The sequence below is a fragment of the Eurosta solidaginis genome, chromosome 1, assembly GCF_040869045.1.
Source record: "Eurosta solidaginis isolate ZX-2024a chromosome 1, ASM4086904v1, whole genome shotgun sequence".
NCBI lineage: Eukaryota > Metazoa > Arthropoda > Insecta > Diptera > Tephritidae > Eurosta > Eurosta solidaginis.
In genome coordinates, this window is record NC_090319.1 from 27,927,938 (window position 1) to 28,072,116 (window position 144,179).

A 144,179-nucleotide genomic window follows, 5' to 3' on the forward strand; every position below is an offset into this window, starting at 1 on the left:
TAAAATTTTGTGTTCATTTATTTCACAATATATTTCATTATTTTCCGTTGTTTTACATGCTGTGTCATTATATGATGATGGGACGCCAGTCGGCAAACGAAAACAAAATGCCAACATGTTAGCAAATGAAATTTTAATGGTAAATGGGCAATTGTCGTTTTCATTTATTGTTAAACTTAGTCGTCACTTTGTAGTCAAAATCGACGGCACACCATTTGACGTTGTATAAAAAACAGTTTTTTTATAGGAGTTAATCGGGGATTGCCCGTATTGCTTTAAATGTATGAACATTTATTTCAAGCAACTTTTAATTTTATAATTTATTTAATAATTTGGGAAAAATTTAAACAACGTGACATCAGGACGGACAAGGCGACAGCTGTTTCGATTATACTTTGTAAATCTCTTCAAAGCCTTTTCTCCCGGGAGTGGGAGTCGAACCCGCACTCCTACGATAGTTGAAATGGTTAGAAACGCATTCAGCTACGTCATGCCTTAGTTGTTGTAAAGTTTTTCCCAATTGCCTATTTTTCGCATATATTATCATCCACACATTCCATACGTCGTATGTAGTTATGTGTTGAAGTTATGCATGTTGGTAAGGCGGTTTCATAGAAACATGGTTTTATTGCTGTTTTTGTTCTGTTTATAGAACTACAACGAACTAACAAATGTTGTCTCTTTTATATGAATTAATCGGGGATTGCCCGTATTGCTTTAAATGTATGAACATTTATTTCAAGCAATTTTTAATTTTATAATTTCTAACCATTTCAACTATCGTAGGAGTGCGGATTCGACTCCCCCTCCCGGGAGAAAAGGCTTTGAAGAGATTTACAAGGTATAATCGAAACAACTGTCGCCTTGTCCGTCCTGATGTCACGTTGTTTAAATTTTTCCCAAATTATTAAATAAATTATAAAACTAAAATTTGCTTGAAATAAATGTTCATATATTTAAAGCAATACGGACAATCCCCGATTAATTCATATAAAAGAGACAACATTTGGTTAGTTCGTTGTAGTTCTATAAACAGAACAAAAACAGCAATAAAACAAAGTTTCTATGAAACCGCCTTACAAACATGCCTAACTTAAACACATAACTTCATACGACGTATGGAATGTGTGGAAGATAATATATGCGAAAAAAAGGCAATTGGGAAAAACTTTACAACAACTAAGGCATGACGTAGCTGAATGCGTTTCTAACCATTTCAACTATCGTAGGAGTGCGGGTTCGACTCCCACTCCCGGGAGAAAAGGCTTTGAAGAGATTTACAAGGTATAATCGAAACAGCTGTCGCCTTGTCCGTCCTGATGTCACGTTGTTTAAATTTTTCCCAAATTATTAAATAAATTATAAAATTAAAAATTGCTTGAAATAAATGTTCATACATTTAAAGCAATACGGGCAATCCCCGATTAATTCATATAAAAGAGGCAACATTTGGTTAGTTCGTTGTAGTTCTATAAACAGAACAAAAACAGCAATAAAACCAAGTTTCTATGAAACCGCCTTACAAACATGCATAACTTAAACACATAACTTCATACGACGTATGGAATGTGTGGAAGATAATATATGCGAAAAAAAGGCAATTGGGAAAAACTTTACAACTAAGGCATGACGTAGCTGAATGCGTTTCTAATCATTTCAACTATCGTAGGAGTGCGGGTTCGACTCCCACTCTCGGGAGAAAAGGCTTTGAAGAGATTTACAAGGTATAATCGAAACAGCTGTCGCGTTGATGTCACGTTGTTTAAATTTTTCCCAAATTATTAAATAAATTATAAAATTAAAAATTGCTTGAAATAAATGTTCATACATTTAAAGCAATACGGGCAATCCCCGAGTAATTCATATAAAAGAGACAACATTTGGTTAGTTCGTTGTAGTTCTATAAACAGAACAAAAACAGCAATAAAACTAAGTTTCTATGAAACCGCCTTACAAACAAGCATAACTTCAACACATAACTACATACGACGTATGGAAACAGCTGTCGCGTTGATGTCACGTTGTTTAAATTTTTCCCAAATTATTAAATAAATTATAAAATTAAAAATTGCTTGAAATAAATGTTCATACATTTAAAGCAATACGGGCAATCCCCGAGTAATTCATATAAAAGAGACAACATTTGGTTAGTTCGTTGTAGTTCTATAAACAGAACAAAAACAGCAATAAAACTAAGTTTCTATGAAACCGCCTTACAAACAAGCATAACTTCAACACATAACTACATACGACGTATGGAATGTGTGGAAGATAATATATGCGAAAAAAAGGCAATTGGGAAAAACTTTGCAACAACTAAGGCATGACGTAGCTGAATGCGTTTCTAACCATTTCATCTATCGCAGGAGTGCGGGTTCGACTCCCACTCCCGGGAGAAAAGGCTTTGAAGAGATTTACAAGGTATAATCGAAACAGCTGTCGCCTTATCCGTCCTGATGTCACGTTGTTTAAATTTTTCCCAAATTATTAAATAAATTATAAAATGAAGAATTGCTTGAAATAAATGTTCATATATTTAAAGCAATACGGGCAATCCCCGATTAATTCATATAAAAGAGACAACATTTGGTTAGTTCGTTGTAGTTCTATAAACAGAACAAAAACAGCAATAAAACCAAGTTTCTATGAAACCACCTTACAAACATGCATAACTTCAACACATAACTACATACGACGTATGGAATGTGTGGAAGATAATATATGCGAAAAAAGGCAATTGGGAAAAACTTTACAACAACTAAAGGCTCCATTACTGATACTTAGCACAGACTTGACTTGGCTTGCGAACTGTCACATACAGTTCTGTTAAATGAACATTGCATGTTACTGATTACTCAAAACTTAACTTGACTTAGAAGTCTGTTGAATTTTGATTTTCTATGTAAGTTCTAAGTGACGTTTACATTTTGAGATGCCATTTGTTTGTTTCCATTTCATTTTGACATTTTGTCGTACAAATTGACATTTATTTAAAAATAAATTTCAACGCTGATTATGATGCCAGATTTTATGCGCCAAGTGGAGTATAATCGTGGCTAAGTTGCCAAGTTTACGCCAAGTCAAGTCAAGTCTATGCTAAGTATCAGTAATGGGGGCTTAAGGCATGACGTAGCTAAATGCGTTTCTAACCATTTCAACTATCGTAGGAGTGCGGGTTCGACTCCCACTCCCGGGAGAAAAGGCTTTGAAGAGATTTATAAGGTATAATCGAAACAGCTGTCGCCTTGTCCGTCCTGATGTCACGTTGTTTAAATTTTTCCCAAATTATTAAATAAATTATAAAATTAAAAATTGCTTGAAATAAATGTTCATACATTTAAAGCAATACTGGCAATCCCCAATTAATTCATATAAAAGAGACAACATTTGGTTAGTTCGTTGTAGTTCTATAAACAGAACAAAAACAGCAATAAAACCAAGTTTCTATGAAACCGCCTTACAAACATGCATAACTTCAACACATAACTACATACGACGTATGGAATGTGTGGAAGATAATATATGCGAAAAAAAGGCAATTGGGAAAAATTTTACAACAACTAAGGCATGACGTAGCTGAATGCGTTTCTAACCATTTCAACTATCATAGGAGTGCGGGTTCGACTCCCACTCTCGGGAGAAAAGGCTTTGAAGAGATTTACAAGGTATAATCGAAACAGCTGTCGCCTTGTCCGTACTGATGTCACGTTGTTTAAATTTTTCCCAAATTATTAAATAAAAACAGTTTTTGCTTGACATTACAGTATTTGCCAAATTCAGTTGCATGTGGGAAAAGCGAACTCACTTAAACTTGTCACTGCATTCACTTCATTGATTTCATCATGGCTTGCCTTTTAAAAAATCACTTTACATATGGGATATCCCAAATCCGTATTTTCTTTTTCATTTTATTAGTTAGCGTGCACTTACTTTAGCAGAACATAGGGTTGTTGATTTACGAATCATACAATCATACTTCTTGTTACTACAGCACTTATTTAGCGTCGCTATCAAATCGCTTCTAGAAAGGGGACCCGGGAAAGATTTATTCGAACAAATTCTAGTCACGGTTTGATTTGCCTGAAATTGGGTATTTAGGTATCTCTTACCCTAGATTACTATTTACAAGAATATTTTCCGGAAAACGGACGAGGGACTGACTGAGAGTAGAAGAAGCACTCCGACTGGGACTTGGGCTTTGACTGGGGCTGGGACTTTTGGGCTGGGACTGTAACTGGAACTAGGACTAGGAATAAGGGATGGAGAAAGAAAGGGACTAGATAGAGAAAAGAGTGACGAAGAAAGACACTGAGAAAGAGATGAAGCTGGACGCAGATAGAGCAAAAAGGACGGAGAAGAAACAGAAGGGCAGAGGGAGGAGTCAATAAAAGGTTACGAAAAAGGAGGAGGGAGAGTTAGAGATAAAAACTTCTTAAAACTTGAGTAGATAGATCAAAGTTAGGGCAGAACAAGGTCTGCCGGGTCTGCTTATATTTATAGATAAAAGAGATAAAAATTAATTTTTTCACTTTTTGGAACTTTTTATATTCTGCTTACTGGGCTCATTTTCAATATATGCAAAAAAGATTAAGAATGTGATAAATTAAACAACACATGTCTCTTAAAGGTAAATAATTTATTTTTGAAGCTTATAATTGCCTTTTCATAGCACTTTAAGAAAACCAAACTAAAAATTGTGTGCTATTGAATCATAAAAATCATAAGTTTTAGAACAAAAATGAATACCTAGCAGAAAATGAAGAGCGGGACATTTAGTATTCACACGTGTACCAATAGCGCTTAGGTCCGAGCTAGGTATATATATTTAAATAAACTAATCAAAGCCTGAGACTATTTCAAAACCACCTGCCACTGAATCAGTTAAAGACGCGTTTTTAAAGCGTTCCTAATTGGTGTCTTAGGTGGTTCTGAAATACTCGTAAACTTTTATTAATTAATTTAAATCCGTATTGGTCAGACTTCAGCATTGTTGATACAAGTGTGGCTACCTACTCTCCTGATATGCATCCGATTAGCACCAGTTTGAAGGTAGTCATTAAGGGCCGTTTTAGCATCTCCAGCTAAGGTGGATCTTATCTGGAGGATACCTACCTACCAGATAGATTAATTTGACACTTATGTTTTCACGTACACAGGGTGACCAACCAAGGGTTGAATCTATGATTGGGAAATTTTTTATTTATGGTAAAACTATTAAGGCGGATGATAAACAGTCCATTTCTGCTTGGCGAGGTGATGTTTAATGTCCCTATTAGGTCCTCTCGGTATTTCCAACCGCTATATTTAAATACATGTAGATCGAATTTTCAAATGCATGAACCTCTTCGTTGTCTGTGTCAAGATTTCAATAATCACTGCAATAAAATTGATACTTGCGACACACTTTACAGTATAAAAAAATATATACTCACTGCCTTGAACTCACATGTTTCAAAATCACATGTTAAACTAAATCTTCTCCAGTTACTTTGGGCGGGTGGCTTGGAATCACGTCTGGTCTTTCTTCGCTGCACTTAACACTTCCAATTAAAAAGGTTTATAGTTTTTCTTTAAAAACGTTATAAATTCACTTTTATTTATAATTTAATAATTAAGCAATTAACGCGTTAACAACTTCAGCTTCTGATTTAAATATTCAAAAATTCAAAGTATTAGAAAAAATTTATATAAAGGGAGCGCGTCCGCGATTGCCGAGTAATAATTCTTGACTGGTTCGTTGCAATTATTGTGGATGACGATTGTAGTGAATGCGTGTTGGCGCCTTTCCACTTGCCGCGCACGGCTGCGCATAGGATTTTCGCCGCCGTCTGAATATTGTTGGAGGCGGCTTAAACAACGCCCTTTCCAACCTCCCACACATCGCAGCCCTACTCATTGTGTGTTAAATATACATCAGCTGCTCGAAATCACGTCCATTCCGACATCACTAATAATCAATAGTTAGTTTGGGCGGGTGGCTTGGAATCTCGTCCTTTCCAACCTCCCACATATCGCAGCCCTACTATTGTGTGTTAAATATACATCAGCTGCTCGAAATCACGTCCATTCCGACAGCACTGATAATCAATTCCGTTACTCGGCATCACAGTCCATCCCGACAACTGATTCAATAATATATATATATATATATATATACATATTTTATAATATAATTTTGCTCATTATGTATGCTTGTTAATTTCACACTGTAATTCGTATTTATATTCATTCATTCATTCATATTTAGTCTGATTATTTGTAAAATTTGTAGACTAACAAATAAATAAATAAATAAATAAATAAAAACATCTTTTGTGAATACACTAAAATTGGCCAATCCAGTATGCTCTTTCGTAGATGTGCCATGCATCCACTTCTAGCATTAATAAAGGAATGCGTTTTTCGCATTATGTACAAGGTTTCAAATCTATGGCCATTTGGGGTGGTCATAAGTTCAATTGACCTTATGTCCGTTAACCTTATGTGACCCCACCATCACATTATTGCATTGTCATCGAGCCTTGATACGTGTGCAAAGTTTCAATCAAACTTATGGCCATTCAAAGTGGTAATAAGGCCAATTGACCTTCTGGCCGTTGACCTTATGTCACCACACCATCACATTAATGCATTGTCATCGGTCCTTGTTACGTACGCAAAGTTTCAAATTAATCAGACTTCTATAAACCGGTGAAAATTAAGCTCAAAGATTCCGTTACATAGATACAGGCCAAGCTAATAAAAGCGTGTTAAAAACGCAAATTTTGCGACTCGAAAATTATTTGTTTGCATATATGTAATACTCCTATATTGCTACAAAAGGCTAGGTACATTCCCAAACATCAGAGTGCCGATATAATATTATGTATTGCTTTTTAAAGGTTTTTGTTTTTATATTGAATAATCGAATGTACCTAAATTAAAATTTTTTCTTGTCACACTTATGCTGCTAAAACACAAAAATTTTATAGGCTGTCTTGTTTTGATTTCGAATTCAAAACACATTGTGAGCATTTTCTATTAGCAACATAGGAGTATTACATATATGTTTTTTTGGGTATGCGTAGTAGAACTTTTTTTCCTGAGCTCAAAACCTATCGAAAAATCGATGGCGCGATATAGGTTAACAAATCGACCCAGCTTACTATATAACATTTCGGAAAACACAAAAACCTGATTATTTAGTAAATAATACACTTAAGCCCCCATTACTGATACTTAGTATAGACTTGACTTGACTTGGCGTAAACTTGGCAACTTAGCCAAGATTATTCTCCACTTGGCGCATAAAATCTGGCATCATAATCAGCGCTGAAATTTATTTTTAAATAAATGTCAATTTGTATGACAAAATGTCAAAATGAAATGGAATCAAACAAATGGCATCTCAAAATGTAAACGTCACTTAGAACTTACATAGAAAATCAAAATTCAACAGACTTCTAAGTCAAGTTAAGTTTTGAGTAATCAGTAACATGCAATGTTCATTTAACAGAACTGTAAGTGACAGTTCGCAAGCCAAGTCAAGTCTATGCTAAGTATCAGTAATGGAGCCTTAAGAATGTTGAAATTTGACGTGTGGACTGATATTGAGACTCTTGATAAAAATTTGAAAAATTTTTTTAAAATATGATAGAATCAATTTTACAAATATTATTAATCATAAATCAAAAATCGTTAAACCTATCGTAACAAAATTCGGCAAAGAGGCTGGCGTTACTATAAGGAATGCTTTAAAGAAAAATTTACGAAATCGTTTAAGGACCACGCCCACTTTTATGTAAGAGATCGTGGACGAATAATATAAGCTATATCTTTGTAGAAAAGAGCTTTATATCAATGGTATTTCATTTCCGAAGAGGTTTTATAACAATAAATAGGAAAAACTTCAAATTTAAAGAATGGGCGTGGCACCGCGCCTTTTATGACTAAGCAATTTGCTATGTTTCGGGAGCCATAACTCGAAGAAAAATTAGTTTAGAATAGAACTATAGTATATGTATTATTTTGCAGCCTTGTAACACTATTAAGCACACAAAACAAACAACAACAGCATTTCAAGTGTACAGCTGGGTATGTAAAGTTCGGTTTCACCCGAACTTAGACTTTCTTACTTGTTTAAACTGATTTTATTGAAGAATTTTATTTTGATTTGAAACACAAATTTTTAAAGTTTTAATCAAGGCGATTCCATAAAAGGTGATGGCAAAGCGAATTCAAACAATCAGAACGTCAAAACAAAATTTTCATTGATTTCGATTAACTAACATATTGTTGCATGGCAAATAATCATGAAGAAGCAACCAGCTGTTGAGATAACAACATCTGGTACTGAACTCGCCTTGGTTTTAATTGATAGGTATTTCCAATGATTCACAACAATTTTTCAAATTTTAAATAAATAAAACAACTTTTTAGAATGAGATGAAATGAAATGTCAGACTGTTGCTTAAAAAGAGTCGCCGTGCGTAAATATGATAAGCATCTCTAAAAGAGAATTTGCCGATAATCAGCAAGCTATGTAATTATCGCTTTTGACGTTGTATGACAAGTCGTTTTTATTGATTTGACCAAAATTGTCCAAGCGAAAACCAAGCTATAGATTGTTATAACGTGGATTTAGTCATTTGCAAAGGATTTGATGTTGGGAGTAGATGAGAATTTCTGCAGGTTAAATGCCGCTTTATTTATTTTTCAAGAAATACTTCTTTGTTTACTTTTGAACAGGTGAAAAATATCTTAAAAACAATTTTTTTTTTTGTTCAAATAAATAGGTGATTGATTGTCAAACATCATAATTGAAACCTTAATTAATGTGCTTTGTTTGCTTTGTATAAACAAATGGCAAAAACTAGAAAAATAATAATAATTGTTTCCCAATGAACCCATAGCAAACAAGTAAGGAAGGCTAAGTTCGGGTGTAACCGAACATTACATACTCAGTTGAGAGCTATGGAGACAAAATAAGGAAAATCATCATGTAGGAAAATGAACCTAGGGTAACCCTGGAATGTGGTTGTATGACATGTGTATCAAATGGAAGGTATTAAAGAGTATTTTAAGAGAGAGTAGGCCATAGTTCTATGGATGGACGCCATTTAGGGATATCGCCATAAAGGTGGACCAGGGCTGACTCTAGAATGTGTTACGATATGGGTATCAAATGAAAGGTGATAATGATTATTTTAAAAGGGAATGGGCTTTAGTTCTATAGGTGCACGCCTTTTCGAGAAATCGCCATAAAGGTGGACCAGGGGTGACTCTAGAATATGTTTGTACGATATGGGTATCAAATGAAAGCTGTTAATGAGTATTTTGAAAAGCAGTGATCCTTAGTTCCATAGGCGGACGCCGTTTCGAGATATCGCCATAAAGGTGGACCAGGGGTGTCTATAGTTGTACGATAAGGGAATCAAATGAAAGGTGTTACTGAGCATTTTAAGAGGGAGTGGGCATTAGGTCTATAGGTGGACGCCTTTTCGAAATGTCGCCATTAGGGTGGGCCAGGGGTGACTCTAGAATGTGTTTGTATGATATGGGTATCAAATGAAAGATGGTAATGAGTATTTTAAAAGGGAGTAATCCTTAGTTCTATAGGTGGACGCCTTTTCGAGATATCGCCATAAAGGTGGACCAAGGGTGACTCTAGAATATTTGTACGATATGGGTATCAAACGAAAGGTGTTACTGAGCATTTTAAGAGGGAGTGGGCATGAGGTCTATAGGTGGACGCCTTTTCGAGATATCGTCATTAGGGTGGGCCAGGGGTGACTCTAGAATGTGTTTGTACGATATGGGTATCAAACGAAAGGTGTTACTGAGCATTTTAAGAGGGAGTGGGCATTAGGTCTATAGGTGGACGCCTTTTCGAGATAACGCCATTAGGGTGGGCCAGGGGTGACTCTAGAATGTTTTTGTACGATGTGGGTATCAAATGAAAGGTGGTAATGAGTATTTTAAAAGGGAGTAATCCTTAGTTCTATAGGTGGACGCCTTTTCGAGATATCGCCATAAAGGTGGACCAAGGGTGACTCTAGAATGTTTGTACGATATGGGTATCAAACGAAAGGTGTTACTGAGCATTTTAAGAGGGAGTGGGCATTAGGTCTATAGGTGGACGCCTTTTCGAGATATCGCTATTAGGGTGGGCCAGGGGTGACTCTAGAATGTTTGTACGATATGGGTATCAAACGAAAGGTGTTACTGAGCATTTTAAGAGGGAGTGGGCATTAGGTCTATAGGTGGACGCCTTTTCGAGATATCGCCTTTAGGGTGGGCCAGGGGTGACTCTAGAATGATTGTACGATATGGGTATCAAACGAAAGGTGTTACTGAGCATTTTAAGAGGGAGTGGGCATTAGGTCTATAGGTGGACGCCTTTTCGAGATATCGCCATTAGGGTGGGCCAGGGGTGACTCTAGAATGTTTGTACGATATGGGTATCAAACGAAAGGTGTTACTGAGCATTTTAAGAGGGAGTGGACATTAGGTCTATAGGTGGACGCCTTTTCGAGATATCGCCATTAGGGTGGGCCAGGGGTGACTCTAGAATGTTTGTACGATATGGGTATCAAACGAAAGGTGTTACTGAGCATTTTAAGAGGGAGTGGGCATTAGGTCTATAGGTGGACGCCTTTTCGAGATATCGCCATTAGGGTGGGCCAAGGTGACTCTAGAATGTGTTTGTACGATATGGGTATCAAATGAAAGGTGGTCATGAGTATTTTAAAAGGGAGTAATCCTTAGTTCTATAGGTGGACGAATTTTCGAGATATCGCCATAAAGGTGGACCAAGGGTGACTCTAGAATGTTTGTACGATATGGGTATCAAACGAAAGGTGTTACTGAGCATTTTAAGAGGGAGTGGGCATTAGGTCTATAGGTGGACGCCTTTTCGAGATATCGCCATTATGGTGGGCCAGGGGTGACTCTAGAATGTTTGTACGATATGGGTATCAAACGAAAGGTGTTACTGAGCATTTTAAGAGGGAGTGGGCATTAGGTCTATAGGTGGACGCCTTTTCGAGATATCGCCATTAGGGTGGGCCAGGGGTGACTCTAGAATGTTTGTACGATATGGGTATCAAACGAAAGGTGTTACTGAGCATTTTAAGAGGGAGTGGACATTAGGTCTATAGGTGGACACCTTTTCGAGATATCGCCATTAGGATGGGCCAGGGGTGACTCTAGAATGTTTGTACGATATGGGTATCAAACGAAAGATGTTACTGAGCATTTTAAGAGGGAGTGGGCATTAGGTCTATAGGTGGACGCCTTTTCGAGATATCGCCATTAGGGTGGGCCAGGGTGACTCTAGAATGTATTTGTACGATATGGATATCAAACTAAAAGTATTAGTGAGGGTTTTAAAAGCGACTGGCCCTTAGATGTATATGTGAAGGCGTTCTCGCGATATCGACCAAAATGTGGACCTGGTGATCCAGAAAATCATCTGTCGGGTACTGCTAATTTATTTATATATGCAATACCACTAACAGTATTCCTGCCAAGATTCCAAGGGCTGTTGATTTCGCCTTGTAGAACTTTTTCATTTTCTTCTACTTAATATGGTAGGTGTCACACCCATTTTACAAAGTTTTTTCCAAAGTTATATTTTGCGTCAATAAACCAATCCAGTTACCATGTTTCATCCCTTTTTTCGTAGTTGGTATAGAATTATGGCATTTTCTTCATTTTTCGTAATTTTCGATATCGATAAAGTGGGCGTGGTTATGGTCGGATTTCGGCCATTTTTTATACCAAGATAAAGTGAGTTCCGATAAGTGTGTGGGCTAAGTTTAGTAAAGATATATCAGTTTTTGCTCAAGTTATTGTGTTAACGGCCGAGCGGAAGGACAGACGGTGGACTGTGTATAAAAACTGGGCGTGGCTTCCACCGATTTCGCCCATTTTCACAGAGAACAGTTACCGTCACAGAATCTATGCTTCTACCAAATTTGAGAAGGATTGGTAAATTTGTGTTCGACTTATGGCATTAAAAGTATTCTAGACAAACTAAATGAAAATGGGCGGAGCCACGCCCATTTTGAAAATTTCTTTTATTTTTGTATTTTGTTGCATCATATCATTACTGGAGTTGAACTTTGACTTAATTTACTTATATACAGTAAAGATATTAAATTTTTTGTTAAAATTTGAATTAAAAAAAATTTTTTTTAAAAAGTGGGCGTGTTCTTCATCCAATTTTACTAATTTTTATTTAGCACATATATAGTAATAGTAGTAACGTTCCTGCCAAATTTCATCATGATATCTTCAACGACTGCCAAATTACAGCTTGCAAAACTTTTAAATTACCTTCTTGTAAAAGTGGGCGGTGCCACGCCCATTGTCCAAAATCTTACTAATTTTCTATTCTGCGCCATAACGTCAACCCATCTACCAAGTTTCATCGCTTTAACCACCTTTGGCAATGAATTATCGCATTTTTTCGGTTTTTCGAAATTTTCGATATCGAAAAAGTGGGCGTGGTTATAGTCCGATATCGTTCATTTTAAATAGCGATCTGAGATGAGTGCTCTGGAACCTACATACCAAATTTCATCAAGATACCTCAAAATTTACTCAAGTTATCGTGTTAACGGACGGACGGACGGACGGACATGGCTCAATCAAATTTTTTTTCGATCCTGATTATTTTGATATATGGAAGTCTATATCTATCTCGATTCCTTTATATATGTACAACCAACCGTTATCCAATCAAACTTAATATACTCTGTGAGCTCTGCTCAACTGAGTATAAAAATCGTTCTGCGGTCAGTGACTAAAGTTGAAAGGGTTTTGGAACATTCTTTAATTTGTTTGTATCCTTGCACTGATCCCTTTCATGTTTAAATGTAAGCCCTAGATACTAAGACATTGAGAGCCGGGAATTCCCATCCCTTCACAGTCTTCTTTAGATGTTACACAACTCAATGATAGATACCCAAATAGATCTTTAAACTTCACTTCACTCATAAGGAACTGCATTATATTTTTTTTATTGCACCTTCGCTGACAACGCACATTCGTATGTGTAACCCGCAAACTTTCATTATTTCGTCGCTGATCCACAAATGGGATTTGCGTCTTGTCATTGCAATAGTGCCTATGCATTAGACTGGGTCGATTTATTAACCGATATCGCGCCATCGATTTTTCGATAGGACTTGGGCTAAGGAAAAAAAGTTCCACCACGCCTGCGAAATTACATTTTTGGTTCGTAAAGGTTATACATATGAAATTTTTTTTAGTAGGTCATGAAAAAAACCTTAAAAATCAAAGTCGAAAAAAGTCAAAAAATGAAATTTCGCAGGGTATGTGTAGTGGAACTTTTTTTCCTGAACACAAATCCTATCGAAAGATCGATGGCGCGATATCGGTTAACTTTCGTCCATACAAATCGACCCAACCTAATTAAATAAAATAAGAAAAGTATTATTTTTTATCAAATAAAAATGTTTTCCGTGTTAAATTCGCTGAAAATTTCCTGAAAATTGAAATGAAAACAAAACAAAAACAATAAAAAGCATTGAAAAACAAATCAAAACAAACATATCTAATGCTTGTTTTTATTAGGTCAAAATGACTGACATCAAAACTGCAGCTTGACTGACCCTGACTGACCCTGTGGTCAGTTGGGGTCAAAGCCGTTTAATTCTGAACATTACTAACTCAAAGTCGATAAAGAACTTCATGGTCAAAATCCATGCTAAAATTTTGTGTTCATTTATTTCACAATCTATTTCGTTATTTTCCGTTGTTTTACACGCTGTGTCATTATATGATGATGGGACACCAGTCGGCAAACGAAAATAAAATGCCAACATGTTAGCAAATGAAATTTTAATGGCAAATGGGCAATTGTTGTTTTCATTTATTGGTCAACTTAGTTGTCACTTTGTAGTCAAAATCGACGGCACACCATTTGACATTGTATATAAACCGTTTTTGTTGACTTGGTCAAGCATTACAGTATTTGCCAAATTCAGTTGCATAGTGGAAAAGCGAACTGACTTAAACTTGACACTGCCTTCACTTCATTGATTTCGTCATGGCTTGACTTTCAGAAAATTCACTTTACATATGGGATAGCCCAAATACGTAGTTTCTTTTTCATTTTATTAGTTAGCGTGCACTTACTTTAACAGAACGTAGGGTTGTTGATTTACGAATCACACAATCATACTTCTAGTCACTAAGTGCTGTAGTGCGTTCGTTTGCAGCAATGTTGTACGTAGGGTAAAAAATTGTAAGGCTCATTTTTCTTTTATGTAGCTATTTCATAGAGCTACATTTAAGATTTTTTTAAAGCAAGTTACAATCCAATACGTTTAGTATTGTATCAGATTACATCTCTCCGACTTTAATTTATGATATATCTATATCCATATATAAATCTTTTAAAATAAAGTCGCTAATGTCATTGTAGGCCCATCACTTCACACAGAGTGCTCCGATTTTAAAACGGTTTTCTGCATTTCAAAGCTAAGCTACATGAGATTGACATTTTCGATATAATTTGAAGGTATATATTATAGTGGTGGGGAAATTTGCAAAATGTTCGGTTCCCGCAACATAAATGGTTAGAGGTTAAATATACTTATAAAGAAGGATGTATGTTTGCATACAACTTATGTACAACGGTGACGAACTGGACTGTTTTAGGACTTTGATTTCACATCACATTTTGACTTGATGACATTGGGCTGGTAGGTGCGGTATTCTGCCACTTTAGTAGGTCGGGGTGAAACCCTACCAAAATGGCTGGTAGGCTAATGCTGCACCTGCCCACGTCCCGTTAAAACCGTGGCGGGCCTCAAGGTACGTTCCGGCTCCGTCGCCGTTAAGTTGGTGGTGTAGGTGCGGTTGAAGATTTTCCCGCTTCGCGTCCGGTCTGGCTCTGAACGCATTACTCATAAGGTAATGCGTCAACCCTCGCGTGGCCTCCCTGCGTAGCATAGATAACCACGAGATCGTTAAAGGGCGACTACACAATCGGCTCCGGATAGCGGCCTTGAGGGGGGACTTTTTTAGAATGGACAATACTAATACGAATCCGCCAAGGATGGGGTGCGGAAGAAGAGCGCTTTTGATGGAAATCCGTCAAATCAATCTTCAGCACTCTAAGGCGGCTTCCGCAAATTTGTTGCTCTGCCTTGAAAAAGGCGGAGTGGATATAGTCCTTGTCCAGGAGCCGTGGCTGAGTAGTAACGGCAGTAAGATTTCTGGATTAAGGACTGGAAAATTCAACACCTTGGTGCATGGGGAGGCAAGTAGGCCTAGATCCTGTGTGCTTGTTAAAAAAGAGATTAAAGCTTTTATTCTCTCTAATTTCAGCAATGCTGACGTAACCATGGTCTGCCTCGAGCGAGGAAGTAATGAAATGTGGGTGGTCTCAGCGCACATGCCCCACGGGGACGTAGTGGGACCACCACCTGCGATACTGGGTGAAATCACCGCTGAAGCAAGGCGGAGAGGTGTTGGCGTGATCATCGGTGCCGATGCAAATGCCCATCATAGCATTTGGGGAAGCTCGGATACCAACACTAGAGGTGAGTCTTTATTTACTTTTATTGTAGATGAGGGACTTTGTATATGTAATAGGGGGAATGACCCGACTTTTATTACTGCGTTAAGGGAGGAGGTCCTGGACCTCACCCTGGTTAGTAGAGAACTGGAAGGTCGGATATCTGGATGGAGGGTTCTCAACGAGCACTCCTTCTCTGATCACCGATATATTCAGTTCTCAGTGAACGAAGAACGTCCCGGTAAAATATCTTTTAGGAACCCTAAAAGTACTAACTGGGACTTGTATTGTAGGAAGCTGGGAGAGCTACTGCCTGCAGTGCCTATCATTAGTTCGGGCCTGTCCGAATCTGAGATAGACGTTCTGGTGGAAAACTTCGCCTCGGCAAGCAATAGCGCCTTTCAGCTGTCCTGCCCATTGAAAACTTACAGGGGGAAGGGCAAGCCGCCCTGGTGGTCGGATTCTCTTGACGACCTAAGAGCGTCCAGTCGGCGGCTCTTCAACAGAGCCAGGAGGAGTAAATTACCCTCGGACTGGGAGCTCTATAAGGTGAGTCTGGGGATTTATAAATATGAAATAAGGATAGCCAAGCGAGATGCATGGCGAAGCTTCTGCGAAAACGTAGAAGGCTGCAATGAATCCGCGAGATTTAGAAAAATACTCTCTAGGAACCCCGCTCCTCTGGGGTATCTGAGAGATGATGGTGGGGACTGGTCGATGAGTAGCGAGGAGTCCCTAAGGCTTTTACTGGACAATCATTTTCCCGATGTCCCAGTTGCGCAGGGATCTTCGCCTGCATGGTCGGCGGTCGTTGGCCATGCAGAAGTGCCTGCCATTCCAATACGGGAAAGTCAGATAACCTGGGCTATAGGGTCGTTCAAGCCCTATAAGTCTCCGGGCCCGGATGGAATCATTCCTGCGCAGCTTCAAAGGTCTTTGGGGATTTCCTGCCGCTAGTTGGCCATCATATATACTAACTGCCTCAGGCTTAACTATATCCCGAAGTCTTGGCACACGGTTAGAGTTATTTTCATTCCGAAGGCCGGCAGAAGCTCTCATGTATCACCTAAGGATTTCAGGCCAATCAGTCTCTCGTCGTTTCTTCTTAAGACGTTTGAGCGGTTGATTGACCTGTACCTACGGGAAAGGATACCTCGGGGGTTACTGTCGGCTTCACAACATGCGTACTGCAAGGGCAGATCGACGGAAACGGCTCTCCATTCGATTGTAAAGCAAATAGAGGGGTCCCTAGAACACAAAGAGTATGCTCTGGGTGCCTTTCAAGACATCGAGGGAGCTTTTAACAATGTCTTACCGGGGTCAATCGAAAGAGCTCTGGTGGGTTTAGGAGTCGAGGCGGCTCTGGTTGAATTTATTAGCAAACTTCTATGCGGCAGAATTGTCGCAGCGGAGTGGGGAGGGGCCATAATTAAGAGGAAGGTGTGCAGGGGCACGCCACAGGGGGGTGTCCTATCTCCTCTCCTCTGGGTTGTGGTAGTCAACGAGCTTCTTGTGGAGCTGGAAGCCAATGGTTGTCGGATGGTTGCCTATGCAGATGACCTCGCTATCCTAGTCAGAGGCAAATTTCTGGGCGCCCTGCGCGATGTTCTTCAGGGCTACCTGGATACTGTGGCTAGGTGGGCTGAATCATGTGGATTGGCGGTCAACCCGGGAAAAACGGAATTGGTCCTTTTCACAAGAAGATATAAGGTGCCCGATTTCAGAACTCCCTCGATTGGAGGGGTACCGTTGGTACTTTCTGATAGGGTTAAATATTTGGGGATTGTTTTGGACAAGAAACTGTCCTGGAGACCCAATGTGGAAGATCGGGCCAGGAAGGCCGCCATTGCCTTGTACTGCTGCAGAGGAGCTATCGGAAAGAGATGGGGACTCTCGCCAAGAATAGTACACTGGCTTTATGAGATGGTGGTCAAACCGATTCTGCTATATGGGGTGCTGGTCTGGTGGAAAGCACTGGACACGGCGAGCACCTCCAAAATATTAGTGTCAGTGCAACGGACGGCGCTGATCGGTATCAGTGGCGCTCTCAGAACAACGCCTACCTTGGCACTGAACGTCATGCTGAACATATACCCAGTAGATATTGCGGGAAAGGCGGCCGCGGCAAGGTCGTTGGTCAGGCTTCGTGATATGGGATATAGACTTTCTGACCGCGGACACTCTAGCCTTCTTACCAGTTTCGACTTCATCCCGGACAGAACGGACTACTGTATGCCGATAACAGCTCCCTATACAACCTTCACCCCAGTTATTCCAGAGAGAGAGGATTGGGGAAGAGGAATTATCTGTGGCATGGGACCGGTTAACTTGTTCACGGATGGGTCAAAGCTGGATGGAAAGGTTGGTGGGGGGGTCTTTTGTCAAGAGCTAAATTTAAGCCGCAAGTTTAAGTTGGCTGATCACTGCAGTGTATTCCAAGCGGAAATTGCTGCGATTAAGGATGCGGTGGATGGAATGCTATCCAGTGCTACCACGGTTAGGGAATTTAACATCTACTCTGATAGCCAATCGGCTATCAAGGCCTTGAGCTCAACTACAGTGCGATCGAGGGTGGTCTGGGAGTGCCTGACCTCGCTTGCGATTGCATCGAATTATTTTACAATTAAGATTATCTGGGTCCCGGGCCATAGTGATATCCCGGGTAACTGTCAAGCGGATCTCTTAGCCCGCATCGGTACAACTGAACCGGATGAAGATGGCTGTAGGGACTTCGGGATCCCGCTGGCCACCTGTGGATTGCTCCTCCATAGCTGGGCCTCGAATCAGCTCAGCAAACGTTGGGCGGATACCACGTCTTGCAGGGTAGCAAGATCTTTCTGGCCGAAAGTGGATGGCAGGAGGTCTGCTGAAATAATTGGGTTCACTAAGGCTCACCTATCAATGGTCATTGGGGTTTTGACAGGGCACTGTCCCATGGGTATCCATGCGGTACGTCTCAATATACTGGAAACTCCATCCTGCTGCAGCTGTATGGAGGATGATGAGGTGGAATCACCAAATCACTTTATGCTTGATTGTCCAGCTTTTGCCAGAATTAGGCGAAAGTACTTCGGTCGCGACTCACTTGGATCTCCCGAGGATATATCCAAAGTTGAGATCGGTATCATTCGGAGCTTTATCGTTGCTACCCAACGATTCTCTAAGTAGCTGGATCTAGGTCACCGTTATTTTTGGTGTATGTGGTATCACAACGGACCTTCGTGTTGTCCAAGTGAGCTATCCTTATCAGGGCAGCTACCACCTAACCTATCCTATCCTATCCTATGTACTCCGAAATCATTCCCCGATTTTGATCAAATTTGCAGGGTCGCTTCATCGCAAACTCAAGAGGATTCCTATCAAATCCCTTCCTGGAAAGGGGACCCGGGAACGATCCATTCCAACTAATTCTATTCACGGTTCGATTTGCCTGAAATTAGGTATTTAAGCAGCCCTTTGTCTGGATTAGTATTTACGAGACTTTTTCCGGGGAGCGGACCAGGGACTGACTGGGACTAAGACAGGGACTCCGGCGGGGACTTGGGCTTTGACTGGGGCTGGGACTGTAACTGGAACTGGGGCTGGGAATAAGGGATGGTGAAGAATAAGAACTATAGAGAGAAAAGAATGACGGAGAAAGAAACTGAGAAAGATATGGAGTTCGACGAAGATAGAGAAGAAAATACGGAGAAGGAGAAAGGGACGTATAGAAAGAGAAAAACAGAGGGACGAGTGAATAAAAGGACAAGGAAAATGGGGAGGAAGATTTTGAGATAAAAGCTTATGTAGATAGATCAAAGTTAAGACAGAACAACGTATGCCAGGTCTGCTTATATTTATAGATAAATGATATGAAAATTGATTTTTTTTACTTTTTAGAACTTTTTATGTTCTGCTTGCTTGGCTCATTATCAATATATGCAAAAACGTGTACGAATGGGATAAATTAAACAACACGTGTCTCTTAAAGGTAAATAATTTTATTTTGTAGCTTATAATTGCGTTTTCAAAGCACTTTACGGAAACTAAAGTAGTATTGTGTGTTACTGAATTATAAAAATCAATAAGAACAAAAATGAATACCCAGCAGAAAAAACGAACGGTGCTGAACGGGTACAAATCGGATGAAGAGCGTGACATTTAGTACTCACACTTGTACCAGTAGCGCTTAGGGTCGAGCTAGGTTTATATATTTAAATAAATTAATTAAAGGCTGCGACTATTTCAAAACCACCTGCGACTGAGTTAGTTAACGACGCGTTCAAAAGGCAAGTTCAGTGTAGACACTTTTAAAGCATTCATAATTGGTTCAGTCTCCCGATATTCATCCGATTAGCACCAGTTCGGAGGTAGTCATTAAGGGCCTTTTTACCATCTCCAGCTAAGGTAGATCTTATCTGGAGGATAGCTACCTATCAGATAGATTCATTTGACACTTATGTTTTCACCAACACAGGGTGACCTACCAAGGGTTAAATCGATAAGTAGAACAAAACATCTTTTGTGAATACACGAAAATTGGCCAAACAGTTAACTTTTTTTACACTATGTTAGGAAATGCACATAACAGAGACGCGAGTATGTAGAAAATAGAAATTTGTATATGTAAACAAAATAAATGTAAGGCGCGATAACCTCCGAAGAGATCTAAGGCCGAGCTTCTCTTCTAATATGCGTCGTGCTCCTCTTGATTTTCTCTACAAATTGGCCGGACGGGACCTACTTGTTTTATGCCGACTCTGAACGGCATCTGCAGGCAGATGAGTTTTCACTGAGAGCTTTTCATGGCAGAAATATACTCGGAGCGCTTCCCAAACACTGCCGAGGGGCGACCCCGCTTAGAAAAATTGTCTTCTAATTGAAAAACCTTATTTCTAAAATTTTGATGTTGCTTTGCCAGGGATGGGAACCCAGGGCATAAGGTGTGGTAGGCGGAGCACGCTACCATCACGCCACGATGGCCGCCAATTTGTATATGTATCTTAGAAAAAAGGGACGGACCTAAATCTATTGCGAAACTGTCGCTTTGCGTGATTGTCTCTCATTTTTTCTGTAGGGTATATACAATGTTACCCGAACTTAGGCTACTTTCTGTTTTTGTTTTGTTATTTGGAATGGTATAATGTGTTTTGTGTGTGTGTGGAAATTTCGCTGAAAAAATCGGCATAGATTGCAAGTATAAAAGGTGTGAAAAATTTTAATATCACATTGTCAGTTTCAGCGTTGAAGACGTAAGTGATATTTTGTTGTAATTTCTTCAAGTTAATACTTTACAAAATGCTGAAACATCTGATTGCTAAGTAAGTAACTAAATTATATTATCCTTTCAGAAAAAAATAGTATCGTAAATTAAAAGATATTTTAAGAGTCAAATCGATATATGAGTAAAGCACATACTGCTATATGTCCTTTGGTTTAAATTTAGAGAAATATATATGTACATCCTGTTTTTGCATTTTTCCTTTATTTAAATCAGATATAGTACAGTTAGTGGCATAGGTCCTAGAAAGCTTTATCAAAAGGACGAACTTATTTTATAAGATAGGTCCTGCTTTTAAATATTATTTCTCAGTTTGATCGTTAAACAAACACAATGGACGCATATAGTATATTTGGGGTCCTCACAGACCAGCTAGTTAACACAACCAGCTAACATAACTTTATTGAGCGCGCTGAATCTGATTTCTAATAGGCTATTGGCTACATTCAATGCGTTCACACGCAAACTAAATTTCAAAATACCGAGGGGATCGATTCGGCCACGTTATCAAATTGGTGATTTATTTCTGCAGTCGGTTGAAAAACATATCTATGTATGCCTTTGCAAAGTTTTCCTTCCAGATATTTTTCGATAATTTTATCGTCTATCACCAGAAAGTAACTAATTCGATACGTTTTGCAGTTACTACGGCGATATAAACTCATTTCCTAAATAATTTGACAGAATTTTGGCCTCTAAGCAGATATTTAGGCGATCGTTAACTGTAGCGTTTTGAATTTTTCTTTGTTTCGATAATTTATATGGCGAATGGTCCAAACAGAGATTTTTTGCAAATAATTGCAAAACTTAAAATTTTTCTCTAGTCTATGCTTTCGCAGGAACACACTTTTGCACTTTCATTTGTATAAAAAACATAGAAAACATATAGTTTTTCTAATTATTGTGAAAAACTTTTTAAACACAACAGCAAAGTAAGTCGGTAAAACATTTTCTAGGATTTCTGAATTTCTGTACCCAAGTTCTTTATATTTGTGTTCGGGTGCAAGCGAACTCAGATGAGAGCTATGGAGACAAAATAAGGGAAAATCACCATGTAGGAAAATGAACCTAGAGTAACCCTGGAATGTGTTTGTATGAAATGTGTATCAAATGGAAGGTATTAATGAGTATTTTAAAAGGGAGTGGGCCTTAGTTCTCTAGGTGGACGCCTTTTCGAGATATATCCATAAAGGTGGACCAGGCCTGACTCGAGAATTTGTTTGTACGATATGGGTATCAAATGAAATGTGTTAATGTGTATTTTAAAAGGGCGTGGGCCTTAGTTCTATAGGTGGACGCCTTTTCAAGATATCGCCATAAAGGTGGACCTGGGGTGACTCTAGAATTTGTTTGTACGATATGGGTATCAAATGAAATGTGTTAATGTGTATTTTAAAAGGGCGTGGGCCTTAGTTGTATAGGTGGACGCCTTTTCAAAATATCGCCTAACGGTGGATCAGGGGTGACTCTAGAATTTGTTTGTATGATATGGGTAGTAGCAAATGAAAGGTGTTAATGAGTATTTTAAAAAGGAGTGGGCCTTTGTTCTATAGGTGGACGCCTTTTCAAGATATCGCCATAAAGGTGGACCAGGGGTGACTCTAGAATTTGTTTGTACGATATGGGTATCAAATGAAATGTGTTAATGTGTATTTTAAAAGGGCGTGGGCCTTAGTTCTATAGGTGGACGCCTTTTCAAGATATCGCCATAAAGGTGGACCAGGGGTGACTCTAGAATTTGTTTGTACGATATGGGTATCAAATGAAATGTGTTAATGTGTATTTTAAAAGGGCGTGGGCCTTAGTTCTATAGGTGGACGCCTTTTTAAGATATCGCCATAAAGGTGGACCTGGGGTGACTCTAGAATTTGTTTGTACGATATGGGTATCAAATGAAATGTGTTAATGTGTATTTTAAAAGGGCGTGGGCCTTAGTTGTATAGGTGGACGCCTTTTCAAAATATCGCCTAACGGTGGATCAGGGGTGACTCTAGAATTTGTTTGTATGATATGGGTAGTAGCAAATGAAAGGTGTTAATGAGTATTTTAAAAAGGAGTGGGCCTTTGTTCTATAGGTGGACGCCTTTTCAAGATATCGCCATAAAGGTGGACCAGGGGTGACTCTAGAATTTGTTTGTACGATATGGGTATCAAATGAAATGTGTTAATGTGTATTTTAAAAGGGCGTGGGCCTTAGTTCTATAGGTGGACGCCTTTTCAAGATATCGCCATAAAGGTGGACCAGGGCTGACTCTAGAATTTGTTTGTACGATATGGGTATCAAATGAAATGTGTTAATGTGTATTTTAAAAGGGCGTGGGCCTTAGTTCTATAGGTGGACGCCTTTTCAAAATATCGCCATAACGGTGGACCAGGGGTGACTCTAGAATTTGTTTGTATGATATGGGTAGTAGCAAATAAAAGGTGTTAATGAGTATTTTAAAAGGGAGTGGTGGTAGTTGTATATGTGAAGGTGTTTTCGAGATATTGACCAAAATGTGGACCAGGGTGACCCAGAACATTATCTGTCGGGTACCGCTAATTTATTTATATATGTAATACCACGAACATTATTCCTGCCAAGATTCTAAGGGCTTTTGATTTCGTCCTGCAGAACTTTTTCATTTTCTTCTACTTAATATGGTAGGTGTCACACCCATTTTACAAAGCTTTTTTCTAAAGTTATATTTTGCGCCAATAAACCAATCCAATTACCATGTTTTATCCCTTTTTTCGTATTTGGTATAGAATTATGAAATTTTTTCATTTTTCGTAACTTTCGATATCGAAAAAGTGGGCGTGTCATAACCGGATTTCGGCCATATTTTACACCAATACAAAGTGAGTTCAGATAATTTTTTTTAAGTGGGCGTGGCCGTTCTTCGTTCTTCAACGACTGCCAAATTACAGCTTACAAAATATTAAAATTACCTTCTTTTAAAAGTGGGCGGTGCCACGCCTGTTGTCCAAAATTTTACTAATTTTCTAATCTGCGTCATAAGTTCAACTCACCTACCAAGTTTCATCGCTTTATTCGTCTTTGGTAATGAATTATCGCACTTTTTCGGGTTTTCGAAATTTTCGATATCGAAAAAGTGGGCGTGGTTATAGTTCGATATAGTTCATTTTAAATATCGATCTGAGATGAGTGCCCAGGAACCTACATATCAGATGAGATACCTCAAAACGGACAGACGGACGTATGGCTCAATCAAATTTTTTTCGATACTGATGATTTTGATATATGGAAGTCTATATCTATCTCGATTCCTTTATACCTGTAAAACCAACCGTTATCCAATCAAAGTTAATATACTCTGTGAGCTCTGCTCAACTGAGTATAAAAACAACAATGTTACACGTGTGGCACTTTATATTTTGTTAAGTTTCTCTAGACTTTTTTGACTCTAATTTAAATATATTTTTCTTTCCGTATGTTTCCGCATTCTTGGAGGCTGCAAGTCTTCTATTATTTATATTTCCGTAGGAATATATGCAACTGTTTCATCTACTACAAAGTTTTATTTAACTATCAAATGCAACTCAGCTTAAAGTACTCTTACGTACCAAAAACATGCAACTCTAGACCTGAGATTTACGAGCGAGGCTGTTTGAATTTTGACATTTATCCCTTAGTTGACACACTTTGTATTGTACACAATGATTGTGAAAGTACTATATTTTCTCTGTTTTAAATATGAGTCCACACATATCAAAAGTGCCTAACTCCACAAATGGCATTCTTACTAGTGTTTCGTGTATTATACATTAGACGATCAAATCAAAAGTTTTTAATAAAACAAGCAAGGTTAAGACAAAATAAGGGAAAATCAACATTTAGGAAAATGAACCTAGGGTAACCCTGGAATGTGTTTGTATGGCATGGGTATCAAATGAGAGGTGGTAATGATTATTTTAAAAGGGAGAGGGCCTTATTTCGCAATAAGGTGAACCAGGGGTGACTCAAGAATGTGTTTGTACGTTATGGGTATCAAATTAAAGGTATAAATGGGGGTTTTCAAAGGAAGTGGCCTTTAGTTTTATATGTGAAGGCGTTTTCAAGATATCGACCAAAATGTGGACCAGGGAGACCAAGAACATCATTTGTCGGGTACCGCTAATTTATTTATATATGTACGAACAGTATTCTTGCCATGACAACAGAGCACACAGACCTTGCTGCCAACGACCCAAGGCTCGTGGGCTAGAACGACGTCCTCATATGTTGTGCTGTGGCGTAATATTAGCGCAGCCGAAGCTTCCTTAGAGTGGTGCAGGTTTATGTGCAGTACCTGCGCGCTCGTTAACGGTCGGTTTCAGCATCGACGTCCATCCTCCGCTGATCCGCATCGTCGTATCCTCCTCCACGATAGTATCGTCGAATTCAGCATCCGACGGATCTAATTTCAACAGAAGTTGCTCGTCCATGCTAGTAAAGAACTGGCCCGCAATCTCAGATACCGAGAATGTATCGCTCTCGCTGAGTGCTAGTTTTATATCGGCCCCATGCCCACTCAAAGTGTTGCAGGGGTCCTCGCGATTTGTTGTGGCGGTTGCGGGTTCGCTCGAGGCGGTGCCCCCAATCACCAGATTTTCAGTCGGCTAAGAAGTTCTTAAAAAACAATAAAAAACTATTAGTCCTGAACGCTGACAATGGCAACGTAACAGTTCTGATGGAAAAATCTGATTACGATAAAAAATTACAGGAAATGGTAAACGATATTTCCTCATATGGGGGTTTGAAACGCGCCCCACAAACAAGTTACAGGACAAGAATAATGAAATTGTAGAAAAACTTTTTAAAAAAATGTGATAAATATAAAAGAAAAATATAGTCTCCTTAGTACACTGCCAATACGCCTAGGTTGTATGGTTTGACGAAAATCCATAAAGAGGGAGTTCCACTTAGACCCATATGCTCGTCCGTTAATTCTCCGTCGTATAATTTATGTAAATATTGTAACGAATTTAGTGAAACTCCGTTTGTTTTACACCTTCTGCTAAAGTTCGAACTGCTAAATTGTCGAAAAAATAACTCCAATATTTGGTAATGCAAAATGGTCTTTATTAGATTACTTTGGGAGTAGTACAATTATACTTCACAATTATACTTCACTTCGCAACTGATAGCGTGTTTAAATCAAACTGCTTACTGACTAATCAGCTTTCGCTGCTTTTATACTCTCTGTTGCTCGTTCACCCATTTCTACTGAGGCCTAGTAACTTCGAGAACTTCACGCCTGGTTATCAAACATATATGTAAATGTATATTTGTAGTTTATAGTCTCTCGCATAGCCACATGCATGTGTATATGTGAGTACTACTTCAGCTGATGGTGAGTATCCCTCTGCTGCCTTTTGTGTCCATGATGATTGATTTGTTTACGTACATACTGCTTATTATCGGCTTAGTGATGGTAGTATCGCTTACGAATACTAATATTCGTCACACTGCCCTCCACCTAAGTCTAATCGTCCCGATCAGATAAATCTCTCGATCTAACCGCTGCTAGCCTCTCCAAGTGAATCACCATTCTATTTCGTGGTTTCCCAATTGTTTGTATGCGGTAGACGACATCACTGATCCTCTTCACAACTCTGTACGGGCCTCCTAAATTGCACCTAAATTTGGACGGAACACCTTTCCGCCGGTGAGGGTTGTATAGCAGTACCAAATCTCCCTCCAGGAAACCTTCCGGATTATTGTTCTTGTCGTACCTGTGTTTCATCCTACTACTCATTATCCTGAACCGTTCCGTCACACTGTGTTGTTTGGCGAATGAACTACTTCGCAGAGCTTTATCTTGACGAAATGACTTTGCATCCTCAGTATAGTCTTGACAGTTCACAACAGTAGTGCGTCCTGGCTTGAAATTACCCTTGTATTCTTTCTGGGAAATTCTTTCCTTCGTTTTAGTGCGTCCATTTGGTTTTGTCAATGCCAGTGTTTCTCTCGCAGATACCTTTGATTTTGCTTTATTTGGCCCATTCGTTCCACCAACCTTTACCTTTGACTTTCGTGGTCTTTGTCGAGTCTCCTCCACCAGCACTCGCTTACTGCTGCACCCTTTCTCCAAACTGAAGTTAAGTGGCACATCCTGGTTCGCATAGCGCATAATCCTTCTCTGCATATCGATCCTGATGTCATGGTCAACTAAGAAGTCCACTTCCACTCCTACTGAAACACGTATTTTCCTTATAGCAGAAAATATTCCTAGTAAAAAATGGACGGGATTGGTTAAATACCACGGCAAATTAGATATAAAACAAGTTTAAAAGGGTCGTAGATTAGAATAATAAGCTATAACTTAGCAAAAAATAGTTTGGAATCAATGATATTTTACTTATCAAGTTTTATTGTAAGAGGAAATGGGGAGCCATTTTTTTTTTAAACGGGCGGTGACACGTGTTATGTAGAAAAGTAATTTATCTGAAATGAAATATACAATTAAAGTTCACCCTGAGTATATAATGTTCGGTTACACCCGAACTTACACACCTTTACTTGTTATATTTTATATTTACCTTAAGAATTGCTTAGATATGTACATCTGTTCACTATATATTTCTTATCTTATAAAGCCAATTATTTGGAGATTACGAATGGGATAAGATTACTGTTCAACCCCATTCATGAAAGGTATGAAGTCTTCGGCACAGCCGAAGACAGTCCCGTACTTACTTGTTTTTTTGCGATTTTGCGAAGTGGAATTCCGGTTACAGTTAAGATAATTATTGTGCTTTTGTAGGGTCCTCTCCTTCATTGCCAGGAAGGAGGCGTATCAGTTCGACGAGGGCTCTCGTCACTTGGCCTCGAGCGGTCATGATTGCGACCACTTGAATTCGGTCGTAGGAGCCAAGGTGGACTTTGGCCATCCTGCCCAGTCTCCATTCATTCGGGGGGAGGTTGTCTTCCTTTATGCTCATCAAATCCCCGATTTTCATATTTGTTTTTGGGTGCCTCCATTTGTTAAGCTTTTGGAGTTCGATTAGGTTGATGACCGATGGTGGGTTTTCGCTGGCATCGGGTTGGGGAGGAGCAAGTAGTGCCTTTCAATTAGGAAATGACAGGCGTTAGTGGTTCCATATCGACTTTATAATTTGAGGATGGGGTTAAGGGTCGAAAATTGAGACAATACTTCATTCTGCGCAATAACGTGGCAAATTCCTCGAATGTTTATTTAGAGTTTTGAGATATTTTCGTGAAATGTGTTGTGAAACTTTTGATTCCTCCTTCCCACAACCCCCCCCCCTCCCCCCCATGTGAGCAGCCTCAGCATGGATAAAAAGCCACGCTATTTCTTGGGTGGGAGTAAAGAGCTAGGATCTTGAGGCGGGCATCGGTTAATTTAAGGCAAATTCTGCTCTAAGCACCCGAGCTGCCCCGACGAAGTTAGTTCCGTTCCACATGGATGGCCTTCGTAGAGAAGCAGATCCAACCAAATACGGTCTCTTGAGCGATGAGAGTCCCTAGATTATCTTTTTTGATACCCCCTAACATGATTTGGACGTAAATGTCACCGTCTAAAATAAGGTCGACTGATTCGTTAATAAAGAACCGTTTGTCCGCTAATATGATATTAGGGAAAGCTTGTAATGCGGCTGGATTTGCCTGACAGGTTTGGAGGTTTCACTTTCGCGGATACCTGATTAGTGATACCAGTGACAGCCTAGTAGGCGGCAAGTTGATACGGCCTTTGAGCCTTTCTGTAATAAAGGTGCATTCGGGCCCAGAATCATTTAAGGCGCGCGCCGAAAAATTTGTATTATTGTAAAATACGTTGACGTGTGCTGTACCTAGTAAGGCTTCCGTATTTTATATTGGAAGCTGAGAAACATGATGTGACATTATTGACATTGTTGTTGTGCTTATTTGCCGCATCACGCCTCTGCATTGCTTCGGCCGAAGTGCTTGGGATGTTGTCATTGGGGTATGATCCTTTTGGCCTACCCGCAGGTGTAGATGCAATTGCCTGAATATGTAGGAGCGTGTGATGTCGTAGGTGGCAAGTGCTGTAGTTATATTAGCTAGTACACTTAGACACAGTATGTCCCGACGAGAGGCACTTGATACAACTGTTGTTACTTTTAATAAAGTGTAATCTGTTATGGGAATTTTTTTACGGAACCTTGGACAGCTTATGAGTTTGGGCTCGTTGAACTTGCACATACTGCACGCGCGCTTGGCCACGCTTCTTTGAAAGGCGCCAAGCTTTCGGCGCGAAGAATCGGTAGACTGTCTACCATTCTGCTGTTTCGGGGGGCTTTACTAGTATCGCTACCGGTAATTCCTGAAACAGTTTCCAGTGCCTGGAATCTATGGGAAGAATTTGTCCATTTCTTTCCACTTGGAGACTTTTGTCTTATTGGCGACTGTCTGTTCCCAGAGAGCTAAGGTGCTTTCTGGCAGCTTGGTCGAGCATAGGTAAGTAATGATGGCATCCCAGTTTGAGATGTCGATCTGAGCGTTTTAAGGTACGCGATATAATTATTGATCTCGCGTTGCGTCGAGTTACCACACTCACTCAAAATTTGTTTAAACTAAATAAAATCTTTAGTTGGGTGTTGATCAGGATACTTTAGTTTGCGTACCTGTCAGTTAAATTCTTCCATGCTGTGGTGAAAACGTCGTTTGTGAGTTGGTACTTTAGAACAATTTCCTTTGCTTCCCCCTCAGTCTTTTGAATGAGGTAACACAACCTCTCGGCATTAAGCGGACTCTTGCTGTTGATGTATATGGCCGTGAACATGTCCTGGAAAGTTGGTCAAGATAGGTAATCGCCCTTAAATACTTTGGTGTCGCAAGGAGGCAAGCGGATATTGCGTTCACGCTCGCTCTCTCCTTTAGGTCGAACCTCACTATCTTTTTATACCTTTCATGAAAATGAAATAGTATATTAATTTTGGCACGAATCCTAAAATTTTCTTAAAAGAAAATAGATAGACCCACCTCTAGGTATACCGAAACAATTAAGATGAAGAGCTGAGTTGTTTTAGCCATGTCCGTCTGTTCGCCTGTCCCTCTGTCTGTTTGTGTGCAAACTAGTCCCTCAATTTTTGAGATATCTTAATAAAATTTGGTGAGCGGGTGTATTTAGGTGTCCGATTAGACATTTGTTGGAACCGACCTGATCGGACCACTATAGCATATATCCTCCATAAAACCAATTTTTAAGAAAAATAGGATTTTTGCCATATCTTCCTCAATTTATCAGATTGAAGCTTCAAAATTCACCATATGCTTTCGTATATTGCACGTATTGTTGTCTGAAAAAATGGATGAGATCGGTCGTATATATAGCACATATATCCCACAACCGATTGTTCAGATAGGAAACTTTTCGTAATTACTGCCCCATTTTAAGAGCTAGAGGCTTCAAATTTCAACAAATGCTGCTGTGTGAATAAATGATAGAGATCGGTTGTATATATAGTATATATCTCATACAACCGATTTTTAAGATAAGAAACTTTTCGCAATTTCAGCCCCATTTTAAGCTTCAAATTTCACAAAATGCTTTCGTATATAGCATATATTGTTGTCTGAAAAAATCACGGAGATCGGTGGAATATATCTAATATCTAATCTAATCTAATATCTAATCTAATCTAGTCTAATCTAATATATATTATAAATATGAAAGTTTGGATATTTGTCCAGACGTTTGTCTTTGTGACTCAATAACGCACGAACAGACAGAATTGGATAAAATTTCCACACATGTAGCCAATAGTCTAGAAGGATCTACTAGCTATATTTTTTTGAAAAGGGGGGGGGGGGGGGAGGCGGGAACTTTACGGAATCCCGTCGGGGTCATTTCGTGATGGCTCAATCAAATTTTTTTTCGATACTGATGATTTTAATATATGGAAGTCTATATCTTTCTCGATGTGCAAAGCACGCTGAGTATAAAAATAGGTAGGTACTTTGTGTGAAGATGCCCAAATGACCCCGAAAAAGTCCCGTAATTACGCTGACGGGGTCCCGAAAACCATACACTAATGATCCCGAAAAAGTTCCGAAATTACCCTGACGGTTCCCCAAAACCATACAGTAATGATATCGGAATGGTCCCGAAAAGATCCCGAAAGTCCCGAAGAAGTCCCGAAATGACCCTGACGGGATCCTGGACAGATCTCGAAAACCATCCATGCCAGAAGGGTCTTCAAATGATCCCGAAATAGTCTAAAAAAATTCCCGAAATTACTCTGACGGGATCCCAGACGGAGCCCGAAAGCCATTAAGAAATGATACAGGAAGCATCCCTAAATGATCCCGGAATAGTGCTAAAAATTTTCCGAAATTACCTTTATGGTATCCCGGACAGATCCTGAAATGATCTCAGAAGGGTGCTTAAATGATCTTGATATAGTCCAGAAAAAGTCACGAAATTACCCCGTCGGAATCCCAGACGGATTCCGAAAACCATACAGAAATGATCTCGAAAGGATCCGCAAATTATCCCGAAATAATTTCGGACGGATCCCAGAAACCATCCAGATATGATCCTTAAAGAGTCCCTAATTGATCCCGAAATGACCTTGACGGGATCCCAGATTGATCCCGAAAGCCATGCAGAACTGATGCTGGCAAACTCTCCGTCCGTCCGTCCATCCGTTAGCACGATAACTTGAGTAAATATTGAGATATCTTCACCAAATTTGACACACTAGTTTATCTGGACCCAGAATAGGTATTGAAAATGAGCGAAATCGAATGATAACCACGCCCACTTTTTATATACATATATAAAATTTTGGAAAACACAAAAAACCTGATAATTTAGTAAATAATACACCTAGAATGTTGAAATTTGAAATGGGACTGATATTGAGACTCTTGATAAAAATTTGGAAAAATTTTTTCAATTGGGCGTGGCAGCGTCCACTTGTGATAAAATAAATTTTACAAATATTATTAATCCTAAATCAAAAATCATTAAACCTGTCGTAACAAAATTCGGCAGGGAGGTTGCTTTACTATAAGGAATGCTTTGAAGAAAAATTAACGAAATCTTTTAAAGACCACGCCCACTTTCACATAAAATATTTTTAAAAGGGTCGTGGACGAATAAAATAAGTTATATCTTTGTGCAAAAGAACTTTATATAATGATATTTCTTTTCCCAAGTAGATTTATAACAATCAATAGGAAAAACTTCAAATTTAAAAAAATGGGCGTGGTAGCGCCCCTTTTATGACCAAGCCGTTTTCTGTTTCGGGAGCCATAACTTGAAGAAAAATTAACATATCGTAACAAAATTGTGTACACGTATTTTCCTTATAGCAGAAAATATGTCTAGTAAAAATGGACGGGATCAGTTAAAGACTACGGCAGCTTAGATATAAAATAAGCTTAAAAGGGTCGTAGCCTAGAATAATAAGCTATAACTTAGCAAAAAATAGTTTTGAATCAATGATATTTCACTTATCAAGTTTTATTATACGAGGAAATGGAGAGATATTTTTTTTAACGGGCGGTGCCACGTGTTATGTAGAAAAGTTATTTATCTGAAATGAAATGTACAATTGAAGCTCACGCTGAGTATATAATGTTTGGTTACACCCGAACTTAGACACCTTTACTTGTTATACTCAACTGAGCAGAGCTCACAGATTATATTAATTTTGTTCGCATAACGGTACCCCGTACCGGCATAAACTAATCTAGATATAGACTTCTATATATCAAAATGATCTGGCCGAAAAAAGAAATCCATTTAGCCATGTCCGTCCGCCCGTCCGTCCGTCCGTATGTCTCTCCGTGAACACGATAACTTGAGTAAATTTTGAGGTATCTTGATGAAATTTGGTATGTGGGTTCCTGGGCACTCATCTCAGATCGCTATTTAAAATGAATGAAATCGGACTATAACCACGCCCACTTTTTCGATACCAAAAATTTCGAAAAACCGAAAAACTGCGATAATTCGATGAAACTTGGTGGGTGGATTGACCTTATGACAGCAGAATAGAAAATTAGTAAAATTTTGTACATTGGGCTTGGCACCGGCCATTTTTAAAAGAAGGTTATTTAAATATTTTGCAAGCTGTAATTTGGCAGTCGTTAAAGATATAATGATGAAATTTAGCAGGAACGCTACCCCTATTACTATATGTTTGCCAAATAAAAATTAACAAAATCGGATGACGAACACGCCCACTATAAAAAAAATGTTTAAAAGTCAAATTATAGTAAAAAATTTAATATCTTTAGAGTATATACGTAAATTATGTCAACATTCAACTCCAGTAATGATATGGTGCAACAAAATACAAAACTAAAAGAAAATTTCAAAACGGGCGTGGCTCCGCCCTTTTTCATTTAATTTGTCTAGAATACTTTTAATGCCATAAGTCGAACAAAAATTTACCAATCATTTTGAAATTTGGTATTGGCATGGATTCCATGACGATAACTGTTTTCTATGAAAATGAGCGAAATCGGTTGAAGACACGCCCTGTTTTTATACATAGTCGACCGTCCATCCCTTCCGCTCGGCCGTTAACACGATAACTTGACCAAAAATCGATATATCTTTACTAAACTTAGTCCACGCACTTATCTGAACTCACTTTATCTTGGTATAGAAATGGCCGAAATACGACTATGACCACGCCCACTTTTTCGATATCGAAAATTACGAAAAATTCCATAATTCCATACTAAAATATGAATAAAGAGATGAAACATGGTAATTGGATTGGTTTATTATCGCAAAATATAACTTTAGAAAAAAACTTTGTAAAATGGGTGTGACACCTACAATATTAAGTAGAAGAAAATAAAAAAGTTCTGCAGGGCGAAATCAAAAGCCTTTGCAATCAGGGCAGGAATACTGTTCGTGGTATTACATATATAAATAAATTAGCGGTACCCGACAAATGATGTTCTGGGTTACCCTAGTCCACCTTTATGGCGATATCTCGAAAAGGCGTCCACCTATAGAACTAAGGCCCACTACGGTTTAAATAATCATGAACACCTTTCATTTGATACCCATGTCATACAAGCATTCCAGGGTTACCCTAGGTTCATTTTCCTACATGGTGATTTTACTTTATTTTGTCTCCAAAACTCTCAGCTGAGTATGTAATATTCGGTTACACCCGAACTTAGCCTTCCTTACTTGTTTTTTAATTAATTTCATTTTTTTTTTTCAGTTCCCCTTTGTTAGTTTTAATTTTTTTGACATCATCATATTTGGTGGCCGGACAAGGTCGAAAGCCAGGTTCGTGTCGAACAGATATACAATATGTGCAAAACGTGGCGAGAGAAGCGGTGAGTGTGAAGTTTTATATACTTAAATAAATTAAGTGTCAGCTCTATGTATATAGCTAGGCCAATTTTATAGTACTATGCATAGACTTTAAAACCATTTTAAAAGCTTATCGTCGCTGCGCTAACGAAAACAGTTATGTGTTTTTCTTAAAATTTTTTTTTTATTACATATTTTATTATCACTATATAGAGCCCACATTTCTGCATATACAGTTTTCTTATATCTCTTTTGGTTTAGAAGTGAATGAAAACAACTATGTGCTCACAGTACTAGAAGTACTCTGAAAAACGGTTATGTACTTACTCACTAGCTTATAATTTTTTTTAATCGCTGGCGAAAGTGCTTTGATTTCAATGTAAAAAATAATTACAAACCATCTCGCTTCCCAAGGCAGCAGGTTCTATGAACCGGAGCGACTCGGGATTTTTCCCGACCAATTCAGTGTAACCCCATTTAATTTGTTGCGTCCTTCCCACAAATTGTCATCCTCCCAGCAGATCCTTGCAGCGTGACTGCGCAATATTCTCCTGCTCCGGGAGGGTATCGAACCCAATCCAGGACCTGTACCTGACCCCGGTGCAGAGAAATGGTTTTGCTGCGTTTGCCGGAAAATAATATTTTTAGGACGGGCACACTCTTGTCAATGTGTCACGTGCAAGAGATGGTTGCATCGGACAGGATGTTCTGGGCTAGAGCCCACAACCCGAAGCCCTCATAACTTTTATAAATTTGGCTCCTTGCTGATTACGCCTAAGGGAGTCCCGTAGTCTGCGTGTACTTCCTTCTAGCTGCCCCGCTTCTCAGCAAGCCATAACAAGTAACCACTGCTGCTCCGGCCCCATGGCGCCACCAGCTCATACGATCGCTCCTCCCCCGATGGGTAAGGGGGTCAGAATATACCCGCCGTAGGTATGCCTGTCGTAAGATGCGACTAAAATACCAGATTCAAGGGGTGTGTAGCGTAACCCTTCAGGTTCCCATCGCAATATATAGCTTCTCCAAACCCAATTGTTAACCTCACCTATCCGCGGCGAATCCTGTTTCACTAACAGGCGAGGCTCTGGCGACCCCAAGCTCCTCATGGAACTTGGTGGTGGGGAGGGAGGGGATGGCCTGAAGGTTTAATGTGGCCATATAAATCGTTCCCGCGATGGTCGGGCTAGCACCTTAATGGTGCTGTGGTACCGGAGCGTACCGGACTTGTATCCGGTAAAGGACCATCACATCGATAACACTCCCCAAAGCCTTCGGGGAGCAACCCTATCGCTACAACAACAACAACATCGCTCCTCCTCATAACTACAATCTCCGTAGTAGAGTCGGTAGCAATGCCGAGCATCAGCCCCCGCCCCCGTCTTCTTCTCCCCCTCTTTCCGGCACTAGCACTCGAGTAGGTCAGAGAAACAAATTCTTAGGTCCCTACCACCTTTTGCACCGTTTGCCAGCACAGAATATATATGGTTGCAACATGTGTCCAATGCAGCTCCTGCCTTGGACGATGCCACTTTCTTAGATGTTCTGGTCTCAGCGACGGCAATGCCCCGACGGGTTTTATCGCGCCATACTGCTAGGCCGCAAACCCAACTACATCGGGTACCCAAATGCTTACCCAGGGAAGTCTAGTCCCAAGGCCACAACAGCAATTGCGCCCTGGCCTCCCTCAACTCAGACGTACCCCCAGAGTAACGGCGTTAACCCCGTTGCACTTCAAAATTCTGCAGTTAAACTGTTATGGGTTAACTGGGAAGATCACGGAGATATGTAGTTGATTTCATGAAGCGGCATAACATGCGCATTGCAGCGATCCAAGAGACCAAATATACAGCAATATCTGCTGAGGACCTGCAGAAGAGATCGCGAGAGCGGAAATGCAGGCGGTCTCGCGTTTATCACCCACCACATCTATTTAATCCCGACATCGGCATTACGTTACCTACTGTCTTACACCCTAAAATCTTGGATGTGACGTTCGATCAGGATCTACATTTTGGATTGTACCGAAAATCCAGAGCCGTAATAAAATCGCCAAACCTCTTTCCGGCAGCACTTGGGGTAAAGACAAAGAAACGCTCATTACTACTTACAAAGCAAATGGCCGGCCGGTTGCATGCTTCGCGTCCCGATATGGTCGCCAAGCCTAAAGGTTACTCACTGGAAGAAAATACAGGCCGTGCCAAAATACTGCTCTCAGAACCGCTACGGCCTGTTTTCTTACGTCCCCAGAACACCACGTACATAATGAGGCGAGAGTACTCCCAAATAATTCTGTTTCTGTTGAATACCCAGAAACCTGGGCAGCCCAACAGACATCTGATTGATGAAGCTACACCTCCCATGGGCTTAAGGGGTAATCTCCGTAATCATTATGAGTAATAACGGCAAAAATTGCATTCATTTCCCTACCGCCGAAAGCAAATTTGAATCATGTTTCAAAGCAGCTATGTGCTATAAAACGGCGAAAATATTTATCACGTTATAATGGGTTAAAAATAATGATTTTTTCCTTCACACATCAATAACGTACTTTCCATAAAATATTTCAAAATACGACATTTGCAAAATTTTGCAAATGGACACCAGAAATAAGTTTTTTGATCTCCTGAAAAGTTACTGAAAAACACATAACTGTTTTTGTGAGCGCAGCGACGTTATGCTTTAATTATTTACAGTTCGAAGGTATCTGGTATATGCACCGTGGAATGACCCTTGACGATTCTAGGGCTTTCCGCTGCCGAAGAATGAATTTCACGTATTTATATATAAACGCAGACGAAACGGGGTATAGAGCAGAAGAATTCAAAATACGTTATGAAGGGTAAGTATTTTTAATTGCAGGCAAAGCTTTTGGTTTTAGTTGAAAGTTATGTTGTCTTTTATGTTGTTGATTTTTCGATAGGGTGCAAAAGTGAAGACTTGTGTCAAAAGAAACTTTTCTCAAATACCAAGTGCATAGGTAAAATATTAGTTTCCCTTTTCGTTCTCAAAAAATAGCACTGAAGATGGCACAACACCGAACCCGGTTCGTTTTCAAATCAAATTTGACAAGGAATGATGGAAAATTGTTCCAATATACAGCCATTACTTGAATTGGAACCATTTCCCGCCATTCCTCGTCAAGTTTTGTACGGAGACAAACCGGTTTCGGCGCTGCGCCATCTTTAGTGCAATTTATCGAGAACGAAGCAAGAAAAACAATTTGACTATAAAATTTGATTTTGAAAAAAATTTCTTTCAACACAAATGACTACACTTTTCTTTATATTGCAACGAATTTCGGGGAAATTCCGCTTATTTCAAACTTTCTGCTATCGTTCGAATCGCTAAACTGTCGAAAAATTCACTGCAATTTTCAGTATTTCAAACTGGTCTTTCTTTAGATTTTGGGAGTAGTACAATTATACTTCAATATCAAGTACTTAACAAAAGCGTGTTTAACTCAAACTGATTACTCGTTCGTCAGCTCGCGCTGCTTTTATTCTATGTATTGTCTCTTCCGCATATTTCTCCAAAGGTCTAGACGTTTCACCTTCTGCAACTGTTGTATCTCCTGCTTGGTTACCAGCTATATATTGTTATGGGTTTTAATAAATGTATCCCTAGATTGCCAATCGAATAAATCGTAAATAAAATTTATGTAAGAAAAATTGATTCTTTATTCACCAACGAATTCAAAAACTAAAACTAATTAATTTTCACAATGACATATACTTTCAAAGTTCAGTTTCCAAAAATATTTTCGTCACATTACCCTCCTCCTAAGTCTGATCGCCCCGATCAGACTCATTATTCACTCCCAATGGTGCCAGTCTTTCTAAATGGACCACTTTCATTTTATTTCTGGTTCCTCCAAGTTTCTTAATTCTATACACTACGTCGTTTATTGCTTTTATAACTTTATAAGGCCCTTCCCAATTGGACTGTAGCTTGGGCGATAACCCCTTCCTACGCTGAGGATTGTAGAGCAGCACCAAATCACCTTGCCCAAATCCTTCCGAATTGATTGCTTTATCATACCTCGCTTTCATTTTGTCACTCATGATTTTTGTTCGTTTTCTCACTTGATCGTGGATTTCATTCATTGTTTCTCTTAGCTTTTTAACATAATCATTGCTGTCATTGCTCGGTATGACACTTGAACCAAATTTTAAATCCGAAGGTAAACGAAGATCACTGCCAAAAATCACAGTGGCTGGAGTCTGACCGGTGGTCTCATGTACTGCAGAACGATATGCCATTAGGAACAAAGGAATGTGAGTATCCCAATCTTGCTGTTCTTTTTCCACCACTTTCCTCAAATGCTCTTCCAGTGTCCTATTAAATCTGTCCACCATGCCATCGGATTGAGGATGAAGGGCTGTTGTACGAGTTTTCCGAATTCCCAGAATTTTGCATACTTCCTTAAATACAGCGGACTCAAAATTTCTGCCCTGATCAGAATGCACCTGTAAAGGCACACCAAATCTAGATATCCAACTTTTCACAAAAACTTCTGCTACTGTTGTGGCTTCCTGATTGGGAATCGGATAAACCTCCGGCCATTTACTAAAATAGTCCATAACCACAAGCACATACTTATTACCAGAGCTACTGGTTGGAAACGGTCCGGCTACATCCATGGCGATTCGGTCAAAAGGAGCTCCTGAATTAAATTGCTTCATCTGTCCACGACTTCTATGCTTCGGGCCCTTAGCTGCCATACATTCACTGCAATTACCAATCCATTCAGCAACGGATTGATGACAGCCAACCCAATAAAATCTCTGCTTAATTTTGGCTAATGTTTTAGTGATTCCCATGTGCCCTCCACTTGGCTCATTATGTAATTCCTGAAGAACGTCTGGTATTCGCACTTTTGGGACAACAATTAACGATTTGGAGCTTTGGCCGTCTTCGCTTTGCCATATTCGATAAAGGCAGCCAGATACCATCCTTAAACTACTCCACTGCGCCCAATATGCTTTTGCAATAGAATTTTCCGATAGCATCTGCTATTTTGTTGGCCGTTTGTTTATGTCCATGCCCTTCATTAACAAAGCAAAATCAACGTCTTCCTGTTGGGATTTACGCAAATTCGTCGCATTCCACTCTTCAGTTGCTTCGATACTCATTAACCGCACATCAATAACATCTTCTTTAACTTCGGCTCTCGAACAATGTTTACATTCCAGATTGCATGGTCGACGGGACATTGCATCCGCATTCCCATGTTAGCTACCCGGACGGTGTTCTATGGAAAAGTCATAAGTTTGCAGTCTTTCAAGCCATCTCGCTAATTGTCCCTCGGGGTTTTTGAACTGAAGTAGCCACTTTAATGCTGCATGATCGGTCCGTACATGGAATGTTTAATAGATTCGACTAAAGCAAGTAATTCTCTGCGCGTAACACAGTAATTTCTCTCGGGCTTTCCTATAGTTCTGCTATAATAAGCAATAACTTTTTCCTGCCCACTTTTCACTTGCGACAAGACTCCTCCAATACCATAACCACTCGCATCAGTGTCTAATATAAACCTCGCTCCAGGAATAGGGTATGCCAACATTGGTGCAGTACATAATCGGTCCTTCAAGGTCTGAAAGGCAACTTCCTGATCTTCCCCCACTTGAAGTGTTGGTTCTTCTTAGTCAGATCATGAAGACTACTAGCTACATCCACGAAGTTTGGAACAAATCGACGATAATACGTGCACAATCCAAGGAAGCTTCTTAGATCATGCAGATTCGCTGGCCTGGGCCATTCCTTTACCACTTTGATTTTATCATCATCAGTAGATACTCCTTCTGCCGTTACCTTATGTCCCAAATAGTTTACCTCTCTTTTGAAAAACGAACACTTGTCTGGATTTAACTTTAAGCCAGCACAAGCTATTCTTTGCAATACATCTTCCAAATTCTTTAGATGATCATCAAAGCTTTTCCCTAGGACGATTATATCATCGAGGTAAACCAAGCAAGTTTTCCAGTGAAGTCCTTTAAGAACGTGCTCCATAAGCCTCTCAAAAGTGGCAGGGGCATTGCATAAGCCGAAAGGCATAACTGAAAATTGCCACAAACCCTCGCCTACACTAAATGCTGTCTTTTCCCTATCTGCCTCGTCAACTTCTACTTGCCAATAGCCACTCTTTAAATCAAGAGTTGAAAACCATTCCGTTCCAGTTAGTGAATCCAGTGTATCATCTATTCTCGGCAAAGGGTAACTATCTTTCTTGGTCACATCATTGAGTTTACGGTAGTCGACGCAGAACCTAATTTGTCCATCTTTTTTTTTAACGGGTACTACGGGTGAGCACCAAGGACTGGCTGATGGTTCGATAACACCATTCCCACTCATATCACTAATTATTTGGCTGACAACTTCACGTTTCGCTAAGGGTATGCTTCGCAGAGGCTGTCGAATTGGTCTTGCGTCACCGGTATCAATCCGATGTCTTACGATATTAGTTCTACCTGGATTAGTACCCTTATCAAATATACTACAATATTTGCGTAGGAGTTGTTTGGCTTTACCAACGTCTAGCAGCTCTAACCCTTTTGTCCAATTGCTTATCTCTTTATACATTTTACTTTCAGAAACATTTACATTTTTGGGGATTCCTCACAATTGACTATAACCTCGACTTCGTGAAATTCCGCCAATAGAGCTCCTTTCAAAAGATTTTTAGGTGATTTAAATTCATTCAGAACTCTTACCGGAATTAGTCCGTCGTTATTTGAATTTACTAAAGTTTTAGCAACCAACACGTTTGGTGTAGAATTTTGTACAGCTTCAATCATCCATAACTTGTTTCCGCCTAAATTCCCATTAATTTTCGCCCAAATAACTGCCTCAGATTCGGCTGGAATCTCTTGACTATTAACCACATGTACTTGCTGAACTCTGTGAGATCTGTCGTAACCGTAATCTAGCTTCACTTCAATATTGTTATACTTCCTCATCATACTTCCCAAATCGATCTTGATCCCATGAGCCATCAAGAAATCGACGCCAATTATAATTTCGTCAGCAATATCCGCCACAATGAAATCATGTAAAGCTGTCATATTCCCAATTGTCACATCACAAGTAAGTTCACCTATTAAAAATGATTCCTCGCCAGTGGCAGTACGCAGTTTTGCTCCAATAAGTGGCTTCACATTCTTTTTAACTAATCCTGCCTTTATTATGGAATGTGATGCTCCTGTGTCCAACGTCAGCATACGTTCTTCTCCGTCTATATATCCTCTCACCGTTATGTTACTAGATTCTCTACCTATTTGCGAAATTGTGAAAATGGGGTACCCAAATGAGGGAACCAGCTTGACCCCCCTGCAGCTGGTTCGATTTAGTTTAACGAAATGTCTGCTGTGCTGTGCATGCTCTGGTTTGCTGTGGATTCGATAGCTCTTTTCCTACAACAAAACAACTTCGAGCCATATGTCCTTTCCTGCCACACTTAAAACAATTACCTTCAAACTTCCTCTGAGCCCCCGACGTTAGTAGAACAGATTTTAGAGCATTGCAAACTGTCTGCAACTTGTTTTCCTCAACATCTACCCGACGTGCGCGATACGAAGGTCTGCTCAAAAGAGTGGCTGTTTCTTGAGTCAATGCATGTGCAACTGTCTCCGCAAACGTTTTCTTTGGCATAGCGTAAGTTGCGCGCTTAGTGTCAATGTCCCGAATGCCATTCATGAATGCTTGAATTTTCATACGTTCGATAAACTCACTTGAAGCATCCTCGTTTGCTAAATGAGCCAACCGTTCAATTTCTGTGGCAATATCCTGTAACGTCTCCCCTTGCTTCTGCCACCGATTCAACAATTCCATTTGAAAAATCTGTTTCCGGTGTCCACTGCCGAATTTCCTCTCGAGTGCATTCATTATGGCCGTAAAACTGCGCTGTTCCCCCGTAGGTACTATGTTCAAAACCTCTGTTGCAGAACCTTTTAACGAAAGGATCAAAGCCGTTGCTTTATCAGCTTCACCCCAGTTATTACTCATTGCTGCCGACTCAAACTGCTTCTCAAAAGTCTTAAAAGGAATAGTCCCGTCATAAGGAGGAACTTTAAATTTCATTCCACCAGAAACCATCGTTGTCGCTGCCCGAGTATTATCACGGATATGGTTTTCTAAACAACCAACTCTTTCTTCAATAGATTGAACCTTCTCGACGACTCTTTCCTCAACAGATTTGACCTGCTCATCAATTGCTGAAACTTTCTCACCAATTTCCGCTGTATGTTTGTTGAAAGAAGCTAACATTTTCGATAAACTCTCAGATAATCTTTCAGCCAGCTGAGTTTCCAGGCTTTCAGCCATTTCTTTAGAGTTTTCAGCCAACTGGCCTTGAATAGCAATGAGCAAATCGTCGAAGTTTGTACTTACTGAAGGCGACGTTCCTTCTGCCCTCTCAGGTTTGGTGGTTAAATCTGAAACATGAAAATTATAAGCGTCCACATCCAAACCATCGGCTTCTACAGCTTCCCTTAACCGTGTTTGTAGCTCTAGTTTATTTCCGTTTGTTGGAAAACCGCGAATTTCGAGTTGTGCTTTAAGCTGTTGAATTCGCAACTCTTCGAATTTTACCATCTTGCAATTCTTATTCGTTTAGCAATCTCACTTCTGACACCAATTATTACGGGTTTTAATAAATGTATCTCTAGATTGCCAATCGAATAAATCGTAAATAAAATTTATGTAAGAAAAATTGATTCTTTATTCACCAACGAATTCAAAAACTAAAACTAATTAATTTTCACAATGACATATATTTCAAAGTTCAGTTTCCAAAAATATTTTCGTCACAATATGTACATGTATATTTGTAGTTAATGCCTTTCTACTGGTCATGTGCGTGTGTATGTATGAGTAACTACTTCGGCGATGACTACATCTGTGTGTGTGGAATATCTCTTCGTCGCCTTTATGTACGCGTGTAAATGGATTAAATTGATGTGTTCGTGTACACAAGAGAGGCAGCTTGCTTTATTGTTGTTGTGCCTTTATTTACTAACAGTCTAGTTATGCTAACATTCGCCACACTGCCCTCCACCTAAGTCGGCTCGACCCGATCTAAACACTGCCAGCCTGTCCAAATGAACCACTTTCATTTTCTTTCGTTGTTAGCCAATGGTTTGTATGATGCAAACTACATCGTTGATTCGTTTTACAACTTTTTATGGGCCTTCCCACTTACACTGTAATTTCGGAGACAACCCATTTTTTCGTTGTGGGTTGTATAACAGCACCAAATCTCCTTCCCGAAAGCCTTCTGAATGAATTGCTTTATCATATCTGCCTTTCATCTTGTCACTCATAATCTTGGTTCGTTGTCTTACAAGATCGTGTATTTCCTTCATCTCTTCCTCCAAGACGCCAGTGGATTTCTTGGTATTTCTCTCCGAGTCGGCATTTATCCCAAACATCAAATCAGCTGACAGTGGAAGGTCATTGCCAAAAATTACCTTTGCGGGATTTTGGCCCGTTGTTTTATGCACTGCCGATAGGTAAGCCATTAAGAATAATGATGTGTATGTATCCCACTCTTTATGGAACTTGTCCACTACTTTCCTCAAGCGCTCCTCCAAGGTTCTATTATATCGTTCCACCATACCAACGGACTGAGGATGCAATAAAACTGTATCCGTGTTTTTCGAATTCCCAATGTCTTACACATTTCTTGGAACACAGCTGCTTCAAAATTCCTGCCTCGGTCACAATATAACTCCATTTGTACACCTCCATCCCAATTGTTTGCAAACACTTCTGATACTGTTTCAGCTTCTTGATTTGGGATTGAGTATACCTCTGGCCATTTGCTAAAGTAATCCATAACCACCAGTACATATTTGTTTCCGCGATTGCTAGTAGGAAATGGAACTGTGATATCCATAGCGATCCTTTCAAATGGTGCACCTGAGTCATATTGCTTCATCTGGCCACGACTTGGGGATTCGGGCCCCTTCGCTCTGCTGCAAACCTCGCAGTTGGCAATCCACTCCATGACCGACTGACGGCAAAGAACCCAATAGAATCTCTGCCTAATTTTCACAAGCGTCTTCGTGATCCCCAGATGGCCTCCACTTGGACCATTATGTAGCTCGTTGAGAACGTCAGGAATCCTTTTCCTGGGAACAACTACTAGTTTCCTCTTACATTGACCATCCTGTATCCAAACTGTTCCAATATGACTTCGCAATAGGACTCTCTGCTCACATATCTTTATTTGGTTTTCATTTCTTTCGAGCCCTCGCATAACATGTGACAAATCTGTATCTTCTTGCTGACACTTCCTTAGTTGTTCCATGGCCCATTCATCCGAACACATTATAGTCATAAGCCGGACATCTATGATGTTTTCCTTAGCCTCAGCTTTCGAACAGTGTTTGCATTCCAAATTACATGGTCTTCGTGACATTGCATCGGCATTCCCATGGGTACTACTTTCCGATGCTCAATGTAAAATTCATAGCTTTGTAGTCGCCCGATCCACCATGCCAATTGACCTTGTGAAATACGGAACTGCAGGAGCCATTTCAACGCCATCTGTCCTGATGCGGAATCGCTGCCCGTAGAGGTACTTGTGAAAATGTTTAATGCACTCTACCAATGCCAGCAACTCTCTGCGCGTAACGCAATAGTTCTTCTCTGGTTTTCCAGTTCGTCGGCTGAAATCTCCTGTCCGTCGACTAGTTGTGATAAACCGCCTGCTATAGCATATTCACTGGCATCTGTATCTAGAATAAATGTTGCTCCTGCAATCGGATATGCCAACATTGGGGTAGTGCACAAACGCTCTTTCAATGTTTGGAGGGCCACATCTTGCTCCTTCTTCCATTCAGAAACTTTATTTTTTCTTGTAAGCTCATGGAGGCTATGGGCTACGCTGGCAAATTTTGGTACAAATTGGCGGTAATATGTGCACAGCGAAAGGAAACTTCTCAATTCATGCAGGTTCTGTTGTCTTGGCCAATCCTTTACAGCCTCTATCTTTTCATTCGCAGTGTAGATGCCCTATGTCGTTACCACGTGACCCAAATAACTTACTTCCTTTTTAAACAGCGAACACTTTTTGGCACTTAGTTTCAGACCAGCGCCAGGTATTGTCTGGAAAACTTCCTCTAAGTTCTTAAGATGTTCTTTAAAGTTCTTTCCCAATTCGATATTGTCGTCTAAGTACACTAAACATGTTTTCCAATGGAGTCCTTTCAGTACCTGTGTAAAATATATTAAATTATTTATTTGAGTGGAGACACCATACATACCTCTAAATATTTAAACAAGATTATTTAAGGAGGTGGCACCCTTGAGTGCCGAATACCGAATCATCTTTATTAATAAAAACTTCAGCGTATTTATACATAATTCTTATGCGCTACTTAGTTACTACATAAACATATACATATTTACTCTTAATTCTTACATTCTTACTAAGTCTAACAAAATAACAAAAGTCATGTAGCCAAGCGTATGCATACACATTCGTACACACATTCATAAGTTACTTCAATGTACTTGCTGAAAGCGTGTGAAAATGTTGGAGTAGAGGAATACGCGGTGTCAGCAAATTCTTAGTTACAGACTAAACAACTTAGACACCGTGTGTGTTATGTGTGTAGATATGTATGCAGTCACTTTGGATACATTACACCTGATCCATAAATCTTTAAAAAGTAGCTGGTGCATTACATAGTCCAAAGGACTGTAAATTTCCAAAGACCAGCACCGACGCTGAAGGCTGTTTTCTCCTTGTCTTCCTCCTTCACTTCCACTTACCAGTAGCCGCTTTTAAAGTCCAGTGTGGAAAACCGTTTCGTACCAGAGAGCGAGCCCAGAGTGTCGTCAATTCTTGGCAATGGGTAGCTATACTTTTTCGTAACGTCATTCAACTTCCGGTAGTCCACGCAAAACCTCATTTTTCCATCCTTCTTCTTCACAAGCACCACCGGTGAGCTCAATGGACTAGCTGTCGCTTATTTCTTGTATGATTTGACTCACAACTTTCCCCTTCGCCAGTGAAAGACTACGAGGAGCTTGACGGATCGGCCTCGCATCTCCAGTGCCAATTTGATGTTTCACAACATTGGTGCGGCCTGGATTGGAGCCATCTTGGCCAAATATATTTGCGTACTTTAGGAGCAGTTGATTTGCCTTATTCTGATAGTCTTCCTCTATACCCTCCGTCCATGCCGTGATTTCATTTGAAAGATCAATGTTGCTTGTTGAAACGTTTTGCTGGATCTATTCACAGTTAATAATTACATCAGCCTCTTGGCATCTTCCCAATATAGTATCAGTTTGAATGGTGACTTGAACTCATTGAGTACTCGTACCGGAATACGTCCATCTTGTTTAGTTCTACCCAGGGTTTTTCCTACAAGTATTTTCGTTGTTGATTTGTTTGCTGCCTCGACAGCCCACAATTTGTTTTTTCCACAATATCCATCAATCTTTGCCCAGATGACCGTCTCCGATTTTGGTGGTATTTGCTGTGATTCTCCTCCACCAGCACTTGTTTACTGCTGTAGCCTTTTTCGTAGCCAAAATTAAGTGGCACATCCATGTTCTTATATCGCATCTTCTTGCTTTGCATGTCGATCTTGATGCCTTGGTCGATTAAGAAGTCCACTCCAATTATGATTGCATCAACAATCTCTGCCACTAAAAAATTCTGTAGTACCGTGACGTTCCCAATTGAGACTTCACATGCTACTTCTCCTAGAACCTGGGTGTCTACTCCAGTGGCTGTAACCAATCTTGCTCCATTCAATGGTCTTATCTTCTCGTTGACTAAATCCGATCGAAAGATGGAATGAGATGCACCCGTTTCTACAGTCAGTAAACGTTACTTTCCAACCACACGTCTCCCGATGGTAAGACTGCTGGACCTTCTTCCAATTTGCGAGATAGAGATTATGGGGCGTTCAATTTCCGCTGACTCGCTTAGTTTAACGATTAAGTAAACTTGGAGATTTGCTCATCTCCTTCAGCTCTGCGTTTGCGGCCACCCACATTGTTGGAACTATTAGGACCGGTGCTGCGATGACGTAGAATGTGAGCTGGGTTGCCGCACTTGAAACATTTCACAACTCCGGCATTTTTTTGTTGTGATCTCTTCAGTGCTTCCAAAATTATGTCTACCCAATCTGGTTTTTTTACTTCCACGCGATGAGCTTTGTATGCGAGCTTACTCAAAAGTGACGCTGTTTCCTAAGTCAGTGCATGGGATACAGTTTCAGCAAATGTTGGCTTTGGATTTGCGTATGTAGCTCGCTTCGTTTCCACGTCCCGTATGCCATTTATAAAGCTTTGGATTTTTACCCTCTCGATGTATTCCACGGTTGCGTCCACATTTGCTAAATGGGCCAGCCTTTCGACATCCGACGCAACTCCTGCAAAGTCTCATTCGTTTTTGGTAGCGGTTTTGCAACTCAATTTGGTATATCTGTTTCCTGTGCTCGCCTTCGTAACGTCTCTCAACAGCGGCCATTAATGCTTCATAAGTCTGGTGTGAGACGTCAGTGTGCGACAACATCGCGAGCCTGCGATGGCTGGAAGAAGTGGTTCCAAACCTCCAAAGGCAAGGCACGATCGCGCGGTTTGAGGTGGTGGATAAAGCTCAAATCACAACGGTACCAAAAGTTAAGGTGTGGATACCATGCGTGGTGACGTCGGAGGATACACTTCGACTTCTGCAGAATCAGAATCCGAACATACCGACAAAGGATGGGGAGGTACTTACTGTATCTCGTCCTACGGGGGAAGATCAGTTCTACATCTTCCAAATAAACAAGCAGGCGGAGGATCACAAAATTTTATTTTAATTAAAAAATGCCTGCAGATATGGTTTTTGGATGCGCAGACGCAAGAAGACGTGCTATTGTGCGTGCGAATCGTAAAAATGCGATGGATCGGAGTTCAGAACAGGTCGACTTCATTTCGATCAGAATCGATTTGTTTGCCTAATAGATTTCTTGATAGAAGTTTTTAAAGAAAGATTTATTATGCCAATTTAACTCAAATTTAAACAAAAAAATACACACAACTCTTCTAAATAAAATGAAGAATTAAACAAAAATTATTTGAAAGACAAATATCGCAACATTTGTGTATAATCTGTCAATAAATTTTCATTCCGACTGCTCAGAGGCAATACTTTTCAGACCGATAATTTTTGGTCGGAATCGAAATTGAGAACACCAATCCATTTCGATTCCGAAAAAATTGATCGGAATCATAATTCAGAACATGCCTGATAAACAAAAACAGCTGATTAAACTCGTTACCGAATCGGAATGAAAACGATACGAAATCGACTTCGAATCGATTTTTTACAATCGGAATTGAGAACACCAAATAGAAACCGAGTCGAAATCAATGTCGTTTTACTATTCGTGGTCGTTAAAACAAACTTCTGGTAACACTACGGACTCATTCAGTCTATGTTATTTTAGAGATGCCATATATGTCTTCTGTTCTTCCAATTGTGCTTCAATCTTCGATGTTGTGGATGTCTCCTACGAGATGCCATTGTCGACGTTTGTGCAGATATTGCAGCCAATATCGTCGGTCCAGTGCCAAATTCACGAATGTGAATATTTGATGTTTTGTGAAAAAAAACGTTTCAAACCTTGAAGACATTGTTAAAAATAGAGATTTAATTAATACAGATTTAATTCTGTATATTTCAACCACCTTTGGGAGGTTTACTTTTGTAAACTACTAAGCAATGCTAATTGAAAAATGTTTATATTTTATTTTTTCAAAAAATGCACATTCGTTTTGGCTTTGCAAAATTTGACATATATAATATTTCGTTTGAACAAAAATGGCACATTCGTGACTTTGGCATTGTAACGACAATATATGATGACGCACTTATTTTTAGCACTGCTTCGTGTTCGACACCAATTTCAACTTCGTCTTCGAATTTGGCATCAACCAGGGAGGATAGATAGAATAAGTGACGTCATTTCATACTTTTTGCGAAATTTATTTGTAATGTCCCATTTGAGGGGTAATTTCATGAGTTGAATTGTATTAATTAAGCAATTCATCCTCTTTCCAACAATCACAATATATATTAATATACACTTCTTAAAAATGTGTAGAAGCCAATTTTCTAATATCCGCCAATCAGGTACATCTACTATATATTTCTGAAAGTATGTCTGTATGTATGTTTGGACTTGCAGCCTAAACCGCAGAATGGAACCGAACGAAATTTTGCCATGACATACCCTGAGTACGTCAATCTATGGTAGGCTATATAAAAATAGTTTTCGACAAGGGGGCGTGACACCTCCCATACAACTGGAATTTTTCGTAGTCAATATATTAAGGCTAGACGACTGAAATTAAGTGAGTGGTTATATGAGACCAATCCCTACCCCTCCAGAAAAGCTGGGTAAAATGAAAAATAAAAATGTGTAGAAGCCAATTTTCTAATACCCGCCAATCAGGTACATTACAAATAAAAATTGAAATGACGTCTCTTATTCTATCTATCCTCTCTGACGATATCTTTGTCATTGTTGAAACTTGGCTGACTCCAGATTTTTTTGATGGCTAATTCTTCGATCCCAATTTGTTAGTCGTTTTCCGTAAAGACAGGGATGCAGGAAAAACTGGGCGTTCGCGAGGTGGAGGTGTACTTATTGCAGTTCAACGCAAGTATAATACTTCCTTAATTCGGCTGGATAATAACGATTCGCTACTTGACCAGCTCTGTGTTAATGTTAGTGGCTCTACGTACTCCGGCTCTCTATTCGTGATGGCATCTTATATTCCGCCGAATAGTTCTGAAGATCTTTATAAAGCTCATGCTGACAATATTTCGTCTGTAGTTCTTAATAAGCCTTTGAGGCTTATTTTTTAGATAACATGCTAAGCTTAAACTTACTGCAAATCAATAACTTCACTAAAAGGCTTGACAGAATATTAGATCTTATATTCCTCAGTGATAATATTAATTTTAACATATCCGAATGCCATGCACCATTTGCTCCATCGGATATGCATCATACTACTATTGTTCTTAAACTTGAGTTTTATGAGTTTTGTGTACCCTCTATAAATGATGATATCGCTTTTAATTTTGCACGGTGCGATATGTCTATCCTTAACCATGTTTTCTCGGAAATTAACTGGGCCGATCTTTCTTCCTCCTCAGATATTAGCATTTCCTATGAAATATTTATATCATAGCTTTTTGACCTATGTTTAAGGCATGTTTCAGTCTTTAACAAAGGGTTTAAAAAAATTGAGGAATTTGCGAAACAAATACTACAAAAAGTTTAGTCAGACCAAGAGTCTGTCCTTTTATGAGAAGTATCAGCAGTATCTAAAGGAGTTTAACTGCCTGGATAAGTTTCTTTACAAAAACTATATTCTTAGCTTTCAGATAAACATTAAGTCCAATCCTAAAACATTTTGGAATTTTATTAAATCTAAAAGGACCTGCTCCTCGGTGCCTGCTTTTGTCTTTTACCAAGATAATGTAGCTAAAAATCCTAGTGCGGTATTGAACCTGTTTGCGGACTTTTTTAGTGCTAATTTTGCATGATATAATGATGCCCCTTCTTTCTGATTTAAATTCTTCTCTGGATTTCGGTTCAATGTCAATTTCATGTGACGATATCTCAAGTGTTATTACTAAATTAAAGCAATCGGTCAAGACAGATTCTGATGGTCTCTCAAGTGCCTTGATTAAAGGTTGTCCGGCCTTAGTTTTGCCTCTTGAGATCCTGTTGACATATTAACTTTAGTGCGGGGAGTTTGTTGATGCTTGGAAACTTGCATCGAAAACTCCTATCTACAAATCTGGAAATAAGAGTGATGTCTGTAACTACAGAGCTATATCAAAGCTCACTACTGTTTCGTGTTGTAAAAGACAAGTTATACTTTTCAGTGAAGAGCCTAATTTGTGCCAAGTGGCATGGTTTTGTTGCGGGACGTTCGACGGTCACCAATCTAGTGGAGTTTAGTGAGTATTGTATATCTGCTTTTGCATCTGGTTACCAGGTAGATTGTGCTTATTCTGACTTCCCCAAAACTTTAGATAAGTTATCACTTATTCATAAACTTTCCTGTCTTGGTTTTCACTCAATTTTTCTGTAGTGGCTAAAATCATATTTAATTAACAGATGGTGTATTGACTCTACTGATGGTGTATCATTCGATCCTTACGTTGCGACTTCCGGCGTTCCGCAAGTCAGTATTCTTGGACCCTTGGTCTTTGTCCTGTTCGTCAAGGACATCAGCGCTTGCTTTTCGTATGCTAGGTTTCTCTGGTATGGTGATGATCTTAAAATTTTCTCCTATATAAAGTCTTCGCGTGATATTTTCGAACTTCAGTATGAAATTAATAGTCTCCATTCCTGGTGCGTTATATCGCACCTCTCTTTAAATATTAGTAAATGCTTTCACGTAACCTACTCTAAATTGAGCTTTAAGTTTAATAGTTCATATACCATTGATAACAATCCAGTGCAGACTGTTGATAAAATCAAGGACCATGGTGTGGTTTATAATACCAAACTTTCTTTCAACAGCCATGTAAACTTTATCATAGCCAAATCGTATGCAATGCTTGGTTTTATTCGGCGTAATAGTTCCGAGTTCTTTGACCCGTATACACTTAAATTGCTCTACAATTCATTTGTACGATCTCATCTCGAGTATGCCACTATCCTTTGGCGACCGTTCCAACAGTTTGCAATTAACAGGATTGAGCGAGTTCAAAAAGTTTTCTTAAATACTGTCTGCGGTCGCTTAGATATACTAGCCCGCTTCCCGCATATAATGCACGTTTACTTCTTTTAAATCTTAAACCTTTAGAAGCGAGAAGGTCTATTTTTTCTTTGACCTTTTATATTGCATCATCCATGGGGATACAGATTGTGCTGCTCTTCTTAAGAAAATTTATTTTAATGTTCCCAGAAGAGAACTTAGAAGCTTTTACCCTTTTTATGGCATTAATAGTAAACGAATTATGCGTGAAATGCCCCAATTAATTACCCGCGCTGTGAGTGAAATTAACAAGATCGCATATTTTATCGAGCTTGATTTCTCTTTGTCGAAGAATGTTTTTATTAATTTATTGAAGTGTGTTTTTTAGTTATCAATACTTTTATGTTAGTCTGTCAGTGCTAGTTTTTCATTGACTTGTTAAATTTTGTATTTCTTATTTGTATTCTGTTTTTTAATTGTATGAAAATTGTTAGTAGCCTGTAAGAATTTTGCTAATAGTATGCTGTATAATTTTTGAATTGGTAGTCTGTAAGAACTTGTGTTCGTTTACTTAATAAACAAATAAATCAATTCCACTTCTGACACCAATTGTATCGAATTTCGGTGAAATTCTGCTTATTCCAAACCTTCTGCTAACGTTCGAATGGGTAAACTGTTGAATAGTTCACTCCAATTTTGAGTATTGCAAACTGGTCTTTATTAAGATTACTTTGGGTGTACTATAATTGTACTTCAATATGACTTACTTAACAAAAGCGTGTTTAACTCAAACTGAGTAAACATTCCTCAGCTTGCGCTGCCTCTATACTCTCTGTTGTCTCGTCCGCATATTTCTCCAAAGGTCTTGATGTTTCACCTTCTAGAAATGTTGGATCTCCTGGTTAGTTACCACCTGTATAGACGTATATTTGTAGTTAATGCCTTTCTACTGGCCATATGCGTGTGTATGTGTGAGCAACTACTTCGGCGATGACTACATCTGTGTGTGTGAGATATCTCTTCGTCGCCTTTTATGTACGTGTGTAAATGGATTAAATTGATGTGTTCGGGTGCACAAGAGTGGCAGCTTGCTTTACTGTTGTTGAGCCTTTATTTACTAACAGCTTAGTGATGCTAAAAATCGCCACAATATTATGATGTTATTATGATATAGATATGGCCCGAATTCGATCGAATTATTTTCATTGCGTAGCAGAGAGGGATGAGAGCTGGGTTCAGTATGCTCTACACTGCAACTTTAAAACCAATTGCTGCCAAGTGTTTGCCTGCATAGATGACCTAGACATGCTGGTTAGCGGTAAATTTCGTGTAAAATAAAAAATTGAGCCAAACAAACATTGGACTGAAGAACTGGTCTACCTAAATGATTGCTCTCAACAAGGCTCAAGCAGCCCTGGGGATTAGGTTTCCGATAATATTCATTAGAGATCTGACGAATACTCAAAACCTCTTCGTGTTGAGGCTGTATTGAGGACGATGATATTAAATCATGTTGTCGATACATTCTTTAAGGGTTCGCCGCTAGGTTATTGTATTTTGTTCTAAGTTAGTCAGATCTCCGGAGGATATATCGATGATCTAATTTAGGGGTATTTGAAAACACATCCTCGCCACGAATGAGTTCTACAAGTGGAAAGTGGGGGGCAGGCAAGGGGAGCATTTGCACCGGGCGCTACACACAGGGGCGCCAAATGGTTCGCAAAGCAGAACTTCCTGGATAATTTGTATTTTTATTATAAATGATTTCTGGAAAGTATTGATTTCTGGAAAAAATTTTCTATACTAAAAAATGCATGCATATATCCGGAACACTTGCGACAGGTTCTGGAATAATTGAAAGCATATATGTTTTTTCTCACGTTCAACGTTACGATGTCAAACGTGAATCTGATACACGATGCAGCGCCAGAATACAAGCCCTTAGCGTTATCCTCGATGGGCTAGAGAATGTAGTACAACACATAGAACAATTTGCAGATTAGCACATAAAAAGTGACACCAGAAGCGAAGCTACAATCCTTTCCAAAATATACTAAATTTTAGTTTAATAATCCCCCTAACAATCCCGAAATGACCCTGACGGGATCCCGGACGGATCCTGAAAACCATCCAGAAATGATGCCGAAAGGGTCCCCAAATGATCCGAAATACCCCGAAATGACTCCGACGGTATCCCGAAAACTATCCAGAAATGATGCCGGAAAGTACATTAAATAATCCCCTAATAGTCCCGAAATGACCCTGAAGGGATCACGGACGGATCCCGAAAACCATCCAGAAATGATACCGAAAGGGTCCCCTAATGATCCCGTATTAGTCGCGAAAAAGTTCCGAAATGACCCCGACGAGATCCCGGTCGAATTCCGAAAACTATCCAGACATGATGGCGGAAGGGACCAAAACTGATCCCGAAAAGGTCCTCAAAAGACTCCGACGGCATCCCGGACGGATCCTGAAAACTATCCAGAAATGTTGCCGGAAAGGTCCTGAAATGTTCCCCTAATAATCCCGAAATGACCCTGACGGGATCCCCGACGGATCCCGGAAACTGTTCAGAAATGATGCCGGAAAGGTTTCCAAATGATCCCCAAACAGTCCCTAAATGATCCTGACGGGATCCCGGAAACCATTTAGAAATGATGGCGAAAGGGTCCCCCAAAGGATCACGTATTAGTCGCGAAAAAGTCGCAAAATGACCCTGACGGGATCCCGAAAATCATCTAGAAATGGTGCCGGAAGGTACCCCAAATGATCCCGAAAAAGTCCTGAAATTACCCCGACGGTATCCCGGACGTATCCCGAAAACCATCCAGAAATGGTACCGAAAGGGTCCCCTAATGATCCCGTATTAGTCGAGAAAAAGTCCCGAAATGATCCCGGTAGGTACCTCAAATGATCCTGAAAAGTCCCGAAATGGCTCCGTCCGGATCCCAACTATCAGAAATGATGCCAGAAAGGTCCGCAAATGATCCCCTAATAGTCCCGAAATGACCCTGACGGGACCCCGGACGGATCCCGAAAACCATCCAGAAATAATGCCGGTAGGTATCCCAAATGTTCCCGAAATAGTCCCGAAATGACCCCGTCGGGATCCCGGTCGGATCCCGAAAACTATCCAGAAATTATGCCGGAAGGGACCCTAAATGATTCCGAAAAAGTCCCGAAATGATCCCGACGGGATCCCGGACGGATCCCGAAAACCATCCAGAAATGATGCCACAAGGGACCAAAAATAAACCCGAAAAAGTCCCGTAATTATCCCGGAAACCATCAAGAATTTATCTCTCAAAGATACGCAAACGATCCCGAAAATACCCCGACGGGATGCCGGACGGATCGCGAAACCCATATAGAAATGATGCCGGAAGGGTCCCAGGGCAGGACGGATCCCGAAAACTATACAAAATTATCCCGAAATAGTCCCGAAAACCATCCAGAAATGATCCCGGAAGGGTCTCGATATGACCCTAACGGGATTACAAATCACTGCTCATTTTGTAAGCCCTCGACGTATTTGACCCATTGAGTGTGTAATATTGGTAAAAGCCAGTATACGTAAAGTTATAATGTGTAAAAATTATTAAAAAGTAATAGTTGAAGTGGTCGTGGGACCCCCACCCCCCTTTCCATGTTCGAAAAAAATTTCGCTAGTAGACTATTGTCTGTGTCCCAAATTTCATCAAAATATAATAATTTAATTATAACTGTTCCTAGGGGGCGAATACCTCGCCCATTTGAAAATCTATATAGCTTATAGATCCTTCTAGACTATTGGCTATATGTGTGCAAAATTTCATCCAAATCCGTCCAGCCGTTCTTGCGTGATTGAGGCACAAAGACAAACGTCTGGACATCAAAACATCCAAACTTTCCCATTTATAATATACTAGCCTTTACCCGCGGCCCCGTCAGCAAGGAGACATTTAAATATATGGGCTATTCGCGTTAGCCTGCTTATCAAGTTATCTGTTTAAAATTTTGTTTTCTGTCTAATGCATTTTATTTTTCTAATTGAGTAAAAAAAAGAACTAAATGAGCTGATAACCTGATAGGATCCCAAATGATCCCGAAATTATCCAGAAAAAGCTACGAAATGACCCCCACGTTATCGCGGAAGGATCCCGAAAACCATCCAGAAATGCCCCGAAAGGGTCTCCAAAAGTTCCCGGAATAGTCCCAAAAAACCAGAAATGACAACGAACGATTCTAGACGTATCCATAGAACCACACAGAAATGATCCCTGAAGGTTTTCCAAAATGATCCCGAAAAGGTTCCGAAATGACCATGACTGGCTCCCATCCAGAAAATATCCAGAGGGGTCCCTAAATTATCCCGACATACTCCAGAAAAAGTTCCGAAATGGCTCCGAGGGGATCCACGACGGATCGCGAAAACCATACAGAAATGAACCCGGAAGGGTCCCAAAATGATCCCGAAATAGTCCGGAAATGACCCAAATGGGATCCCGCACAGATCCAGAAATGATCCCGGAAGGGTCCAAAAACTATCCCGGAAAAGTAACAAAAAATCCCGAAATGGCTCCTACTGCATCCCGGACGGATCCAGAAATGATCTCGGAAGGGTCCCAAAATGATCCCAAAATGGTCCCGAAATGATCCTGATGGATCCGGCAAACCATCAAGAAATTATGCCGGAAGGGTCCCCAAATGATCCCGAAATAATACAGAAAAAATCACGAAACGACCCCTAGAGGATCCCCAAATGATCCCGGAAACCATCCAGAAATAATGCCGGAAGAGATCCCAAATGATTCCGACAAAGTCCCGCATTGATTCCGACGGGATCCCGAACGGATACCGAAAATCATCCAGAAGTGATGCCGGAAAGGTCCTCAAATGATCACCTAATAGTCCCGAAATTACCCTTAAGGGGCCCCGGACGGATCCCGTGAACCATCCAGAAACGATCCCGATATAGTCCCGAAGAAGTCCCGAAATGACCATGACGGGAGCTCGAACGCATCCCTAAATGACCCTGACGGGATCCCGGACAGATCCCGAAATCCATAAAGAAATGATCTTCGGAGGGACCCTAAATGATCCCGAAAAAGTCCCGTAAGGAAAACCATCCAGAAGTGATGCCGAAAAGGTCCTCAAATGATCACCTAATAGTCCCAAAATGACCCTGACGGCATCCCGGACAGATCCCGGAATCCATCCAGAAATGATCTTTGGGAGGGTCCCAAAATGATTCCAAAATAGTCTCGGAAAAGTCCAGAAATTACCCTGACGTGTTCCCGGACGAATCCTGAAAGCCATCCTTAAATGATCCCGAAAAAGTCCCGAAATTACCCTCACGGGATCCCGAAAGGATTCCGAAAACTATCCAGAAATGATGCCGAAAGAGTCCGCAAATGATCCCGTATTAGTCGAGAAAAAGTCCCGAAATGACCCCGACGTGATGCCGGACGAATCCCAAATACCATCCAGAAATGATGCCGGCAGAGCTCCCAAATGATCCCGAAAAGGTCCCCAAATGACTCCGACGAGATCCCGGACGGATTACGAAAACCATGCAGAAATGCTGCCGGTAGGTACCCCAAATGATCCCGAAATAGTCCCGAAATGACCCCGTCCGGATCCCGGACTGATCCCAAAATCTATACAGAAATGATGTCGAAAAGGTCCCCAAATGATCCCGTATTAGTCGAGAAAAAATTCCGAAATGACCCCGACGGGATCCCTGACGGATCCCGAAAACCATCCAGAAATGATGCCGGCAGAGCCCCTAAATGATCCCGAAAAAGTCCCCAAATGACCCCGACATACTCCAGAAAAAGTTCCGAAATGGCTCCGAGGGTATCCACGACGGATCGCGAAAACCATACAGAAATGATTCCGGAAGGATCCCAAAATGTTCCCGAAATAGTGCGGAATTGACCCAGATGGGATCCCGCACAGACCCAGAAATGATCCCGGAGGGGTCCAAAAACTATCCCGGAAAAGTTACAAAAAATCCCGAAATGGCTCCTACGGCATCCCGGACGGATCCAGAAATGATCTCGGAAGGGTCCCCAAATGATCCCAAAATGGTCCCGAAATGACCCTGATGGATCCGGCAAACCATCATGAAATTATGCCGGAAGGGTCCCCAAACGATCCCGAAATAAACCAGAAAAAGTCACGAAACGACCCATAGAGGATCCCCAAATGATCTCGCATTAGCCCCGAAAAGGTCCCGAAATAACCCCGACGTGATCCCGGACAAATCCCGAAAACCATCCAGAAATGATGCCGGAAGGGATCCCAAATGATTCCGAAAAAGTTCCGCAATGATTCCGACGAGATCCCGAACGGATACTGAAAATCATCCAGAAGTGATGCCGGAAAGGTTCTCAAATGATCACCTAATAGTACGGAAATGACCCTTAAGGGATCCTGGACGGATCCCGCAAACCATCCAGAAATGATCCCGATATAGTCCCGAAAAAGACCCGAAATGACCCTGACGGGACCCCGAAAGGATCCCGAAAACTATTCAGAAATGATGTCGGAAAGGTCCTCAAATGATCTCCTAATAGTTCCGATATGACCCTGACGGCATCCGGACAGATCCCGAAATCCATCCAGAAATGATGCCGAAAGGGTCCGCAAATGATCCCGTATTAGTCGAGAAAAAGTCCCGAAATGACCTCGACGGGATCCCGGACGACTCCCAAAAACCATCCAGAAATGATGCCGGTAGGTATCCCAAATGATACCGAAATAATCCCGAAATGACCCCGTCGGCATCCCGGACGGATCCCGAAAATTATCCAGAAATGATGCCGGAAAAGTCCCCAATGATCCCCTAATAGTCCCGATATTACCCTGATGGGATTTCGGACGGATCCCGAAAACCATGCCGAAAGGGTTCCCAAATGATCCCGTATTAGTCGCGAAAAAATCCCGAAATGTCCCCGACGGGATCCCGGACGGATCCCGAAAACCATCCAGAAATGATGCCGGAAGAGCCCCCAAATGATCCCGAAAAGTCCTCAAATGACCCCGACGAGATCCCGGACGGATCCCAAAAACCATCCAGAAATGATGCCGGAAGAGCCCCCAAATGATCCCGAAAAAGTCCCCAAATGATCCCGACGATATCCGGCACGGATCCCGAAAACCATCCAGAAATGATGCCGAAAGGGTTCTCAAATGATCCCGTATGAGTCGCCAAAAAGTCCCGAAATGACCCCGACGGGATCCCGGACTGATCCCGAAAACCATACAGAAATGATGCCGGAAGAGCCCCCAAATGATCCCGAAAAAGTCCCCAAATGACTCCGACGAGATCCCGGACGGATCCCGAAAGCCATCCAGAAATGATGCCGGAAGAGCCCCCAAATGATCCCGAAAAAGTCCCCAAATTACCCCGACGAGATCCAGGACGGATCCCGAAAACCATCCAGAAATGATGCCGAAAGGGTTCCCAAATGATCCCGTATTAGCCGCCAAAAAGTGCCGAAATGACCCCGACGGGATCCCGGACGGATCCCGAAAACCATCCAGAAATGATGCCGAAAGAGCCCCAAATGTTCCCGGAAAAGTTCCCAAATGACTCCGACGAGATCCCGGACGGATCCCGAAAACCATCCAGAAATGATGCCGGAAGAGCCCCCAAATGATCCCGAAAAAGTCCCCAAATTACCCCGACGGGATGCCGGACGAATCCCGAAGACCATCCAGAAATGGTGACTAAAGGGACCCAAAATAACTCCGAAAAAGTCCCGTAATGATCCCGGCAACCATCAAGAATTTATCTCTCGAAGGTACGCAAATGATCCCGAAAGTACCCCGACGGGATCCCGGACGGATCCCGCAAACCATCCAGAAATGATGCCGGAAAGGTCCCCAAATGATCGCGAAATAATCCCGAAATGATTCCGGAATAGTCCCGAAAATGTCCCAAAATAACCCCGACGGGATCCCGGACGGATCCCGAAAACTATACAGAAATGATCCCGGAAGGGTCCCAAAATGATCCCGAAAAAGTCCCGAAATTACCCCGGTGGGATCCCGGACCGATCCCGAAAACCATCCAGAAATGATCCCGGAAGGGTCTCCATATGAGGTGAAGCTAATTATAAAACCATGTTAATAAGGCAGCAGGCGCAGGAGCGAATGAAAAGTAACGTACAGGTAAAGTTAATAAAAGTGTGCTAATAAAAACAATTGAAGGAGGCGGATGACGGGGGTAAAAGGAGAGGACCACTGATCGTTCCTCCAAAATTGTCTAGATATAGATCTGTATGTGCCAGATACCAAAAACTATTGATTTAGGAGAAAATTTATATTGAGTTATAACAATTTATAGATATTACACCAGAGTGGGTGATAAAGGGGTCAAGGGGCGGAGGGTGTCACTGCTTACTTTGTAAGCCCTCGACTTATTTGACCCTTTGAGTCGGTGATATTGGTGAAGGCCAGTATACGTAAAGTTATAATGTGTAAAAATTATTAAAAAGTAATTGCTCGAAGAGGTCGTGGGACCGCCACCCCTCTTTCCATGTGCGAATAAAATTTCGCTAGTAGACTACTGCCTGTGTCCCATATTTCATCAAAATCCGTGTAGCCATTCTGGCGTGATTCAGTCGCAAAGACGAAAAAATATAATAATTAAATTATAACTGTTCCTAGGGGGCGGCGACCACGCCCCTTTTCAAAAATATATAGCTAGTAGATCCTTCTAGACTATTGGCTATATGTGTGCAGAATTTCATCCAAATCGGTCCAGCCGTTCTTGCGTGATTGAGTCACAAAGACAAACGTCTGGACAAACATCCAAACATCCAAACATCTTCACATCCAAACTTTGCCATTTATAATATATATATTAGACTAGCCTTCACCCGCGGCCCCGTCCGCAAAGAGAAAATGAAATATATGGGCTATTCACGTTAGCCTGCTTATCAAGTGATCTGTTTAAAAATTTTTTTCTGTCTAATGCATTTTACTTTTATGATTGAGTAAAAAAAAGATCTAAATGAGCTGATAACCTGATCACCAAATGATCCCGAAGTTATCCAAAAAAAGTCGCGAAATTACCCCGACGATATCGCGGATGGATCCCGAAAACCATCCAGAAATGCCTCGGAAGGGTCTCCAAAAGTTCCGCAAATAGTTCCAAAAGAACCCGAAATAACAACGACATGATTCTAGACTTATCCAGAGAACCACACAGAAATGATCCCTGAAGGGTACTAAAATTATCACGAAATAGTCCCGGAAAAGTTCCGAAATGACCCTGACGGGCTCACGGACGGATCTCAAAAACCATCCAGAAAATATCCAGGAAGGGTTTCTAAATTATCCTGACATAGTCCAGAAAAAGTTCCGAAATGACCCCGAGGGGATCCACGACGGTTCGCGAAAACCATACAGAAATGATTCTGGAAGGGTCCCAAAATTATTCCGAAATAGTCTGGAAATGACCACGATGGGATCCCGCACGGATCCAGAAATGATCCCGGAAGGGTCTCAAAACTATCCCGGAAAAGTAACAAAATAATCTCGAAATTACTCCTATAGCATCACGGATGGATCCAGAAATGACCTCGGAAGGGTCCCCAAATAATCCCAAAATGGTCCCGAAATGACCCTGATGGATCCGGCAAGCCATCAAGAAATGATGCCGGAAGGGTCCCCAAACGATACCGAAATAATACAAAAAAATCTCGAAATGACTCCTACGGCATCACGGATGGATCCAGAAATGGCCCCTAAAGGGTCCCCAAATGATCCCGAATTTACCCCGATGGCTTCCACTACATATCCAGAAAACTATCCAGAAATGATGCCGTAAAGGTCCTCAAATGATCCCCCTAATAGTCCCGAAATGACCCTGACGGGATCCCGGACGGATCCCAAAAATCATCCAGAAATGATGCCGGAAAGGTCCCGAAATAATCCCTTATCAGTCGAGAAAAAGTCCCGAAAAGACCGGGACGGGATCCCGAAAACCATCTAGAAATGATACCGGAAGGTACCCCAAATGATCCCGAAATAGTCCTGAAATGACCTCGACGGGATCCCGAACGGATCCCGAAAACCATCCAGAAATGATACCGAAAGGGTTCCCTAATGATACCGTATTAGTCTAGAAAAAGTGCCGAAATGACCGCGACAGAATCCCGAAAACCATTCAGAAATTATGCCGGAAGGGACCCAAATGATCCCGAAAAGGTCTTGAAATGACCCCGACGGGATCCCGGACGGATCCCGAAAACCATCCAGAAATGAGGCCGGAAGGGACTCCAAATGATCCCGAGAAGGTCCTGAAATCACCCAGATGGGATCCCGGGCGGATCCTGAAAATGAGGCCGGAAGGGACCCAAAAGGATCCCAAAAAAGTCTCGATATGACCCCGACGGGATCCCGAAAGGGTCCCCTAATGATACCGTATTAGTCCCAAAAAGTTCCGAAATGACCCCGACGGGATCCCGGATGGATCCTGAAAACCATCTACAAATGATGCCGGAAGTAACCTCAAATGATCCCAAAAAAGTCCCGAAATGACCCCGATGGCATCCCGGACGGATACCGAAAACCATCCAGAAATGATGCCGGTAGGTACTAGAGATATACGCCGCCGATAAACGCCGCCGCCGCCGCCGATTTAGGTCGTTTTTCACACGCCGCCCCCGATTGTCAAAAATATCGGCGCGGCGGCGGCGGCAGTTTAAGACTGTTTAGGCCATTTATTGTTAATGTCGAAAATTGGTCGGATATGGTCGAAAATGGTATCAACGTATGCGCATCGCTGCCAGTTATAAGAAACTAATTGCCAAATTTAAATCTTTCTAACTTTTTAAAAGTTATTTAAAAAAACAGGCACTTTCAATGCTAGCTTAACACGGACTTATTAAAACAAAACACTAAAAGAAGAGTTACATTATAAATTTATATGCTCATTTTGGACATTTTTTTTTCAAAAAATTAATAATGAACAATCAATTTAAATAAAATTACCCAAGGCGAATTTGTTTTCGAATTGTCCTCAAGTTGTTACCCAAAAAGGTGGTGATTTTTTTTTTAAATTTTATATTGCGATTGGCTGAAAGAATAAGCGAAATCAGTGATGCCAAATCCTTTACTAGGTTCTAGGGGCATAAACACTCGTTTGAAATGATACTTACCTCATGCTTAAGTTGGGGATTTATGTACGTATGAGAAGGGTTTGAAAAATCACTTGGGTTTACATTCAAATATCTGTTGTTCATTTGCGAAACTATAAAATAGCGTCTGAAATGTTAATTTTGGTTTTCACACTTCATCCTTCAACACCCAAACCTCCCGCTTTTTTGACAAAGTTGGCGGCCCTATCCAAAACTAGTCCCTTGGAGTGAATCACATTGATTATAGAGGCAAGTTTAAATATCACCTACACGTTACGGCTCCTTTTACACATGTGAATACATAGGCACATATACTATTTACCTGGTGAGGCTTCGCCCTTCGCACGAACACTCAAAGTGGTGCAGCAAAAGCTTTCCCAAGACAGTCGAACTAATGACCGTGTGTGCTACTACCCTAACGTAGTGGACAGTCGAACTAGTCTGAAAACTGAAGCTACGTGGTCATTCATAAGGGGCTCTTATATCATAAGGCCGGAAAACAGCAGTTAACATCTTTCAAGTTAAAATCGGTCGACTTTCAAAATAAAAATATCGTTTTGATTTAACGAAGACTATTGAAATCAATGTTGTGAACACAAACCTCTGCAAACTTTGGTCTAAATTTTAAAAATTTTATCCGGGGTCCTTGTAAAATTTTAATTATGTAGATGCGCCGAGGATTATACGATTTTCACACATTACGCAATAACATCCACTTAGACTGCTTATGATTTCGAGGGCGGCATCCTTGGCCGAATAGTCACTCCCTAACGTTTCAAGGTGTTTCTCTGGTGTAGCTCGGCAGCATATCGCGACAAAAGCATCCGTTGGAAAGTCTTCGGAGCTACACCTAGAGCTTCTAGGAAAGTGACGTCGACGAAGGTATGAGTTCGAAGTCGCAGTCCTATAGGTTCTGTGCTGGCATATGGTGTGAGGGTCAGTAGGCGTAGTAGCGACTGGTGTGCGGGATTGCTACTGTTCGCCCATCGGGAATTGTAACTCTTAAAAACAGCCGAAAAAACTGGAGGCGCCCTGTGCCACGAGAGTCATGAGTATTAATAGACCATTAATAGCAACCCTAAGTCGCCTTTGTGCGTGACCGCCAAGGAGCCACCAATGGTTTAGAGAAATTGTATTCGCGACGATTATTGGGAGTTAACACTAGGTGAAACTACCCTTTGCACGAGATGTATATATATTTCTTTTCTGCAGACGCAGCAGTACCAATTGCAAAGACCGGGGATAGGTTCGAAGCCTCTGCGGAGTAAGTGAACGAGGGACAATCTCTCCGCAAGGAGCTGCGCCTGAACATTTTTGAACGGTCTTGAGGCAAAAACCACGGATCTTTCGAAATGGCTAACACGTTGATTTCCTTAAATACATACAAAACAAAACCTATCCTAAATATTATTTTTTTAAATGGAAAAATCAAGCTTTTTGAAGTAAGAACACCGGCGTACGCCGGCGCGCCGCCAACGCCGCCGGCGCCGGTATATAATAGAACCTACGCCGCCGCCGCCGAGGAAGTGATTGGCGAAAACCTCTAGTAGGTACCCCAAATGATCCCGAAATAGTCCCGAAATGACCCCGTCCGGATCCACGACGGATCCCGAAAACTATCCAGAAATGATGCCGGAAAGGTCGTCAAATGATCCCTTAATAGTCCCGAGATGACCCTGACGGGATCCCGAACGGATCCCGAAAACCATCCAGAAATGATGCCGAGAGGGTCCCCAAATGAACCCGTATTAGTCGAGAAAAAGTCCCGAAATGACCCCGACGGGATCTTGGACGAATCTCGAAAACCATCCAGAAATGATGCCGGAAGATACCCCAAATGATCACCAAATAGCCCCGAAATGGCCCCGAGGGTATTCTGGACGGATCCCGAAAACCATCCAGAAATGATGCTGGAAGGTACCCAAAATGACTCCGAAAAAGTCCCGTAATGAACCCGGAAACCATCAAGAATTTATCTCTCAAAGGTGCGCAAATGGTCCCGAAAATACCCCGACTGAATGCCGGACGGATCCCGAAACCCTTCCAGAAATGATGCCGGAAGGGTCTCGAAATGATCCCGGAATAGTCCCGAAAATATCCCAAAATAACCCCTATGGGATCCCGGACGGATCTTGAAAACTATACAGAAATGATCCCGGAAGAGTCTCAATGTTATCCCAAAATAGTCCCGAAAAAGTTCCGAAATGAACCCGGCAGGCTCCCGGACGGATTCCAAAAACCATCCAGAAATGGTCCCGGAAGGGTCTCGATATGACCCTAACGGGATTACAAATAAGGTGAAGCTAACTATAAAACCATGTTAATAGGGCAGCAGGCGCGTTGGAGCGAATGAAAAGTTACAAAGAAACATACAGGTATAACTAATAAAAGCGTGCTAATAAAAACAATTGAAGGAGGGCGGATGGCGGGAGGAGACGGAGAGCACCACCGATCGTTTTTCCAAAACTGTTTAGATCTCGATCTGTATGAGCCAGATACCAAAAATTATTGATTTAGGAGAACATTTATATCGAGTTATAATAATTTATAGATTTTATACCAGAGAGGGTGAGAAGGGGGAGAGGCGACGGAGGGTGTCACTGCTCATTTTGTAAACCCTCGACTTATTTGACCCATTGAGTTGTATTATTGATGAAGGTCAGTAAAGGTAAAGTTATAATGTGTAAAAATTATTAAAAAGTAGTTTTTCGAAGGGGTCGTGGGACCGCCACCCCTCTTTCCATGTTCGAAAAAAATTTCGCTAGCAGACTATTGTCTGCGTCCCAAATTTCATCAAAATCCGTGTAGCCGTTCTGGTGTGATTCAGTCACAAAGACGAAAAAATATAATAATTAAATTATAACTGTTCCTAGGGGGCGGGGTCCTCACCCCTTTTGAAAAATATATGTGTGCCAAATTTCATCCAAATCTGTTCAACCGTTCTTGCGTGATTGAGGCACAAAGTCAAACGTCTGAACATCCAAACATCCAAACTTTCCCATTTATAATATACTAGCCTTTACCCGTGGCCCCTTCCGCAAGGAGAAATTTAAATATATGAGCTATTCGCGTAATCAAGTTACTTAAAAATTTAGTTATTTAAAATTTTGCTTTCTGTCTAATGCATTTTATTTTTGTAACTGAGTAAAAAAAGAACTAAATGAGCTGATAACCTGATAGGATCCCAAATGACCCCGAAATTATCCAGAAAAAGCTACGAAATTACCCCCACGCTATCGCGGACGGATCCCGAAATCCATCCAGAAATGCCCCGAAAGGGTCTCCAAAAGCTCCCGGATTAGCCCCAAAAAAACCCGAAATGACAACGACACGATTCTAGACGTATCCAGAGAACCACACAGAAATGATCCGTGAAGGTGTTCAAAAATGATCCCGAAAAGGTTCCGAAATGACCCTGACGGGCTCCCGGGCGGATCTCAAAAACCATCCAGAAAATATCCAGGAAGAGTCCCTCATTATCCCGACATACTCCAGAAAAAGTTCCGAAATGGCTCCGAGGGGATCCACGACGGATCGCGAAAACCATACAGAAATGATTCCGGAAGGGTCCCAAAATGATCCCGAAATAGTCCGGATATGACGCAGATGTGATCCCGCACAGATCCAGAAATGATCCCGGAAGGGTCCAAAAACTATCCCGGAAAAGTAACAAAAAATCTCGGAAGGGTCCCCAAATGATCCCAAAATGGTCCCGAAAGGACCCGGATGGGTCCGGCAAACCATCAAGAAATTATGGCGGAAGGGTCCCCAAATGATCCCGAAATAAAACAGAAAAAGTCACTAAACGACCCCTAGAGGATCCCCAAATGATCCCGTATTATCCCCGAAAAGGTCCCGAAAAAACCTCGACGGGATCCCGGACAAATCCCGAAAACCATCCAGAAATGATGCAGGAAGGGATCCCAAATGATTCCGAAAAAGTCCGGCAATGATTCCGACGGGATCCCGAACGGATACCGAAAATCATCCAGGAGTAATGCCGGAAAGGTCCTCAAATGATCACCTAATAGTCCCGAAATGACCCTTAAGGAATCCTGGACGGATCCCGTAAACCATCCAGATTTTATCCCGATATAGTCCCGAAGATGTCCCGAAATGGCCCTGACGGGATCTCGAACTCATCCCTAAATGACCCTGACGGGATCCCGGACAGATCCCGGACAGATCCCGAAATCCATCCAGAAATGATCTTGGGAGGGACCCCAAATGATCCCGAAAAATTCCCGCAATGATTCCGACGGGATCCTGAACGGATACCGAAAACCATCCAGACGTGATGCCAGAAAGGACCTCAAATGATCAGCTAATAGTCCCAAAATGACCCTGACGGCATCCCGGACTGATCCCGAAATCCATCCAGAAATGATCTTGGGAAGGTCCCAAAATGATCCCAAAATAGTCTCGGAAAAGTCCGGAAATTACCCTGACGGGTTCCCGGACGAATCCTGAATGCCATCCTTAAATGATCCCGAAAAAGTCCCGAAATGACCCTGACGGGTCCCCGAAAGGATCCCGAAAACTATCCAGAAATGATGTCAGAAAGGTCCTCAAATGATATCCTAATAGTTCCGAAAAGACCCTGACGGGATCCCGCACGGATTCAGACAACTATCTAGAAATGATGCCGAAAGGGCCCGCAAATGATCCCGTATTAGTTGAGAAAAAGTCCCGAAATGATCCCGACGGGATGCCGGACGAATCCCAAAAATCATCCAGAAATGATGCTGGAAGGGACCCCAAATGATCCCGAAAAAGTCCCGCAATTATTCCGACGGGATCCTGAACGGATACCGAAAACCATGCAGAAGTGATGCCGGAAAGGTCCTCAAATGATCACCTAATAGTCCCAAAATGACCCTGACGGCATCCCGGACAGATCCCGAAATCCATCCAGAAATGATCTTGGGAGGGTCCCAAAATGATCCCGAAATAGTCTCGGAAAAGTCCAGAAATTACCCTGACGGGATCCCGGACGAATCCTGAAAACCAATCTTAAATGTTGCCGAAAAAGTCCCGAAATGACCCTGATGGGACCCGAAAGGATCCCGAAAACTATCCAGAAATGATGCCGGAAAGGTCCTCAAATGATCTCCTAATAGTTCCGAAAAGACCCTGACGGCATCCCGAACGGATCCCGACAACTATCCAGAAATGATACCGAAAGGGCCCGCAAATTATCCCGTATTAGTCGAAAAAAAGTCCCGAAATGACCCCGACGGGATGCCGGACGAATCCCAAAAACCATCCAGAAATGATGCCGGAAGGGACCCCAAATGATCCCGAAAAAGTCCAGCAATTATTCGGACGGGATCCTGAACGGATACCCAAAACCATTACGAAGTGATGCTGGAAAGGTCCTCAAATGATCACCTAATAGTCCCAAAATAACCCTAACGGCATCCCGGACAGATCCCGAAATCCATCCATAAATGATCTTGGGAAGGTCCCAAAATGATCCCGAAATAGTCTCGGAAAAGTCCAGAAATTACCCTGACGGGTTCCCGGACGAATCCTGAAAACCATCCTTAAATGATCCCGAAAAAGTCCCGAAATGACCCTGACGGGATCCCGAAAGGATTCCGAAAACTATCCAGAAATGATGCCGGAAAGGTCCTCAAATGATCCCCTAATAGTCCCGAAATGACCGTGACGGGATCCCGAACGGCTCCCGACAACTATCCAGAAATGATGCCGAAAGGGTCCTCAAATGATCCCGTATTAGTCGAGAAAAGGTTGCGAAATGACCTCGACGGGATCCCGGACGAATCCCAAAAACCATCCAGAAATGATGCCGAAAGGGTCCTCAAATGATCCCGAAATAGTTCCGAAATGACCTCGTCGGCATCCCGGACGGATCCCGAAAATTATCCAGAAATTATGCCGGAAAGGTCCCCAAATGATCCCCTAATAGTCCCGAAATTACCCTGATGGGATCCCGGACGGATCCCGAAAACCATCCAGAAATGATGCTGAAAGGGTTCCCAAATGATCCCGTATTAGTCGCATAAGTCCCCAAATGACCCCCACGAGATCCCGGACGGATCCCGAAAACCATCCAGAAATGATTCCGGAAGAGCCCCCAAATGATCCCGAAAAAATCCCCAAATGACCCCGACGAGATCCAGTACGGATCCCGAAAACCATCCGGAAATGATGCCGGAAGAGCCCCCAAATGATCCCGAAAAAGCCCCCAAATGACCCCGACGATATCCGGGACGGATCCCGAAAACCATCCGGAAATGTTGCCGAAAGGGTTCCCAAATGATTCCGTATTAGTCGCGAAAAAGTCCCGAAATTACCCCGACGGGATCCCGAACGGACCCCGAAAACCATCCAGAAATGATGCCGGAAGAGCCCCCAAATGATCCCGAAAAAGTCCCCAAATGACCCCGACGACATCCCGGACGGATCCCGAAAACCATTCAGAAATGATGCCGAAGAGCCCCCAAATGATCCCGAAAAAGTCCCCAAATTACCCCGACGAGATCACGGACGGATCCCGAAAACCATCCAGAAATGATGCCGGAAGAGCCCCCAAATGATCCCGAAAAAGTCCACAAATTACCCCGACGATATCCCGGACGGATCCCGAAAACCATCCAGTAATGATGCCGAAAGGGTCCCCAAATGATCCCGTATTAGTCGCGAAAAAGTCCCGAAATGACTCCGACGGGATGCCGGACGAATCCAAAAGGCCATCCAGAAATGATGCCTAAACGGACCCAAAGTAACCCCGAGAAAGTCCCGTAATGATCCCGGCAACCATCAAGAATTTATCTCTCGAAGGTACGCAAATGATCCCGAAAGTACCCCGACGGGATCCCGGACGGATCCCGAAAACCATCCAGAAATGATGCCGGAAGGGTCCCCAAATGATCGCGAAATAATCCCGAAATGATTCCGGAATAGTCCCGAAAATTTCCCAAAATAACCGCCACGGGATCCCGGACGGATCCCAAAAACTATACAGAAATGATCCCGGAAGGGTCCCAAAATGATCCCAAAATAGTCCCGAAAAAGTCCCGATATTACCACAGTGGGATCCCGGACCGACCCCGAAAACCATCCAGAAATGATCCCGGAAGGGTCTCCATATGACCATTACGGGATTACAAATAAGGTGACGCTAATTATAAAACCATGTTAATAAGGCAGCAGGCGCATTGGAGCGAATGAAAAGTTACATAGAAACATACAGGTAAAGCTAATAAAAGCGTGCTAATAAAAACAATTGAAGGAGGTCGGATGGCGGGAGGAGAAGGAGAGGACCACTGATCGTTTTTCCAAAATTGTTTAGATCCCGATCTGTATGTACCAGATACCAAAAACTATTGATTTAGGAGAAAATGTATATTGAGTTATAACAATTTATAGATTTTACACCAGAGGAGGTGAGAAGGGGGAGAGGGGGGCGGAGGGTGTCACTGCTCATTTTGTAATCCCTCGATTTATTTGACCCATTGAGTCTGTAATATTGGTGAAGGCCCGTATACGTAAAGTTATAATGTGTAAAAATAATTAAAAAGTAATTGTTCGAAGGGGTCGTGGGAACCCCACCCCCCTTTCCATGTTCGAAAAAAATTTCGCCAGTAGACTATTGTCTATGTCCCAAATTTCATCAAAATCCGTGTAGCCATTCTGGCGTGATTCAGTGGCAAAGACGAAAAAATATAATAATTAAATTATAACTGTTCCTAGGGGGCGGGGACCACGCCCCTTTTCAAAAATATATAGCTAGTAGATCCTTCTAGACAATTGGCTATACGTGTGCAAAATTTCATCCAAATCGGTCTAGCCGTTCTTGCGTGATTGAGTCACAAAGACAAACGTCTGGACAAACATCCAAACATCCAAACATCCAAACATCCAAACATCCAAACATCTTCACATCCAAACTTTGCCATTTATAATATACTAGCCTTTACCCGCGGCCCCGTCCGCAAGGAAAATTTTAAATATATGGGCTATTCGCGTTAGCCTGCTTATTATCTGTTTAAAATTTTGTTTTCTGTCTAATGCATTTTATTTTTGTAATTGAGTAAAAAAAGAACTAAATGAGCTGATAACCTGATATGATCCCAAATGATCCCGAAATTATCCAGAAAAAGCTACGAAATGACCCCAACGCTATCGCGGACGGATCCCGAAAACCATCCAGAAATGCCCCGAAAGGGTCTCCAAAAGTTCCCCGAATAGTCCCAAAAAAACCCGAAATGAGAGCGACACGATTCTAGACGTATCCAGAGAACCACACAGAAATGATCCCTGAAGGTGTTCCAAAATGATCCCGAAAAGGTTCCCAAATGACCCTGACGGGCTCCCGGGCGGATCTCAAAAACCATCCAGAAAATATCCAGGAAGGGTCCCTAAATTATCCAGACTAACTCCAGAAAAAGTTCCGAAATGGCTCCGAGGGGATCCACGATGGATCGCGAAAACAATACAGAAATGATTCCGGAAGGATTCCAAAATGATCCCGAAATAGTCCGGAATTGACCCAGATGGGATCCCGCACAGATCCAGAAATGATCCCGGAAGGGTGCAAAAACTATCCCGGAAAAGTAACAAAAAATCCCGAAATGGCTCCTACGGCATCCCGGACGGATCCAGATATGATCTCGGAAGGGTCCCCAAATGATCCCAAAATGGTCCCGAAATGACCCTGATGGATCCGGCAAACCATCAAGAAATTATGCCGAAAGGGTCCCAAAATGATCCCGAAATAATACAGAAAAAGTCACGAAACGACCCCTAGAGGATCCCCAAATGATACCGTATTAGCCCCGAAAAGGTCCCGAAATAACCCCGACAGGATCCCGGACAAATCCCGAAAACCATCCAGAAATGATGCCGGAAGGAATCCCAAATGATTCCGTAAAAGTCCCGCATTGATTCCGACAGGATCCCGAACGGATACCGAAAATCATCCAAAAGTGATGCCGGAAAGGTCCTCAAATGATCACCTAATAGTCCCGAAATGACCCTTAAGGGGTCATGGACGGATCCCATAAACCATCCAGAAATGATCCCGATATAGTCCCGAAGAAGTCCCGAAATGACCTTGACGGGATCTCGAACGCACCCCTAAATGACCCTGACGGGATCCCGGAAAGATCCCGAAATCCATCCAGAAATGATCTTGGGAGGGACCCCAAATGATCCCGAAAAATTCCCGCAATGATTCTGAGGGGATCCTGATCGGATACCGAAAACCATCCAGAAGCGATGCGGGAAAGGTCCTCAAATGATCACCTAATACCAAAATGACCCTGACGGCATCCCGGACTGATCCCAAAATCCATCCAGAAATGATCTTGGGAAGGTCCCAAAATTATCCCGAAATAGTCTCGGAAAAGTTCAGAAATTACCCTGACGGGTTCCCGGACGAATCCTGAAAGCCATCTCTAAATGATCCCGAAAAAGTCCCGAAATGACCCTGACTGGACCCCGAAAGGATCCCGAAAACTATCCAGAAATGATGCCGGAAATGTCCTCAAATGATCACCTAATAGTTCCGAAAAGACCCTGACGGGATCCCGAACGGATCCCGACACCTATCTAGAAATGATGCCGAAAGGGTCCGCAAATGATCCCGTATTAGTCGAGAAAAAGTCCCGAAATGAACCCGACGGGATGCCGGACGAATCCCAAAAACCATCCAGAAATGATGCCGAAAGGGACACCAAAAGATCCCGAAAAAGTCCCGCAATAATTCCGACGGGATCCTGAGCGGATACCGAAAACCATCCAGAAGTGATGCCGAAAAGGTCCTCAAATGATCACCTAATAGTCCCAAAATGACCCTGACAGCATCCCGGACAGATCCCGAAATCCATCCAGAAATGATCTTGGGAGGGTCCCAAAATTATCCCGAAATAGTCTGGGAAAAGTCCAGAAATTACCCTGACGGATCCCGGACGAATCCTGAAAACCAATCTTAAATGATGCCGAAAAAGTCCCGAAATGACCCTGATGGGACCCGGAAAGGATCCCGAAAACTAACCAGAAATGATGCCGGAAAGGTCCTCAAATGATCTCCCAATAGTCCCGAAAAGACCCTGACGGGATCCCGAACGGATCCCGACAACTATCCAGAAATGATACCGAAAGGGCCCGCAAATGATCCCGTATTAGTAGAGAAAAAGTCCCGAAATGACCCCGACGGATGCCGGACGAATTCCAAAAACCATCCAGAAATGATGTCGGAAGGGACCCCAATGATCCCGAAAAAGTCCCGCAATTATTCCGACGGGAATCTGAACGGATACCGAAAACCATCCAGAAGTGATGCCGGAACGGTCCTCAAATGCTCACCTAATAGTCCCAAAATGACCCTGGGGGCATCCCGGACAAATCCCGAAATCCATCCAGAAATGATCTTGGGAAGGTCCCAAAATGATCCCGAAATAGTCTCGGAAAAGTCCAGAAATTACCCTGACGGGTTCCCGAACGAATCCTGAAAGCCACCCTTAAATGATCCCGAAAAAGCCCCGAAATGACCCTGACGGGATCCCGAAAGGATTCCAAAAACTATCCAGAAATGATGCGAAAGGTCCTCAAATGATCCCCTAATAGTTCCGAAATGACCGTGACGGGATCCCGAACGGATCCCGACAACTATCCAGAAATTATGCCGAATTGTCCGCAAATGATCCCGTATTAGTCGAGAAAAAGTCCCGAAATGACGATATCCCGGACGGATCCCGAAAACCATCCAGAAATGATGCCGGAAGAGCCCCCAAATGATCCCGAAAAAGTCCCCAAATGACCCCGAAAAAGTCCCCAAATGACCCCGACATACTCCAGAAAAGGTTCCGAAATGGCTCCGAGGGAATCAACGACGGATCGCGAAAACCATACAGAAATGATTCCGGAAGGATCCCAAAATGATCCCGAATTAGTCCGGAAATGACCCAGATGGGATCCCGCACAGATCCAGAAATGATCCCGGAAGGGTCCAAAAACTATCCCGGAAAAGTAACAAAAAATCCCGAAATGGCTCCTACGGCATCCCGGACGGATCCAGAAATGATCTCGGAAGGGTCCCCAAATGATCCCAAAATGTTCCCGAAATTACCCTGATGGATCCGGCAAACCATCAAGAAATTATGCCGGAAGGGTCCCCAAATGATCCCGAAATAAAACAGAAAAAGTCACGAAATGACCCCTAGAGGATCCCCAAATGATCCCGTATTAGCCCCAAAAAAGTCCCAAAATGACCCTGACGGGATCCCGAAAGGATTCCGAAAACAATACAGAAATGATGCCGGAAAGGTCCTCAAATGATCCCCTAATAGTCCCGAAATGACCGTGACGGGATCCCGACAACTATCCAGAAATGATGCCGAAAGGGTCCGCAAATGATCCCGTATTAGTCGAAAAAAAGTCCCGAAAGGACCACGACGGGATCCCGGACGAATCCCAAAAACCATCCAGAAATGATACCGGTAGGTATCCCAAATTATCCCGAAATAGTCCCGAAATGACCTCGTCGGCATCCCGGACGGATCCCGAAAATTATCCAGAAATGATGCCGGAAAAGTTCCCAAATGATCCCCTAATAGTCCCGAAATTACCCTAATGGGATCCCGGACGGATCCCGAAAACCATCCAGAAATGATGCCGAAAGGGTTCCCAAATGATCCCGTATTAGTCGCGAAAAAGTCCCAAATGACCCCGACGGGATCCCGGACGGATCCCGAAAACCATCCAGAAATGATGCCGAAAGGGTTCCCAAATGATCCCGTATTAGTCGCGCAAAAGTCCCGAAATGACCCCGACGAAAATTTTCGAAAACCATCCAGAAATGATGCCGGATGAGCCCCAAAATGATCCCGAAAAAGTCCCCAAATGACCCCGACGAGATCCCGGACGGATCCCGAAAACCATCCAGAAATGATGCCGGAAGAGCCCCCAAATGATCCCGAAAAAGTCCCCAAAGGACCCCGACGATATCCCGGACGGATCCCGAAAACCATCCAGAAATGATGCCGGAAGAGCCCTCAAATGATCCCGAAAAAGTCCCCATATGACCCCGACGAGATCCCGCACGGATCCCGAAAACCATCCAGAAATGATGCCGGAAGGGTCCCCAAATGATCGCGAAATAGTCCCGAAATGATTCCGGAATAGTCCCGAAAATGTTCCAAAATAACCCCGACGGGATCCCGGACGGATCCCGTAAACTATACAGAAATGATCCCGGAAGGGTCCCAAAATGATCCCGAAATAGTCCCGAAAAAGTCCCGAAATTACCCCGGCGTAATCCCGGACCGATCCCGAAAACCATCCAGAAATGATCCCGGAAGGGTCTCGATATGACCCTTACGGGATTACAAATAAGGTGAAGCTAATTATAAAACCATGTTAATAAGGCAGCAGGCGCATTGGAGCGAATAAAAAGTTAGATAGAAACATACAGGTAAAGCTAATAAAAGCGTGCTAATAAAAACAATTGATGGAGGGCGGATGGCGGGAGTAGAGGAGAGGACCACTGATCGTTCCTCCAAAATTGTCTAGATCTCGTTCTGTATGTACCAGATACCAAAAACTATTGATTTAGGAGAAAATTTAGATTGAGTTATAACAATTTATGGATTTTACACCAGAGGGGGAGATAAAGGGGGGCGGGCGGAGGGTGTCACTGCTTACTTTGTAAGCCCTCGACTTATTTGACCCCTTGAGTCTGTGATATTGGTGAAGGCCAGTATACGTAAAGTTATAATGTGTAAAAATTATGAAAAATAATTTCTCGAAGGGTCGTGGGACCCCCACCCCTCTTTCCATGTTCGAAAAAAATTTCGCTAGTAGACTACTGTCTGTGTCCCAAATTTCATCAAAATCCGTGTAGCCATTCTGGCGTGATTCAGTCGCAAAGACGAAAAAATATAATAATTAAATTATAACTGTTCCTAGGGGGTGGGGACCACGCCCCTTTTGAAAAATATATAGCTAGTAGATCCTTCTAGACTATTGGCTATATGTGTGCAAAATTTCATCCAAATCGGTCCAGCCGTTCTTGCGTTATTGAGTCACAAAGGCAAACGTCTGGACAAACATCCAAACATCCAAACATCCAAACATCCAAACATCCAAACATCCAAACATCTAAACATCCAAACATCCAAACATCTTAACATCCAAACTTTCCCATTTATAATATATATTAGATATATTAGATATTAGATTAGATATTAGATTAGATAGATTAGAATTAGATTTTTCCAGAGCAATTAAATTCTGCAGGTAGTGTAATTTTCTCCAGCAACGAATTAAAGAAATCCCACGATAGAGGGTCACCCTCTCTGAAACCTCGTTTAGTTTCAAACGACTCGAAGAGGGTTTTATCAATTGAATAGTCAAAAGCCTTTTTTTGACTTTGCAGGTTAATTTGTTGTTGGTGCAATGATATGTATTGGAGCTTGTGTTCTATTGCCTTTTAATTGTTCACTTGTACTCACTTAGCACCCTTTTCACCCAACATAAATAAGAACGCGACCGCTCGATTGCTATACAAGTACTAACTTTTATTGAATTCATGAAATGCAGAATAGGATATGTGTTTATAAGGAGAGCAAAAATGTATGGTTTACAGTAATTAGTTTTTGTACAAAAAAAAATAGTCATGATAAGTATAGAATAATGTATGTATACTACGTATGTATATTAGGGTGACCCAACATCCCGCCCCCGTTGAAAGAAGTTTCAAGCAGGAAGCAATGCAATTTTGTGGATGGGACGCCTTATTATGCCCTTAGATGTTTGCACATCAACTACTCGAACGCGCTTGTCCTTGCCGGGAATGGCAGCTACGATTCTGCCTGTTATCCAACGCTGCGGAGGCACATTATCTTCGTGAATGATCACTAGGGAATCGGCGTGAACGTTTGGTTGATCTCGAACCCATTTATTGCGTGAATGCAGTTCGCTTAAATATTCGCGCGACCACTGTCGCCAAAAGTGATGCTTAACTGCGCTAATGCGTTTCCATCGGTCTATGTTGTGTAGCTCTTTATTTGTTTCATTTCGCTCCGGGATTGCCTTTAATGAGCTACCAATTCTGAAGTGAGCAGGCGTTAGAGCCTCGTAATCATTTGGGTCGCTGGAAAGTGGCGTGAGTGGCGTAGAATTGAGAATGGCTTCTATCTCTATAACTGCCGTTGTCAGTTCCTCATATGTGAGACGCGCATTACCCAGCGTTCGGTTTAGGTGCCCCTTCGCTGATTTTACTGCGGCTTCCCATAGGCCGCCGAAGTGTGGTGCTCTGGGAGGAATGAAGTTGAAGTTGATAAATTCGTTTGAGCAAAAATGTGTAATTTTGTTTTTTGTGTTAGGATCGAATAAAAATTTCTTCAGCTCACTCAGTTTACGATCAGCGCCAACGAAGTTTGTGGCATTGTCACAAAATATGTCGGTTGGCAAACCTCTTCTGCCTATCATTCGTTTAAGCGCTGCAATGAATGCGTCTGTTGACAAGTCTGAGACGACTTCGATATGTACTGCCTTTGACCAAAGACAGACAAATATAGATATGTACGTTTTGTATGAAGTTTTCCCTCTAATTCGTAGATACGTGCTAACAGGGCCGCAAAAGTCAACAGCACATCGAGAGAAGGGTCGGCAGGGCGTGAGCCTTTCGACGGGGAGGTTTCCCATCATTTGTTGCAGCAGCTTTGGACGATATCTCACACAGTGTATGCACGACCGAACAACCCGACGAGCAGCATCTCTAGCATTGATGACCCAAAACCTGAGGCGAATAAGAGCAACTAGAGCTTTGGGTCCGGCATGAAAATTTGTAATGTGTAAATGGCGCACTAAGCATTCAACAAAGTGACATTTGCTTGGTAAAAGCACAGGATGTCGCTGTGTGTGTGGCAGAGCTGTCAATTCGAGTCGACCGCCCACTTTAAGCAAGTTAAAGCCACAAGTGTCGCTCATGAACGGATTTAGAAATTTGAGCGAATTTTCAGCTGGTTTGCCTTTCTTAGCGCGACATATATCTTCTGAAAAATATTGTTGTTGAATATTCCAAATTATGCACCAAAGCGCGGTTTCAATTTCTTGCGGTGATAAATTTGGAGTGTCGATGATATTTTTGCTTGCTTTATTGGTTTTTCTATAAAACCGGAACATCCATGCAATGACACGTCTGCAGGATTATGTTGCGTCGGTACGTGTCTCCAATGGCAATTACTAGTCAACTCTTGTATCTCAGATACACGGTTGCCAACGAAGGTTGATAAAGTGGAGGAATGCATACGTAGCCAATGTAAGACAATTTGCGAATCTGTCCATAAGTAAACTACCAAATCTTGATCAACGAATATATGTCTGACCTTTGAAATTAGTTGTGCGAGCAATTGCGCTCCACAGAGTTCAAGCTTTGGTAGCGATTTTTTCTTTGTTGGAGCGATACGAGATTTGGCTGTTATCAATCTCGTTGTGGCATTACCATTTTTATCCTCGGCACGAACATAGACACAGCATCCATATGCGCGGATGGAAGAATCGCAAAAACCGTGAAGCTGAGTTGGCAAAACAGTAGTTTGTAAAGAATAGCGCGGGACCTGCAATAATGACAACGAAGAGAATTCTTTGAGCAAGTTTTGCCAAGCACAATGGAGATTTTGGGGCACCGATTCGTCCCAATTTAGCTTGAGTAGCCATAACTCTTGTAAGATGATTTTCGCTGTAACAAGCAGCGGAGCAAGGAGACCGAGAGGATCGAAAAGCGACGATGTTAGTGACAATATATTGCGTTTTGTCGACTTGTGCGACTTTAGAACCCTGGGCAAAAATGAAAATAAAAAAATATCATTATGTTGGTCCCAAGTAATGTCGAGTGCGTTGGTTATTTGAGCATCGTTGATGTTGAGCTCTTTCATTGTTTGGTCATTTACGAATGACTCAACATTCGAGTGCCATTTAGCGAGCTTCATGCCGCCCTCTTCTAAAATAGTAGTAACTTCAAATTTTATTTGTGATAGTTCTTCTAAAGTATTGGCTCCGCACAAAAAGTCGTCGACGTAGAAAGACGATTTGATTCTTTCTGCACCCAAAGGAAATTGACTAGTGTAGATGTCTGCTAAGTAGTTCAAACTTCTCACTGCAAGATATGGAGCAGCTGCTGTGCCATATGTCGCAGTATTTTTACAGCGGTCATATGGCCGAGCTCCTCGTACTCACGCATAAAACTCATGTACTGTGCCTTTGTTTCTGGTGAACGTGCCAATCGACGTTCCAGCGCGATGAACCTATGCATAGCTATTTCTCTTGAATTTCCAAGAGACTTTCTTTAAAGGGTAAACGAACAATTAATCGGCCTGTGGTGCTGCGTGAAACGGTTTGTATGTAAAATGATTCACAACTAGCCTGCTCATCAGATAGCATAGAAGGTGACGGTATTTCATCCAATTTCGAAAGCTTCTCAAGATGTAGATTTATTGACTCTTCGCAGGAAAGCAAACATGTCCGCGAGGATGAGGATATTTGTGAGCCATTGTACTGCCGATGAGAGGCAGTTTATACAAAGGGAAAGTCTTTTCGCATTGCTGAAACGGTCAGCAATGCTCATATCGTTGAATCGTTGACAGCCACCTCCGAGAATATGTTCAGTGCTTGCACAGAGAACACATGCGCGATTGGTACAGGTAAAGGAATAGTTTTGTTTTGTCGACTGCTGCTTACTACCCCTTTTAACAGGCTTATTGTCAAGCTTACCTGCTGTTTCTACGGTGGAATTCGAAGACTCGATGCTCTCAAGAAACTGACAGCGTCTTTCAAGCACCTTAGCGCAGTCGTTCCAGGTTGGAAACTTTATAAAATCTAGCGACTCTTTCCACTTTTTTTCAGTGCCATCATCCACCTTTTGCATAACAATATATATCACCATGGCATTAAAAATATCTGTGTCCGTGCCTAGAGATTGCAAGGAATCACGGAGTGCAGAGACGTTGTCAATAAGACTACGAAGTTGAATGCAGTTTTGTTTCTTTGTGTGCGGAAGTTCGAAAAGAGTTTCTATATTTTCCATGAAAATGAGCGTTTTATTGTCATAGCGCGATTTCAACCTATCGAGTGCCTTTTTGTAATTTTCGTTGCTTACCTGGAATGCCTTGACCGTTTCCAGTGCTTGCCCTTGCAAGCAATTCAGAAGGTGATTGAATTTTTCGATGTTGGAAAGGCCAAGCTCACGATCAATTATTTGATTAAACGAAGTGATGAAATTTTTATACTCTGAGTACTTTCCAGTAAACGTAGGCAATTTTAGTACCGGCAACTTGGAGTTATAAGTAGGAATCACAACCTGCCTTTCTCCCAGTATACTGCTATTCAAATCCTCACCCAATTGTTCTTGAATAGCAATTTTAACGCCTACATACAAATCTTCCAACTCACCTCTCATGTTATCATCGGGCTCTAGCTTTTCTATTTGTGTTTGGTAACTCATGAGTTGAGTGAAATAAGACTCCAGTATTCCTAAGCGACACTTCAACTCAATAGTTGATAAGCCTTTCCCTTCTCCTTTACCATTTGTCACGATAATTGTTTTAATACGCGAAATATTCTTTTTTGTGTTGGCTCGTTGCTGCTTGAGTGTGTCCGTCATTGCAATGATGTTTGAGCGAGACTTTGCGAAAAATACAACAACTAGAATGGTGGTGCGATACCTCCAACAAAAGAAATGTAGGCTGAGAGTCGTACGGAGAAAAGAATGTTATGATGCAGCAAAAACTACAATACACTCCTATTGAAATGCTAGCAAAGGCGCAGCAGAAGAGTTGGCGTAAGGTGCGATGACGTCACTTGCGACAGATGTATGACTTTCGTTATTTGCAAAGAGCAAATTAGCAAATAGAATTTACCGGTAACGGTTCGAGAATCGAACTAAGTTCACGTGAAGGTGAAAAGGGTCGCGACTGTATTTAACCGAGCGATTGTGATAAAAAACGCATATATGTATGTGCGTGCACTTTATGAGAGTATGTATGATTAAATCAATGTTACACAAATTATTTATTGTTTATTTTTATACCTTTCATGAAAATGAAATGGTATATTAATTTCGTCACGAAACCGAAAATTGTAAGTCCTTAAAGGAAAATAGATAGACCCACCATTAAGTATACCGAAATAATCAGGTTGAAGAGCTGAGTTGATTTAGCCATGTCCGTCTGTCCGTCTGTCCGTCTGTCCGTCTGTCTGTTTGTATGCAAACTAGACCCTCAATTTTTGAGATATCTTGATAAAATTTGGTGAGCGGGTGTATTTGGGTGTCCGATTAGACATTTGTCGGAACCGACCGGATCGGACCACTATAGCATATATCCTCCATACAACCAATTTTTCAGAAAAAGAGGACTTTTGTAATATCTTACCCAATTTAACAGATTGAAGCTTCAAACTTCACTATATACTTTCGTATATTGCACATATTGTTGCCTGAAAAAGTTTATGAGATCGGTCGTATATATAGTATATATCCCCCACAACCGATTGTTCAGATAAGGAACTTTTCGTAATTACTGCCCTATTTTAAGAGCTAGAGGCTTCAAATTTCAACGAATGCTTACGTATATAGCATATATTGTTGTCTGAAAAAATCATAAAGATCGGTGGTATATATAGTATATATTTTATATATAAATATATATATATATTTTCGCAAATTTTAGCCCCATTTTAACAGCTAGAAGCTTCAAATTTCACCGAATATTTACGTATATAGCCTATATTGTTGTCTGAAAAAATCATAGAGATCGGTTGTATATATAGTATATATCTCATACAACCGATTGTTCAGATAAGAAACTTTTTTGCTTACGTATATAGCATATATTGTTGTCTGAAAAAATCATAGAGATCGGTTGTATATATAGTATATATCTCATACAACCGATTGTTCAGATAAGAAACTTTTCGCAATTTCTACCCCATTTTAACAGCTATAAGCTTCAAATTTCACTGATTGCTTACGTATATAGCATATATTGTTGTCTGAAAAAATCATAGAGATCGGTTGTATATATAGTATATATCTCTTACAACCGATTGTTCAGATAAGAAACTTTTCGCAATTTCTACCCCATTTTAACAGTTATAAGGTTCAAATTTCACCGATTGCTTACGTATATAGTATGTATTGTTGTGTCAAAAAATCATAGAGATCGGTGATATATATAATATATATATGATGGTATATATAGTATATATATATAGTATATATATATTTTTTTACGATTTCGGTCCCATTTTAACAGCTAGAAGCTTCAAATTTCACCAACTGCTTACGTGTATAGCATATATTGATGTCTGAAAAAATCATTGAGATCGGTGGTATACATAGTATATATCTCATACAACCGATTGTTCAGATAAGAAACTTTGCGCAATTTCTGCCCCGTTTTAACAGTTAGAAGCTTCAAATTTCACAAAAATGCTTACGTATATAGCATATATTGTTGTCTGAAAAAGTCATAGAGATCGGTGGTATATATATCATATACTTCATATAAATTGTCATTTTGACCCCTTTTTTACGGCTAGAAGCTTCAAAATTCATCAAATAGTTACGTTTACGTCATATATTTTTGAAATACGTGATCCGTAGTCATAGTTTTTACATGCAGACCGCAAAAAACGTGAAGCTTTGCATCCTCACACAGATTACCTACCTATTTTTTATTTTATATTTATCTTAATAATCGTTAAGGTATGTAGATATGTTCACTATATATTTCTTATCTTATACATCCGATTATTCGGAGATTACGAACGGGATAAAATTATTTTTCAGCCCCATTCATGAAAGGTATGAAGTCTTCGGCACAGCCGAAGACAGTCCCGTTCTTACTTGTTTATTTTAAAGAACACTAGGCCCCACGTTGGGCGCCAAAATGAATAGTCAAAAGCCTTTTTTTGACTTTGCAGCTTAATTTGTTGTTGCTGCAATGATATGTATTGGAGCTTGTGTTCTATTGCCTTTTAATTGTTCACTTGTACTCACTTAGCACCCTTTTCACCCAACATAAATAAGAACGCGACCGCTCGATTGCTATACAAGTACTAACTTTTATTGAATTCATGAAATGCAGAATAGGATATGTGTTTATAAGGAGAGCAAAAATGTATGGTTTACAGTAATTAGTTTTTGTACAAAAAAAAATAGTCATGATAAGTATAGAATAATGTATGTATACTACGTATGTATATTAGGGTGACCCAACATCCCGCCCCCGTTGAAAGAAGTTTCAAGCAGGAAGCAATGCAATTTTGTGGATGGGACGCCTTATTATGCCCTTAGATGTTTGCACATCAACTACTCGAACGCGCTTGTCCTTGCCGGGAATGGCAGCTACGATTCTGCCTGTTATCCAACGCTGCGGAGGCACATTATCTTCGTGAATGATCACTAGGGAATCGGCGTGAACGTTTGGTTGATCTCGAACCCATTTATTGCGTGAATGCAGTTCGCTTAAATATTCGCGCGACCACTGTCGCCAAAAGTGATGCTTAACTGCGCTAATGCGTTTCCATCGGTCTATGTTGTGTAGCTCTTTATTTGTTTCATTTCGCTCCGGGATTGCCTTTAATGAGCTACCAATTCTGAAGTGAGCAGGCGTTAGAGCCTCGTAATCATTTGGGTCGCTGGAAAGTGGCGTGAGTGGCGTAGAATTGAGAATGGCTTCTATCTCTATAACTGCCGTTGTCAGTTCCTCATATGTGAGACGCGCATTACCCAGCGTTCGGTTTAGGTGCCCCTTCGCTGATTTTACTGCGGCTTCCCATAGGCCGCCGAAGTGTGGTGCTCTGGGAGGAATGAAGTTGAAGTTGATAAATTCGTTTGAGCAAAAATGTGTAATTTTGTTTTTTGTGTTAGGATCGAATAAAAATTTCTTCAGCTCACTCAGTTTACGATCAGCGCCAACGAAGTTTGTGGCATTGTCACAAAATATGTCGGTTGGCAAACCTCTTCTGCCTATCATTCGTTTAAGCGCTGCAATGAATGCGTCTGTTGACAAGTCTGAGACGACTTCGATATGTACTGCCTTTGACCAAAGACAGACAAATATAGATATGTACGTTTTGTATGAAGTTTTCCCTCTAATTCGTAGATACGTGCTAACAGGGCCGCAAAAGTCAACAGCACATCGAGAGAAGGGTCGGCAGGGCGTGAGCCTTTCGACGGGGAGGTTTCCCATCATTTGTTGCAGCAGCTTTGGACGATATCTCACACAGTGTATGCACGACCGAACAACCCGACGAGCAGCATCTCTAGCATTGATGACCCAAAACCTGAGGCGAATAAGAGCAACTAGAGCTTTGGGTCCGGCATGAAAATTTGTAATGTGTAAATGGCGCACTAAGCATTCAACAAAGTGACATTTGCTTGGTAAAAGCACAGGATGTCGCTGTGTGTGTGGCAGAGCTGTCAATTCGAGTCGACCGCCCACTTTAAGCAAGTTAAAGCCACAAGTGTCGCTCATGAACGGATTTAGAAATTTGAGCGAATTTTCAGCTGGTTTGCCTTTCTTAGCGCGACATATATCTTCTGAAAAATATTGTTGTTGAATATTCCAAATTATGCACCAAAGCGCGGTTTCAATTTCTTGCGGTGATAAATTTGGAGTGTCGATGATATTTTTGCTTGCTTTATTGGTTTTTCTATAAAACCGGAACATCCATGCAATGACACGTCTGCAGGATTATGTTGCGTCGGTACGTGTCTCCAATGGCAATTACTAGTCAACTCTTGTATCTCAGATACACGGTTGCCAACGAAGGTTGATAAAGTGGAGGAATGCATACGTAGCCAATGTAAGACAATTTGCGAATCTGTCCATAAGTAAACTACCAAATCTTGATCAACGAATATATGTCTGACCTTTGAAATTAGTTGTGCGAGCAATTGCGCTCCACAGAGTTCAAGCTTTGGTAGCGATTTTTTCTTTGTTGGAGCGATACGAGATTTGGCTGTTATCAATCTCGTTGTGGCATTACCATTTTTATCCTCGGCACGAACATAGACACAGCATCCATATGCGCGGATGGAAGAATCGCAAAAACCGTGAAGCTGAGTTGGCAAAACAGTAGTTTGTAAAGAATAGCGCGGGACCTGCAATAATGACAACGAAGAGAATTCTTTGAGCAAGTTTTGCCAAGCACAATGGAGATTTTGGGGCACCGATTCGTCCCAATTTAGCTTGAGTAGCCATAACTCTTGTAAGATGATTTTCGCTGTAACAAGCAGCGGAGCAAGGAGACCGAGAGGATCGAAAAGCGACGATGTTAGTGACAATATATTGCGTTTTGTCGACTTGTGCGACTTTAGAACCCTGGGCAAAAATGAAAATAAAACAAGTAAGGAAGGCTAAGTTCGGGTGTAACCGAACATAACATACTCAGTTGAGAGTTATGGAGACAAAATAAGGAAAATCAATCTGGGGTAACCCTGGAATGTGGTTGTATAACATGTGTATCAAATGAAAGGTATTAAAGAGTATTTTAAGAGAGAATAGGCCATAGTTCTATGGATGAACGCCATTTAGGGATATCGCCATAAAGGTAGACCAGGGCTGACTCTAGAATTTGTTTGTACGATATGGGTATCAAATGAAAGGTGTTACTGAGCATTTTAAGAGGCAGTGGGCCTTAGGTCTATCGGTGGACGCCTTTTCGAGATGTCCCCATTAAGGTGGACCAGGGGTGATTCTATAATGTGTTTGTACGATATGGGTATCAAATGAAAGCTGTTAATGAGTATTTTGAAAAGGAGTGATCCTTAGTTCCATAGGTGGACGCCGTTTCGAGATATCGCCATAAAGGTGGACCAGGGGTGTCTCTAGAATGTGTTTGTACGATATGGGAATCAAATGAAAGGTGTTACTGAGCATTTTAAGAGGGAGTGGGCATTAGGTCTATAGGTGGACGCCTTTTCGAGATATCGCCATTAGGGTGGGCCAGGGGTGACTCTAGAATGTTTGTACGGTATGGGTATCAAACGAAAGGTGTTACTGAGCATTTTAAGAGGGAGTGGGCATTAGGTCTATAGGTGGGCGCCTTTTCGAGATATCGCCATTAGGGTGGGCCAGCGGTGACTCTAGAATGTGTTTGTACGATATGTGCATCAAACGAAAGGTGTTACTGAGCATTTTAAGAGGGAGTGGGCATTGGGTCTATAGGTGGACGCCCTTTCGAGATATCGCCATTAGGGTGGGCCAGGGGTGACTCTAGAATGTTTGTACGATATGGGTATCAAACGAAAGGCGTTACTGAGCATTTTAAGAGGGAGTGGGCATTAGGTCTATAGGTGGACGCCTTTTCGAGATATCGCCATTAGGGTGGGCCAGGGGTGACTCTAGAATGTGTTTGTACGATATGGGTATCAAATGAAAGGTGGTAAGGAGTATTTTAAAAGGGAGTAATCCTTAGTTCTATAGGTGGACGCCTTTTCGAGATATCGCCATAAAGGTGGACCAAGGGTGACTCTAGAATGTTTGTACGATATGGGTATCAAACGAAAGGTGTTACTGAGCATTTTAAGAGGGAGTGGGCATTAGGTCTATAGGTGGACGCCTTTTCGAGATATCGCCATTAGGGTGGGCCAGGGTGACTCTAGAATGTGTTTGTACGATATGGGTATCAAATGAAAGGTGGTAATGAGTATTTTAAAAGGGAGTAATCCTTAGTTCTATAGGTGGACGCCTTTTCGAGATATCGCCATAAAGCTGGACCAAGGGTGACTCTAGAATGTTTGTACGGTATGGGTATCAAACGAAAGGTGTTACTGAGCATTTTAAGAGGGAGTGGGCATTAGGTCTATAGGTGGACGCCTTTTCGAGATATCGCCATTAGGGTGGGCCAGGGTGACTCTAGAATGTGTTTGTACGATATGGGTATCAAATGAAAGGTGGTAATGAGTATTTTAAAAGGGAGTAATCCTTAGTTCTATAGGTGGACGCCTTTTCGAGATATCGCCATTAGGGTGGGCCAGGTGTGACTCTAGAATGTTTGTACGATATGGGTACCAAACGAAAGGTGTTACTGAGCATTTTAAGAGGGAGTGGGCATTAGGTCTATAGGTGGACGCCTTTTCGAGATATCGCCATTAGGGTGGGACAGGGGTGACTCTAGAATGTTTGTATGATATGGGTATCAAACGAAAGGTGTTACTGAGCATTTTAAGAGGGAGTGTACATTAGGTCTATAGGTGGACGCCTTTTCGAGATATCGCCATTAGGGTGGGCCAGGGGTGACTCTAGAATGTTTGTACGATATGGGTATCAAACGAAAGGTGTTACTGAGCATTTTAAGAGAGAGTGGACATTAGGTCTATAGGTGGACGCCTTTTCGAGATATCGCCATTAGGGTGGGCCAGGGTGACTCTAGAATGTGTTTGTACGATATGGGTATCAAATGAAAGGTGGTAATGAGTATTTTAAAAGGGAGTAATCCTTAGTTCTATAGGTGGACGCCTTTTCGAAATATCGCCATTAGGGTGGGCCAGGTGTGACTCTAGAATGTTTGTACGATATGGGTATCAAACGAAAGCTGTTACTGAGCATTTTAAGAGGGAGTGGGCATTAGGTCTATAGGTGGACGCCTTTTCGAGATATTGCCATTAGGGTGGGCCAGGGGTGACTCTAGAATGTTTGTACGATATGGGTATCAAACGAAAGGTGTTACTGAGCATTTTAAGAGGGAGTGGGCACTAGGTCTATAGGTGGACGCCTTTTCGAGATATCGCCATTAGGGTGGGCCAGGGGTTACTCTAGAATGTTTGTACGATATGGGTATCAAACGAAAGGTGTTACTGAGCATTTTAAGAGAGAGGGGGCATTAGTTCTATAGGTGGACGCCTTTTCGAGATATCGCCATTAGGGTGGGACAGGGGTGACTCTGGTATGTTTTTGTACGATATGGATATCAAATTAAAGGTATTAATGAGGGTTTTAAAAGCGAGTGGCCCTTAGATGTATATGTGAAGGCGTTCTCGTGATATCCACCAAAATGTGGACCAGGTGATCCAGAAAATCATCTGTCGGGTACTGCTAATTTATTTATATATGCAATACCACTAACAGTATTCCTCCCAAGATTCCAAGGGCTGTTGATTTCGCCTTGTAGAACTTTTTCATTTTCTTCTACTTAATATGGTAGGTGTCACACCCATTTTACAAAGATTTTTCCAAAGTTATATTTTGCGTCAACAAACCAATCCAGTTGCCATGTTTCATCCCTTTTTTCGTATTTGGTATAGAATTATGGCATTTTTTTCATTTTTCGTAATTTTCGATATCGATAAAGTGGGCGTGGTTATGGTCAGATTTCGCCCATTTTTTATACCAAGAAAAAGTGAGCTCAGGTAAGTACGTGGGCTAAGTTTAGTAAAGATATATCGGATTTTGCTCAAGTTATTGTGTTAATGGCCGAGCGGAAGGACAGACGGTGGACTGTGTATAAAAACTGGGCGTGGCTTCCACCGATTTCGCCCATTTTCACAGAGAACAGTTACCGTCATAGAATCTATGCTCCTACCAAATTTGAGAAGGATTGGTAAATTTTTGTTCGACTTATGGCAATAAAAGTATTCTAGACAAACTAAATGAAAATGGGCGGAGCCACGCCCATTTTCAAATTTTCTTTTATTTTTGTGTTTTGTTGCATCATATCATTACTGGAGTTGAATTTTGACTTAATTTACTTATATACAGTAAAGATATTAAATTTTTTGTTAAAATTTGAATTTAAAAAATTTTTTTTTTTAAAAGTGGGCGTGTTCTTAATCCAATTTTGCTAATTTTTATTTAGCACATATAGAGTAATAGTAGTAACGTTCCTGCCAAATTTCATCATGATATCTTCAACGACTGCCAAATTACAGCTTGCAAAACTTTTAAATTACCTTCTTGTAAAAGTGGGCGGGGCCACGCCCATTGTCCAAAATCTTACTAATTTTCTATTCTGCGTCATAACATCAACCCATCTACCAAGTTTCGTCGCTTTATCTGTCTTTTGTAATGAGTTATCGCACTTTTTCGGTTTTTCGAAATTTTCGATATCGAAAAAGTGGGCGTGGTTATAGTCCGATATCGTTCATTTTAAATAGCGATCTGAGATGAGTGCTCAGGAACCTACATACCAAATTTCATCAAGATACCTCAAAATTTACTCAAGTTATCGTGTTAACGGACGGACGGACGGACGGACGGACGGACGGACGGACGGACGGACATGGCTCAATCAAATTTTTTTTCGATCCTGATTATTTTGATATATGGAAGTCTATATCTATCTCGATTCCTTTATATATGTACAACCAACCGTTATCCAATCAAACTTAATATACTCTGTGAGCTCTGCTCAACTGAGTATAAAAATATCATTATGTTGGTCCCAAGTAATGTCGAGTGCGTTGGTTATTTGAGCATCGTTGATGTTGAGCTCTTTCATTGTTTGGTCATTTACGAATGACTCAACATTCGAGTGCCATTTAGCGAGCTTCATGCCGCCCTCTTCTAAAATAGTAGTAACTTCAAATTTTATTTGTGATAGTTCTTCTAAAGTATTGGCTCCGCACAAAAAGTCGTCGACGTAGAAAGACGATTTGATTCTTTCTGCACCCAAAGGAAATTGACTAGTGTAGATGTCTGCTAAGTAGTTCAAACTTCTCACTGCAAGATATGGAGCAGCTGCTGTGCCATATGTCGCAGTATTTTTACAGCGGTCATATGGCCGAGCTCCTCGTACTCACGCATAAAACTCATGTACTGTGCCTTTGTTTCTGGTGAACGTGCCAATCGACGTTCCAGCGCGATGAACCTATGCATAGCTATTTCTCTTGAATTTCCAAGAGACTTTCTTTAAAGGGTAAACGAACAATTAATCGGCCTGTGGTGCTGCGTGAAACGGTTTGTATGTAAAATGATTCACAACTAGCCTGCTCATCAGATAGCATAGAAGGTGACGGTATTTCATCCAATTTCGAAAGCTTCTCAAGATGTAGATTTATTGACTCTTCGCAGGAAAGCAAACATGTCCGCGAGGATGAGGATATTTGTGAGCCATTGTACTGCCGATGAGAGGCAGTTTATACAAAGGGAAAGTCTTTTCGCATTGCTGAAACGGTCAGCAATGCTCATATCGTTGAATCGTTGACAGCCACCTCCGAGAATATGTTCAGTGCTTGCACAGAGAACACATGCGCGATTGGTACAGGTAAAGGAATAGTTTTGTTTTGTCGACTGCTGCTTACTACCCCTTTTAACAGGCTTATTGTCAAGCTTACCTGCTGTTTCTACGGTGGAATTCGAAGACTCGATGCTCTCAAGAAACTGACAGCGTCTTTCAAGCACCTTAGCGCAGTCGTTCCAGGTTGGAAACTTTATAAAATCTAGCGACTCTTTCCACTTTTTTTCAGTGCCATCATCCACCTTTTGCATAACAATATATATCACCATGGCATTAAAAATATCTGTGTCCGTGCCTAGAGATTGCAAGGAATCACGGAGTGCAGAGACGTTGTCAATAAGACTACGAAGTTGAATGCAGTTTTGTTTCTTTGTGTGCGGAAGTTCGAAAAGAGTTTCTATATTTTCCATGAAAATGAGCGTTTTATTGTCATAGCGCGATTTCAACCTATCGAGTGCCTTTTTGTAATTTTCGTTGCTTACCTGGAATGCCTTGACCGTTTCCAGTGCTTGCCCTTGCAAGCAATTCAGAAGGTGATTGAATTTTTCGATGTTGGAAAGGCCAAGCTCACGATCAATTATTTGATTAAACGAAGTGATGAAATTTTTATACTCTGAGTACTTTCCAGTAAACGTAGGCAATTTTAGTACCGGCAACTTGGAGTTATAAGTAGGAATCACAACCTGCCTTTCTCCCAGTATACTGCTATTCAAATCCTCACCCAATTGTTCTTGAATAGCAATTTTAACGCCTACATACAAATCTTCCAACTCACCTCTCATGTTATCATCGGGCTCTAGCTTTTCTATTTGTGTTTGGTAACTCATGAGTTGAGTGAAATAAGACTCCAGTATTCCTAAGCGACACTTCAACTCAATAGTTGATAAGCCTTTCCCTTCTCCTTTACCATTTGTCACGATAATTGTTTTAATACGCGAAATATTCTTTTTTGTGTTGGCTCGTTGCTGCTTGAGTGTGTCCGTCATTGCAATGATGTTTGAGCGAGACTTTGCGAAAAATACAACAACTAGAATGGTGGTGCGATACCTCCAACAAAAGAAATGTAGGCTGAGAGTCGTACGGAGAAAAGAATGTTATGATGCAGCAAAAACTACAATACACTCCTATTGAAATGCTAGCAAAGGCGCAGCAGAAGAGTTGGCGTAAGGTGCGATGACGTCACTTGCGACAGATGTATGACTTTCGTTATTTGCAAAGAGCAAATTAGCAAATAGAATTTACCGGTAACGGTTCGAGAATCGAACTAAGTTCACGTGAAGGTGAAAAGGGTCGCGACTGTATTTAACCGAGCGATTGTGATAAAAAACGCATATATGTATGTGCGTGCACTTTATGAGAGTATGTATGATTAAATCAATGTTACACAAATTATTTATTGTTTATTTTTATACCTTTCATGAAAATGAAATGGTATATTAGTTTCGTCACGAAACCGAAAATTGTAAGTCCTTAAAGGAAAATAGATAGACCCACCATTAAGTATACCGAAATAATCAGGTTGAAGAGCTGAGTTGATTTAGCCATGTCCGTCTGTCCGTCTGTCCGTCTGTCCGTCTGTCTGTTTGTATGCAAACTAGACCCTCAATTTTTGAGATATCTTGATAAAATTTGGTGAGCGGGTGTATTTGGGTGTCCGATTAGACATTTGTCGGAACCGACCGGATCGGACCACTATAGCATATATCCTCCATACAACCAATTTTTCAGAAAAAGAGGATTTTTGTAATATCTTACCCAATTTAACAGATTGAAGCTTCAAACTTCACTATATACTTTCGTATATTGCACATATTGTTGCCTGAAAAAGTTTATGAGATCGGTCGTATATATAGTATATATCCCCCACAACCGATTGTTCAGATAAGGAACTTTTCGTAATTACTGCCCTATTTTAAGAGCTAGAGGCTTCAAATTTCAACGAATGCTTACGTTAGCATATATTGTTGTCTGAAAAAATCATAAAGATCGGTGGTATATATAGTATATATTTTATATATAAATATATATATATATTTTCGCAAATTTTAGCCCCATTTTAACAGCTAGAAGCTTCAAATTTCACCGAATATTTACGTATATAGCCTATATTGTTGTCTGAAAAAATTATAGAGATCGGTTGTATATATAGTATATATCTCATACAACCGATTGTTCAGATAAGAAACTTTTTTGCTTACGTATATAGCATATATTGTTGTCTGAAAAAATCATAGAGATCGGTTGTATATATAGTATATATCTCATACAACCGATTGTTCAGATAAGAAACTTTTCGCAATTTCTACCCCATTTTAACAGCTATAAGCTTCAAATTTCACTGATTGCTTACGTATATAGCATATATTGATGTCTGAAAAAATCATAGAGATCGGTTGTATATATAGTATATATCTCATACAACCGATTGTTCAGATAAGAAACTTTTCGCAATTTCTACCCCATTTTAACAGTTATAAGGTTCAAATTTCACCGATTGCTTACGTATATAGTATGTATTGTTGTGTCAAAAAATCATAGAGATCGGTGATATATATAATATATATATGATGGTATATATAGTATATATATATAGTATATATATATTTTTTTACGATTTCGGTCCCATTTTAACAGCTAGAAGCTTCAAATTTCACCAACTGCTTACGTGTATAGCATATATTGATGTCTGAAAAAATCATTGAGATCGGTGGTATACATAGTATATATCTCATACAACCGATTGTTCAGATAAGAAACTTTGCGCAATTTCTGCCCCGTTTTAACAGTTAGAAGCTTCAAATTTCACAAAAATGCTTACGTATATAGCATATATTGTTGTCTGAAAAAGTCATAGAGATCGGTGGTATATATATCATATACTTCATATAAATTGTCATTTTGACCCCTTTTTTACGGCTAGAAGCTTCAAAATTCATCAAATAGTTACGTTTACGTCATATATTTTTGAAATACGTGATCCGTAGTCATAGTTTTTACATGCAGACCGCAAAAAACGTGAAGCTTTGCATCCTCACACAGATTACCTACCTATTTTTTATTTTATATTTATCTTAAAAATCGTTAAGGTATGTAGATATGTTCACTATATATTTCTTATCTTATACATCCGATTATTCGGAGATTACGAACGGGATAAAATTATTTTTCAGCCCCATTCATGAAAGGTATGAAGTCTTCGGCACAGCCGAAGACAGTCCCGTTCTTACTTGTTTATTTTAAAGAACACTAGGCCCCACGTTGGGCGCCAAAATGAATAGTCAAAAGCCTTTTTTTGACTTTGCAGCTTAATTTGTTGTTGCTGCAATGATATGTATTGGAGCTTGTGTTCTATTGCCTTTTAATTGTTCACTTGTACTCACTTAGCACCCTTTTCACCCAACATAAATAAGAACGCGACCGCTCGATTGCTATACAAGTACTAACTTTTATTGAATTCATGAAATGCAGAATAGGATATGTGTTTATAAGGAGAGCAAAAATGTATGGTTTACAGTAATTAGTTTTTGTACAAAAAAAAATAGTCATGATAAGTATAGAATAATGTATGTATACTACGTATGTATATTAGGGTGACCCAACACCAATTCTAACTGAGCTGATGGTGTTGCTCAACGTTAGTTTTGCGGGCAAACCAAAAAAATATTTTTCCCGAGCGCAAGAAAACCTCACTACGTCACTGATCGTCCGAGGTCTTTTTGTTTTTTAATCTGGTTATTGATATTCTGATTTCGTCATAGTCGGGTGGACGAACATAAGTTTATCGATTGCGGGCTCAAAGTTGGGCGATAGGTACATCGCTGTCTCCATTTGGAAGGTCAGAGAGGTGTTCCCTGCACAATCTAAGTGCTCTCTGAACATCGGTTAAAAGGTAACCGTTTTCATTCTGACAGTATTTTACCCCGGACTAAGAACTTTTCGTCTGTCGTCGAATTTGTTTGCTAAAATTTGCAGGCGTCATTCGTGGTGACTAACAGCTCATGCTCCTCGCACTCATGCCTTTCTGCCTATGCTTTTTTCCTCCTGCAAAGTCGTATCACTTCCTCCTTAAACTCGAAGTAGCGTTCACATACTCTTCTTGTTGTTTACTTTGAAAATATACACCGCAGCTTAACACATTTTTTTCACAATTACTAGGGAGACCCCAATTGTTAGCGTCGGATCACTTAAATTCCCTTCGAATTGTGCAGGACAATTTCGAATTACATATTGGCCAAGAGGTATGTTATTATAATCATATCTTTCTAAGAAATTTAAACTATAAATTTTATTTATATTTTGCAGCTAATCCCGGAACTGGAGCGATTGATTGGAATAATCTTATGTACAAAGTTCTAACTCTTGATTCACAGAAACTTATCATCTATGCCTGCCAGAATTTTCAATCGGGGCACGCTGGTTAGTAAGTTTTGATTTAACTAAGCATTTCGATTTTTGTGTGTCCGAACGCCGCCAGACCAGGTCCCTATTAAGCATGTTCGTCACCGAAAGCTAATGGTCTGCAAGATCATTTGAGCGATATAAATATAAATAGAAGCGGTTTTCTTATTGGTGGAAAATCAGTTGTACAATTCTTATTTTACTAAAAATTATTTCCGCCAACTTAATCTCATTCCCTATGCCATAAAGGCAGTAAAGAAGATATAGGAGCACACGGGGATTCAAGGGGTTGTGTAGCGCAATATATAGCTTCTCCAACCCAATTGTCAACCTCACCTTCGAGCGGCGAATCCCGTTTCACCAACAGACGAGGCTTTGGCGACCCCAAACTCCTCAGGGAACTTGGGGGTGGGGAGGGAGGGATGGCCTGAAGGTTTAATGTGGCCATATAAATCGTCCCCGAGATGGTCGGGCCAGCACCTTAATGGCGCTGTTACCGGAGCGTATCGGATATGTATCCGACAAAGGACCATCACATCGATAACACTCCCCAAAGCCTTCGGGGAGTAACCTAATCGCTACAACAACAACAACAGCAGGAGCACACGCTAATACGACTCTCTCACATACATGACATGTATTTTAAAATGTATTGCAATGTATAGTTGATCTGGCCGATCCGTGAGGACGTCAAATAGGATGAATGAGCCCGCCGTTTTTTACTAATTATTTTTATTTTTATAAGTTTTTTTCTAAATTTACATATTTCTTTCTTCTTTTAAATACATTTTTTTTACCAATATTCCTTACTAATTTTAATGAAATCAAGGCTTCGTTCTACTTTGTTACATTTTCACAAATTTTATGAATTTTTTTGTTCTTGTTACTAATTACTTGTTTTTATTTTTTATACTTATTTCAAAAAATTACTTAGTTTTCATACTCAGCTGTACTTGTACGCAGAGTATTATAACTTTGATTGGATAACGGCTGGTTGTACAGGTATAAAGGAACCGAGATAGATATAGACTTCCGTATACTCGTATCAAAATCATCAGTGTCGAAAAAAATGTGATTGAGCCATGTCCGTCCGTCCGTCCGTCGATGCGTTAACACGATAACTTGAGTAAATATTGAGATATCTTCACCAAATTTGGTACACGAGCATATCTGGACCCAGAATAGATTGGTATTGAAAATGTGCGACATTGGATGGTAACCACGCCCACTTTTTATATATATAACATTTTTTTTGATTATTTCGTAAATAATACACCTAGAGTGTTAGAACTTGACGTGTGAAAATTTTCAAAACTTTTTTAAAATGGGCGTGGTACCGCCCACTTGTGATAAAATCAATTTTACAAATATTATTAATCATAAATCAAAAATCGTGAAACCTATCGTAACAAAATTCGGCAGAGAGGTTGCCTTTACTATAAGGAATGCTTTGAAGAAGAATTAACGAAATCGGTAAAGGACCACGCCCACTTTTATATAAAAGATTTTTAAAAGGGTCGTGAGCAAATAAAATAAGCCATATCGTTTCAAAAAATAGCTTTATATGAATAGCATTTCATTTCCCAAGTTTCGGGAGCCATAACTCGAAGAAAAATTAGTTCAGAATAGAACCATATGTACATATATATTATTGTGCAGCCTTGTAACAATATTAAGAACACAAAACAAACAACAACAGCATTTCAAGTGTACAGCTGGGTATGTAATGTTTGGTTTCACCCGGACTTAGACTTCCTTACTTGTGTTTACTAATTATTTCCAAAAAAATTCTTTGTTTATTTATTTTACTACTTCTAAATTAAAAAGTTATTTTTCGGATTTTTTTTTATCAAATATATGTACTCGTTTTAATTAAATCAAGCTTTTATCAAAACCTTTTCTATTTTTCTTTTTATTAACAAGTTTTATAAGTTCTTAAATTTTTTTACTCCTTTATGGCTACTTATTTTTATCAAATACATTTTTAATAATTTATCAAAGTACTTGTGCTTTTCATCATATTGTGGTGAACTAAATAAAGTAAACAGAAATCAGCTGTTTAGTGCAAGAATCGTGAAATGGAAAAAACGTAAGACGAAAAAACATAAGTTAATATTGTTCATTATTTTTTGTAACAAATATTTTAAAATCATAGTTTTTTCAAGGAAATCAAAAGTGGAACGTGCTACGCATGAGCAATTGGAGCGATATGTCTCATTTTATGCTGCTAACCCCGAAATGGAAATAGGAAAAAATAATCCGCTGGATTTTTGGGGGTCATTTCGGCATGACTTTGGGGACTCCCTCGGGTCATTTGGGGTTATTCCTGTATCATTTTGGGGACTCCCTCAGGGTCATTTAGGGGTCGTTCCGGGATGTTTATGGGGACTCCCTCGGTATATTTCCGGAGAGGTTTTGGCGACTCCGTCGGGTTCATTTGCGGGTCGTTCCGGGATCTTTTTGGGGACTCTCTCGGGGTCATTTGGGGCACATTCTGGGATGGTTTTGGGGACTTCTTCGGTGTAATTTGGGGTACCTTCCGGGATGGTTATGAAGACTCCCTTGGGGTGATTTGGGAGACATTCCGGGATGGTTTTGGGGACTTCCTCGGGGTCTTTTAGGGGTCGTTCCGGGATTTTTTTGGGGACTTCCTCGGGGACATTTGGGGGACATTCTGAGATGGTTTTGGGGATTCCATCGGGGTCCCTTGGGGTAATTTGGAGGACCTTCCGGAATGGTTATGGGGACTCCCTCGAGTTAATTTGGTGGACATTGGGGACTCCCCAAAACCATCCCGGAAGAACCCGAATTACTCCGAGAGAGTCTCCGAAAAGATCCCGGAACGACCCCCAAATGACCCAGGGAGGACCCCGAGGGAGTTTCAAAAACCACCCAGAAATTACCCCCAAAATCCAATCAAGGAGGATCTTCGCACAATAATAGCAAAAGTAATAAATCTTCTTCCATTTTCTCTCGATCGCACAATAACAGAATTCTAGTTTAAATTTATCCGTATAAATTAAATTATCAAGAGCGTTTGACTTATTGACAATTTGTCAGCGAAAAAACTTTTTATTTTTTACATAAAGTAGCAATTATCTACTTGATAAATTGTCAAACTTGACAAATAACAAATAAGCAAGATGGTGAATTTGTCCAAGTGCACAGAATAGCGCTTTTAATTTATTTTGTGGAGGCCTTCGGCAGCATAGCAGAGAGGAGAAAAGTAGCGCCAATACTATTACAATAAGTTTCAATTGGCAATTTTTCCGAGAAAGGAGCAGAACAAAAATTCTCAAAAGTTGTAAAAAAATTTGGTTCCCAATTTGATTCTCTGCATTTTTCATTCATCATGTTTGTGATGGGTTTGGGAATTCTAATTAAAAATCCCAAATTAGCGTTAGCCTTGTTCTCAAATCTGACACGTTAGCTCTAAAATGAAACTCAAACAACAATTGTTAGGCAAGTTTTTAATATGAGATTTTCACCAACTCTCAAATTAACATTAAGCAAAAAACAGCTGTATTGTTGGGCTTCGTGTATTATGTATTTGCAATATGTTTTAGCTATTTTTTCTACAAAATATTGGAATGCAGAAAAAACAATGACACTGAACATCGTAATAATTTCGTTAACAAACCAAATTCCAAAAGGGATAGGGGTAAATCATTCCCACGCTTATCTTCAACATAGTCTTTGAACCAAAAGTCTACATAATGGATTAGAGTTCAACAATCCATTTCTACCTTTAATAAAATTTGAAGAATGCTGCACAAATGGACGAACGTAGTCACAATTTTACATGCCATTCAAAAATCACATATAAACATATTTATAACATTATTTTCTCTTCCAAAATTTAGAACTCGTTTGGGTTTATACACGACAGCCTGATGTATTGGGTCATATTGAAACCGCGTTCATGGCTGCTTTAAGGGCCAAAGGGATTGACGTACGGGAACTGTACCGTATCCATCAGATGGATTGCGAAGATTATGAAATCCCACGAGCTGCAGCACCTTTGCTTGTTATACACATCTAGTTTTCATTTGTAATTGTCAGAAACTTTATTATAAAACTGTAAATTTTTTAAACTGATTACAAAATAGAGAATTATGAAATATTTTACATTTGTAATTTGTTTGTTCGGTAATTCTATTGACACTGTACGATATGGCTAGACACCGCATTGCATAGGGTGGTAATAAGCATAGAGAAATCCCTGGAATATAAAGAGTGTGCTCTAGGAGTACATTGCCGGGGCTTTCAATTATGTTGCAAAATTGGCGATTATGGATGGTCTTAATTACATTAAAGTACATCCTGCCTTAATCAGATGGATCGGCTGCATGTTAAATTGCAGAAAGATTACATCACAATGGGGATTGTACGAGTCCACGAAATCAGTGGACAAGAGCACGCCGCAGGTAGGGGTGCTATCACCTCTGCTGTGGATGCTGGCCATCAACCAACTGCTCAGGCGATTCGATAAGGGGCCCGTAGTACTTACGGCTTACGCAGATGACGTTGCAATTGTCATAAGTGGAAAGTGCCTTCCAACGATTAGTTCTTTGATTGATCTGGCGCTTCGGGATATTCATACCCGGGCATCTAATGTCGGATTGAAAGTGAATGCGGAGAAGACGGATATGGTCTTGTTTACAAAGAGGTACAAAGTTCGAAATTTGACCAGGCCTAAGTTGGGAGGGGTGACCTTAGAGGACAAACCTTGCACAAAATATCTAGGAATCATCCCAGACAATAAGCTGTCATGTAAGCTCAACGTGGAGGAGAGGGTCAGGAAGACTTCAACGCGACTCTATGTATGTTAAAGAATGCCGGGGTGTACGTGGGGCCTATCACCCTCTCTTTCTCATTGTGTTTTTACAGCGATTGTAAGCCCTATTCTATACTATGGAGTTCTTGTTTGGTGGAAAGCCACGCAAAAAACAACATACCTCAAAAAATTAGAGGGGGTATGCAGACTATCAATGCTCAGCATTACGGGAGCCCTGAAAACAACCCACAAAGCTGCACTGTATGCCATTCTGTACATTCCACCTGTAGACCTGGTAGGAAAGAACAATGCATTAACGACCGCAACCAGGCTCGGTGCCTCGGGACAGCTAGAGCGCCGACCATATGGCCATAGTAGTATAGCGTCATCAATCACAAGACGAACAGACTCTTCGAGGTAGATCTTAAGGCCACAATAGAGGTGAACGGTTGGCTCAAGGGTGCGCAAATGGCGGATGAGGCGATGCATGTGTACACCGATGGTTCCAAAGTAGTGGAAGAAGTAGGGTTTGCGGTATACTGTGCTGATCCGGAAATAAGCAGATCCTACAGGCTGCCGGATTACTGTAGCGTTTTCCAAGCGGAAATATTAGCCGTAACCAAAGCAGTAGAAACCCTGGAAGAGAATAGCTTAAGCTGCAACCGTGTTAACTTTTATATTGACAGTAAAGCAGCAATTAAGGCAATAATCTCGCATAGCACAGCATCTAAGTGCATGTTAGAGTGTAAGTAGTCTCTAGAGAGAAGGGGGACAGAGAGAAGCATACATCTAAATTGGGTCCCAGGGCATATGGGAATACATGGGAATGAAAAAGCAGAAGAGCTAGCTAAAAATGTCCCATCCCTTGAAGCTTGCTCCGTAGACGTGCCAATTGGACTGGGCGAGATTAAGCAAAAGCCAGAGGTGCACATGATCGACCAAGCGGGAAAGGCGTGGGTTCATGCGCGGGGCTGTAGGTCTTACAACATAAGACTAAGAAAGTTGCTTCTATCAGGTATTCTGACTGGACACTACCTTCTGGCGTCACATGCCTTTAAATTAGGCTTGGTCAGTGATAGCAGAATTAGGAAGTGCGGGTTGGAGGAGGAAACCATCGAGCTTGTTCTGTGCTCGTACCCTGCACTTGCCAGGCTAACACTCCAGCTGTTAGGAGTGACACAGCTGTCAGATCTAGAAGCAGCAAGTGGCTTAAATCCTAGGAAGCTTCTAGTATTTGCCAAGAGGACGGAGTTATTTTATAACATAGGTCCTCGTTTTTGATAGGGTTTTTCAGTTTGGTCGTTAAAACAAACTTCTGGTAACACTACGGACTCAATCAGTCTACGTGAGGTCCTCATGGACCGGCCAGTTAAATCTAACCCAACCTTACGATATGACTGATCTAAGGTTGGCGATTACGACATTATATCGCGATAAACACGAGCTGTGAAAATATAGAATGCAGCTTATTATGAAGATGGAAAAGGTTTGGGATTTCATTGAAAGTCCTGTTCGTGAATATCGAGATGCCTCATGGAAGCAAAGAGACACGAATGCTTCAATTATTATTGGATTGACGGTTGAAGATAAGGAAACCTTTCGGATAAGGTTAGGTTGAACTGGCCGTTCCATGAGGAAATAAAAAAAAGATTCAATGAGTCCGTAGTTTTACCAGAAGTTTGTTTTAACGAACAACTGACAAACCCTATCAAAAAACAGGACGTATGTTATAAAATAACTCCCTCCTCTTGGCGTATACTAGAAGCTTCCTAGGACTTAAGCCACTTTCTGCTTCTAGATCTGACTGCTGTATCACTCCTGGAGTCTCAGCCTGGCAAGCGCAGGGCAAGAGCACAGAACGTGCTCGATCGTTTCCTCCTCCAGTCCGTACTTCCTACATCTGCTGTCACTGACCAAGCCTAATTTAAAAGCATGTGACGCCAGAGGGCAGTGTCCAGTGAGATTACCCGTCATGAGCCTACAGTCCTCTCTTTTTAATGATAGAAGCAACTTTATTAGTCTAAGTTGGTAAGACCTACAAATAATCTACGACACTTTACAGCCCCGCGCGTGAAACTACGCCTTTCCTCTCGCCCAGTCTAATTGGGAGCTTCAAGGGATGCGCCCTCTTTAGCTTGTTCATCCGCTTTTTCATTCCCATCTATGCGCTGGGACCCAATATAAATGTATACTTGTCCCTGTCCCAATTCTCTCCAGAGACTGCTTACACTCTAACATGCATTTAGATGCTGTGCTATGCGAGATTATTGTCTTAATTGCTGCTCCACTGTTAATATAAAAGTTAACACATACAGTTGTCTGTTTAAAAACTTGTTCCTAACTAATGCATTTTATTTTTGTGATTGAGTAAAAACAGGAAACTAAATCAGCTGATAATCTGATAGGAAGGGTCTCCAAAATCTCCCGGAATAGTCCCAAAAAAACCGGAAATGACAACGACACGATTATCCAGATAACCACACAGAAATGATCCCTGAAGGGTACCAAAATGATCCCGAAATAGTCCCGAAAAAGTTCCGAAATGACCCTCACGGGCTCCCGGTCGGATCTCAAACAACATCCAGAAAATATACAGGAAGGGTCCCTAAATTATTCCGACATATGTAGTTCAGAATAAGTTCCGAAATGACCCCGAGGCGATCCACGACAGATCGCGAAAACTATGTAGAAATGATCCTGGAAGGTTCCGAAAATGATCCCGAAATAGTCCCGAAAGGACCTCGATGGGATCCCGCATGGATCCAGAAATGATCCCGGAAGGGTCCCAAAACTATCCCAAAAAAGTAACAAAAAAATCCTGAAAGGACTCCCAAAAAAGGAATCCCCAGAAAGGGTCCCCAAATGATCCCATAATGGTCCCAAAATGACCCTGACGGATCCGGCAAACCATCAAGAAATGATGCCGGAAGGGTCTCCAAATGATCCCGAAATAATACAGAAAAAGTGACGAAATGATCCCTAAAGGGTCCCCAACATATCCCGAAAGTGTCCCGAAATGACCTTGACGGATCCCGAAAACCATCGAGAAATGATCCCGAAATAGTCCCGAATAAGTCCCGAAATGACACAGACGGGATCTCGAACGGATCCCTAAATGACCCTGACTTGATCCCGGACAGATGCGGAAATCCGAATGATCTTGGAAGGGTCCCAAAATAGTCTCGGAAAAGTCCAGAAATTACACTGACGGGATCCCGGACGAATCATGAAAACCATCCTTAAATGATCCCGAAATGATCCTGACGGGATTCCGTACGAAACCGAAAACCATCCAGAAATGCTGCCGAAAGACTCCCCACATTATCCCGTATTAGTCCCGAAAAAGTTCCGAAATGACCCCGACGGGATTCCTGACGGATCCAGAAAACCATACAGAAATTAAGCCGGAAGGGACCCCAAATGATCACGAAATAGTCCCGAAGAAGTCCAGAAATGACCCCGACGGTATCCCGAAAACAATCCAGAAATGATGGCGGAAAGGTCCACTAATGATCCCACAATAGTCCCGAAATGACCCTGACGGGATCCCGGACGGATCCCGAAAACTATCCAAAAATGATGCCGGAAAGGACCCCAAATGATCCCGTATTAGTCGCGAAAAAGTCCCGAAATGACCCCGACGGGATCCCGGACGGATTCCGAAAACCAATATAAATGATGCCGGAAGGGACCCCAAATGATCCCGAAAAATTCCTGAAATGACCCCGATTGGATCCCGGACGAATCCCGAGAACCATCCAGAAATTATGCCGGAAAGGTCCTCAAATGATCCCCTAATAGTCGCGAAATGACCCTGAGATGATCCCGGACGGATACCGAAAACCATGATGCCGGAAGATCACCAAATGATCCCGAAATAGCCCCGAAATGACCCCGACGGGATCCCGGACTGATCCCGAAAACCATCCAGAAATGAATGCCAAAATGAAGATTAGCAGCTAAAACAAGTCTAAATGCCGCCCCCGTGGTTGGTATGAACGATAATTTGGAGCTTGATGTGGTTGCTAAGAAAAGATGGATTCACCTCTCTTATTTTAAAAATACCGTCAAAGGAGAGGATATTATCTCTTACGTTACAAAGCACACTGGGATTACTCGCGACCATCTATCGTGTTTCGCGCTTGTGAAGAAAGATGCAAATATCAATGAATTAAGGCGCATAAGCTTCAAACTCGGTGTATCTCCATGTCACTATGATGCTATATTTGATGCAAAGCTATGGACTGCTAATGTTAAAATCCGTCCATTTCAGTCTTTTCAAGAGGGAGCGGAGAATGTCAACGGGCTAACTGGCTCAATATCACTTGAATCATTTTCAATATACTATCAAAATGCAAGTGGTATGCGAACAAAATCAAATGAATTTAGGATTGCTTCATCATTACGTGAATATGATATTGTTGCTATCACCGAAACCTGGCTTTGTGCACAAATTTCCAGCTCCGAGTTTTTTGACAACCATTACATTGTTTATCGCCATGATAGATGCCCTATTGCTAGTGGCTGCGCTCGAGGTGGAGGAGTGTTATTAGCAGCTAAAACAAGCCTAAATAGCAGTTTGTTAGTTTTGCCCTTTGCTGATAAGTTAGTCGAACAAGTCTGCATAGATGTATCAATTTCAAATGACAAACATATTTACATCTTGATATTATATATACCGCCTAACTCTAGTTTTAATGTTTATGAACAACATATTAATAACATAAAATTTGTCAGTAAATCTGTTGCACTAAATGGGCAGATAATAGTAATGGGTGATTTTAACTTACCTGACATTATTTGGTCATTTGACAATGGCTGGCTACTACCTTTTAATATTAAATCCGACATTGAATCTTCTGTCACTAGTTTTTTCTTATCTAACAATTTTCAACAATTAAATTAGTTTGCAAATTCTAATGATAAAATATTGGATTTAGTATTCGCAACAGAAGATCTCAAATTGGCATGTGAATTGAATTTGTCACCTGCATCACGTAACACAATTCATCATAAAGCTTTAACTATTAAATTCGAATTTCTAAGTTTTCAGCGACTTAATGTGAACACCGAACCCTTATTATCTTTTAGAAAAGCCAACTTCGATGCATTGAATACTTCTCTTTATTGCACGAACTGGGATTTCTTAGATTGCATAGAAGATTCAGACTTAATATATACAAATATTTGTGACATTCTTTCTGATGCCGTCACCAAGTTTGTGCCTTTGAAATCCTCTAAGCCCAAAAATAAACCGCCTTGGTTCAACGCGGAATTAAGCCATCTAAAGAACATTAAAAATAAGGCTCTAAAAAAATACAGAATCTCAAAGTCTCCCGTGGACCTTCATAATTTCAACAATTATAAAAGCGAATTTGACAGACTTCATAAATATCTCTTTAATCAATATATAACCAAAACTGAAGACAGCCTGAAACTCAATCCGTCTTCGTTCTGGAATTACGTGAACTCTAGACGTAAATCATGCGGCATACCTGATAGAATGGAATACAAAGGCTGTGTATCCAATACTACGCTAGAGACTTGCAATCTGTTTGCCTCATTTTTTCAAGAAGTTTATGAAAGCTACCAGTCCGAAGACAGTCCTTCTACAATTTCAAGACCAACTGATTTTAATTTTATTGACGCATTTATTATCACTGAGGGTGATGTTGCAGATGCAATCTTAGACCTTAAACCAAGCTTCAACTGCACTAATGGTCTTCCCCTAATATTTTTCATTCGGTGCGTGGATTCTCTAGTAAAACTAATCACCAAACTCTTTAAGACATGTTTACGCCAAGTAAGATTCTTAGATTGTTGGAAGTCATGCTCAATTGAACCCATCTTCAAATCTGGAAACAAAAGCCTCATCTCCAACTATCGAGCTATAGTAAAGCAGGGGGTCTTTCCAAAAATTTTCGATCACATACTTAACAAAAAACTTCTGGAACATGTTCAGCATGCCCTAACTAGCTGCCAACATGGGTTTTTGCCAGGTAAATCAATAGTCACTAATCTATCTCTTATTTCAAACAACATTATCACTGCAATGGAACAATATTCGTAACTCGATGTCATATATACAGACTTCACAAAAGCTTTTGATAAAGTAGACCATAACATTCTTTTACTGAAGATCAATAAATTTGGTGTTTCCGGCACTTTATTGAGCTTTTTCAGAAGTTTTCTTTTTGGTAGGAAATTGTCGGTGATAATGAACTCAATACGCTCGAACATTGAAGTCTATGCCACATCGGGTATTCCTCAAGGAACTCGCAATGGCCCTCTGTTATTCTTACTCTTCATAAAGGACTTACCGTCCTATATCATATCGTCAAAGTGCTTAATGTTCGCAGATGATGTCAAAATATTCCTCAATATTAACAGCCTTCTCGATTGCCAAAAACTTCAGCAAGACTTAAACTGGTGTACCATCAATAACCTAAGCCTAAACATTAGCAAGTGCTGCGTTGTCTCTTATTGCCGCCGCGCATATATTTGACCAGGATGGTTCCAAACCAGGCCGCACCAACGTTGTGAAACATCATATTGACACTGGAGATGCGAGGCCGATCCGTCAAGCTCCACGTAGTGTTCCACTGGCGAAGCGGGAATTTGCGAGTCAACTCATATAAGAAATGGCGACCATCAGCTAGTCCATGGAGCTCACCGGTAGTACTTGTATAGAAGAAGGATGGGAAAATGAGGTTTTGCGTGGACTACCGGAAGTTGAATGAAGTTACGAAAAAGGATAGCTACCCATTGCCAAGAATTGACAACACTCTGGACTCGCTATCTGGTACGAAATGGTTTTCCACACTCGACGTGAAAAGCGGCTACTGGCAAGTTGAGGTGAAGGAGGAAGATAAAGAGAAAACAGCTTTCAGTGTCGGTGATGGGCTTTGGCATATTACAGTGATGCCTTTTGGACTTTGTAATGCACCAGTTACTTTTGAGAGACTTTAGGATCAGGTACTGAAAGGACTACATTGGAAAACATGCTTGGTGTACCTGGGCGACATCACCGTATTGGGCAAGAACTTTGATGAACATCTTAAGAACTTGGAGGAAGTTTTCCAGAGAATAGCTGGCGCTGGTCTGAAGTTAAGTCCCAAAAAGTGTGCGCTGTTTAAAAAGGAAGTAAATTATTTGGGTCACAAGGTAACGAAAGAGGGCATCTGCACTGCGAACGAAAAGATAGAGGCTGTAAAGGATTTGCCAAGACCACAGGACCTACATGAATTGAGAAGTTTCCTTGGGCTGTGCACATATTTCCGCCCATTTGTACCAAATTTTTCCAGCGTAGCCCATAGCCTCCATGAGCTTACAAGAAAAAATAAAGCTTTTGAATGGAAGAAGGAGCAAGAATTGGCTTTCCAAACACTGAAGGAGCGTTTGTGCACTGCCCCAATGTTAGCATATCCGATTCCAGGAGCAACATTTATTCTAGATACAAATGCGAGTGGATATGCTATAGGAGCCGTTTTGTCACAACTGGTCGATGGACAGCATATTGCAGCCGTTCGATTGGAAAACCAGAGAGGAACTACTGCGTTACGGGGAGAGAGCTGTTGGCATTGGTAGAGTGCATTAAACATTTTCACAAATACCTCTACGGCCAGCGATTCCGTGTCAGGACAGATCACGCAGCGTTGAAATGGATTCTGCAGTTCCGTAACCCGGAAGGACAATTGGCACGGTGGAGCGACTACAAAGCTATGACTTTTCCATTGAGCATCGAAAAGTAGTACCCATGGAAATACTGATGCAATGTCACGAAGACCATGTAGTTTGGAATGCAAGCACTGTTCAAAGGCCGAGGCTAAAGAAGACATTACATATGTCCGGCTAATGACTATAACGTGTACGGATGATTGAGACAAGGAACAACTAAGAAAGCGTCAGCTAGAAGATACAGATCTATCACATGTTATGCAATGGCTCGAACGAAACGAAAGACCAAACAGAGAAGAGATGTCAGCAGAGAGTCCCATTGCGAAGTCATATTGGGCACAGTGGAACAGTTTAGAATTGATATCCGGTTGCCTTCATCGAGTATGGGAGAGTGAGGATGGTCAATGCAAAAAGAAACTGATAGTTGTTCCCAGAAAGAGGAATCCTGACGTGCTCAGCGAGCTGCATAATGGTCCAAGTGGAGGCCATCTTGGAATCACGAAGACGCTCAAGAAAATTAAGCAGAGATTCTATTGGGTTGGTTGCCGTCAGTCGGTCACCGAGTGGGTTGCCAACTGCGAAGTTTGCAACAGAGCGAAAGGGCCCAAAACACGAAGTCATGGCCAGATGAAGCAGTATATTTCAGGTGCACCATTAGAAAGGATCGCCATGAATGTCGCAGGTCCATTTCCTACTAGCAACCGCGGAAACAAATACGTACTGGAGGTAATGGATTATTTCAGCAAATGGCCAGAGGTATACCCAATCCCAAATCAGTTGTTGACGCTATGTTCCTTGCTATCAGGTCTAAAGGTGGAATGTGCAGAATGGCATACAAACTAATCACTTGGTCTCTCTTCGCTACAATCTTTACTTTTTCTTTCTTAAATAAAAAGATTTTTGGTTTTTCTTCTAAAACGTTATAATTTTTTAATCTCGTTAAAGTAAATTTTAATGTTGTTAAAACTTTGACGCTTTAACACGTTATAAGCTATACAAAATATATATTACTGACGTTTACCCGCGGCTCCGTCCGCAAGGAAAAAATGAAATATATGGGCTATTCACGATAGCCTGCTTATCAAGTTATCTATTTAAAAATTTGTTCCTAACTAATGCATTTTATTTTTGTGATTGAGTAAAAACAAGAAACTAAATCAGCTCATAATATGATAGGAAGGGTCTCCAAAAGCTCCCGGAATAGTCCCAAAAAACCGGAAATGACAACGACACGATTATCCAGATAACCACACAGAAATGATCCCTGAAGGGTACCAAAATGATCCCGAAATAGTCCCGAAAAAGTTCCGAAATGACCCTCACGGGCTCCCGGTCGGATCTCAAACAACATCCAGAAAATATACAGGAAGGGTCCCTAAATTATTCCGACATATGTAGTTCAGAATAAGTTCCGAAATGACCCCGAGGCGATCCACGACAGATCGTGAAAACTATGTAGAAATGATCCTGGAAGGTTCCGAAAATGATCCCGAAATAGTCCAGAAAGGACCCCGATGGGATCCCGCACGGATCCAGAAATGATCCCGGAAGGGTCCCAAAACTATCCCAAAAAAGTAACAAAAAATCCTGAAAGGACTCCCAAAAAAGGACTCCCCAGAAAGGGTCCCCAAATGATCCCATAATGGTCCCAAAATGACCCTGACGGATCCGGCAAACCATCAAGAAATGATGCCGGAAGGGTCTCCAAATGATCCCGAAATAATACAGAAAAAGTGACGAAATGATCCCTAAAGGGTCCCCAAATTATCCCGAAAATGTGCCGAAATGACCTTGACGGATCCCGAAAACCATCGAGAAATGATCCCAAAATAGTCCCGAATAAGTCCCGAAATGACACAGACGGGATCTCGAACGGATCCCTAAATGAGCCTGACTTGATCCCGGACAGATGCGGAAATCCGAATGATCTTGGAAGGGTCCCAAAATAGTCTCCGAAAAGTCCAGAAATTACACTGACGGGATCACGGACGAAACGTGAAAGCCATCCTTAAATGATCCCGAAATGATCCTGACGGGATTCCGTACGAATACCGAAAACCATCCAGAAATGCTGCCGAAAGACTCCCCACATTATCCCGTATTAGTCCCGAAAAAGTCCCGAAAGAAGATACAGATCTATCACATGTTATGCAATGGCTCGAACGAAACGAAAGACCAAACAGAGAAGAGATGTCAGCAGAGAGTCCCATTGCGAAGTCATATTGGGCACAGTGGAACAGTTTAGAATTGATATCCGGTTGCCTTCATCGAGTATGGGAGAGTGAGGATGGTCAATGCAAAAAGAAACTGATAGTTGTTCCCAGAAAGAGGAATCCTGACGTGCTCAGCGAGCTGCATAATGGTCCAAGTGGAGGCCATCTTGGAATCACGAAGACGCTCAAGAAAATTAAGCAGAGATTCTATTGGGTTGGTTGCCGTCAGTCGGTCACCGAGTGGGTTGCCAACTGCGAAGTTTGCAACAGAGCGAAAGGGCCCAAAATACGAAGTCATGGCCAGATGAAGCAGTATATTTCAGGTGCACCATTAGAAAGGATCGCCATGAATGTCGCAGGTCCATTTCCTACTAGCAACCGCGGAAACAAATACGTACTGGAGGTAATGGATTATTTCATCAAATGGCCAGAGGTATACCCAATCCCAAATCAAGAAGCGGAAACAGTAGCAGAAGTGGTTACAAACGATTGGGTTGCAAGGTATGGTGTACCAATGGAGTTACATTCTGACCAAGGCAGGAATATTGAATCAGCTGTGTTCCAAGAAATGTGCAAGAAGTTGGGCATTCGAAAAACACGGACAACTGCATTGCATCCTCAGTCCGATGGTATGGTGGAACTTTTCAATACCATAAGGGCATGAGACATTGGGCCAAACTCCCGCAAAGGTAATTTTTGGCAATGACCTTCGACTGCCAGCTGATTTGAAGTATGAGATAGATGCCGATGCGGAGAGAAATGCCAAGAAATCTCCTGGTGTCTTGGAAGAAGAGCTGAGAGAGATACACGATCTGGTAAGGCAACGAGCAAAGATTATTAGTGACAAGATGAAAGCGAGGTACGATAAAGCGATTAATTCGGAAGGGTTTCAGAGAGGAAATTTGGTGCTGTTATACAACCCACAACGAACAAAAGGTTTGTCCCCGAAATTGCAGTGTAATTGGGAAGGCCCATACAAAGTTATAAAACGGATCAACGATGTAGTGTACCGCATACAAACCATTGGCAAACCACGAACCAAAATGAAAGTGGTTCATTTGGAGAGGCTAGCAGCGTTTAGATCGAGAGATTTGTCTTATCGGAACGATCAGACTTAGGTGGAGGGCAGTGTAACGAATATTAGCAGCACTAAGGGATACTATCATCTCTAAGCCGATGCTAAGCAGTGACTTGATGCACATCAATAATTCAATTATTATGTCTACACATATGTACGTACACGCGGCGGAGAAGAAACGCACAAACACATCCAGATATCTTATCTGAGATGATCCCAAAAGAATGCAATTATAATTGTGGAAGTGTCGCTCACAAATACACGCGCATATAAGAAGCTATACACGTGCATTTGTAGTTATAATTTTATAGCGGTAACTAAGTAAATTCTGGAAGCGCCTAGAAGATGCAACGAGGAAATCAAAGAGTATAAAAGGCAGCAACAGTAGAGGCGCTACAATCAGTTTTGAATTAAGTACGCTATCTGTCGAGCAATAGTAGTGTTATTGTACTTTAATAAATGCCATTTTGCATTATTGAGAAGTGGAGTTATTTATTCCACAGTTTAGTGATTCGAACCTTAGTAGAAGATTTGAAATAAGCGGAATTGCAGTAAATTCGTTACAATATATTACTTACTTACTTAATTGGCGCTTAACCGCCTAAACGGTTATGGCCGTCCAACAAGGCGCGCCAGTCGCTCCTTCGCTCCGCCAACCCGCGCCAATTGGTGACACCAAAGGAGTTTAAATCGTTTTCCACCTGGTCCTTCCAACGGAGTGGGTGCCGCCCTCTACCTTTTCTTCCATAGGCGGGTTCCGATAGAAACACTTTCTTGTCCGGAGCATCATCATTCATTCGCATACCATAGCCTTGCCAGCGTAGCCGCTGCATTTTAATTCGCTGGACTATGTTGATGTCTGCGTATAGCTCGTACATCTCATCATTAAATCTTCTTCGGTACTCGCCATCGCCAACGCGTAGAGGTCCATAAATCTTTCGAAGAACTTTTCTCTCGAACACTCCCAAAGCCGCTTCATCTGCTGTTGTCATGATCCATGCTTCTGCCCCATATAGCAGGACGGGTACGATAAGTGACTTGTAGAGTATGATTTTCGTTCGCCGAGAGAGGACTTTACTTTTCAATTGCGTACCTAGTCCAAAGTAGCATTTATTGGCAAGATTGATTCTTCGCTGGATTTCAGCGCTTGATTTTGTTGCTAGTGTTGATGATAGTTCCCAAATAAACGAAGTCTTTTACTAGTTCGAAATTATGGCTGCCAACAGTAGCGTGGTTGCCAAGGCGCGTATGCGCTGACTCTTTGCTGGATGACAGCAGGTACTTCGTTTTGTCCTCATGCACCATCAAACCCATCTTTACCGCTTCTTTTTCCAGTTTGGAGTAAGCCGAACTAACAGCGTGGGTGTTTAGGCCGATGATATCAATGTCATCAGCATATGCCAGTAATTGCACGCTTTTATAGTATATTGTTCCAGTGCGGTTAAGTTCTGCTGCTAGTATAATTTTCTCCAGCATCAAATTAAAGAAATCGCACGATTGGGGGTCACCCTGTAGGAAACCTCGTTTAGTTTCGAACGGCTGGGAGAGGTCCCTCCCAATTCTGACTGAGCTGATGGTGTTGCTCAACGTCATTTTGCACAGCCGTATAAGTTTTACGGGGAAACCAAAGTCAGACATAGCGGCATATAGGCAGCTCCTTTTCGTGCTGTCGATGGCAACTTTAAAGTCGACGAAGAGGTGATGTGTGTCGATTCTCTTCTCACGGGTTTTTTCCAAGATTTGACGTATTGTGAAAATCTGGTCGATGGTAGATTTACCAGGTCTGAAGCCGCAGTGATAAGGTCCAATCAGCCGGTTCACGGTGGGCTTCAATCTTTCGCACAATACACTTGAAAGGACCTTATATGCGATATTAAGAAGGTTGATTCCACGATAGTTGGTGCATTTTGCAGTATCGCCATTCTTGTGGACTGGGCAAAGAACACTTAGATTCCAACCGTCGGGCATGCACTCGTCCGCCCATATTTTGCTAAGAAGCTGCCGCATGCGCCTTACCAACTCCACGCCTCCGTACTTGAATAGCTCCGCAGGCAATCCATCAGCGCCCACGGCCTTGTTGTTTTTCAATCTGGTTATTGTTATTCTAACTTCGTCATAATCGGGCGGGGGGACATATGTTCCATCATCATCGATTGCGGGATCGAGTTCTTCGTCTCTGCGCGGTGAATTGCTGCCTCCATTTAGGAGAGCAGAGAAGTATTCCCTCCATAATCTAAGCACTCTCTGGACGTCAGTTACAAGGTCGCCGTTTTCATTCCTACAGGAGTTTGCCCCGGTCTTAAAACCTTCTTTCTGTCGCCGTATTTTATGGTAGAATTTTCGGGCGTTATTCCTGGTGGCTAGCAGCTCAAGCTCCTCGCACTCACGCCTTTCTGCTTCTGATTTTTTCTTCCTGAAAAGGCGTCTCGCTTCCCTTTTCAACTCACGATAGCGTTCACATACTCCTCTTGTCGCGCTCGCTTTTAACGTAGCCCTGTAGGCAGCGTCTTTTCTTTCGGTTGCAACGCGGCATTCTTCATCGTACCAGTTGTTTTTTCGTGGCCGCCGGTAACCAATTTTTTCCTCGGCGGCAGTACGAAGTGCTTTGGAGATATGCGCCTACTGCTCCTGTATTCCTTCAGGATGAGTTGCGCTCTCAGAGAGCAGGTGTGAGAGTCGAGTTGCGAAATCATTGGCAGTCTGTTGTGATTGAAGCTTTTCGAAGTCTAGCTTCCTTGTGTTTTTTGTTCCTTGGTTTTAGCCGCGTTGAGGCGGGTGCGTATTTTGGCTGCAACGAGATAATGGTCCGAGTCGATGTTAGGTCCTCGGATCGTGCGCACATTTAAAACACTGGAGGCATGCCGTCCGTCTATCACAACGTGATCGATCTGATTTCGAGTATTTCGATCAGGAGACAGCCATGTAGCTTGATGTATCTTTTTATGCATGAACCTCGTGTGAGGACCCCAAAGTCGAGGACTTTGTATCCTCACAACATACACATATCCATACATTTTTCTAAAGAAGATACATTATGAAATAACTTATAATAATATTTGAATTTATCACTTACACATTTTATATGAAATATACATATGTATACCTTTATGAATTATACCCTGAATACATATATTCGGTTGTACATTGAATTGATAGTTATTAAATTAGACTTGCGCACTTTTGCACGCAAGCAAAGTACTTACATTTTCGCAAACATAAATTTTAAATATAGGATCACCCTAACACGCATTGAATATTTGGAAGGAAGGTAGATACGCACAAAACATAAAAATGCAGCGGTCAACCAACCCTTTGCAATCTCAAAATCCAATACATCCAGCTACAAATACAACATACATAATAACTTAAGTGAACGGAGATCAGCAGCAAGTCGTCAAAATAAGCGCCGCTACTAATAGAAATTTCGCTATACATATTTACGCACTAGCATACAACACACCAACTCACGCCATACTACAGAAGGCAGAAGCATTGGGCAAAGCAAAACACAACATTAGAATCAGGTGATCACAAACAAATGTACAAACACACAATATATAAACCAAAGCCTGGAAAGCACGGTATGAGCAAGTACAAAGGCATTGTATTCAATAAGGAGCATTATGGTGCATGGAAATTCATGGGAAGCAAATATTCACCGGAATAACAGTTGTTTTATATTGTTAATACTATTAGTAAGAAGTTGTTATTATAAAATAACCGTTTGCCTGCGTGCAAAAATTAGTATATAAGGGCGACGAGTTCGCATTGAAATTCAGAGATTAGGAGACAGGCATACGAGTCGGTAGGCTTTATCACTACCGACCAAGAGTACACCTGAAGGCTTTTTCACTTCATTTGTACTACAAGTATACTCGTCTGGAGGCTTTATCACTCCATTCGACCGCAGAGGTTGGCCGAGGGCTTTATCACCTCAGTCACCCCTTATAGAGCAAGGAAATCAGCCTAGGAGTAGAAAAGTAGAATTTTATTGAATAAATAATTTTTTATAACGTTTTGTATCGAACAAAACAGAGTTATTCTTTCAGAAGGACCGTTAGGAATTTCTACTTCCAGGAACCCTGGACGGACTGAGACCAACCCCGGCAAAGTCAAGGAAAAGTCCGTCACACTCGTGCTGGATATGACCATGTTTCGAGCACCGGCAAAGTCAATCAGCCTCAGTCCGTTAGGAGAAGTTTCATTGTGTAGGCTGAACTTTCAGACTGTAGGGCCAAAAACACCTTCTTAACCCACCCTGTCGTTAAATTCGCCAAGCACGACTTTTATATCATGACGGGGGCAGCGATCGCATGTGCGTTCTAATTGTTCATAAAAAGTGTCTTTCACCTCATCGTCTTTCTCCTCTGTCGGCGCATGGGCGCAGATGAATGATATATTAAAAAATTTTGCTTTTATTCGGATAGCGGCGAGACGCTCGTCCACAGACGTGAACGCCAGCACTTGGCGACAAAGTCCCTCTCCCAACACGAATCCGACGCCGAATCTGCGCTAATTCGTATGGCCACTCCAATAGATGTCACAATTTTTGATCTTCTTTCTTCCTTGCTTCGTCCAACGCATTTCTTGGATGGCGGTGATGTCAGATTTTGCTTTGACGAGGACATCAACCAGCCGGGCATCTGCACCAATCCCATTCAGGGAGCGGACGTTCCAGGTGCATGCCCTCAATTCATTGTCCTTCAAACGTGTGCCATGGTCGTCATCAATAGAGAGTGTATTTATCCGAGGCTTGTTGTTATATTTCATTGGAGTATGGTTTTACGTGGCGGGTCCCAAGCCCAGCGCAGACCCGCTCAGCGGGGGTGAAAATATTACTTGCACGTTTATATAGCGAGCCGCTTGCTCCAAGACAGACGCCCGCTTGCAGCCGCACCTAGATGTGTACAGGCGCTGCCGATGAGATCTCCCCCGGCTAGCCCTTAAACCGATTATGTCAGAGTGGCCTAGCCAGGTTGTCGCCTTGTCACATTAGCTCAGCGCTAAACGGATGTTTAGCGGCTACCCAGAGGATACTTGGCCGCAAGCGACCGGCAGTAGTGAGCTGCTTGAACCGCATGCAAAAGAATCACTCTGGCCATTCCCAGGTGAATGGCGGTCAGAAGCTTTCCCCACTTTCGTGGACTTCTACACACGGCTCCACCCTCCCAATGGAAAATATCCAACCATGTCGAAAAAAATAATGTATGATTGGCAAACAAATGTGTTTGGAATTTCCATTGTTAGTAATACAAATATGGCTCACTATGCAAAACATAAAATTTTATAGGAAATATCCACGTAATCATAAGGAAATAAAAACAAGTTTCAATCTAATGTACATGGACATATGTTAATAAATTTATTTGGGATATAACAACCTTTGGTTAGACAACTGATCATGATGATGAATGACAACTTAGAGGATCGTTCCAGTTGGAAGTGAAGCTATCAACCTAAGTAGTATTACTCACATATTGTTTGAGCATATTGTTTAGTCGTAAAACAATACGCACTCCCCCGCAAGGTATTCGTCGCATACATCTATAGACACGATAATTTGTAGGTGGGTATGTACATATATACCCATATGCCTAGATAAGCGCTCACGATATACCGTAACATCCAGCAATGTACTTGTATGTACAAAACAATCAGTGCATAGCCATAACGCTATCCAAAATAGTGGATATATTTATTTTGGATATAACAAAATTGGCTAGACTTAAGGATGAAACCATAAAGAATCATTGCTAAATGAAAGCTTTTGGATGCCAACCTGCGAATCCAACATTTTTTTACATATTGTCTGGGCAATTAGAAAAACCGCCGTTTTCGATCATACATCTTCTCTATATATATAAAAAGAAGTGTACATTTTGATTGTCACTTCATAACTCGAGAACGGATAGAAAGATTGCCGTGAAATTTTTAGGAAAGATACAGGAAGGAGAGATGATGGTTAGTTGATTTTGAAATCCCAAATCGGCTTAGCCATTCTTGAGTTATGATTTTTTTTTATCTAATATATAAAATTCTTCTGTCACGGTGTTAGAGGCTTAACTCCTCCGAAACGGCTGAACCGATTCTCATGAAATTTTGTGATCATATTGGGTAGGTCTGAAAATCGGCCAACGTCTACCTTTTTTTTCGCTACGTGCCTAGGGTCTTGAGATCAAAACGTGGACCCGGGTACCCCTAGAATGTGTTTATACAATATGGACATCAGATGAAAGCTGTTGATGAGTGCTATAGTACAGGATAATTCTCATACAACTGGGAGGCTAGGGTCTCGATATATAGCCCAAAACGTGGACCCGGGTACCCCTAGAATGTGTTTATACAATATGGATATCAAATAAAAACTGTTGATGAGTGCTATAGTACAGGATAATTTTCATACAACTGGGAGGCTAGGGTTTCGAGATATAGCCCAAAGCGTGGACCCGGGTACCCTTAGAATGTGTTTATACAATATGGATATCAAATGAAAGCTGTTGATGAGTGCTATAGTACAGGATAGTTTTCATACAACTGGGAGGCTAGGGTCTCGAGATAGAGCCCAAAACGTGGACCCGGGTACCCCTAGAATGTGTTTATACAATATGGATATCAAATGAAAGCTGTTGATGAGTGCTATAGTACAGGATAATTTTCATACAACTGGGACGCTAGGGTCTCGAGATATAGCCCAAAACATGGACCCGGATACACCTAGAATGTGTTTTTATATTATGGGTATCAAATTGAAGTTGTTGATGTGTGCTATAATACAGAGTAAATTTTACACCGCTGAGTGACTAGGGTCTCGAGTTATAGGCCAAAACATGGACCCGGATACCCCTAGAATGTGTGTGTATTATGGATATCAAATGAAAGCTGTTGCTAAGAGCTCTAAAGTTCATTGTGATATTCGATTTAGTCGCATCAACCTGGCAAAACTGAAAAATATGCATGCGAAGCGGAAATAAAGACAAGAATTAATAATACCCACATACCTATTTACATACGTCCTATTCGATTTGCCTGAAATTTTGTATATAAATTTGCCTATATTAGTATTTACGATGCTTTTTATAGCATACCAGAGACGGACTGGGACTGGTATTAGGACTAGGACTGGGACTGAGACTGAGACTCCGAGTGGGACTGGGACTGAGACTCCGAATGGGACTGGAACAAAATACATACCACCCTCCGGGGCTGGCAATAAGAGATGAAGAAAAGGAGAAAAACTTGAGAAAAGAGGGAAGGAGACTGAGAAAGAGATGGAATGAGACGAAGATGGAGATAAAGCAAAAAAGACGGAAGGAGGAGTGAATAAAAAGATTAGGAAAAAGTATAGAGGGGTAGGGCAGAGTTAGTCGGAAAAAGCTTATTAAAATGTATGCAGGAAGGAGGAGTGAATAAAAAGATTAGAAAAAAGTGTAGAGGGGTAGGGCAGAGTTAGACGGAAAAAGCTTATTAAAATGTATGCAGGAAGGCAAGAACAACGTCTGCCGGATCTGCTAGTTATTTTATATAATGAGTGTAGTAAAATATGCACATGCGTGTAAACTTACCGGAGAATATGTTTAGATCAACGCTCATATACCATTCGCCCTATATGATGTATGTATATATTCGCCTCGATAAGCCCTTACGATTTACTATTGCATCTTAAATTATCCCGTACATGCAACAAAGGAGAATTTTTCTTTCATCAAAGCGGAAAAACAATCAAAAATAATTTCAAAAAACCAAAGGTAATCGAAAAAATCAAAAGTAATGAAAAGTAATCACTTTGGTTACTTTTGATTATTTTTGATTTTTTTGATTTTTTTCAATAATCGGAAAAAAGATGATTTATTTTTTATTTCTTTCTAATGGTATTTAATTAGTAATTGTTTTTTCGGAAAACAATTGAAATAATCATTGGCCATTACAAAAGGCATCTAGTTAATTGATTACTAATGCTAATTCAAATTTAACAGGTCTGTTTGGAACACATAATACATACAAGAATAGAAAGCTACCTATGAAAAAAAAATCTCCGCTAGGTGGCGCAAGGATTGAGATATTCACAAAAATCGTATTTGTGGTCCGATTTGGATCATATTTGGAACACATAATACATACAAGAATAGAAAGCGACCTATGACAAAAAATCGCCGCTAGGTGGCGCAAAGATCGAGATATTCAAAAAAAACGTATTTGTGGTCCGATTTGGTCCATATTTGGAACACCATTATACATACATGAATAGAAAGCGACCTATGATGTCCGATTTGGCTTATATTTGGAACAAATATTACATACAGTCCGGTAGAACTGACATCAAAATATTTTGGAGTTGGAGGAGGGACAAGCATACGTGGCGCAGAGTAGAGTAAAGCCTTTCGAAGGATTATGTATTCAGGACTTAGATTGTAACAAATTGTCAGGAAAAAGTCCTTGTAATATTGAGTCACTAAATGAACTAAATAGAAGGAGAAATATTAGGCAATTAAATAAAGACTAAAAACTTGAAAATAAAATAATTAAAAAAAAATTTTAAGTTAAACGGTTTTATTGAAAACAATACTTACATGAAGTAATAATAATACTAAAAGCTAGAAAATAATTAGGTAGGTCCTAGGTACTAGTCATCACACTCCTCATCAATATAGGGCGTTGATCAGACAATTAAATAAAAGTGTTGGACGCGTCAAATTTCTATTGATAGTCATATATAAGACCAACTGAACCTTAATCAGGTTATGCTACGCCTCACACTTTTAGAAACTTCACGCGCCGAACACTTTTATTTAATTGTCTGATCAACGCCCTATATTGATGAGGAGTGTGATGACTAGTACCTAGGACCTACCTAATTATTTTCTAGCTTTTAGTATTATTATTACTTCATGTAAGTATTGTTCTCAATAAAACCGTTTAACTTAAAAGTTGTTTTTAAATTTTTTTTATTATTATTATACCTTTATATTAAGTCCCTTTCATGTTTATCACCTCATTTCCATACGAAGTTTTGACCCACGGAAAAGTATTTTCGGTAAATTCCCGTTGAGCTAAACACTTGATACTTAGAACATAGTTCAGATCTGGGAGACATTACAATGCAAGTGAAAAAAATCCGCTACGTGGCGCACGGATCGATATATACAGAAAATTAATTTTAAAATGGCAATTTTGCCATCGACTTTTAACTAACTTCTCGGTGATCCAGGGACTTGAAACTTAACACATAGTTTGCGAGTCGATGGCACTACAATTCGTGGAAAACAAGCTACCGCCAAGTGGCAGATGAATCGAGATAAACGAAAATCCCTGAAAATCTCTGAAAAAACGCAGGGAACTGAACTGGAGATATAAAACTTGAGCCGTAAGTCAGAACCCGATGACAATGCAATATTTTATCAAAAAAATTTCGCTAGGTGGCGCATGGATCGAGATATTAAGAAAATTAGTTTTGATTTGGGAATCTTTCAATCCATTTTTAACTAACTTCCCGGTTACCTAGAGACTTGAAACTTGGCACACAGTTCGAGGCTTGGTGACAATACCACATACAGAAAACAAAATTCCGCTAGGTGGGGCCGGTAAGTGAGATAACTACCAATCCTTGAAAAACGGGGGGAATCTTTCAATCGATTTTTGTGTAACTTCCCGGTGAGCTGGAGATATGAAACCTAAGCCCTAAGTCAGAACCCGGTGACAATGCAATATTTGATCAAAAAAAATTCGCTAGGTGGCGCATGGATCGAGATATTCAAAAAAAACTTATTTGTGGTCCGATTTGGTCCATATTTGGAACACCATTATACATACATGAATAGAAAGCGACCTATGATGTCCGATTTGGCTCATATTTGGAACAAATATTACATACAGTCTGGTAGAACTGACATCAAAATATTTTGGAGTTGGAGGAGGGACAAGCATACGTGGCGCAGAGTAGAGTAAAGCCTTTCGAATGATTATGTATTCAGGACTTAGATTGTAACAAATTGTCAGGAAAAAGTCCTTGTAATATTGAGTCACTAAATGAACTAAATAGAAGGAGAAATAATAGGCAATTAAATAAAGACTAAAAACTTGAAAATAAAATTATAAAAAAAATTTTTTAAGTTAAACGGTTTTATTGAAAACAATACTTACATGAAGTAATAATAATACTAAAAGCTAGAAAATAATCAGGTACCATCAATCTAGGGCGTTGATCAGACAATTAAATAAAAGCGTTGGACGCGTCAAATTTCTATTGATAGTCATATATAAGACCAACTGAACCTTAATCAGGTTATGCTACGCCTCACACTTTTAGAAATTTCACGTGCTCAACGCTTTTATTTAATTGTCTGATCAACGCCGTAGATTGATGCTACCTGATTATTTTCTAGCTTTTAGTATTATTATAACTTCATGTAAGTATTGTTTTCAATAAAACCGTTGAACTTAAAAATTGTTTTTAAATTTTTTTATTATTATTATACCTTTATATTAAGTCCCTTTCATGTTTGTCACCTCATTTCCATACGAATTTTTGACCCACGGAAAAGTCTTTTCGGTAACTTCCCGTTGAGCTAGACACTTGATACTTAGAACATAGTTCAGATCTGAGAGACATTACAATGCAAGTGAAAAAAATCCGCTAGGTGGCGCACGGATCGAGATATACAGAAAATTAATTTTAAAATGGCAATTTTGCCATCGACTTTTAACTAACTTCTCGGTGATCCAGGGACTTGAAACTTAACACATAGTTTGCGAGCCGATGGCACTACAATTCGTGGAAAACAAGATACCGCCAAGTGACAGACGAATCGAGATAAACGAAAATCCCTGAAATCCTAGATATGAAAGTTGAGCCGTTAGTCAGAACCCGGTGAAAATGCAATATTTGGTCAAAAAAATTCGCTAGGTGACGCATGGATCGAGATATTAAGAAAATTAATTTTGATTTGGGAATCTTTCAATCCATTTTTAACTAACTTCCCTGTGTCCTAGAGACCTGAAACTTGGCGCACAGTTCGAGGCTTGGTGACAATACAGTTTACAAAAAAACAAAAATTCCGCTAGGTGGCGCGCTAAGTGAGATAACTACAAATCCCTGAGAAACGAGGGGAATATTGCGATCGATTTTCGAGTAACTTCCCGATGAGCTAGAGACATGAGACTTGGGCAGTAAGTCAGAACCCGGTAACAATGCAATATTTTATCAAAAAAAAAAATCCGCTAGGTGGCGCATGGATCGAAATATTGAGAAAACTAATTTTAAATTGGGAATCTTGCAATCGGTTTTTAACCAACTTCCTGGATATCTAGAGACTTGAAACCTGAAATATAGTTTAAAACTCAGTGAAAGTGCAATGTTTGATCAAAAAATTTGAGCTACGTAACGCACAAGTTGAACTATTTAGAATATTAGGCCATACCTTCATGACTAGCCTCCTGAGTGTTGCAGGCATTGTAGAATCCCACCTCGTTGAAGGCCCAATTCAATGCACGTCCGTGCATAGTTTTAGGCATACGCGACTTTCACCACGATTCTTTTAGACTTTTAGGCGTATGTGAATATCACCACGATATTCAGCTGTGCAAATTAAGTTGCTGACAAACGTGGTGAAATTCTCTTCACCACATCATCAATTGTGTTGAACTGACTCCCTCAACAATTGTGATCATATTCACCAACATCGATTGCGTTGCACTATCCGGCTTCGCCAATTATGAGAATAATCGCCAACAAGAATCATTCACCACATTCATCCTCTTTGTCCTACTCACCCTCTCTAGCAATATCCAGAACATCGAACAGCTATAATAATTCACCGATTTATATGTAGCACACATACATCTTTCTACAGTCACCTAAGCCGAATATAGATATAGACGTAGTACGGCCGAGCAACGCCAAAGAACGGGTAGCTATTTGAACAAATAAATAAAGATAAGAATTTTCACTTAGGAATTACTGAAATTACTCATCAAAGTTGCAATTGTCTTTTTGTAGGCAGTACTAAAAAATTGAAAATAAAAAGATGATAAAAATATTTTAAGGACTACCTTTATATCAATGGACCAAAAAATAGAAGGCAATTTTTCCTTTAATACAGACATAGTCTTCTTGAATTTTGACTAAAAAATTATAACAAAAGCTCTTGTAAAAGAATTTTGGGATTTAAACCTATAAAGGTGGAGTGCAATCTTTCAATTTAAGGTAAACCATGTACTTGGGATTAACTAATTGATTATTTAAAATTTAAACACGCGCTCTACCTTTATAATTTTAAATCCCAAAATTATTTTACAAGAGCTTTTGTTATAATTTTTCAGTCAAAATTCAACAAGACTATGTCTGTATTAAACGAAAAATTGCCTTCCATTTTTTGGTCCATTTATATAAAGGTAGTCCTTAAAATATTTTTATCATCTTTTTATTTCGAAATAAAGAAAATACATTTTGTTTTTAAGTTAAATTAATTGATATGTCAGGGGTGAAAGGATTACTACTCATAGAACAAAGGGGTGAAACTACAATTAGCTAAAATCAAAGGGAATTTTTAGATGAAAATAATATTGCTTTTTCGGGTATTTAGTTGGTTGCAAAGAGTGTAATTATAGCTATAACATTTAGCTATAACATTTCCGAAATGATCGCAAAATGATCCTGATAACTCCAACGGGATCCTGGACAGCTCCCGAAAATCATCCAGAAATTATCCCGGAGGGGTCCCAAAATGATTCCGAAATAGTCACAATAACCCTGACGGGATCCCGGACGGATCCTGAAAACTTCCCGGAGATGATCCCGAAATAGGCCCGAAATGATCTTGACGGGATCCAAGACGGATCCGAAAACCATGCAGAAATATTTCTTGAAGGGTCCCTAAATGATCCCGAAAAAGTCCCGAAATTACCCTGACGGGATCCCGAAAGAAATGATTTCGGAAGGCTCACCAAATGATCCCGTATTAGTCCGGTAATTACCCTGACGGGATCCCTAAAACCATCCAAAAAAGAAATTGTGAGAGTTATTTATTCAGAGGAAGGATTTGCAGTAAATTCGTTACAGTATAATGTACATAAGCTGCTGAATTATATTTTTTTTTATTTTGTATCCGAAACATCAATAAAGAATACATGACAAATCACGATGGATAGCAGACTTTGTGAATTGCCTAAAAATTATTACAAATACATTTTTTCCATTAGCTTTTCAGTTTTTGACAAAGTTTACTACTAAAATTGGGCTTTATCATCAATAGGAAATGAAAAATTCTCGTTTGATTACACCTAAAATGTTTACTTTTAACCGCTAGTGAAGGCCATATGGGCCAGTGTGCCACTGCTTGACTAACAGGAAATTTTCATCTTTGACTTATTAAATCGGAATTCCCTTGCCTCTTTGACGTTGTATTTGTATTGTCAATGATAAGTGATCATTTTGGCCAAAACATTGACTCTGAAATATAAAAGTTCATACGCATTTTGTGTGCAGTTCAGTTTTAAATTTTTGGTGAATAAGCTTTGTTGCCGGATTCGTGTTTTATGATGGGAAGCTTCGTAAGTTGACGGCCAAATGTTGTACGTGATTAAATGTTGGGTTTTATCTGCTTTGGACATTTAATACTAAAAATATAATTCTTTCATTTACCGGTGGCAAATCGGAAGTAGTTATCGAAATGAAAAGATGTTTGAAAAAATTATCGAAATATTTAGAATAATTGTAGTCCAAAAACTGCAGAATCAGCCTCACAAGAACACTATGATGAAAAAATTCAAAACAGTTTTTTTTAATACACGTTGTCATACAGCTCGGGTGAAGAAGCTTCGAGCTTATAATCTCATTTAGTGATTACATTTAACGGTTAACCAGAAAAGGCAATTCGGGTGATTGCGGATAACAACTTTTATACAAGAAGAATAAAAGGCGTTCTCAGTGTGATATGTTTTGTTTTTAATTGTTTGGGCTTTGTCAGTGATTAATTTTTATTTTCAAACGTTTTCTCAGTATCACTGAGATCGTGTATAGTGATTTATGGCGTAAGGGGCCCATTACTGATACTTAGCATAGACTTGACTTGGCTTGAGAACTGTCACTTACAGTTCTGTTAAATGAACATTGCATATTACTGATTACTCAAAACTTAGCAACACTTAACTTGATTTAGAAGTCTGTTGGATTTTCGTTTTCTATGTAAGTTCTAAGTGACGTTTACATTTTAAATGCTATTTGTTTCTTTCCATTTCATTTTGACATTTTGTCAAACAAATTGACATTTATTGATTATGATGCCAGATTGTATGCGCTAAGTGGAGTATAATCGTGGCTAAGTTGCCAAGTTTACGCGAAGTCAAGTCAAGTCTATGCTAAGTATCAGTAATTGGTCCTTTAGGCTTTTTAAAACTGTTAAGTTGCGACCGTAATAGGTTTCGGTAATGGTGAATCTCTCTTCTGTTATGTTAAAATTAACATTAGGTCGTTATAAGGGTATGCAAAAAATTGTTATTTTTCAAGATGAACACCATATCGTCTTTGTCCGGATCGCGGCCACTATTTCTTAACAATTTCTGAATTGTTCGGGATAATTTTGAGATCATTGCGAGACTTTTTGTAGTAATGCTTTCAGGAAGTCGTTCGGGAGCATTTCGGGGTCTATTTTTGGACTATTTTAAGATCGCTTCGGGATATTTTTGGGATCATTCAATAGTGACTAATAATAATAAATTTAGCATAATTTTGAAAAAAATCATTTACAAATACGAAAAGTCTTACTATTATCGGATAGTCTAGATTTGTTATCAAAAGTATATCGATTTGTTATTGATTAGTTATCGATAAATTACCGGTTTGCCATCGGACAAATTTTCATTTTTCTTCGAGGATTTATCTGTAAAATATCGAATTGTTATCGCAACGTTTCGACAACAAATGAATATATTTTCGATAAAAAACTAATATTTTTCCGATGATAATTCAATATTTATTCTTGTTATCGATTGGTTCCAAAAAAAAAAGTATATTTGCTGTGTAAAAAATATTCAAAATATCGAATTGTTATAGCAAAAATATCGACTTTTTTGCGAAACCGATGTTTTGTCGGTAACTTTTCGATAGCAAATGGATATATTTTCGATAATAAATCGATATATTTTGACAAAAAATGGAAATTTTTCCGAAATCTTTCGATATTTTTACGATATCAATTCGATATATTTTCGATAAAGGTTTAATACCTTTCCGACAACAAATCGACACTTTTCTATAAAGGAACCATATTTTTTCATTCACAAATCGATTAACGTTTAAATCTTCTCAATAAACACACTTTACAAGGTTGCATTTGCAGTTTGAAACAATTTATTACGGAATTTTTTTTTTTTAATTGGCATTTTATTATATGATAAATTGCGTAATAAATTTCCCAAATGGTATAAATTGCCAATTTGGTGTGTGTTTGTACACAGTATAACAGGGCGTATTTTATAGGTAATCGGTTGTTCTCGTTCACTGACCATTTCTTTTATTTTGCTTCTCTGTCAGAAACCCGTGGTTCAACTATATGATTAGCTCATCTCTACAGCAACAACATACCTTTGTTCAGGTTGTCAAAATCTGTGTGTTGGTGTTAGGCGAATGGAATGGAGGGAAAATAAGACGCTAAATTAGGTGCATTTACTAAAAAAGAAATAACTTAAATTGTTGTGAAATATTATTTAATAAACTTTAGCACGACGGCAAAAACGGATTGACAATTCGATTTGGTACATTTTGCGTTTGTCATCTCCTTTTGACAATCCCTATGCCAGTGAAATGAAAAAAATAAAATCAGCTGATGAAATGAGCCAACCATATCGAGCCCTACCCGCGAAAAAAAGGTAAACGACACTATTGTCGATTTTTACTTTTTTACACATACCCTTCAAAAAACGCGAGTACTCCATAAATAGTGTAAGGAATACTCCTTTAGAAGTATAGGAGTGTTCCAAAACTAATCTGTATTCATACAAAAAATGTGCTCCAATTAACATTGTGATGTCCTAGGAGAGGAGTAGGTGATCCCACTCTCGCTTTGTTTGTAAGTATTCCATAGAGTACATACGTGAGAGTACTTTCCAAAGTACCTACTTTCACTGTAGTACCCCATGGAGCACCCACAGAGGATCATATGTCAATGTACTAAAGAGGAATTCCCTGCAAAAATCGCGAGTACTCCATGCATGCATATGTGGAGTACTCGATATGGACCAACCGAGTGCTCCAAAATTAACCAAATTTCATACAAAAAATATGGTCCAATTAACATTGCGATGTGTTAGGACTGGACCATATACTCCAGCTCCGCATTACATCAGAGTAATCCATGGAGTACCCACAGTCCAATAAACATCGTGTAGTGATTACAATCGTTAAAAACGAGTATATATAAAACCAGTGCGCGGTTGCATTTTATCAGAGTTGCCATAGTAAAATTTTATTATCAGTTATATGTATGCAAAATTTTACTTTTGACAACTCTGTTCGATCGTCATCGTGTCGTGATCACGGTCGTTAAAACACCAGCAATGATCGGCTGATGGTGGTCCGCAAACGCATTGCAAAGGAGTATTGTTAGAGTACTCCAACGTGAAGAAAATGGAAAACGTAATCCAACAATTTTTGCAGGGTATAGATAGTTTACAATCATATGCATATTCTGGGAAATTTTTGTAGTTCTGGGAATTCTCGTTAATTAGTTGCAGCGGAAATAATTTTAATGTAACCGCCAAACTCATTTTGTGTACATTGTGCTTGACCGCGGTTTGTCGCTTACCCTTTTATTTTCTGCCTGCGCTTAGTTTTTTTATTCTATGCCGGCGCTTAGGCAATTATCGCGGTTTAGAACTAATTAGTATACATTATGAGCCATTTGGAACTAGACGTAAGTGTATTTATACATATATTTATATATATATGTATTTTGCAAATTATTTAATTTTAGCTAGGAAGGCTCTCTTGTACCGTATTCGGATACTGATACGGAGCAAACCGACAATTGCGAAGCAGAAATTTGTGTTGGGAAAAGAGGCTATAAAAAGAAAAAACCAATACTTAAGCGACTCCTAACTAGAAAAAAGCGGTCTACTGGAGTTCGAAAAAACCTCTGTGCTACCGAAAAATGTGGAAATTATTGCATGAAAAATTTCACTGAGAGCGACAGAATTTCCATAAATAAACACTTTTGGGGTATCGGAAATAAATTAAGGCAAAAAGACTGGTTGCTTTCATGTATAAGACGAAAGAATATCCATATCAACAAGTCCCAAGAAAAAGTTTAGCTACGATTACTCCATAAATTTTAACGACAAAACCATAAAAGTGTGCCAAAAATTTTTGTTAAGTACTTTGAGTATATCGCAAATATTGTTAATAGCAGTGAGGGATAATGCTAAGTATTTCAATGTTGTTGAAAATAAGGTACGAAGGGAACCCCATAACAAATCAGACATAGCTAAAGTATCTATATTAAAAGCATTCATTGAAAAGCAGAGCTGTAAAAAGATTGAATCAATTGAGTGTGCATTCTGTTTTTGTTGTTATTGTAGCGATAAGGTTGTTCTCCGAATGCTTTGGGGAGTGTTATCGATGTTATGGTCCTTTGCCAGATACAGATCTGGTACGCTCCGGTAACACAGCACCATTAAGGTGCTAGCCCGACCATCTCGAGAACGATTTATATGGTCACATTAAACCTACAGGCCATCATCCCTCCCTACCCACCCCCAAGTTCCATGAGGAGCTTGGGTCGCCAGAGACTCGTCTATTAGTGAAACAGGATTCGCCGCGGATAGGTGAGGTTGACAATTGGGTTTGGAGAAGCTGTATATTGCGCTGGCAACCTGAAGGGTTGCGCTACACAGCCCCTTGAATCTGGTATTTTAGTCGCCTCTTACGACAAGCATACCTACCGCAGGTATATTCTGACCCCTGACCCGCTGGGGTGAGTGTGCATTCTATCAGCATTCTTTTAAAAAAATTATGATTTTAAGGTTGCATATTATAAATCTCCATTCCTGAATGGCGCAAAATACTTTAACTCAAAGCTAAAGTGTGTATGTTATTGAATGGTAAAATATAATTCAATATAGAGTGGGAATGTAAGAACCATTCCCAATCTTTAATGAATGTAAACTTGAAATGAATGCACACTTTTTTCCATTCAATACTAAATACCTTTTCCCCAAGGTTATTTTTTAGTATACTTTCATTGCCATCAGATATGTTAAATCAATTTAGGAGTTGGGTGCAAAAAAGTCGTAAAATGTATCAATAGGAAAAATAGCCCCTTCTAATTATTGAAGTAGTTTAATATTTAAGAATTCATGAACTTAACACCGGCTTATAATTATTGAATATCAATTATTATGTTTGTTTAAGAGAAACTGAAAAGAAAGAAACATTTACTGGTATATTGCGATGGTACCATTTCGAAAACAAACAAGTAGTTAATTATAAACCAGGAAAGTCTTAAATCATCTTCATTTTGTCCGAACATATAAGACATATAAGAAATAATACTTCATAGCAGATTTTTTATACTTCGTAATTGGGTTGATTTTTCTTTAATTAATAGTGTAAGATCAAAAAATTGTAGGCTCTTATGAGTTGATTGGTTTCCTTTTTAGGTAAATCTCGCGGAAAACCCGCTTACATAAAACCATAGGGCTCTTGATTATATAAAGTATTCCAAAGACATGAAGATATAGTCGAATTTGACTGAAACTTCGCAAAGACAATCTATTGCTATCTTGCTATATGTCAAAATGTTACTATATGGCCTGCTTATTTTGCTATTGTTGTAAAATGGATTTTGTAAATGAACACATTGTGCATTGGCTAAATAGAGTAAATTGTGGATATTTTTTGTTACTTGAGTTTAAGTCATTTACATACACCAAAGTGCATAGGTCTATCGGCGATTTCTTTGCAGCTTCCTAGTTCCGAGGATTTCGATAAACATATATCTATTTCCATGGCATCGTCCTACGGCGATTCAGGTTTTTTCTATACACCTGATTCATCTTCCCCGTTTTCCTTCATCTGTTCCACAAAAAAAAAATGTTCCATTGGGAGAAACTCTTCAGAGGTTATTAATTTTCCTCCCCACAAAGAGATTGACTGGCTCTATCGGACTACAATTTTTTTACAGCCCGACATTGGTAAACTATTGAAATTGTTTTGGTTGAATTCTATCTTACTTAAGCAGATTTGTATTCAAAGTTAATTTCCTTCCTATCTAGAAGGCTACAACTACCTATAGAGCCTACCTTAAATGACTGTAATTACAAACAATTGTGTTTAGAAGAATATTTTTCTTAGAAAAGACTATATTGCTATTGCAATTAACAAACTCATAAACCAGTATAGGTACAATATTTGACCATATACCGTTAGGAAGCATATATGGAGAAACTTAGGAGCTTTTATAATGTATTTCCTTTTCTTCAATTATTTAATTACCAATTGAGGACGTGTAGGCTAGTATTTTTTAAAGCAGGCCTTTTATATGACACATTGGCAACACTTTTTTAGAACGATGACAATTTTCGGAACAGACATGTTGAAATATTTGTCATTTGCTTTTTTATTATTAAATTTTTAGGAAAATTTCAATAAGGATACTTTTCCAGTTAACTTCTTCGTACTTTATTATCATTTAAATATGGAAAAAACTGCTGTTGTAGTTGTTGTTGTTGTAGCAATGCTCGCCCCACCTAATAGCCGCGACCGATCACAAATTGTCATCAATATCCTCTAACGGGAGTCCAAGGAAACTTGCCGTTTCAACAGGGGTGGACCATAAGGAAAGGGGTGTTAGAGGCGTTGGTTCCACATTACAATTAAAGAGATGGTTGGTGTCATGTGGGGACACATTGCAAGCAGGGCATACATTTTGTATGTCGGGGTTGATTCTGGATAGGTAAGAGTTTAACCTGTTACAGTATCCAGAACGAAGTTGAGCAAGAGTGACACGCGTTTCCCTGGGGAGTATGCGTTCCTCTTCTGCGAGTTCTGGATATTTTTCTTCAAGTACTGGATTCACCGGGCAATTCCCGACATAAAGGTCCGACGCCTGTCTATGGAGTTCACCAAGGACCTGCTTGTGTTTTTCCGCTTCATACGGCTGGGTTCTCAGGTGCCGTATTTCCTCAAAATGCTTACGGAGATGACTCCTTAGGCCCCTAGGCGGTGCTGGTTCGTCAATCAGATGTCTGTTGGGATGCCCAGGTTTCTGGGTATTCAACAGAAACTGTTTGGTCAGCATCTCATTTCTCTCCCTGATGGGGAGTATTCTCGCCTCATTATGCAGATGGTGTTCTGGGGACCTAAGAAGACAGCCCGTGGCGATTCTGAGAGCAGTATTTTGGCAGGCCTGTAGTTTCTTCCAGTGGGTGGTTTTTAGGCTTGGCGACCATATGGGTGACGCGTAGCACGTAATCGGCTGGCTAATTGCTTTGTATGTGGTCAAGAGCGTTTCTCTATCTTTTCCCCAGGTACTGCCAGCAAGGGATTTGAGGATTTTATTACGGCTCTGAATTCTTGGAACAATTGCGGTTGCATGCGCATCAAAATGTAGATCCTGATCAAACGTCACACCCAAGATTTTGGGGTGTAGGACAGTCGGTAGCGTAGTGCCATCGCCGTGGATGTTCAGTGTGGTCGACATTTGGGGCGTCCATGTTGTAAATAAGGTCGCGGAAGATTTAGTCGGTGACAATGCCAGGTTTCGCGAGGCGAAAAAACTGGAGAGATCAGGGAGATAGCCGTTTATTTTATTGCATAGCTCATCGATCTTTGGGCCTGGGCCTGTGGCCATTATTGTGCAGTCATCGGCGTAGGAAACGATTGTGACTCCTTCCGGTGGTGAAGGTAGCTTAGATATGTAGAAATTAAACAAAAGCGGGGATAGGACACCACCCTGTGGCACCCCTTGTTTAATTCTCCTTTGTTTTGATGTTTCGTTTCTGAATTGCACCGATGCCTGCCGACCACCCAGATAATTTGCGGTCCACCTTTTAAGACATGGGGGAAGGGTGGACCCTTCCAGGTCTTGCAGTAACGAGCCATGGTTGACCGTATCAAAAGCTTTTGATAGGTCTAACGCTACGAGTACTGTTCTATGGTGGGGATATTGATTCAAACCGCAATTTATCTGGGTGCTAATGACATTTAGCGCGGAGGTAGTGCTATGGAGTTTTCTGAAGCCATGCTGATGAGGGGCTAGCTGCAAATGTGCTTGGAACTAAGGGAGCAAATGGCTTCAAGCGTCTTTGCCACTGGCGATAGGAGAGATATCGGACGATATGACTCACCTACGTTAGGTGGTTTCCCAGGCTTTAGTAGCGGGACCACCTTCATTTTCCATTTCTCGGGTATGACAAAGGTGGAAAGAGACAGGTTGAAGACATGCGCTAAATATTTGAAACCCTCTTTCCCTAGGTTTTTAAGCATCGGCATGGCTATGCCGTCTGGGCCCACTGCTTTGGATGGTTTAGCGCGACCAATGGCGTCCTCAACCTCTCTAGCGGTGATGGTAATTGGTGACGCGCTGAGTTTGTGTTTATGTGCGTGTCTATTGGCTCTCCGTCTATCTTTGTCGACCGTAGGATGCATTATATATTGTCGGCAGAAAGCGCTCGCGCATTTTTTCGCATCCGACAGCACCTTATCGCCAAAGGCGATGGAAACTTTGTCTTTGTGCTTAGTCGGATTCGATAGGGACTTTACGGTGGACCAAAGTTTACCTACACCCGTAGAGAGGTTACAACCTCTTAGGTGCTCTTCCCATCTCGCCCGCTTGTGTTCGTCCACAAGCAATCTGATGCGTTGGTTTATATCCCTTATTTGGGGGTCGCCTGGATCAAGCTGTCTTATAAGGTCGCGTTCCCTCGCTAAGCTCGCGGCCTCCGCCGGGAAGTGGGGCCGGATTTCGGGAATTCTCCCGGCGGGAATGAAATGTGCCGAGGCGGATTCAATGACCTTACGGAAGGCACGCTCCCCTTGGCGGGCATCAGTCGGGATAGGGAGGGCAGCAAAGCTGCTGTCTGTTGCAGATTTATATTCTTCCCACTTTCCTTTTTTGAAGTTTATGAAAGTGCGTTTTTCGGTGACGATGAAGTCGGCGGTACGCTCGAACGAAATGAGTATGGGCAGGTGGTCGGATGCCAATGTTACCATCGGCTGCCAGTTGACGCAGTTTACGAGTTCTGCGCTCACGATTGAGATATCTGGCGAGCTATGACAGCTTCCTACCATACGTGTGGGGCCGTCTCCGTTTATTGTGCAGAACGTCGTTTCGTCTATTTGATCCGCCAAAATCTCACCCCTACTGTCCGCCCGCAAGTTTGAATGCCATAGGTCGTGATGGGCATTGAAATCGCCTAAGATAATGCGATTGTTGCCAGTGAGTAAGGCCTCGATATTAGGGCGGTATCCACTGGGGCAACAGGTGCCAGGAGGGATGTAGATGTTGATGATTTCTAGATTTGCATCGAAAAAACTGCTCATCACGGACAATAATTAATTTTTTGTGTTGATATTTTGAAGTGGCTTTAATTAAATGCAACCATGTGAGATTTTTGAGCGGGTTTTGTACATGTACGACATTTTTCATAATTTATTGGTAACAGAAAAGTGTGTGCACACTCAGCAAAGGCTGCATTCATTTGAATGCTTATTCTGTGTTGAAATATGTTTGTGTTTCATTCAATTACTTCATTCTTTCTTCGAATGAATTCAGGATTGCATTCTTTTTCTCCACTACTGAATGACGAATGTGTTAACTTTTAAGCCACATTGCTTAACAAGGAATGAATGAATGAAGAGCAAGAATCAACGATTTAAAATTTCAAATGATTGCACAGTTTTACAGCTCTGTTGAAAAGTTGCCTGCAGTGCCTTCTCATTATTGCCGTAATAAGAGCAATAAACTGTATATTTCACATGGGTTTCGTAATGTAGCAGGGCTATATAAATGCTATGTTAAACATTTAAAGAGCATCAACCAAGAATCAGCCAAGTTATCTTTGCGAGTTTTCCGAAATATTTTCAACAATGAATTTCATATCGGATTTCATTTGCCCAAAAAAGATAAGTGCGTGACTTGCGAGCGATAAAAAAATTTGAACAATGAAGCAAAAAGTGATTCCCGTCATACTGAAGAGTACAGAAATCACTTTCAAGCCAAGGAAAAATCCAAAGAATTATTTCTGGAGGACCAAAAAAAAAGGGAAATCAAATTCCGGGTTTTTATGTGCTAGTTTTGATTTTCAAAAGGTGCTTAACACTCCTCACGGGAAAAGCGTTAACTTATTCTATTCCCGAAAGTATGTGTACTACAGCGAAAGTGTGTATGAAAACGGCACCAAAAATGGATATTGCTTTCTTTGGGGAGAATCTGATGGAAAAAGGGGTTGCAATGAAATTAGCACAATTATTTTTCATTATTTAATAATAGTAGATGAAAGAAAAACTCACGAATCAATAAGTTTTTACTGTGATAGCTGTGCAGGTCAAAGCCGGAACAGAGCCATGCTCGCTGCCTTGGCATTTTTCCTGGAGAAGTCAGTGTTTGTTAAAAATATCAAAAAAACATATTTGCTACCTGGACATACCACGATACCAGTAGACTCGATTCATAGCATTATTGAGTCTTTTATTCGTGAAAGAACTGTTTGGGCTCCAACAGAATGGTATACCATGATGGGTAGTGTTAGGACCAATACAACAAGTTATATGTGTATCGCCATGCATCGCTCTCATTTTAAGGATTGGAAAAGTTTTACTAGTGCAATGTTTCCACTCACATTTAGAATTAATTTCCAAAAATTGCGTTCCGCTTCATTCGAGAAAAACGGCTCTTTTATTAAATTTAAATATGGATACTTTGAATGCTCTGAAACCAAAGAATATGATGTGAAATCAATTCCACAATTCAGACGTAACTCTTCATTATTAACCAATGGCCCTCTTCCACTATAGGGAGCTTAGTATTTCATTAGCTTAATAAAAAACTTGAAAGACCTCTGTGACATAATCCCACACAAATTTTAAAAGAATATTTGAATCTGAAATCCGATGAAGATATTAAAGATATTCTACCAGAAACAGATGAGGAGGATAATGTAAAATAATTTATTTTGAAGTTCCAAATAGTTCTTTTGACAACTAAAATTTAGATATGAAGTTCCTATTTTTTTACTATACATAAGTGCAATTAATTCAAATTGAACTGGAACTACCTATACAAATGTATTTATATGAAATAATTTAAGTTTTTTTAGATGTTTTTTGTTTTACTTTGTAAACTGGTTGAAAATGAAAAAATAAAAAGAACGTGTGGCACTCGGGGACTGCCGCGGTAAAGCTATTGCATATTATCAACTTATGCAATTATAATATTTATGCAACATTTTGTTTTCTTTGTTATTAATTCAAGTTTTGTCTTTGATATTAATTCAAGTTAACCTTTTTAAGCGTGGTGACCGATAAGGAAACAAGTTTTTTACTTTTATTGAATAAATGAGAAGTTAATATTTAACTTTCACCTTAACTTTAACTTTAACTTTATTTTTAACTTTAACTTTAAATTTAACTTTAACTTTAACCTTAACTTTAACCTTAACTTTAACTTTAACTTTAACTTTGACTTTAACTTTAACTTTCCGCAATACCTACACAGAATGGGTAAGGTTGATAGCCCGAGCTGTCTGTACTGTGGGGAAATAGACGATGTACGCCACACCTTCTTCGAATGCAGGCACTTCTCCCATCAGCGAAGGAGGGTAGAAGAGGTACTTGGCGACCTATCCTCGGGCAGTGTCATTAATAACATGACCTGTCGAAGAGACAGATGGGATACGGTCAGCACATATGTGAGGCATATACTTACCAGTAAACGAGAAGACGGATGCCTAGCCCATTAGCGTGAGAGTAGCCATAGAGCTCACGTAGCGCGCACCCGTACCCGAAGTAATGCTAAACGCGGTCCCAGGTACGGGGATTTGCGCGGGCCGTGGGAGGTTAGGTTTTAGTGGGTAGGCCTTCATGGCAGAAGGGAGTCCTACACTCGGAGAGTCTCGCAGTGAGGCTTAAATATCCCGGTCAGTGCATAAAGCATTTCCTCCTTCCACGAAACACAAAAAAAAAAAAAAAAAAAAAAAAAAAAAAAAAAAAAAAACTTTAACTTTCATTTTAACTTTAACTTTATTTTTAACTTTAACTTGACCTTTCGCTTTAACTTTAACATTCACTTTAACTTTAATTTTAACTTTGACTTTAACTTTAACTTTAACTTTAACCTTAACTTCAACTGTAACTTTAACTTTATTTTTAACTTTAACTTTAACTTTCGCTTTAACTTTAACATTCACTTTAACTTTTACTATAACTTTAACTTTGGCTTTAACTTTAACTTTAACTTTGACTTTAACTTTAACTTTAACCTTAACTTTAACTTTAACTTTAACTTCAACTTTAACTTTATTTTTAACTTTAACTTTCACTTTAACTTTAACTTTAACATTCACTTTAACTTTAACTTTATTTTTAACTTTAACTTTAACCTTAACTTTAACTTTGACTTTAACTTTAACTTTAACCTTAACTTTAACTTTGATATTAACTTTAACTTTCATTTTAACTTTAACTTTAACTTTATTTTTAATTTTAACTTTAACTTTCGCTTTAACTTTAACATTCACTTTAACTTTAACTTTGACTTTAACTTTATCTTTAACTTTAACTTTAACTTCAACTTTAACTTTATTTTTAACTTTAACTTTAACTTTCGCTTTAACTTTAACATTCACTTTAACTTTAACTTTTACTTTTACTTTAACTTTAACTTTAATTTTAACTTTAACTTTAACTTTAACTTTGACTTTAACTTTAACTTTCATTTTAACTTTAACTTTAACTTTGACCTTAACTTTAACTATAACTTTAACTATAACTTTAACTTCAACTTTAACTTTAACCTTAACTTTCACTTTAACTTTAACTTTATTTTTAACTTTAACTTTAGCTTTAACTTTAACATTCACTTTAACTTTAACTTTAACCTTAACTTTCACTTTAACTTTAACTTTATTTTTAACTTTAACTTTCGCTTTAACTTTAACATTCACTTTAACTTTAATTTCAACTTTAACTTTAACCTTAACTTTAACTTTAACTTTATTTTTAACTTTAACTTTCGCTTTAACTTTAACCTTAACTTTAACTTTGACTTTAACTTTAACTTTAACCTTAACTTTAACTTTGATATTAACTTTAACTTTCATTTTAACTTTAACTTTAACTTTATTTTTAATTTTAACTTTAACTTTCGCTTTAACTTTAACATTCACTTTAACTTTAACTTTGACTTTGACTTTAACTTTAACTTTAACTTTATCTTTATCTTTAACTTTAACTTTAACTTTAACTTTAACTTTAACTTCAACTTTAACTTTAACTTTATTTTTAACCAAAACGAACCAAAACGAACCAAAACGAGCAATCCAGTGGAAAAATGGGAATGTGTTGATCTAAGGGCAACACATCCCAAAGTTCCGGTGGAAGGGCGATAGGATGCCGCCCTAAAATACCCAATCAAGCATCCACAGGATCGAGACCAGTAAGATCCTGTTGACCAAAACTGGAAATATGATTATGAACTGATTGCTACGGGCTGGCGATGACGATAGGCTACTACCTTAATAAGCAAGGGTGACACCTTGCTGAAACGGCTGGTAGGTTAATATCGGCATCGTCTCCGTCTCGTTAAAACCTTGGCAGGTCTTCAAGTACGTTCGAAGCACGTCGCCATTAAGTTGGTGGTGCAGGCTCAGTTGAGACGACTCCTGACTAACGCTGTATTCTGGCTCTGAACACAGACTCCCATAAGGACCTGTGTCAACCCACGCGTGGCCTCCCTGCTTCTGCAAAGATAACCACGGGAATTGAAGACGGCGACTGCACGTGGTGCGGAGATAGCGGCTTGAAGCGGAGACCCAATAGAACAAATGAGCAACAAAATAAAAACAATAAAGGAAGATAAAAGAATAGAAAGCGAGAAAGAAAGGGGCGATGAAGCGGTGTTCAAGAAGAGCACTAAAGTGCTGAGATCGCCGGTTTTAACAACCCCCGCTAAAGCGACCTTGTCGGTAATGCCCACACAAGGCACCGAATCGGCGGAAAAGACAAAGGCGGCGAAAGCACAGCTGCGCAATAACCCCAGCCAGTCAACACCTGCTACTGCAAGGGAAAAAGCGTCGGTCAGCTCACCCAGTGTCGTTGCACAGCGCGCTGTTGGGAAGGAGAAACGTGCGACTCCGCCAAGAGGCTCACTCTCATACACAAGCCTCGAAGGGAAGAGCCAAGACGAACTGCTGGAGTACGCGGTATCAGTGCTGCGCGAGATGCAGGAAATCGCTCTCAAGCAGAAGACCGTGTCCAAGGACATAAAAACCGGTATGGCTCTTCTCGAGGAAGCGTTAAGCTGCATGGGATCGTTAAGGGCCCAAAAGGCAAATGAGAGCAGAGAATCGGGCCGAAAAAGCAAGAGGGCACGAACGAGCTCAGATTCCCACTCGGAGGACTTGGAAGCCAAAAAGAAGCGAGATGAAAGAACAAATACGCTTTCACAAGGTGAGTCTTGGTCCAATGTAGCGCGCCGGAGGCTGAAACAGCGGTCCCAGCCAGCCAAGCAGGCAACCCCCGTCCAAGCTCCTAAAGCTCAAAAACGGGCGAGAAAGAGGAGACAAGCAGCAACTTTTGTGGTAAAACCTGTGGAAGGCAAAAGCTATGCCCAGGTATTAGGGGCCATACGCGGCCAGCTCCGCCCTAATGACACAGGTACGGTGGTACGGTCAGTACGAAAAACCAAATCTGGTAACGTACTGATTGAAACGGCGCGCTGCAGTGACCAGACGGCCTTCAGAGCAGCTATAGGTAGTGCAGTAGGAGAGGTCGGTGAAGCACAACAGCTCTCCAAGCGGATGAAGTTGGAAGTACTTGGCATGGACTGTCTCACAACTGAAACAGAAATCCAAGACGCAATAAGGAGGGAGGTCGGAAAAGAAGAAATCACTAGACCTCTCCGTGTCTCTGTGTTCGCAGCAAACCAAAGAGAACAGAAAATGGCGGTCGTCGAAGTGGACGAGAATATTGGCAACGCCCTACTCAAAAAAGGTAAAATTCCTATCGGATGGATACAGTGCCGAATCAGACAGCGAGCAGAAGTACAACGCTGCTTTAGGTGTCTCGGCTACGGACACCGGAAGGCAGAATGCAAGGGTCCAGACAGGAGTAACGCCTGCTGGAAGTGTGGGCAAAACGGCCACAAAGCTTCGGCCTGTACCGCAGCTCCAAAATGTTACCTGTGTAATACACAGAAGCTCGATCATGTCCCTGGATCTGGAGCATGCAGCATCTTCAGAGCGGCACTCGCTGTTGCAAAGGCCAAAGTCTCAATCCAATAGTGATTAGTTTTATCCAAGGCAACCTAAACCGGAGCAGACTTGCTGATGAGCTACTACAACAGTTGGTCTTAGATCATAAAGCTAACAGCGTTATCATCAGCGAACCCTATAGAGCCCGAAATGATTGGCATATAGACAGCACCGGCACCGCCGCAATCTGGATGACAGATGCAAACGCCAATATTGTGAACCGTGTTGCCGGACAAGGCTACGTCCGCCTAACTACGAATAATACCACAATAGTAAGCTGCTTCTTGTCCCGAATGATCCCATTCAAACGTTCAGGGACAAGCTTGAACTTATTGAAGACGACCTGAGGGACTTAACTAGTAACCTGGTTGTGGCGGGAGACTTTAACGCAAGAGCCGTCGAATGGGGAATGCCGCAGACTAACACCCGTGGAAGGTTAGTCCTTGAGATGGCAGCCAGGCTCGGTTTGAACGTGCTTAACACTGGTACGACCCCTACATACCGACGGCCAGGCTTTGGATACTCGATCCTCGATGTAACACTAGTGTCAGAAAGCCTGCTGCTGACCGCTGCTGGATGGAGAGTCATAGAGGATCTGACTGGCAGCGATCACAACTACATCACTTTCCACCTAAACGATCCCGGTCAGAGGCAGATTCCGAACGGGCCACGCAGAACAAAAGCATGGGACGCATCCAAGGTCGACTCTGCCACGTTCTCCGCATTAGTACTGGGGGATGCACGACGGATAATCAACAACTCCAGTCCGACGGAAGAGACGGTTGAAAAGACAATGAGCTGTCTTCGCCACGCTTGCAACCTCTCTATGCCACGGAGGGGAGTGTGGAGGGGTAAAAAGCAGGTATACTGGTAGAATAGCGAAATCGCGGAGCTGCGGAAAATATGCCACAGGATGCGGAGGCTAGCAACTCGCGCGCGCGGCAGGCCTGAGGCTCTAGAAAAGTCGGAAGCGTACAAAGGAGCGAAGAAAGCTCTTAGTGCTGCCATTAAGCAAAGCAAGCTTAAGTGCTGGAAAGCGCTTTGCGAGGAAGTGGATCGAGACCCATGGGGGCAGGGATATAAGATAGTAATGAAGAAGTTCCGTCCGCCAAACCAGCTGATGGACGAGAACCAAATAAGGAACATTGTGGCTGCCTGTTTCCCACCCAACTGCCTAGGGAGGGCGGGTACGTTACCTATGAAGATCGCAACGTGGAACCATTCCAAGAAGAAGAGCTTAAAACTGCCGTGCGAACTATGAAACCTAAGAAAGCATCTGGGCCCGACGGAATACCCGCGGAGGCAATTAGACTAGCTGCAAACGACTGCCCAGAACTTATGTTGCACATGTACAACAAATGTCTCGAAGAAAGAACTTTCCCCACCATATGGAAGACAGCACGACTGGTTCTCATTCCAAAAGGGAAAGGAGATCCCAACTCTCCATCATCCTACCGTCCCCTATGTATGTTGGACACAGCAGGGAAATTGATGGAGAGTCTCCTGAAGCAACGCCTCACCAGAGCGTTACAGGACGCCGGAGGACTGTCGCCCAGACAGCATGGTTTTCGGAGGGGGCACTCCACAATCGATGCCATAGCAGAAGTTATAGACGCAGTCAAGAAAGCCGAGACAGCGTGCCACAGAGCAAGACCTATAGTGTTGCTGGCCACGCTGGACGTCAAAAACGCTTTTAACTCAGCTAGGTGGGAGGACATGCTTGAGGCACTAGAAAGCACTTTCAAAGTACCGCAATATTTATTAGAAATTTTAAGGGACTACCTAAGAGAGAGGTATTTTTTTTTTTTTTTTTTTTTTTTTTTTTTTTTTTTTTTTTGCGGGGAGGCTGAAAAATGCCTAATGCACCATAATTGCTGCCGTCGCTGCAACCGTGTGTCCGTAGACTAAAAAACAGCCCCGTTCTGGAACCGTCGCCCACCCCGGCACCACTTTCGCATTACTTCAGGGTGGCGTTCCATATTTCTCATTTTTTAAGAGCCTACTGTTGTCCCTGCGTCCAGGTTCCCGCTATTTGCTCTGAGTGTCCATTTAATCACCACTGCTTCGCATGCGCATTTCTCTGCGCTCCCTCTCAGCATCCATCAGGCGTGTCATTACTATAAATGCCATTTTGCTCACTGCAGTCCAGCATTCTTTCCTGCTGCACATATGTGAAACTAAATTTCTCGTGGTAGGTTCCTCCCCAAAGACTCCATGCAAGGTGAGTCTTTCTTCGTGGAAACGGGGGCAGTAGAACATGACGTGTTCTGCGTTTTCTAACTCTGTGGTACACATTGGGCAATGAGGATCTTCCTCTATCCTACGCTTCCATAAATACTCTTTGAAACCGCCATGTCCACTCATTATTTGCGTGAGATGGTAGTTCAGTTCGCCGTGCTTCTGCTCATTCCATTGAGCTACGTTCCAAACTAGTGTGAAAGTCCAACGCCCTTTACTCGAGGCCTCCCACAGTTCTTGCCACTTAGCTATTGTTTGTGTCCTTGCTCTTTTCTTGTCTTCGTCAGATGGTCGCTCGATATTAGTGTTATACAGATCGGCCATTTCGCTTGCCAGTAAGTCCACTGAGATTTTCCGGGTTAGAACCAGGATCGCGTCGTCGGACACCGTCCGATAAGCACTTGCTATTCTTAAAGAAGCAAGTCGGTACGCTGCTAATATATATTTTTGATGGGTCTGTTTAGATCCATACCACACTGGTGCTGCGTATAGTATTATTGAGCTGGTTACTGTGGACAATAGCTGACGTATAGCTTCGCTCGGACCACCAATGTTAGGCATTATTCGCATAAGTGATCCATTAACTTTGGTAATTTTCTCCCCCACCGCTCTGAAGTGCTCTTTGAAAGTTAACTTAGAGTCAATGTGCACTCCTAAGTATTTTAAGGAATCCTTTGAGGTGATTTGATGATCCCCGACAGTTAAGACTAACTCGTTCGCCGACCGTTTGGAGCTTACTAATACCACTTCCGTCTTTTGGCTAGCCAACTCCAGTCCTGTATTGGTCAGCCATTCCTTTATTCTTGCTACGGCGTCATTACATAATGCTTGAAGCAGGTCCAGTTTCTTGGCCACTACTACCACTGCAATATCATCAGCATATCCCACAATTTGCGTGTTTTCTGGTAGATCAATCTTTAGCACCCCGTCATACATTACATTCCAAAGCGTTGGACCGAGAACAGATCCCTGTGGGACGCCTCCTGTGATTTTGTACTCTTTAGCTCCTTGATCCGTGTCAAAAAGAAGTACTCTGTCTTTAAGATAGCTACCTATAATTCTGCGTAAGTAAGCTGGAGTGCCGAAGCTTTGCAGCGCTGCCATTATCTGCATCCAGTTCGCAGTGTTAAAAGCATTCTTGATGTCCAACATAATCAGTGCACAGAACTTCCTTTTATTTTGGCCTCCAGAGATAGCTTCTCTAGCTATATTGACGACTGTTTGTATTGCATCTACGGTGGATCTTGATTTGCGAAATCCATATTGACTATTCGATAAGCCACCTGGTCTTTCTAGAGTCAGCTGTAGGCGCTCACTAATTATACGCTCGAAAATCTTCCCTAGGGAATCCAGCATACAAAGTGGCCTATATGAGGATGGTTGGTCCGGCTGTTTACCACGTTTCAGCAATAGGACAAGTCTTTGTCGTTTCCACGGGCGAGGGAACACGCCTTCTTGCATACAGGCATTAAAAAGATCAGTAAATAATGTAGCCCTAGTTGTAATCGCGGCTTTAAGGGCTATGTTTGGTACTTCGTCGGGTCCTGGGGATTTGTTATCAGCAACTCTTTTTGCAGCGTCCAGCACCTCTTGCTCTGTAATTTGCGGAATTTCCGTACTTTCTAGATCCTCGCTTGGATAAGTCCAGCGATCTTGCGCCGGGAAAAGTGTTTCAACAATAATATTCATCAGTATCGGGCACGTAGGTTGCTGTGATATCGGTCCTTTAACTTTGGCCATCACAGTTCTGTAGGCTGATCCCCAAGGATCTAGGTCGACATTATCCAGCAGTTCCCTAAAGCATAACTTCTTGCTCTTTTTTATGGCATTTTTAAGTGCCTTTCTTTGTGCGACATAGGTACTGTGTAGCTCTGCATATCGTGGTGATGAGCGTGCCCTCTGCGCTGTTCTTCGTGCTTTGTGGCATTTTCTACGCTCTTCCGCAATTTCGTCATTCCACCAATATACCGGAGTGCGCTGTGCTTTTCCGCGACTTCTGGGCATGGCAGCATCACATGCCATACATAGCAACTTAGTGATTTGAACCGACTGGTCTTCCGCATGCGATTCTCGTACTATGGTGTCCTTCCAGATAATGTCAAATATTTGTGGGTCGAAAAGGTGCTGTTTCCATTTCCTACTTTGTCGATGTCTTGCTGCTACCGTTCGTGGAGTTTCGAGCAGCTCTACGCTAATAGCTTTATGGTCGCTGTGTGTGTAGACGTTGCTTATGGACCATTTTGCTCGTCTTGCTATTTCGCTGCTAGCGAAGGTGAGATCTATAATGGATCGTCTGGTACCTGTATCGAAGGTATATATCCCTGGTTCATTTAGGAGTTCTAGCCTCAAAGAAGTAAGACTTTCGAGGAGAACTCTCCCTCTTTCGTTGGTTCGTCTACTTCCCCACACAGATGACCATGCATTGAAGTCTCCACACACTAAAAGCGGGCGTTTACCTCGTGCTTCAATGGTGATCCCGTATATCATGTCTTCGAACTCGGCGATGGTCATGCTCGGAGGGGCATAGCAACTGAAGACGTATATACCGTTGATTTTTGCCCACGTGAATCCTGCTACCGTTGGCGTCATAATTTCCTGTGGGAGAAATTTCCCTGGTGCCCAAATTGAGGCTTTCCCTGCTGAATCTGAGAGCCAACACTGCTCCTGGCGATTTTTGTATTGTTCAGAGAGTACCACTATGTCATATCCTCCTTCATAGACTGTTTGGGATAATAGCTCTTGGGCTGTCTCGCAATGGTTTAAATTGAGCTGCAATACCCTCATGAGACAGTCATTTTGCTGCCCTCTCGTTGTGGGCATTTAAAACTGCCTGCTGAATGTTGTCCCCCACATAGCGCGCATTTCGGTGCATTTTCGCAACTTGCAGCCTTATGACCTTCCTGGCCGCATTTCCTGCATAGGCTAGACCTATCTACAGTCTCCTTACATTTCTGAGCTATATGCCCGTAGCCCCAGCACCTATAACAGCGTTTTTCTTGCTTGAGCTCTCTAATTCGGCAGGAAACCCATCCTACCCGGATTCTATGCGTATTAAGAACCGCCTTGGCATCATCCGCTGTAAGGCTTATAAGTGCCGACTTCGTGCCACTGTACCCTGTGCGTATGCTTTTTATGGCAGCCACATCTGGAAGTTTGATGTTGCATTGCTGGTGGAGGGCGTTGCAAATCTCCTCGGGCGTAGTAATCT

At 40.8% G+C, this 144,179-nt stretch overlaps 1 protein-coding gene across 1 annotated transcript; it reads left to right on the plus strand.

Annotated features, from left to right (window-relative positions):
• Window positions 1–20,739: 20,739 nt before the first annotated feature.
• Window positions 20,740–98,667, plus strand: LOC137250572 (uncharacterized). The gene is made up of 6 exons (XM_067783628.1): window positions 20,740–20,832; window positions 33,957–34,074; window positions 36,745–36,890; window positions 94,288–94,370; window positions 94,435–94,548; window positions 98,394–98,667. The coding sequence occupies exons 1-6, from the start codon at window positions 20,810–20,812 to the stop codon at window positions 98,570–98,572; spliced, it is 663 nt and encodes a 220-aa protein (XP_067639729.1). The 5' UTR covers window positions 20,740–20,809; the 3' UTR covers window positions 98,573–98,667.
• The last annotated feature ends 45,512 nt before the right edge of the window (window positions 98,668–144,179 follow it).

Coding starts and splice junctions, on each gene's coding strand:
- LOC137250572 (XM_067783628.1), top strand. CDS start 20,810: ATGCTGAAACATCTGATTGCTAA. Junction 34,075..36,744: donor AAAACGTGGCGAGAGAAGCG/GTGAGTGTGAAG, acceptor AATTATTTACAG/TTCGAAGGTATCTGGTATAT. Junction 94,549..98,393: donor TTTTCAATCGGGGCACGCTG/GTTAGTAAGTTT, acceptor TCCAAAATTTAG/AACTCGTTTGGGTTTATACA.